The sequence below is a fragment of the Oryctolagus cuniculus genome (assembly GCF_964237555.1).
Source record: "Oryctolagus cuniculus chromosome 17 unlocalized genomic scaffold, mOryCun1.1 SUPER_17_unloc_1, whole genome shotgun sequence".
Lineage (NCBI taxonomy): Eukaryota > Metazoa > Chordata > Mammalia > Lagomorpha > Leporidae > Oryctolagus > Oryctolagus cuniculus.
Genome location: NW_027208202.1, coordinates 460,479 through 582,374, shown reverse-complemented (window position 1 = coordinate 582,374; position 121,896 = coordinate 460,479). Strand labels below are relative to the sequence as shown.

Below are 121,896 nucleotides of genomic sequence, written 5' to 3'. Positions count from 1 at the left end.
TGACCTGATACCATCAAATTCTTAGAGAACATTGGGGAAACCCTGCAAGACATTGGCATAGGCAAAGAGTTCTTGAAAAAGACCCCAGAGGCACAGGCAATCAAAACCAAAATTCACAAATGGGATTACATCAAATTGAGAAGTTTCTATACTGCAAAATACTCAGCATAGTGAAGAGGCAAGCAGCAGAATGGGAGGAACAATTTGCATACTCTACAACTGATAAAATATCAATAACCAGAATATATAGAGATCAAGAAGCTCAACAACAACAAAACAAACTACACAATTAAAGGATGTGTAAAGGGGGCCGGCGCCGCGGCTCACTAGGCTAATCCTCCGCCTAGCGGCGCCGGCACACCGGGTTCTAGTCCCGGTCGGGGCGCCGGATTCTGTCCCGGTTGCCCCTCTTCCAGGCCAGCCCTCTGCTGTGGCCCGGGAGTGCAGTGGAGGATGGCCCAGGTGCTTGGGCCCTGCACCCCATGGGAGACCAGGAAAAGCACCTGGCTCCTGGCTCCTGCCATCGGATCAGCGCGGTGCGCCGGCCGCAGCGCGCCGGCCGCAGCGGCCATTGGAGGGTGAACCAACGGCAAAAGGAAGACCTTTCTCTCTGTCTCTCTCTCTCACTGTCCACTCTGCCTGTCAAAAAAAAAAAAAATAAAAAAAATAAAGGATGTGTAAAGGTTTAAACACATTTTTCAAAATGGAAATCCAAACGGCCAACAGACACATGAAAACATGTTCAGGATCACTAGCCATCAGGGAAATGCAAATCAAAACCACAATGAGGTTTCACCTCACCCTCTTCAGAATGGCTTTCATACAGAAATCAACAAACAGAAAATGTTGGTGAGGATGTGGGAGAAAAGGCATCCTAATCCACTGTTGGTGGGAGAGTAAACTGGCAAAGCCACTATGGAAGACAGTATGGAGATACCTCAGAAATCTGAATATATACCCACCCTATGACACAGCCAGCCCACTCCTGGGAATTTACCCAAAGGAAAGGAAATCAGCATTTGAAAGAGTTATTTGCACCCCTATGTTTATTGCAGTTCAATTACAACAGCTAAGACACTGAATCAATAAAAATGCCCATCAACTGCAGACTGGATAAAGAAATTATGTGATATGTACACCATGGAATACTACACAGTGATAAAAAATCTAATCATTTGCAACAAAATGGATGACACTAGAAATCATCACACTTAGTGAAATAATTCAGTCCCACAGGGAGAAATACCATATGTTCTCCCTGACCTGTGGTAACTAATAGAGCACCTAACAGGCAATCTATAGATGTTAAATTGACACTTTGAGAAGCAATGACTTTGTACAGCCCTTGTCTCGACTGTAGAGGAACAGTTTTTTTTCCATGCTAGTTGTTGAACTTTTTGCTTAATATAGATATAATCATATGTGTAGGAAGTTAATTGAAAATAAATGTTAGTAAAAAATAAGAGTGGGAATAAGAGAGGGAGGAGGAAGGGGGTGGGAGTGTGGATGGGAGGGCAGGCACAGTGGGAAGAATCACCAGGTTCCTAATGTTTTAATTGTGAAATTATGAAGTTTATAACTATAAAACTGTATAGTTCTCCATACATTATTACAGACCTACTTTTCAGGGTACAGTTTAAAAACTTGCCATGGGACCCCAAGTCCCCTTGAGCTAGGTGGGAAAAAACAGCACTTTAAGTGTTAAATTGAACATATGGGTAGGATTAAGTGTTAAAGTGATCATATAGAGAGGATTAAGTGTTAAAATGATTATATAAATAGGATTAAGTGTTTGGTAATAATAATAGAATTAAAAAGGAGTAAATGCTCCAAGATGGGAAGCAGTCCACACAGCAGACTCATAGAATGACAATCACTTCAAGTAGCACTGTGGGCTCAGAATCAGCCCTTAACGCATTTTGGTCTGGCTGAAAATCCCATGAGAGTATTTCAGACATAGAATGCCAAGACACTGTGGCAAAAAGTGTCCTACATGAAGGACCTACCTGGGTGAGACTCCAGTGGAAAGAAGTGGTCATCAAAGAAGGAAGTACTTTACTCTGAGAGGAGGGGAGAACTTCCACTTTGCTCATGGCCTTGTCTAAATACGGAAGGAGTCAGTGGACTCAAAAGGCTTCCACTTGGGGCCGGTAAAGTGGTGCAGTGGGTTAAAGCCCTGGCTGGAAACGCCAGCATCCCATATGGGTGCCGGTTCTAGTCCCAGCTGCTTCTCTTGCAATCCAGTTCTCTGCTTATGGCCTGGGATATCAGTGGAGGATGGCCCAAGTCCTTGGGCCCCTGTACCCATGTGGGAGGCCCAGAAGAAGCTCCTGGCTCCTGCCTTCAGCTTGGCACAGCTCTGGCTGTTGTGGCCATCTGAGGAGTGAACAGCCAGATGGAAGACCTCTCTCTCTGTCTCTACCTCTCTCTGTAACTCTGTCTTTCAAATAAATAAAATAAATCTTTTTTAAAAAATGCTTTCACAGCGTAGGCAGAGCATGTCAAGTGCCTCGGGTGATCACTGACCACATACATAAGAGCATTAATTGTTAAATTAACAACAGGAGTTGCTCTGCACTAATTTCCCATGCAGGACCCCTGTCCTCAAAGAGTTGGATTATGAGAGTTAATAGTAAAACTTGTTCTCAAAGATTTACTTTGTTTTAGTGTATTAACAGATGTATCATTTTTGGTTTCTTCAAGGTTAATTAGGTTTCTCAAAAAATGCTTAAAATAAAAAAAATTAAAATTGAATTAATTAAAGCTCAGAAAGGTTTACTTTTATTGAAAAAGTATTTTCCTTATTGTAAAAATAATCCTTCTTGTGTTCTTTTTTTTAAAAAAAAAAGATTTATTTTATTTATTTGAAAGAGTTATAGAGAGGTAGAGCCAGAGAGAAAGGACTTCCATCTGCTGGTTCACTCCCCAGATGGCTGCAATGGATGGACCTGTGCTGATCTGAAGCCAGGAGGCAGGAGCTTCTTCCAGGACTCCCATGTGGGTGCAGGGGCCCAAGGACTTGGGCCATCCTCCACTGCTTTCCCAGGCCATAGCCTAGAGCTGGATTGGAAATGGAGCAGCTGGGACTCAAACTGGCTCCCATATGGGATGCTGGCACTGCAGGCTGGAGCTTTAACCCACTTTGCCACACCACCAGCCCCCCTTCCTGTGTTCTATTACACAGTAGAGTATCAATTGTCAACTGTAATATATTGTATATTTCTAAATAGCTAGAAGAAAGACTTTTGAATGTTCACACTGCAAATAAATCTTGAATATATGAAGTGATGGATTCCAATTATCCTTATTTGATCATTAAAATATGTGCATGTCTCAGAATCAGCCCTTAAGGCATTCGGATATGGCTGAAGAGCCCATGAGAGTATTTTAGGCATGGAAAGCCAAGACACCCTGGAAAAAAAAAAGAAGACCTAAATGGAAGATCTCTGCAGGTGAGATCCCAGTGGAAAGAAGAGGTCATCAAAGAAGGAGGTACCTTTCTCTGAAGGGAGGAGAGAACTTCCACTTTGACTATGACCCTGTCAGAATAAGATCGAAGTCGGCAAACTCAAAAGGTTTCCATAGCCTTGGCAACTCATGACTAGAGCCTAGGGAGATTACTGATGTCATAAACAAGAGTGTCAAATTGTTAAGTCAACAACAGGAGTCACTGTGTACTTACTTCTCATGTGGGATCTGTCCTTAGTGTGTTGTCCAATGTGAAGTAATGCTATAACTAGTACTGAAACAGTATTTTACACTTTGTGTTTCTGTGTGGGTGCAAACTGATGAAATCTTTACTTAATATATACTGAACTGATCTTCTGTATATAAAGATAATTGAAAATGAATCTTGATGTGAATGGAATGGGAGAGGGAGCGGGAGATGGGAGGAGTATGAGTGGGAGGGAAATTATGGGGAGGAAGCCATTGTAATCCATTAACTGTACTTTGAAAATTTATATTTACTAAATAAAAAATAAATACAAAAAAGTGAGCATGTATCAAATATTACATTTCACCCCATAAATATGTACTAGTATTGAGTGTTGATAAAAACAAATACTCTCATAAAATAGGAAATTCTGCATGTTGTCAAAACATGGATCCAAAAACATGAATGTGGACATGAGGCTATTTGAAACAAGGCACAGAAAGATAAATGCCCCACAACCTCACTTATGTGGAATTTAAGAAAATCACACTTAATCACAGAACAGGGTGGTGGCTGTCAGGGCTGAGAGTGAAGGAAATGGGAAAATGTTAGCTGAGCACACATTTGCAGTTAGGAGATAAATTAACCACTCCAGATCTTAATACTCAACACCGTTACTATATGAATATGCTATTACATACTCACAACTTGGTAATATCTTATGTATTCTCTTAAAAACATAGCAATGAAAGGAGATGCATATGTTAGATTATCCTAATCACTTCATAATGTACATGTAAAAGAGGACTCCAAAAAGGTTATGAAAAAAAGGCTGGGTTTATTCCAGTACAAAAAGGGATTAAAAGATAATGTGAATTCTCCATAACTTTTCAAAAGGCCCCCACATATCAGAATATCAGGTTGCATACCTTGAATATGCACAAATTTTGTCAACCATACTCCAACAATATTTGAAAATTTTAAAACAAGCAAAAGTAAACAAGCTCCTATATTAAAATATAATCTCCAAATAACTTAGTAAACCAGATATATCTTTAGGATTGAGAAGGCTTTCATGGAACAGAAATAATTTTTAAAACACTCATAAATTTGCATAGCCAAGCTTTCTATTTTGAAAGTTCAAAGACAGATGGCAGCTGGTTGAGGGAACAGTAAGGGTTAAGGTGATACCCAAGTGCCAAAGTACAGGGTCCTCCTGCCCGTCGAAACCCTGGACAAAAACCCCAAGTCAGATAACAGTTTTGCCTTTATCTCACCCAATCCATGTTACTGTGTTACTGGAAACAGAAAACAGAGCAAGACCTTCCAGAAACATCTGTGCTGAGAGGTCAGCGTCCTGGCAGAGACCCTGCTGCCCACATATTTAGAACCTTGGGGGAATCAGGTCCCAGTGTAGAAGGAAGGAGGAACTGAGGAAGGAGGACACGGGGCTGCCTCCACACAGCTGCCCAGGGATGGCTCCAGGGCCAAGAAGTCGCTGCAAGCAGGTAAGGGGTCAGGTGGGGGGGGGTCCCGGGTGCCAGGGAGTGGGCTGGGCTTTGGGCTCCTGGGTGCCATGAGGGGGCCGGGTGGTGGGGGTCCTGGTGCCAGGGTTGGAGCCAGGCATCAGGGGTCATGGGTGCCAGGGAGGGGGCAGAACGATGGGGGTCCCAGGTGTCAAGGATGGGGCCAGGAGGGAGCTGGGCGCTGGGGGTCCCAGGTACCAGGGAGGGGGCTGGGTGCAGGGGGTCCAGGGTGCCAGGGAGGGGGCCAGGCATCAAGGGTCCTGGGTGCCAGGGAGGGGGCCAGATGTTGGGGTACTGGGTGCCAGGGAAGGGGCTGGGCATCTGAGGTCCCAAGTGACAGGGAGGGGCGGGCCTTGGGGGTCCCAGGTGCCAAGGATGGGGCCAGGCTTCAGGGATCCTGGTGCCCAAAAGGGAGCCGGGCGATGGGGGTCCCAGGTACCAGAGAAGAGGCTGGGCGTCTGGGGTCCGGGGTGCCAGGGAGGGGGCCAGTTGTCGGGCGTCCCGGGTGCCAAGGAGGAGGCCAGACCTTGGGGTCCCAGGTGCCAGGGAAGGGGTCAGGTGTCAGGGGTCCTGGGTAGCAGGGAGGGGGCATGGAGTCAGAGGTCTTGAATGACAGGAAGGGGCCAGGCATCAGGGGTCATGGGTGCCAGGGAGGGGGTCGAGGGTCTTGGGTGCCAGGGAGGGGTCAGGCATTGTGGACCGGTTGACAGGGAGGGTCCAGGTGTCAGGCGTCCCAGGTGCCAGGAAAGAGGCTGGGCTTTGGGGTCCCAGGTGTCAGGGAAGGGGCCTGGGGTCATGAGTCCCGGGTGCCAGTAACAGGGCCAGGCATCTGGGGTCCCGAGTGACAGGGAGGGGCCGGGCGTTGGGAGTCCTGGGTGCCCAGGAAGGGGCCGGGTGGTGGGGGTCCTGGGTACCAGGGAAGGGGCTGGGCATCGGGGAAGGGGCTGGGCGTCAGGGGCCCGGGGTGCCAGGGAGAGGGCTGGACTTCGGGGGTCATAGGAGCCAGGGTGGAGACCAGACATCAGGGCCACGGGTGCGAGGGAGGGGGTCGGGGGTCCTGGGTGCTAGGGAGGGGCTGGCCATCGAGGTCCCGGGTGCAGGGAGAGGACGGGCATCAAGGGTCCTGGGTACCAGTGAAGGGGCTGGGCAGTGGGAGTCCTGGGTGCCAGGGAGGCAGCCAGGCCTTGGATGTCCTGGGAGCCACGGAAGGGGCCAGGTGGCAGGGTTCCTGGGTGCAAGGGTGGGGGCCTGGCGGCGGGTGTCCTGGGCATCAGGAAGGGGGCCGGAAATCAGGGGTCATGGGTGCCAGGGAGGGGGCCGGGCGTCTGCAGTCCCAAGTGACAGGGAGGGGCTGGGCGTTGGGGTCCCGGGTGCCAGGGAGAGGCTGGGTGACAGGGGTCCCAGGTTCCAGGGAGGAGCCGGGCATTGAGGGTCCTGGGTTCGAAGGGGTCCAGGCATCAGGGGTCACGGGTGTCAAGGAGGGGGCCAGGTGTCGGGGATCCCAGGGCCCAGTAGGGAGCTGGCATTGGGGTTCCTGGGTACCAGGGAAGGCGCTGGGCATCGGGGGTCATGGGTGCCAGGGAGGAGGCTGGGCGTCAGGGGTCCTGGGTGTTAAGGAGGGGCTAGGTACTTGGGATCCTAGGGGCCCAGGAGGGAGCCAGACAATGGGGGTCCTGGGTACCAGGGAAGGGGCCTGGCGTCATGGGTCCAGGATGCCAGGGATTGGGACGTGCTTCAGGGGTCCTGGGTATCAGGGAAGGGGCTGTGTCTGCAGTCTCAAGTGATAGGGAGGGGCTGGGTGTCGGAGGTCATGGGTGCTAGGTAGGGTGACAGGGGTCCTGGGTGCAAGGGGAGTCAGGCGTCAGGGGTCCTGGGTGCCAGGGAGGGGCCGGGCTTCGAGGGTCCTGGGTGCCAGGGAGGGGTCCAGGCATAGAGGGTCCCAGGTGTCTGGGAAGGGGTCAGGGATCCCAAGTGCCGGGGGGCCAAGCATCAGGGGTCCCAGGTGCCAGGGAGGGGCCGGGCATCGAGGGTCCTGAGTGCTAGGGAGGGGCCAGGCGTCAGGGGTCACAGGTGTCAGGGAAGGGGTCAGGGGTCCTGTGTGCCAGGGAAGAGGCCGGGTGTCAACATCCCATGTGCCAGGGAGGGGTTGGGTGTCGGGGGTCACAGGTGCCAGGGAGGGGGTCAGGAGTCCAGGGTTCCAGGGAGGGGACGGGCGTCAGGGGTCACAGGTGTCAGGGAAGAGGCTGGGCGTCGACGTCCTGGGTACCAGGGAGGGGTCGGGCATCCTGGAAGGGGCTGGGCATCTGGGGTCCCAAGAGACAGGGAGGGGCCGGGCATGGGGGGACACAGGTGCCAGGGAGGGGTTGGGCATCAGGGATCCCGGGTGCCAGGGAGGGCCAGGCATCCGGGGTCACGGGTGCCAGGGAGGCGGCCGGACGTCGGGTGTCATGGGTTTCAAGGAGGGGTCCAGGCGTCAGGGACTCCTGAGCCCAGGAGGGAGCCAGGCGATTTGGATCCCGGGTACCAGGGAGGGGCTGGGCGTTGGGGGTCCAGGGTGCAAGGGAGGATCCGAGCATCAGGAGTCCCAGGTGTCAAGGAGGGGGCCAGGCATCAGGAGTCACCAGGCTCAGGAGTGAGCCGGGTGATAGGGGTCCCAGGTACCAGGGAAGGGGCTGGGCATTGGGGGTCCGGTATGCCAGGGAGGGGGCCAGGTCAGGGGTCCCGGATGCCAGGGAGGGGGCCAGATGTCAGGGGTCACTGGTGCCAGGGAGGCGGTCGGCAGACCCGGGTGCCAGTGAGGGGTGGGGCATCGGGGGTCCGAGATGCCATGGAGAGGGCCAGGCTTTGGGGGTCCTGGGTGTCAGGGAAAGTGCTGGGTGGCAGGGTTCCTTGGTGTCAGGGAAGGGACCGGACATCAGGGGTCATGGGTGTCAAGGGGGTCGGGTGTTGGGGGTCGCAGGTACCAGGGAGGTGGTTGGGGGTCCTGGGTGCCAGGGATGGGCTGGGCGTTGGGGTCAGGGTGCCAGGGAGGGTCCGTCCGGGCGTCGAGGGTCCCAGGTGCCAGGGAGGAGGCTAGGCGTCAGGGGTCCTGGGTACCAAGGAGGGGGCCAGACATTGGGGATCCTGGTGCCCAAAAGGGAGCTGGACGATGGGGGTCCCAGGTACCAGGGAAGGGGCTGGAAGTCTGAGGTCTGGGGTGCCAGGGAGGGGGCCAGTTGCCAGGGGTCCCAGGTACCAGGGAAGGGGCTGGGAGTCTGGGGCCTGGGGGGCCAGGGAGGAGGCCAGTTGTTGGGGGTCCCGGGTGCCAGGGAAGAGGTCAGGTGTCAGGGGTCCCAGGAAGCAGCGAGGGGCCAGGCGTCTGGGGACTTGAGTGCCAGGGAGGGGCCGGTGTCAGGGGTGATGGGTGTCAAGGAGGGGGCCAGGCATCAGGGATCCCAGGGCCCATTAGGGAGCTAGGCGATGGGAGTCCCAGGTACCAGGAAAGGAGGCTGGGCGTCAGGGGTCCTGGGTACCAAGGAGGGGGCCAGACATTGGGGATCCTGGTGCCCAAAAGGGAGCTGGACGATGGGGGTCCCAGGTACCAGGGAAGGGGCTGGGAGTCTGAGGTCTGGGGTGCCAGGGAGGGGGCCAGTTGCCAGGGGTCCCAGGTACCAGGGAAGGGGCTGGGAGTCTGGGGCCTGGGGGGCCAGAGAGGAGGCCAGTTGTTGGGGGTCCCGGGTGCCAGGGAAGAGGTCAGGTGTCAGGGGTCCCAGGAAGCAGGGAGGGGCCAGGTGTTGGGGGTGATGGGTGTCAAGGAGGGGGCCAGGCATCAGGGATCCCAGGGCCCATTAGGGAGCTAGGCGATGGGAGTCCCAGGTACCAGGAAAGGAGGCTGGGCATCAGGGGTCCCGGGTGCCAGGGAAGGAGCCTGGCGTCAGGGGTCCCTGGTACCAGGGAGGGGGCCAGGCGTCTGGGGTCCTGAGAGACAGGAAGGGGCCAGGAGTCTGGGGTCAAGGGTGCCAGGGAAGGAGCCTGGCATCAGGGGTCCCTGGTACCAGGGAGGGGGCCAGGCGTCTGGGGTCCTGAGAGACAGGAAGGGGCTGGGAGTCAGGGGTCATGGGTGCCAGGGATGGGGTTGGGGGTTCTGGGTGCCAGGGAGGGGCCAGGCATCTGGGGTCCCTAGAGACAGGGAGGGGCAGCTGTCAGGGGTCCTGGGTGCCAGGGATGGCCAGGTGTTGGGGGTCACGGGTGACTTGGAGGAGGCCAGACATCAGGGGTCACAGGTGTCAAGGAGGGGGCCAGGTGTCGGGGATCCCAGGGCCCAGCAGGGAGCTGGCATTGGGGTTCCCGGGTACCAGGGAGGAGGCTGGGCGTCAGGGGTCCTGGGTGTCAAGGAGGGGCCAGGTGCTCAGGATCCTGGGGCCCAGGAGGGAGCCAGAAAATGGGGGTCCTGGGTACCAGGGAGGGGCTGAGTGTCGGGGGTCCAGGGTGCCAGGGAGGAGTCTGGGCATCTGGGGTCCTGAGTGACAGGGAGGGGCTGAGTGTCGGAGGTCATGGATGCCAGGGAGGGGGTTGGGGGTCTTGGGTGCCAGGGAGGGGCCAGGCATCAGGGGTCCAGGGTGCCATGGAGGGGGCCAGGCGTCATGGGCCCCAAGTGACAGGGAGGGGCTGGGCGTTGGGGGTCATAGGTGCCAGGGAGGGGTTTAGGGGTCCCGGGTGCCAGGGAGGGAGCTGGGCATCTGGGGTCCCAGGGAGGGGCCAGGCATCAGGGGTCACAGGTGCCAGGGAGGGGATGGGCATCAGTGGTTCTGGGTGCCAGGGAGGGGATGGGCATCAAGAGTCCTGAGTGCCAGGGAAGGGGCCAGGTGTCAGGGGTCCCGGTGCAAGGAGATAGGCCAGGCGTCAGGTGTCCCAAGTAACAGGGTGGGGCTGGACTTGGGGGCTCCTGGGTGCCCAGGATTGGCCTGGGCTTCTGGTGTCCCAAGAGACTGGGAGGGGGCTGGGCAACAGGGGTACTGGGTACCAGGGAAAAGGCTGGGCACTGGGAAGGGGCTGGGTGTCTGGGATCAGGGGTGCCAGGTAGGGGCAGGATGGGTGTGTCAAGTGACAGTGAGGGCCAACATCCGGGGTCAAGGGTGCCAGGGAGGGGGTTGTGGATCCCAGGTGCTAGGGAGGGGCCAGGCATCGAGGGTCTCGGATGCCAGGGAAGAGGCTGGGCGGCAATGTCCTGGGTGCCAGGGAGGGGGCCATACAACTGGGGTCATGGGTGCCAGGGAAGTATCTGGGCCCAGAGTTTCTGAGTGCCAGGGATAGAGCCAGGCGACGAGGGTCCCGGATATCAGGGAAGAGGTCAGGGGTCCTGGGTACCAGGGAGGGGGCTGGGCATCTGGGGCCCCAAGTGACAGGGAGGGGCCGTGTGTCAGGGGTCACAGGTGCCAGGGAAGGGGTCGGGGATCCCAGAAGCCAGGGCGGGGTCATGTATCGAGGGTCCTGGATGCCAGGGAGGGGATGGGCATCAGGGGTCCTGGGTGCCAGGGAAGGGGCTGGACATCAGGCATTCTGGTGCAAGGGAATAGGCCAGGCATCAGGTGCCCCAAGTGACAGGGTGGGGCTGGACTTCGGGGTTCCTGGGTGCCCAGGATTGGCCTGGGCTTCCTGGGTCCTGAGAGACAGGGAGGGGGCTGGGCAAGGGGGGTACTGAGTACCAGGGAACGGGCTGGGCGTCAGGAAGGGGCCAGGCATCCGGGATCAGGAGTACCAGGTAGAGGCTGGATGTCGGGTGTCTCAAGAGACAGGGAAGGCCAACATCTGGGGTCAAGGGTGCCAGGGAGGAGGATGGGCATCAGGGGTCCTGGGTGTCAAGGAGGGGCCAGGGATTGGGGATTCTGGGGCCCAGGAGGGAGCCGGGTGATGGGGGTCCCGGGTACCAGGGAAGGGGCTGGGTGTTGGGGGTCCAGGGTGCAGGGAGAGGCTGAGTGTCAGGGTTCCTGGGTGACAAGGAGGGGGCCAGGTGTCAGGGTTCATGGGTGCCATGGAGGGGGCCAGACGTCAGGGGTCACAGGTATCAGGGAGGAGGCCAAGAGTCAGGGGTCCTGGGTGTCAAGGAGGGGCCAGGGATTGGGGATTCTGGGGCCCAGGAGGGAGCCGGGTGATGGGGGTCCCGGGTACCAGGGAAGGGGCTGGGTGTTGGGGGTCCAGGGTGCAGGGAGAGGCTGAGTGTCAGGGTTCCTGGGTGACAAGGAGGGGGCCAGGTGTCAGGGTTCATGGGTGCCATGGAGGGGGCCAGACGTCAGGGGTCACAGGTATCAGGGAGGAGGCCAAGAGTCAGGGGTCCTGGGTGTCAAGGAGGGGCCAGGGATTGGGGATTCTGGGGCCCAGGAGGGAGCCGGGTGATGGGGGTCCCGGGTGCCAAGGAAGGGGCCAGGCGTCAGGGATCCCGAGTACCAGGGAGGGTTGGGTATCAGGGGTCCCGGGTGCCAGGTTGGGGGGCTGGGTGTCAAGGGTCCTGGGTGCCAGGAAGGGGGCCGGGTGTTGGGAGTCCCGGATACCAGGGAAGGGGTTGGAGGTTCCAGGTGCCAGGGAAGGGGCTGAGCGTCTGGGGTCCCAAGTGAGAGAGAGGAGCCGGAAGTCAGGGGTCCCAGGTGCCAGGAGGTTGTTGAGGGTCCTGGGTGCCAGGGAGGTGTTGGGAATTGAGGTCCAGGTGCCAGAGAGGGGCCAGCGTCAGGGGTCCCAGTGACAGGGAAGTGGTCAGGCATCTCGGTTGCCAGGGAGGGGGCTGGGCGTCTGGGGTCCTGAGAGACAGGGAGGGGTCTGGCGTTGGGGCCACTGGTGCCAGGGAGGGGTTGGGGATCCCGGGTGCCAGGGAGGGGTCAGGAATCAGGGGTCTGGGTGCCCGGGATGGCAGGACATCGGAGGTCATGGGTTTCAAGGAGGGATCCAGGCATCAGAGATCCCTGGGCCTAGGAAGGAGCCGGGCGATTTGGGTCCCAGAAGATGCTGGTCGTCTGGTGTCCTGAGTGACAGGGAGGGGCCGGTCGTCGGGGGTCACGGGTGCCAGGGAGGGAGTCGGGGGTCTTGGGTGACAGGGAGGGTTTGGGCATCAGGCGTCCCGGGCTCCAGGGAGGGGCCTGGCATCCAGGGTCCCGGATGCCAGGTAGGAATCGGGCGTTGAGGGTACCAGGTGCCAGGGAGAGGCCAGGCGTCAGGGTCCCGGGTGCCAGGGAGGCGCCTGGCATCGAGGGTCCTAGTTGTAAGGGAAGAGGCCAGGCATCAGATTCTTGGGTTCCAGGGATATGCTGGGCATCGGGGAAGGGGCCGGGTGTCTAGGGTCATGGGTGCCAGGAAGGGTGTCGGGCGTCCCGGGTAACAGGGAGGGGGCCAGGTGTCTGGGGTCCGGAGTGACAGGGAGGGGCTGGATGTCGGGTGCCCCGGATGCCCAGGAGGGGCCTGGGCTTCTGGGGTCCCAGAGACAGGGAGAGGGCCAGACGATGGGGGTCCAGAGTACCAGGGAAGGGCTGGGCATCAGGGAAGGGGCCGGGCATCAGGGATCCCAGGTGCTTGGGAGGGGGCCGGAATTCGGGGGTCCCAAGTGACATGGAAGTCAGGCATCAGGAGTCACAGGTGCCGGGGAGGGCCGGGTATCAAGGGTCCTGGGTGCCAGGGAAGGGACCAGGCGTCACGGGTCCCCTTTGCCAGTAAGGGGGCCTGGCATCTGGAGTCCCCAGTGACAGTGAGGGGCCAGGTGTCGGGAGTCTCGGGTGCCCAGGAAGGGGCCATATGGTGTGGGTCCCGGGTACCAGGGAATGGGTTGGGTGTCAGGGAATGGGCTGGGCATTGGGGGTCTGGAGTTCCAGGGAGGGGGCCAGACTTCGGGGGTCACAGGAGACAGGGTGGAGGCCAGACTTCGAGGTCATGGGTGCCAGGGAGGGGGTCACTGGTCCCCGGTGCCAGGGAGGTGCCTGGCGTCGGGGTCCTGGGTGCATGGAAGGGGCCGGGAGGTGGGAGTCCTGGGTTCCAGAGAGGCGGCCGACTCTCATGGGTCCTGGGTGCCACGGAAGGGGCCAGGCAGCAGGGTTCCTGGGTGTCAGGGAGGAGGCCGGGTGTTCAGGGTCCTGGGTGCCAGGGAGGAGCCAGGCATCGGGGTCCCAGGTGCCAGGGAAAGATCTGGGCCCAGTGTTACTGAGTGCCAGTGAGGGGGCTGGGTGACATGGGTCCCAGGTGCCAGGAAGGGGTCAGGAGTCCCGGGTGTCAGGGAGCAGACAGGCGTCAGTGGTCCCTGGTGCCAGGGAGTGGATGGGTGTCGAGGTTCTTTGGTGCCAGGAAAGGCGCCGGGCATCAGGGGTCCAGGGTGCAAGGGAGGAGGCCAGGCATCAGGGGTTTGGAGACAGGGAGGGGGCTGGGAGATGGGGGTCCTGGGTACCAGGGAAGGAGCCAGGCGTCAGGGAAGGCGCCGGGCAATGGACTTCAGGGGTGCCAGGGAGGGGGCTGGACGTTGGGGGTCTCGAGTGACAGGGAGGTCTGCATGATGGGGTCATGGGTGCCAGGGAGGGGACGGGTGTGAAGGGCCTGGGTGCCAGGGAAGAGGCGGGCATCAATGTCTAGGGTGTCAGGGAGGGGACTGAATGTCTGGGGTCACAGGTGCCAGGGAGGGGGTCGAGTGTCCCGGGTACAGGGAGGGGCTGGGCATTGGTGTCCTGGTGCCAGGGAGATGGCCAGACCTCTGGGGTCCTGAGTAACAGGGAAGGGGTCGAGGGTCCCGGGTGCCAGGGAAGGAGCCGGGTGTCAGGGGTCCGGGGTATCAGAAAGGGACCGGGTGTCTGCAGTCCCACTGACAAGCAGGGGCCAGGCATCAGGGTTCACGGGTGCCAGGGAGGGGTCAGGCGTTAGGTGTCCCGGGTGCCAGGGAGGGGCCAGGCATCTAAGGTCCCAAGATACAGGGAGGGGTCTTGCGTCAGGAGTCACGGGTGCCAGGGAGGGGGTTGGGGGTACCAGGTGCCAGGGAGGGGTTGGGCTTCAGGGGTCCGGGTGCCAGGGAGGGCCAGGCGTCTGGTGTCACGGGTGCCATGGAGGCAGCTGGACATCGGGGTTCATGGGTTTCAAGGAGAGTTCCAGGTATCAGGGATCCCTGGGTCCAGGTGGGAGCTGGGCGATTTGGGTCTTGGGTACCAGGGAAGGGGCTGGGCATCAGGGGTCCAGGGTGCCAGGGAGGGGCCAGGCATTGGGGGTCACGGGTACCAGGGAGGGGGTCGGGGATCTCGGTGCCAGGGAGTGTTTGGGTATCAGGGGTCTCGGGTGCCAGAGTGGGGCTGGGCGTCGGGGAAAGGGCCAGGCTCTAGGGATGTGGGGTGCTAGGGAGGAGGCCAAACGTTGGGGGTCACGGGTACCAGGGAACGGGTTGGGGTTCTCAGGTGCCAGGGAGGGACTGGGTGTCGACGGTCTCGGGTGCCAGGGAAGAGGCTGGGCGTCATGGGTCCCGGGTGTCCTGGTATGGCCGGGCGTCGAGGGTCCCGGGTGCCAGGGAGGTTGTTAGGTGTCCCGGGTGCCAGGGAGGTGTTGGGCGTCACTGAGTTCTGGGTGCCCGAGAGGGGCCGGGCGTCAGGGGTCCCGCTGACCGGGAAGTGGTCAGGCATCTCGGTTGCCAGGGAGGGGGCTGGGCATCTGGGGTCCTGAGAGACAGAGAGGGGCCTGGTGTCGTGGCCACTGGTGCCAGGGAGGGGGCTGGGGGTCCTGGGTGCCAGGGAGGGGTTGGGCATCAGGGGTCTGGGTGCCAGAGACGGCTGGGCTTCGGGGGTCACGGGTTTCAAGGAGGGGTCCACGTGTTAGGGATCCCGGGGCCCAGTAGGGAGCCAGGCGATTTGGGTCCCGGGTACCAGGGAAAGGGCTGGGCATCTGGGGTCCAGGGTGCCAGAAAAGAGGCCGGGCGTCCGGGGTCACGGGTGCTAGGGAGGGGCCGGGCATTAGGAGTCCTGGGTGCCAGGGAGGGGCCAAGCGTCAGGTGTCCCGGTTGCCAGGGAAGAGGCCAGGTGTCAGGGTCCTGGGTGTCAGGTAGGGGCCTGGCATCGAGGATCCTAGTTGCAAGGGAAGAGGCCTGGCGTCAGATTCTCGGGTTCCAGGGAAGGGGCCGGGCCTCTGGGGTCATGGGTGCCAGGAGGGGGTCGGGCGTCTCGGGAAACAGGGAGGGGGCCTGGCGTCTGGGGTCCCACATGACAGGGAGGGGCTGGATGTCAGGTGTCCCGGATGCCCAGGAGGGCCCCAGGCTTCTGGGGTCCCCTGAGACAAGGAGAGGGCCAGCGATGGGGGGTCCCGGGTACTAGGGAAGGGCTGGGCTTCAGGGAAGGTGTCCGGTGTCAGGGATCCCGGGTGCCTGGGAGGGGGCTGGAAATCGGGAGTCACAAGCGACATGGAGGGCCAGGTGTCGGAAGTCACAGGTGCCAGGTAGGGCCAGTTGTCAACAGCCCCGGGTGCCAGGGAGGAGCCAGGCATCACGGGTCCCTGGTGCCAGTAAGGGGGCCTGGCATCTGGAGTCCCCAGTGATAGTGAGGTGCCGGGCATCGGGAGTCCTGGGTGCCTGATAAGGTGCCGGATGGTGTGGGTCCCGGGTACCAGGGAATGTGTTGGGCATAGGGGAAGTGGTTGGGTGTTGGGGGCCTGGGGTGCCAGGGAGTGGGCCAGACTTCAGGGGTCACGGGAGCCAGGCTGGAGGCTGGACTTAGAGGTCATGGGTGCCAGGGAGGGGGGTCGGTGGTCCCAGGTGCCAGGGAGGGACCCGGCGTCTGAGTCCCCGGTGCAGGGAAGGAGCCTGGCGGTGGGAGTTCTGGGTGCCAGGGAGGCAGCTGAGCCTCGTGGGTCCTGGGTGCCACAGAAGGGGGCCGGCGGCAGGGTTCCTGGGTTCCAGGGTGGGGGCCGCACATCAGGTGTCCCGGGTGTCAGGGAAGGAGTTGGGGGTCCCGGGTGCAAGGGAGGGGTCATTGTCAGGGATCCCAGGTGCCAGGGAGGGACCATGCGTCGAGGGTCCTGAGTGTCAGGGAGGGGGCCTGGCATCAGGGATCCCAAGTGTCAGGGAAGGGGTCAGGATTCCTGGGTACCAGGGAAGAGGCTGGGAGTCGACGTTCCAGGTGCCAGGGAGGGCCCAGGCATCGAAGGTCCTGGGTGCCAGGGAGTGGGCTGGGCGACATGGGTCACAGGTGTCTAGGAGGAGGCCAGACGTCAGGGATCCCGGGGCCAGTAGGGAGCTGGGTGATGAGGGTCCGGGGTACCAGGGAAGGGGCTCGGTGTCGGGGGTCCAGTGTGCCGGGGGGTGAGTGTCAGCATTCCCGGGTCACAATAAGGGGGCCAGGTGTCAGGAGTCACAGGTGCCAGGGAGGAGGCCATTCCTCAGGGGTCCTTGGTGTCAAGAGGGGCCAGGCGTTGGGGATCCTGGAGCCCAGGAGGGAGCCAGGTGATAAGGGTCCCGGGTACCAGGAAAGGGGCCTGGCATCAGGGTCCCGGGTGCCAGGGAGGGGCTGGGCATCAGGGGTCCCTGGATGCGAGGGAGGGGCCGGGCATCGGGTGTTCCACGTGTCAGGGAAGGGGTCATTTGTCACAGGTACCAGGGAAGAGGCTGGGAGTCGATGTTCCGGGTGCCAGGGAGAGGGCTGGGCATGGGGTCCTGAGAGACAGGGAGGGGCTGGGCATCATGGTTCACAGGTGCCAGGGAGGGGGTTAGGGGTCCCAGGTGCCAGGGAGGGGTCGAGCATCAGGGGTCCGGGTGCCAGGGATGGGCGGGCTTCAGGGGTCTTGGGTGTCAAGGAGGGGTCCACGCGTCAGGGATCCTGGGGCCCAATAGGGAGCCGGGCGATGGGGGTCCCAGGTACCAGGGAAGGGGCTGGGAGTTGGGGTTCCAGTGTGCCTGGGGGGAGGCCGGGCGTCAGGGTTCCCGGGTGTCAAGGAGGGGGGCAGGTGTCAGGGGTCATGGGTGCCAGGGAGGGGGCCGGACATTGGGGGTAACGGCTGTCAGCGAAGGTTTCAGGTGTCACGGGGCCCAGAGGGAGCTGGGCGATGGGTTCCTGGGTACCAGAATGGGGCCAGGCGTCTGCGGTCCCACTGACAGGGAGGGGCCAGGCATCAGGGTTCACGGATGCCAGGGAGGGTGTCGGGGGTCTCGGGTGCCAGGATGGGTCGGGCTTTAGGTGTCCCGGATGCCAGGGAGGGGCCGGGCATCTAGGGTCTTGAGAGATAGGGAGGGGCCTGGCGTCAGGAGTCACAGGTGCCAGGGAGGGGGTTGGGGGTCCCAGGTGCCAGGGTGGGGTCGGGCTTCAAGGGTCCAGGTGCCAGGGAGGGCTGGGCATCGGGTGTCACAGGTGCCATGGAGGTGGCTGGACGTTGGGGTTCACGGGTTTCAAGGTGAGTTCCAGGCGTCATGGATTCCTGGGCCCAGGACTTAGCCAGGTGATTTCCGTCCAGGGTGCCAGGGAGGAGGCTGGGCATCTGGGTTCCTGGGTGTCAAGGAGGGGGGCAGGTGTCCGGGGTCACGGGTGCCAGGGAGGGGGCCGGGCATTGGGGGTCACGGATGCCAGGGAGGGGGTCGGGGGTCTCGGGTGCCAGGGAGGGGGCCGGACATTGGGGGTCACGAATACCAGGGAGTGGGTCGGGGGTCACGGGTGCCAGGGAGGGCCCGGACATCGGGGGTCACGGATGCCAGGGAGGGGGTCGGGGGTCTCGGGTGCCAGGGAGGGTTTGGGCTTCAGGGGTCCTGGGTGCCAGGGAAAGGGCTGGGCGTCACGGTTCCTGGATACAAGGGTGGAGGCCGGGTGTCATGGGTCCTGAATGAATGGGAGGGGCTGGACATTGGGTGTCCCGGGTGCAAGGGAGGGGCTGGGCGTCAGGGTCCCGGGAGCCAGGGAAGAGGCCGGGCATCGGCGTCTTGGGAGCCAGGGAGATCTTGGACATCGGGGGAAGAAGCCGGGTGTCTGGGGTCATGGGTGCTAGGGAAGGGGTTGGAGGTCCCAGGTAACAGGGAGGGGGCCGGGTGTCTGTGGTCCCGAATGACAGGGAGGGGCTGGGCGTCCGGGGACACAGCTGCCAGGGAGGGGGTCGGGGTCTTGGGTGCCAGGGAGGGGTCAGGCATTGAGGGTCCTGGGTGCTAGGGAGGGGACAGGCATCAAGGGTCCTGGGTGCTAGGGAGGAGATGGGTGTCGAGAGTCCTGGGTGCCAGGGAAGGGGCTGGGCATCAGGGGTCCCAGGTGCAAGGGAGGAGACTGAGCATTAGAGGTCCTGAGTGACAGGGAGGGGGCCAGGCGATGTGGGTACCAGGTGCCCAGGAGAGGCCTGGGCTCTGGAGTCCTGAGAGACAGTGAGGGGCTGGACGATGGGGGTCCTGGGTACTAGGGAAGTGGCTGGGCATTAGGGAAAGGGCCAGGCATTGGGGATCAGGGGTGCCAGGGAGGGGTTTGGGGGGTCCCGGGTGCAAGGTAGCGGTCAGGTGTCAGGGGTCCCGGGTGCCTTGGAGGAGGCCGGATGTCGGGGGTCAGGGGTTTCAAGGAGGGGTCCAGGCATCAGGGATCTCTGGGCCCATGAGGGAGCTGGGCAATTTGAGTCCTGGGTACCAGGGAAGGGGGTGGGCATCGGGGGTTCAGGGTGCCAGGGAGGAGGCTGGGCATCTGGGGTCCCATGTGACAGGGAGGGGACGGGAGTTGGGGGTCACAGGTGCCAGGGAGGGGGTTGGGGGTCCCAGGTGCCAGGGTGGGGTCAGGCGTCAAGTTTCCTGGGTTCCAGGGAGGGGCCGGGCGCGAGGGGTCCAGGGTGACAGGGAGGGGATGGGCATCAAGGGTCCTGTGTGCCAGGGAAGGGGCTTGACATCAGGGGTCCCAGCTGCAAGGGAGGAGACCGGCCCTCAGGGGTTCCAAGTGACAGTGAGGGTGCCGGGTGATGGGGGTTCCGGGTGCCCAGGAGGGGCCTGGGCTTCTGGGCTCCTGAGAGACAGTGAGGGGCCAGGCAATGGGGGTCCCAGGTACCAGGGAAGGGGCTGAATGTCAGGGAAGAGGCCAGGCATTGGGAATCAGGGGTGCCAGGGAGGGGGCCAGACGTCAGGGGTCTCGAATGGCAGAGAGGGCTTGGCGACAGGGTCACAAGTGCCAGGGAGGGTGTCCAGGGTCCCTGGTGCCTGGGAAGAGGGTGGGTGTCAACGTCCATGGTGCCAGGGATGGGACTGGACGTTGGGGTGCCAGGGAGGAGGCCGTTCGTCAGAGGTCCTTGGTGTCAAGAGGGGCCAGGCATTGGGGATCCTGGAGCCCAGGAGGGAGCCAGGAGATGGGGGACCCGGGTGCCAGGGAGGGGCCAGGCGTCAGGGTCCCAGGTGCCAGGGAGGAGCCGGGCATCATGGTTCACGGGTGCCAGGGAGTGGGTTGGGGGTATCGGGTGCCAGGAAGGGGTCGGGCATCAGGGGTCCGGGTGCCAGGGACGGCGGGGCTTTGGGGGTCACAGGTTTCAAGGAGGGGTCCACATGTCAGGGATCCTGGGCCCAATAGGGAGTCAGGCGATGGGGGTCCCGGGTACCAGGGAAGGGGCTGGGCATTGGGGGTCCAGTGTGCCTGGGGGGAGGCCGGGCATCAGGGTTCCCAGGTGTCAAGGAGGGGGGCAGGTGTCAGGGGTCATGGGTGCCAGGGAGGGGGCTGGGTGTCAATGTTAGGTTGCCAGGGATAGGGCTGGATGTCGGGGTCCCGGGTGCAGGGAAGGGGCCGGGTGTCGGGGGTCATGGGTTCCAGGGAGGGGGTCGGGGGTCTCGGGTGCCAGGGAGGTGCTGGGCGTTGGGGTACCAGGTGCAGAAAGGGGGCTGGTCATTGGGGGTCCTGGGTACCAGGGAAGGGTCCGGGCGGTGGGAATCCTGGGTGCCAAGAAAGCAACTGGGCCTCAGGGGTCCTGGGTGCCATGGAAGGGGCCAGGTGGCAGGGTCCCTGGGTGCCAGGAAGGGGGCCAGACATTGGGAGTCACGGGTGCCAGGGAGGGGGCTGAGCATCTGCGGTCCCAAGTGACAAGGAGGGGCAAGGCATTGGGGGTCCAAGGTGCCAGGGAGGGTTGGGTGTCAGGAGTCCTGGGTGCCAGGGAAGGGGCCGGCCTCAGTGGTTATGGGTGTCAAGGAGGGGGCCAGGCGTCAGGGATCCTGGGGCCCAGTTGGGAGCCGGGCGATGGGGGTCCCGGGTACCAGGGAAGGGGCTGGGCATTGGGGGTCCAGGGTGCCGGGGGAGGCTGAGTGTCAGGGTTCCTGGGTGAGAAGGAGGGGGCCAGGCTCCAGGGTTCATGGGTGCCATGGAGGCGGCCAGATGTCGGGGGGTCATGGGTGTTAGGGAGGAGGCCAGGCGTCAGGGGCCCTGGGTGAAAGGAGAGGCCAGGCATTGTGGATTCTGGGGCCCACTATGGAGCCGGGTGATGGGGGTCCATGGTGCCAAGGAAGGGACCGGGCATCAGGGGTCCCGGGTACCAGGGAGGGTTGGGTGTCAGGGGTCCCTGGTGCCAGGGAAGGGGTCAGAGGTTCCGGGTGCCAGGAAGGGGCCGGGCATTGAGGGTTCTGTGTGCCAGGGAGGGGGCCAGGCGTTGGGGGTCCTGGGTACCAGGGATGGAGTTGGAGGTTCCAGGTGCCATGGAAGGGGTTGAGTGTCTGGGGTCCCAGGTGACAGGGAGGGGCCGGGAGTCAGGGGTCACAGGTACTAGGGAAGGGGTTGGGGGTCTCGGGTGCCCGGGAGTATTTGGGCATCAGGGGTCCCGGGTGCCAGGGAGGGGCAGGGCATCAGGGAAGGGACTGGGCTCTGGGGATCCGAGGTGCCAGGGAGGGCCTGGACATCGGGGTCACGGGTACCAGGGAATGGGTCGGGGTTCTCGGGTGCCAGGGAGGGACCAGGCGTCGACAGTCCCAGGTGCCAGGGAAAGGCTGGGTGTCATGGGTCCCGGGTGTGCTGGTATGGCTGGTTGTCAATGGTCCCGGGTGCCAGGAGGTTGTTGGCTGTCCAGGGTGCCAGGGAGGTGTCAGGCATTGAGGTTTGGGTGCCAGAGAGGGGCCGGGCATCAGGGGTCCCAGTGACAGGGAAATGGTCAGGCATCTTCATTGCCAGGGAGGGGGCTGGGCGTCTGGGGTCCTGAGGGACAGGGAGGGGCCTGGCGTCATGGCCACGGGTGCCAGGGAGGGGGTTGGGGGTCCTGGGTGCCAGGGAGGGGTTGGGCGTCAGGGGTCTGGGTGCCAGGGACAGCCGGGCTTCAGGGATCACGGGTTTCAAGGAGGGGTCCACGTGTTAGGGATCCTGGGGCCCAATAGGGAGCCGGGTGATTTGGGTCCCGGGTACCAGGGAAGGGGCTGGGCATCTGGGGTCCAGGGTACCAGAAGTGGCTGGCTGTCGGGGGTCACGGGTGTCAGGGAGGGGCTGGGCATCTAGGGTCCCAAGTGACAGGGAGGGGCCAGGCATTGAGGGTTCTGGGTGCCAGGGAAAGGGCCGGGCGTCAAGGTCCTGGGTGCAAGGATGGAGGCCGATCGTCATGGATCCCAAGTGAAAGGGAGGGGTGGGACATCGGGTGTCCCGGGTGCAAGGGAGGTGCTGGGCTTCAGGGTCCCTGGTGCCAGGGAGGGTCGGGCGTCGAGGGTCCCGTTTGCCAGGGAAGAGCCCAGGCGTCGGGGCAGTGGGAGCCAGGGAGATCTTGGACGTCGGGAAGAGGTGGGGTGTCTGGGGTCATGGGTGCCAGGGAGGGGGTAGGAGGTCCCAGATAACAGGGAGGGGGACGGGTTCTGGGATCCCAAGTGACAGGGAGGGGTCGGGTGTTGGGAGTCATGGGTGCCAGGGAAGGGGTCGGGGGTCTCAGGTGCCAGGGAGGGGCTGGGCATCAGGGGTCATGGGTGCTAGGAAAGGGGCTGGGCGTCGGGGAAGGGGCCGGGCTCTGGGGATCCGGGGTGCCAGGGAGGGGGCCGGATGTCGGGGGTCATGGGTACCAGGGAACGGGTCGGGGTTCCTGGGTGCCAGGGAGGGACCAGGCGTCAACGGTCCCGGGTACCAGGGAAGAGGCTGGGTGTCGTGGGTCCCAGGTGTCCTGGTATGGCTGGGCGTCGGGGGTCCCGGGTGCCAGGGAAGGGGTCCGGGGTCCCAGGCAGCTTCCACTGGTTCCGCTTCCCCCTGTCGGGACCCCCGGGCCCACACACTCACCATGTCGCGGTCGTCAGCTCCCAGGTACCCGGTGACTCCCAGCTTGTGAAGGTGGAGAGCGCAGACCCCGACTTGGCTCTTTAGCTTCTCAGCAGCGCGGCCATCTCCTAGGACCTCGCTCTGCCTAGGAACTCTAACACCACTGTGACGTCAAGATCCCGCGTGATGACATCACCGTGGCTGATTGGACGGGGGCACCCACAGCGTCACAAAAGACTCAGCCAATCAGCATCCTCCAAGGCGTGGCTCCCTAACTGGTCTGTGCTTGGTGTGAATCAGGAGAGGTGGGAAGCGGCCCCCTGCCCTCCTCCTGGGCTCCTCTCCGCGTGGTGCACCTGACACCCGCTGGGGTCGCCCCGGGGTCTCCCCGTGCTTCTCACAGGCGGATCCTGGCTGCAGCTGGCGGTCACCTGCTTCAGGTGAGTTAAAATTCTGCTTCTTGGCTTAGGGGCTTTTGCTTTGTATTTCTGCTCATTTTTCTGTTGGGCCGTTTGTATCATGTTTTAATATTGATTTGAAGAATGCTTAAAGGCATCACATAATTGAAGCCTTTTTTTTCCCTCCTGTCAATATATGTTTTCTACTCTGCCTACTGACCTTTAATATCTTCTATTTGTTTCTTGCTGGTGCTTGGTAATCTAGTGGATTTTAAAGATATTGATCTTTCCTGAAAGCTCGTTCAATTCATGTATCAGTTTTTGTTTTTAAATGTTATGGATTCTCTCTAAATAAAGATCTCCAATATACTGAGATTTTATTGCTTAGAAATTGATCTTTACACCTTATTTTTTCCTTTTGTTCTTTTCCCCCTCCCCCGACTACTCCTCCAGTAAGAAGCTGGAGACAAAAAAAAAAAAAAAAAAATGTACCACAGCCTGGAATTAAGGATTCTTAGGTTCACTAACTCTATGCTAATGCAGACAAGTGCATATGTGAATTTCATATGCCTGACTTTTCAGTATAAATATATTAATTCTATTTGGAATAAATGCATATGGAATGAAAAAAGATGAAGTTGGAGACAGTGGAGTCAGCTGGTCTAGGTTTCTAAAGGGAGAAATCTGTCAATGATCCCGTATTAATTATGTTGTTTGTTGTAGGATCCTTTTAAACAACCTTGATCACAGTAGGGAAGCCACAGTTTATTTTTACTAAAAAGCCAGTAAGTTTTTTTTGATTACATGCTGATTTTTTTATTTATTTTTTATTTTTTGACATACAGAGTGGACAGTGAGAGAGAGAGACAGAGAGAAAGGTCTTCCTTTGCCATTGGTTCACCCTCCAGTGAATTTTTTAAATGCTTTTCAACATTCGATCTAAATGGTCATGTGATTTTCTTGAATTTTTCAACTACCTGGACAATCTACATGGCTTGTTCAAAATGTTACCACCTCTTGCATTTTTCTTCTATCTCACTTGTTATTCATTTTATTTTCATATGTATTTCATTTATTATAAAACTACTAAGGAGATATGCATGTGTTTTTAAAAGACAGGCTTACACTTAATTCATATTTCAAGTTCTGATCAATTTGCATTATAATCAATGTAATGCTGGCTTTCTAAAATATGTGAAAATATTCTGTGCTTATTTCTACCTTGGCATGTCTGGGAAATATAAGTGTGCCTGTTTTTTTTTCTTAAATGTTTGGAATATTTTGTATTTCTAAAACTTAAATTTTGTTTCTGTAACTTTTTATTGGTTGGTAGTCTTTAAATTGTGATTCAACTTGCTTAGTTTAATTTAGAGTTTTCCTATTTTATATTTGTTATATTGGATTTGGGAAATTTATATTTGTGCTGTGGGATGAAGGTTTTCTTTTTGCTTTCTGCTTCTCCATTTTGTGCTGTCCTTTGTCTTTCCTTCTTAGATTGCTTCTCCTTGTTTTCAGGTTGCTTTGACCTCCACCCTTAATCTTCACCATTCCCAAATCCCCTTATGGCTTGTCCCTGGATCCGTGGGTGTCAGGCACTCCCAGGCACTCTGGAGTTTCATTTTTTCTTTGCCATTACCACTTGCACTGCTTTGTTGTGTCCTCTTGGAATCCTAGAGGCATTTTCTTGGGAACCGGCACCATCTCCACCTTCCCCAGCCTTCGGCTTCTGCTTCTGCTTGCTCCCGGGGGCCTTTGTTGCCAACAGGACCCAGGAAGCTCCTGCTTTGCAGCTCCTGTGATTATTCTTGCTGATCTTGGTGATGTCCATGGCCATTTCTTTCCTGCTTCAGCAACTCCATCAGGACCTTGCCCACCAAGGCCTGCATCTGGTTTTACTCATGGACTAGGTTTTCCCAGGAGGTGGTGGGAACTATTGATTAGAAGGATTGTGCTTCAGAGGCCCATGACCCACTTCTTGGGCTTCTGAGCTGCGGTGCTTCATGTGGCCTCTTTTCTACTTGCATTGGAAAACATGATCCCTGTTGCTTGTTGGGACTGTGTCTGCTGCTTGACATCTAGGGAATCTGGTGTCTAGAGTAGAGGGAACTGGAAGGTTGATGTCTGGCCTGGGAGAAGCCTTTGACACCTGAGAACAGGTCAGGATAAGCCTAGGGTTACTCTCTGTAATCAACTCCCTCCCAGTAGGGTTTGAACCCAAGCTGGGGGCTGAGTTGGCCATCTGGGGCCCTTCCCTCCCTGAAGAACTGTTTCTGCTCTTCTCACTATTGTCTGAGCTCCAGGTCTTTGGTTTTGGGGTTCCCTGAGGAAGGGACTCTGGTCCACTGGCCCTTGGTTTTACCAAGCTTTTTGGTCACTGTGTCCTGGACAGGGGCACTCTGGAGTTTCATCACAGGGAATTTTCCCACAGCACCATCACCCCCCATGAAGACTGGCAGTAGGTGGCTGGGACTCACTTCATTTCTGGACAAGGGTATTCAGGGTAGCTTGTTCAGAAGGAAGGAAAATGGACTCCTGTTTGCCTGTTTGTCACCTGCATGGCTGTTGCCTACTATTTCTTGCCTCTGATACTCAGCTAGACTCCTTGTTGGTGCTGGCCCCAGGGACTGTCTTGGTGGGCAGTGGGCACTGCACCGCTTTTGATGGCAGGAGCCAAGGTCTGCACTGTCAGGATTGTGTCTCCATTCACACTCTTTGGGAAGCTCCTGGCCATGTTCTCTGAGGCCCAGGTGTTCTTCAGGAAGCTCCCAGCTTAGGCTTGCACAAGGGGTAGCATCTAGACCAGTTGGATTATGATAAGGGCCAGCAAAATCAGAGGTGTTTAATCACCTGGCTCAAAGACAACTCACTGCTCTCTGAGCTGCTTTGCCTCTTCTGTCAGGGTTCTGGGATCAGGGTCTTTCTTCTGGAAGTGTGGAAGTTGCTGTCCTTGTCACAGAAGACATGGCCCAGCTTCATGGCTGCAGGTGTTTCCCCTTCAATGTCCGCCTCCTCATCACTGCTCCTCTGAGTTCTTCCAAATCAGAATTCAGGTTGTAGGAACTTGGCCACACAGTTACAGAGTTCAATAAATAGCCCCATCAGAGCCCATGTGGAGTAGCAGCATGGAACCTGGACTCAACCACCTGGGTTTTCATTCTGCCTCTGTCATTTACTTGTTCCTTAGGTTACTTAATGAATCTCAGTTTTCTCATGTGTAAAATGGAGGCATTAAAAGCTGCAATTCCTAGGATAAATGTGAGAAATAAAGCAGCTAATCTTTCTAAAGTGCTTAAAATAAAGCATACAGGAAAATCTCAATAAGTTTTAGGATCACATTTACTTTACTTGCTGTGGAATGTATTAGTGACCATATATATTGAAATACCACCATTGGTGTTGGGATGGAGTGAGGGATGATGTAAGGTATGATAGGGAGAAATGGCTTCTGATCTTATATGACTTGCAGTTATTTGGGAGAAGTTAGGGCTGAAAAAATAACCAACATTGCCATTAGGTAAGTGACATTTGAAGGAGTGATAGTTTTAACATTTTTTAAGAAACTCAATACTTTGGGTTTTTAAAATAATTTTTAAACTTATAAAAGTTGAGTAAACTTCATGTATTTCACATATGCAGATTTAGGTGCATTGTGATACTTTCTACTCTACCCTCCCTTATCATTCCTTTCTTACTCTTTCTTTTAATTTGTGCAGTGACTTACTTTCAGTTTATTTTATAATCATAAGCTTAACCCCCCACTAACACAAGTAATAACAAGTCACATGTAACAAGCACTAAGAAGGAGAAACAAACAAAACACTGTTCTTCAAAGGTAGGGACAAGAGCTGTAAACAATAATCAAACCACAAAATGTCCATTTCACTCATATACATTAAATTTTTGTACTCTGTTAGTTACCACAGATCATGGGAAGCATTTTTTCTCATTGGGACTGGTTTATTTCACTAGGTATAATGGATTCCAGTTGCAACCATTTTGTTGCAAACAACAAAATTTCATTGTTTTTTATGGCTAAGTAGCATTCCATAGTTTATATGTACCACATTTTCTTCATCTAAACATTGGTTGATGGGCATCTGGCTTGATTCTGTATCTTAGCTACTGCAAATTGAGCTGCATTAAACATAGGGGTACAGATAAACTCTCTCATATGCTGCTTTCATTTTTTGGGTAAATTCCCAGAAGTGTGATGGCTGGGTCATATGGTAGATTTGTTTTCAGATTTCTGAGGTATCTTCATACTGTCTTCCACAATGGCGGTACCAGTTTACATTCCCAGCTTTTCCCTGATGTCCTCACTCACATTTATGGTTTATTGATTTTAATATAGTAGCTGTTCTAATTGTGATGAGGGAAAACTTCATTGTGGTTTTTGTTCTCATTTCCTTGATGGCTATTATCCTGGGTATTTTTCAGGTGTCTGTTGGCCATTTGAATTTCATCCTTTGAAAATTGCCTGATCGAGTCCTTTACCCATTTCTTAACTGGATTGTTCATTTTTTTTATGAGTTTCTTGAGCTCTTATAGGTTCTGGATATTAATCTCTTATCAGTTGCATAGTTTGCAATATTTTCTCCTGTTCTATTGGTTGCTTCTTCACTTTGCTGTTTCCTTTGCAGTACAGAAGATTCTTAGCCTGATGTAGTCCTATTTGTTTACTTTTGCTTTTATTGCCTGTGCTTCTGGGTCTTCTCAAAGAAGTCTTTGCCTATGCCAAAATTTCTGCAATGTTCCCTAGTAATTTGCTGGTATCAGATCATAGATTTAGATCCCTGATCCATTTGAGTTGATTTTTGTATAACGTATAAGATAGAGGTCTTGTTTCATACTTCTTCATGTGGAGATTCAATCATCTTGCAACACTTTGTTGAAGAGACTGTCCTGGGGGCTGGCACTGTGGCGTAGCTGGAAAAGCCAATGCCTATGTAGTAGGTGAAGCTAACACCTGCAGTGCCAGCATCCCATATGTGCACCAGTTTGTATCCCAGCTGTTCCACTTCTCATCCAGCTCTCTGCTATGGCCTGGGAGAGCAGTGGAGGATGGCCCAAGCCTTTGGGGCCCTGCACCCTTGTGGGAGTCCCAGAGGAAACTCCTGGCTCCTACCTTCAGATCAGAGCAGCTCTGGCCATTGCAGCCAATTGGGGAGTAAACCAGCAGATGGAAGACCTCTCTCTCTCTCTCCCCCCTCCCTCTCTCTCCCCCTCTCCCTCTCCCTCTCCCTCTCCCTCTCCCTCTCCTTCTCTTGTATGTAATGCTGAATTTCAAATAAATAAATCCTTTTTTAAAAAAGAAAGAGAGAGACTGGCCTTTCTTCAAGGATCAATTTTAGTTCCTTTGTCAAAGATTAGTTGGCTATAGAGGTGTGGATTGATTTCTGGGGTTTCTATTCTGTTCCCTTGGTTATATGTCTATTTTTGTGCCTGTACCAGGCTTGTTTTGAACATAAGTGCCTTGCAAGATAACTTGAAGTTTTTTATTGTGATACCTCTGGCTTTTTTTTTTTCTTGTTTACAATTGCTCTAGCTATCTGTGGTCTCTTGTACCTCCATATGAATTTTAGCATTGTTTCCTGTAGATCTGAGAAGAATATCTTTGGTACTTTGATTTGGACCACTTTGAGTTTTTTTTTTTTTTTGCTTATCTGTTTTTAGGATAACTTTGAATATGTAAATTGCTATGGATAGTATGGGCATTTTGATTATGTTAATCCTTCCGATCTAGGAGCGTGGAAGGTTCTTCCATTTTTTTGTGTCTTCTTTGATTTCTTGTTTTAATATATTGCAATTTTCATTGTAGAGAACTTTGACATCCTTGGTTAAATTTATTTCAAGGTATTGAAATATTTTGTAGCTATTGTGAATGATATTGATCTTACATGTTCTTTCTCTGCCATGGCATTTTTCTGTGTATACAAAGGGTATATTTGTGTGTTGATTTCATATCTTGCAACTTTACCAAACTCTCTTAAGAGTTTCAGCAGTCTCTTTTTTAAGATTTATTTATTTACTTTAAAGTCAGAGTACACAGAGAAGGAGAGGCAGAGAGAGAGAGAGGGGTAGTGAGAGAGAGAAAGGTCTTCCATCTGATAGTTCACTCCCCAGATGGCTGCAACAGCTAGAGCTGCACTAATGTGAAGCCAGGAGCCAGGAGTTTCTTCCGGTCTCCCACATGGGTGTAGGGGCCCAAGGGCTTGGGTCATCTTCTGCTGCTTTCCCAGGCCATAGCAGAGACCTGGATCAGAAGTGGAGCAGCTGGGACTAGAACTGGCACCCATATGGGATGCCAGCACTGCAGGTGGCGGCTTTACCTGCTATGCCACAGCACCAGCCCTGAGTTTCAGCAGTCTCTTGGTGGCATTTATTTTCAGCTACTTTCCACAGTGTCTCCCACAGTGGCGTTTATTTTCAGCTACTTGAAAAGTTAGATAGAGAAAGAGAAGAGAGAAGGGGAAACAGATCTTTTATTCTCTGGTTCACTTCCTAAATGTCTGCTACAGCCAGGGCTGGTCCTAGCCAAGGCTAGGAGCCAGGATGATGATCTTGGTCTCCCAAATGAGTGAAAGATGCACAAGTATTTGATATCATCTGCTGTATCCCAGGATTCATTAACAAGGAGCAGAATCAGAAATAGAGTAGCCAGGGGGCCGGCGCTGTGGCATAGCAGGTAAAGCCACCGCCTGCACTGCTGGAATCCCATATGTGTGCCAGTTTGAGACCTGGCTGCTTTACTTCTGATCCAGTTCTCTGCTGTAGCCTGGGAAAGCAGTGGAAGATGGCCCAAGTGCTTGGGCTCCCGCACCTGTGTGGGAAGACCTGGAGGAAGCTTCTGGCTCCTGGCTTCAGACTGGCCAGGCTCATCCATTGCAGCCATCTGGGGAGTGAACCATTGGATGGAAGAACTCTCTCTCTCTCTCTCTCTCTGCCTCTCTGTAGCTCTGCCTTTCAAATAATAAATAAATCTTTAAAAAAAGAGAGAAAAAGAGTAGCCAGGACTTCAGTCAGCACTCCAGTATTGGATACAGGTGTCTCTAGTAGTGTCCAGCTTGCTGTGCCACAAGGCCTGTGCCAGAATTCTTTTAACTCTATTTTCTCACAATTTTTTGAAGTATCCTCAGATACTTGTATATATGTGATAGCAAAAGCAGATATATATAGAAACATGTATATTAAGACACTAAGACAAAGAACAAGTCATTTCAATATACATCTTTCAAATTAAGAGTCAGAGAAAAATTTTATCCTCTAATCTAGACAGGTTGGGGTAAATAATAGTAAACCAAATCCTTCTATTCATCGGAAAACATATGCCTCTCTGAAGACTTACATATTTTTAAAAAAGTTATGAGGAATTAACATTTAATTTTACAATCTAAATCCTTTGATGGTATTCACAGGGACTGAAAAGACTGAGCCCTTGGATGGATGCTATAATTGCATAGGGACCTTTTGAGAGATGCAGTTAATTTTGAAAATGGCAAAGACATGAGCCCCTGGGGTGGGGTGGGGGTATAGGTTGAAGAAGGTTTCTCTGATGAACTGATAGGAGTATAGTTCCTTGCCTCATCCCTCTCCATCTTTATATCTGTGAAACCAACATCAAATTTACTGCTCCCACCACACCCACATAAAATGGCAGCAAATGCTTGGCAAACTCTATAGAAATTCTATTTCAAAAAGAGGGGAATGGAGAGCATAAAGAAGTGACTAGAAATTCAGACCTCAGCAAATGCTGGGTCTTTATTTTTTAAGACTTATTTGAAAAGCAGAGTTACAAAGGGAAGAACGGGGGTGGGGGAGAGAGATGTCTTCCATCTGCTAGTTCACTCCCAGAATTGCCGAAATGCCCAAGGCCCAGATCGGCCAGAGCCAAGATCCAGGAATTTCTTTCCAGTCTCGCATGTGGGTGCAGGGATCAAAGAACTTGGGCCATCCTCAGCACCTTTCACAGATGCATTGGCAGGGAGCAGGATCAGAAGTGGAGCAGCTGGGACATAAACCAGCACCCATAAGGGATGCCAGCACATCAGGCCATGGCCTAACCCACTGAGGCACAGTGCCAGGCCATGTTGGGCCTTTCTTGATGAAGATTCAGTAGGAGAGAAAAGCAAAGTAGAATCCAGGAGTATCAAAATATCAAAATCACTAAAACTAGAGTCCTGATTAGATTAATGTGAGGGTCATCTCTCCAAAGGCTGCCTCAAAGAAAAAGATAAAAATTATGTTTAGCTATTGAAAATAAGACAAAATTAAGTGAAGCTTTATGGATGTACTGGACAGAAAGAAAGATTAATATAAATTTGACTAGGAGCTGGCCCTGTGATGTAGCGGGTTAAGCTGCCACCTTCAGTGTCAGTATCCCATATTCGCACTGGTTCTAGTCTGGACTGTTCTGCTTCTGATACAGCTCTCTGATATGGCCTGGGAAAGCAGTAGAAGATGGCCCAAGTGTTTGAGTCCCTGTACCCATGTGGGAAGACCTGGAGGAAGCTTCTGGCTACTGGCTTGCAGCTCCAGCCGTTGCAGCCAGTTGGGGAGTGAACCAGTGGATGAAAGACCTCTCTCTCTCTCTGCCTCTCCTTCTCTCTCTGTGTAACTCTGACTTTCAAATAAATAAATAAATCTTTAAAATAATAAATAAAATATAAATTAGACTACATCAAAAAGTGAAAATATTATACCAGTATCAAGTCTAGACAGATACGTTCTTTATTTTTCCATAATGTTTTTGACTGTGACACCTCACAATTTAACAGGCACTTGAGACTGAGCAGCTGTGTCACCATGTAACAAGTAACCACCAGTTACAGTCACTCCTCAATTCCATGGTCACATTCCAGGCTGCACAGGTGCACGCCACCCTGCTTCTCCACCTTCACCCAAGTAATGTGTAGTTCTGAGTACAGGTCTCTGATCTACATGGCAAGGCAGTTTCACAGGGGCCAAGTGCTCCTGCCCGCCCCTGTGTAAGAGTGAGTGTGAGGTAAAGCAGTGTTGACCTACTTGCCACCCTCAGAATCGGGGCCCTGTATCTCTGCAGGAGCCTGGGCACAGTGGTCGTCTCACTTCCCACCGAGGCCCACATGGCCACCCTGTCCCTAACCGGCTGTCACAGCAGCACAGTGACCACCATATCTGCATGGCAGAGAGGCAGGAGCTAAGAGTTTGGGGTTCCCTTCTCTGTGAGTATCCTCCGTGCCCATGTCTCTGCCCTGTAATTTTGCTTCTTACTCCCTAAATGGTTTAATAGTGACTGGGGCAGGACAGAGGAGCAGGGAGCCTGTGGCTTGCAGAGACCCAACCTTGGCATGCACTGACATTCTAAACGGTCTGTTCATGTCCTCCAGGGGACACTTCTGGGACTTTGCTGATCTTCCATCTGATGGTCCACTCTCCAAACGGCCACGATGGCCAGGACTGGGCCACACTGAAGCCAGGAGCCAAGAACTCTATCCACTCTAATATATTAGGATATTTTATCATGAGAAGATAGGATTGCTTTCTGATCTCCTAGATAAGAATGATAATCAAAATGAAAGTATCTACAATGTCTCACTTTTTTTTTTTTGACAGGCAGAGTGGATAGTGAGAGAGAGACAGAGAAAGGTCTTCCTTTTGCCATTGGTTCATCCTCCAATGGCTGCCACAGCTGGCGTGCTGCGGCTGGCGCACCGCACTGATCCAAAGGCAGGAGCCAGGTGCTTCTCCTGGTTTCCCATGGGGTGCAGGGCCCAAGGACTTGGGCCATCCTCCACTGCACTCCCTGGCCACAGCAGAGAGCTGGCCTGGAAGAGGGGCAACCGGGAAAGAATCCGGCACCCCGACCGGGACTAGAACCCAGTGTGCCGGCGCCGCTAGGTGGAGGATTAGCCTATTGAGACGCAGCGCCGGCCTCATTTTGTTTTAAATATTTGTCAAATTGCATACTTAAGTATTTGTCAAATCGGTAGGTTTTTTTTTTGGGGGGGGGGACAGGCAGAGTTAGACAGTGAGAGAGAGAGACAGAGAGAAAGATCTTCCTTCCATTGGTTTACCCCCGAAATGGCCCCTACATCTGGCACCCTGTGCCGATCCAAAGCCAGGAGCCAGGTGCTTCCTCCTGGTCTCCTATGCGAGTGCAGGCCCAAGCACTTGGGCCATCCTCCACTGCACTCCCGGGCCACAGCAGAGAGCTGGACTGGAAGAGGAGCAACCGGGATAGAATCCGGTGCCCCAACTGGGACTAGAAATGGGGTGCTGGTGCCGTAGGCAGAGGATTAGCCTAGTGAGCTGTGGCACCAGCCGAATTGGTAGTTTTTTAAACAGATGCAATATCGTTTGTATACACAACTCTAAAAGCTCTCCCACTCTTCTTCCTTGTATTTTTTCTTTAGTTTTTGAGATAACATTTTAAATACACTTTACAGTAAAAAAAAGTCTTAATACTCACCAAAGAAAAGTTTAACAAATAAAATGCAAAAAGACCCTAGTTTAGTGGGAATATAGTGAATGGCTATAAACAATATTTTTAAATGAAGACATTAAATGAGAAACTAATATGTGTCCTAATTCCTTTACAAAAAGTCTCATGGGAAATCTTTCATTATTTACCAAATATCAGTGCAAAAACATCTATTTATATGATCTCTAAACAAATGGATTGTGTGTAATAAAGTAGAACTTTTCTCAAGTTTTCTTGACAGTCTCACATAAAAACTGTTTAATAAATGTAAACAACTTCAACCTCCTTGTAAATTTTAGAAATCGTTAGGCAGTCTACACTGTTTCTAGTTAATAATTCCACATACTAAAACTACTGGGGCATTTCCTAGAAAGCTACGCAGAAAGGCCAGGTCCTGGAACTGAGACCCTGTTTCCTGCATGGGAAGAAAGGAGAACTGAGGACCCCATAGACGACAGCTCCTCACTTGCAGTGCATAAAGCCCACACACAGCACTGCTGCTCCCTAGTGACCACTCTGTCCACACTGCACAATCGGGGAGATGCGGGGCTGCTGCCACTCAGCTCCCCACAGATGGCTCTGGGGCCCAGACTTCTCTGCTAACAGGGAAGGGGCAGGGTGCCTGGGTCCTGGGTGCCAGTCCAGGCCCCACCCTGTAGACCACAGGGAACCCAGGGAAGTGCTATGCTGACAGTGAGATGGGGCCCAACGTTCCAGAGACGCCCTCTGGGAGCCCGCGTCCTGCCATCAGGTACCACCAGCTTCCCCTTCCCCCACTCTGGACACCTGGCCACACACACTCACCATTCCCGGGCATCCAAGATGGGCTGTGTTGTGGTGGACAAGGTCAGAGAACAGCGGATGCCACACAGGGCCTCGAGTCTCCCAGCGGCAGAGACCCCTCCTTGGACCTCTCTCCTCCAGGAATTTGGAACTCTGTGGTGTCACAATCCAGTGTGATTATGTGGCAGTGACGTCACTGCCTGATTGGACAGCTCACATAGCCGTCAGCACACAGGACTCAGAAGACGCAACAAATCAGCATCGTTTACAGCAGGGACGGGAACTCCAGGCCACTCCAGATAGGTAGAGAGGTGAGGTCTGGGTTCAGGGGCCAAGGGCCTCCTCCAGGGCTGCACCCTTTCACCAGCAGGATCCTGACACCTGCTGGGACCCTCCTGCCTCCCCATGGGTCTTCCTGGGAGAATCCCATCTGGAGGCTGCAGTAACCTGCTTAGGTGAGTTAGAGAGTAATGGCTATTTATTGGCTTTGGTCTTTTTCATTTTCTTCATATTGCTGACTCATTTCTCTGTGGGGTTTTTAATATTGAGAATATTTACAGATATTACAAAGTCAATCCTTTTTTCATCTCTCCTAGATAGTTGTTTTCTAGTCTGCCTCTTGACCTTTAATATTATTTTCTGTATGTTTCTTGCTGGTACTTAGTAATTAGTGGATTTTATGCATTAATCTTTCCAGTAATATTGTTAAATTTATGTATCAGTTGTATTTATTATTAGATTTTATGAATTATCTAGGTGCTTAAGTGTCATCCTATATAATTCTTTGTGTGTGTGTGTATATATATATATATATATATACAATTTCATTCGTTATAAATTAAACTTCACACATTTTTTGCCATTTTATTTCCCTGACTACCCTTACAATAGAAAGTTGAAAAGAAAGAGTGGTGGCATCTGGGTGTAGGCTTATGTCCTGGGAAAAGCTTTCAATGATTCTGTATTAGTTGTGTTGGTTTTTGTAGGTTTCTTTTAATCTTGATCAGACTGAAGAAGTTACTTTCTGTTTGTTTTCACTGATATAAGGTTTTTTTCATTAGATGCTGAGTTTTATTAAATATTTTCAACATGTAATCTAAACAATCACGTGATTGTCTTTTTGCATTTTTCACCTATTTGGATGGCTTTTTTGGGAATCTTGACAACTCTTGTATTTTTTATTATCTCTTGCTTGTACTTGACCTATTATGTTTTCCTATATAATTTCATTTATCATAATAATACTTTGCCGCCTGGTGAGTCGTGGGCTGGCTGTTGTGGTTCTCCAGGACCAGGAGGCCAGGGCGGGGTCCCAGCCTGGCTCCCCGCGACCCCTTGCGGTCGGGGCAGGGCAGGCTCTCCAGGTGCGCATGGCCTCGCCAGGCAGTGGCCGAGACCGGGACGCGCTTTGTGATGGCCTCGTCTGCCACTTGCCAGCATCGGCTCCAAGGCCAAGAAGTGCGTGGTGCTGCCCACGGTGGAGCAGAACCTAGAGGACGTGCGTGGGGCACTGGCCCAAGACCCTGTCTTCACTGCGCTGGCCCAGGAAGGTAGGGGGCTTGGGCTGGGGCAGGGCAGGGGTTGGACTTGAGGCCCCAGGAGCGGCATCTGGGCAGGACCTTGGGTCCCATGCTGCATGGGCCTGGGGCCGAGGAAGGCATTGGTGCCATTAATGGAGGGGGAGCATGCCACGGGACAGGGGCCATGGTGGTTGCAGCGGTCTCCGACCTGGCCTGGGGTGGAGCTGAGAAGTGGGGTGCACGAGGACAGGGTTCCGCATGCAGGATCGGCGTGGACTCTGTGGTCTCCGTGAGGTGCTCAGCTGTACTGAGCCCTGGGCCCAGATGGACCCAGAGTGCCGGCCCCGCCCTCCCTGGACGTGCCCCGTGGACCGAGGCCTGAGGATTCTATGGGAACCTACTGTTCTTTCTCTTTCTTTCTTTTTTGAAAAAGGCATTAGAGACAGAGGGAGATCCGTCCACTGGTTCACTCCCCAAATGGCTGCAGCTGCAGGAGCTGGGCTGACCAGGAGCCAGGAGCTCCATCCGGGTCTCCCACACGGGTGCAGGGGCCCAAGCACTTGGGGCATCCTCCACTACTCTCCCAGCACATAGCAAAGAGCTGGATCAGAAGTGGAGCAGCCAGGACTTGAACTGGCACCCCTATGGGATGCCAGAGTCCCACGCAGCAGCTTTACTGCTACACCACAGCGCTGGCCCCGGGAGCCTACTTTTTAGAATTAAGTTATACTGGGGCCCTGTGCCCATGTGGGACCCGGAGGGAGCACCTGGCTCTGGCCTGGCCCAGCCCTGGCTGTTTTGGCCATTTGGGGAGTTAACCTCAGATAGAGGATCTCTCTCTCACTCTCTCCCTCTTCCCCCACCTCCTTCCCTGTTCCCTCCATCTCTCTCTCTCTCTCTCCTCCCGTCAGATGAATTAAACAAGCCCAGCTGTACTACCACATTCTGTGCCGTGCTCTGTGTGACCCGGGGTTGCTCAGCATCGCCATGGGCTGCTGCCATCTGCCGGAGGTTCTGTGGGACAGGGCACCTGGCAGAACCCGGGCTGAGCTGCATTTCAGTCACTGGCTGCCTTTTGTCTGTCGCAAGTCACCTGTAGCGAACAGGTGTCCGGCCAAGGTTCGAGGCCAGGTTCCCGGCCATGGCCAGGGAGGTGCTGGCAGCTGTAGGGCCACAGGAGTGGACCCGCTCCCTCCTTTCAGTAAAACGTGTTTGCTGACCAGGTGGGGCCAGGCTGCCTGTCTTCCTGCTGCTGCTCCAGCCCTGGACCACATGGGAGGTCATGGACCACATGTGTGTGTGGATCGTGGACCACATGTGTGGGGTTGTGGACCGTGTGTGTGAGGTCCTGGACCAGGTGTGTATGGGGGGTCGTGGACCGCATGGGGGGATCATGAACCATGTGTGTGTTGGTGGGTCATGGACCACGTGTGTCAGCACACTGCCATCCCATCACTGCCTCTGAGGGTCATGGCCACGCTCCCCCACAACCCCCCACGCAGTCTCGCTCGGGGTGCATCTGCCTAGGAAGTGCCACAGCCCATTTGGCAAAAAAACCAAATTGCATTCTGCCGTCTCGGGCTGACCTGGGCCCCTTCTTCCCTGGCCTGGGCACCAGCTGGGTTGTGTGGGTTCCCAGGACCTGCTCCCCCCACAATGGGCCCTGTCCATCTCTTGGGGCCACCCTTGGCCCTGGCCCTCCTCAGGGACAGGGCCCTGAGAGGGGCTGGGTCTGTGGCATGGAGGGCGAAGCCGCCGCCTGTGATCTGGGTTGCTTGGCATCTGATCCGGTTCCCTGCTGGCAGCAGCCAGTGGCCCCGATGTGGGCCCTGCTATTTCCATCATTACTGAGGAGAGCATTTCTAGAACAATGTGAGAGATGGGCACAGCAGGAATGTGGGAACCCAGAGCTCCGTGTGGGTGGCAGGGACCCCGCTATTGAGATTGGTGTGCTTCGGCTGGCATGTGAGGCGCCAGGTCATGTATGGGCCCCCAAGAGTGACTGTGGGGCGCCCAGGCCGCCAGGGTGGGCTTGTGCTGTGCAGGGGTCTACAGGCACCCGCGTGCCCAGGCTGGGCTCCCTCTTGCTGGGTGTCTCTGGTCTCGGGGGTTCCCTCATGACTGACACTTCCTCATGCTGTCCCAGACCTCCCAGGAGACCCCAGGAAGAGTGAGGACCCCGAGGCTCAGCAGGAGCGGCTGTACCAGCATTGTTGGGCCTAGATGGCCGCCAAAGCACAGTTGCAGCGGGCAGGCAAGGGGCTGAGGCAGCAATGCCAGGTCCTGTGGTGAGCCGGTGCTGAGCTGGAGCTGGACATTTGCCACGTGACATGCACGGTGCTGCCTGGCACCTCCTCCAGCTGACCTGGGCCCTTCCCCCCCTGGGCCCAGGCTGGACCCTGTATGGGCACCCGAGACCACCTCCCCTCATTGGACCCTGTGTGGGCACCCAAGACCACTCCCCCAAGCGGACCCTGTGTGGGCGCCCGGGACCACCTTCCCCCAGCGGACTCTGCCCATCTCACGGGGCCACTCTGTGCTCCCTTGCCTGGCGCTGGACTGGTGCACCACTCCTTGGCTGAGAGGGGGAGCCAGCTGTCCCGGCGTGGCCCCACGGGCTTCATGCTGCCACTCCTGGGCAGGAGCAGCCCCTTCGTCACTGCGAGAGAGGCTGATGCAGCGGACAGCAGAGCAGCCACGGGCCAGGCCCTGAACGCCCTCCCTGGGACAGAGGCCAAGCCGGCCCCTGGCTCTCTGTGTCCCGAGGGGCAGGGCTGAGCCCCAGGGCCACAGGAGTTTCTCTTCTGCTGCCTGAGCCTCAGAGACCCCAGCCACAGCTGCTCAGCTGCGGCAGAGACCCCCCCCCCAGCCCACCGGGCACTGTCGGGCCAAGGACGGAGCCGGGCAGAGACGTCCCAGTGGGACAGTCTTCCTGGGCCAGCGGGGACCCCTGGCCTCCCTGCTCATGGCCAGCGTGGGAAGCCCGCCCCGCCCCGCTCATGCAGCAGAGGCGACTGGACAGCTCCGTTTATTAAAGTTGTGCAACACGGGTGCGGGGGGCGTGGTCCTTCCGCAAGCCAGCGGCTTTACATGGGGTGCTGCCGGGGGGAGGGGGTGCTGTGCTAAGTACACTTGGGACGGATGCTGCAGGGCATGAGGAACAGGCGGGTGGGCGGAGGGAAGGCTGCTAAGTGGCCGCTCATCCTGAGTGGCCCTGGGAATGGCAGGCGGGGGGGTACTGGTGTCCAGGGTCAGGGGCTGGGCAAGACCCGGTCCCCAGGACAGGGCCTGCAGCCCCGCCTCAGCTCCATTGCCCAAAGGTCACTCTGTGATCTCCCCACGCTGGGCGGGGTGAGATGTGCCTGCGTCTCCCCCTCACTGATCTGGGAGCAGCCCCGAGCCCCAGGCCTGAGGACACCTGGCAGTCCCTGTGTGCGGAGGCCTCGGGCGCTGCCTCACCCCCGCTGCTGGTCATCTTCTGGCCGGCTGCCCCATGCTCCCCAGGACCCCTGCTTGGCACCCGTGGCCTAGAAGGAAGTGCGTGGCACCTGGGGTGCGCCCCGGAGCTTGGGGGCCACCCCTACTCCTCCTGGCCTGTGTCCTGTGGGGCACGGGTGGGGCCTGAAGGGGGCGCCCGCTCGGGCTGCTGCCTGCGGCTGTCTGGCCAAGGCCCAAGGGTGTGGAGCACAGGATACAGCAGGTGGAGCCCCCTCCTGGGGGATGGGGTGTGGGGGTAGCCCTGCTGGGCGGTCACCTGCAGGTTCCCTTCCTCCAGCCGGATTCTGCAGGAAAGAGGTCGCTGGTTCTCTGCAGCGCTCTCCTCCGCTCCTCCATGGAGGTGGGCAGGGCCGCGGGGCCCCCTCTCCTGCTGTGTTCAGGCTCCTGGGGTGTGATGAGGCTCCGGTCTCTGGGCTGTGATGGCCCTGGGGTCCCGTGGTCCTTGTGCTGTCCACGTGGTCCATGCAGAGGAAGCTGGGAGGGAGGCACAGAGCCAGCCCCCACCCCCCACGCCTGCCTTGCCCACCGTGCCTTGGCTGGGCAGTGGCGTCCCAGGGCAGCAGGGTTAGCCCGACCACAGCATCCCCTGAGGAACCCCGTCCCTCTCACAGGCTTGCTGCCCTCCAGCCTCCCCCACAGGGTGGGTGGGGGTCCAGGGTAGCCTGACGGCCCCCTGCCCTCCCTGCCACCTTTCCCTCTGGCCCCCCAGGGCGCTGTCTGGGCTCCAGCCCACACCCCTGCTCCCCCAGCTGAGGCTGGGAGTGGAAACCAACTGGGGAGCCCTCATTAAGGAATTAGCAGGAGCAGTAATTACAGGCTCCTGTTCTGCTCAGTGGTGACAGCCCCAGCCCGCCTCCTGAGCCTGCTCCCTCCCCTCGGCTATGTGAGCCTTGGGGTTCCAGTAGTGGCTCCCCCGGGGTCGCCTCTAGGGCGGGCACTTGCACCCCATTCCCTTCTGAGAGGAGGCCTTGGCGAGGTGAGGCCGCGGTGAGCTGGAGTGCTAGGCGCATCTGCACAGCATCCGCCAGGCTGGCAGGGGTCTACTCCAGGAGGCCGGCGGGGGCAGGGGCCAGGGCCTTCTCCCAGGCGGAATCCCTGGTGGCCCTGGCCGCTGCCATGGGGCTGGCTACGTAGTTGAAGGGCGGGACACGCGCTGCGTGGCTAGGGGAGCCGTGCCGGCTGGCAGGGAAGCCCCCCATGGCGATACCCAAGCCCTCGTGGGCGAAAGGCGAAGCGCGTGGAGGCAGGGCCCTTGGCCGGGACTGGCCCATCCATGCCGCTGCCCAGGAGGGTGGCCTGGATGCAGGTTGGGACGGGGGGCTGCTCCCTGCTCTCCAGGCTCAGGGGCACGCTGGCGGTGGTCTTGGGCTGGGCCACCTCTTCTGTCTGCACCAAGGCGTCGCTGGTCTTCTGCAGCGGGGGGCCGGCGGGGCCCTCCTCGGGCGAGGCGCCCCGGAGCAGTAGGGCAGAGGCGGGCAGGGTGCTGCGCAGGATGTGCGCGACGTCCTCGTCCCGGATACGCCGCCACGTCGTGCCTGGCGCGACCACCCTGGGCAGTGGCCGCGCCTCGCCGTCGCTCCCGTGGCTCCGGGTGGTGTGACCTGGGGGGTGGGGGGGCTCCCGGGGCCCCGCCATCGGGCCTGCGGGCCATGCTGACGTCGGGCAGGGAGGAGTAGCGCTTGACCGCCTCCGGCCGCACGGGGGCGCTCACGGGCAGGCGCGAAGGGCTCTCGCAGCTGGTGCGCTGGTGCGCGCGGGCCGGGGCCGGGACCGGACCCTGGTCCGGTCACCTGCTGCCCGGGGCCGCCCTCAGCTCGTCGCAGCGCGAAGAGCAGAGGAAGATGGCGGGGAGCGCGGGCCGGCCGCGGCGGGGCGACGCGCCCTGGGAGGTGGAGGCGGAGTCGGACAGCAGCTCCGTGCGCCAGCAACGCAGCAAGCCGGGCCACTCCTTGAAGAAGGTCAGTTGGCGCCGGTAGCCCGAGCGGTCGGAGGACTTGCTGCAGCTGGAGCGGGCGGAGGCCACCACGCACCAGGCCCATTTGGCCCCCACGCGCCCCCGCCGCCCCCTCGCGGCCTCTGGGGCTCGGCTCTGGGGCGGGGCTGGCCAGCGGCGGCGGCCCGCGCCTGGCCGGCCTCTTTATGAACAGGATCCGGACGGGCGACTTCTGTGTCTTGTGGTGCTTGTCCAGCAGGGCCCGCGCCGGCGTCTTGGGCACGCGGGGGGCTGCCGGGCCTGGCAGAGACCCTGAAGCTGGGGTGGCGGGGGGCGACTTCCTGGGCAGAGGCTGAGAGTTGGGCGAGGTCTGGGAGGAGCTTGAAGAAGGGGTCTTGGCCAGAGGAGCAGGGTGGGTGGCGCTCCTGGGGGGGGGGGGGGCGTGGCTCAGCGCCGCCAGCTCCGAGATCTTGCCCTGCTGGTGCAGGCTCCGAGAGCGCTGCTGCCTGGGCGCTGGCGCCTTGCCTGCGGCTGCTGTCTGTGCCGGGCTGGGGGGCTCCGCCGCCTTCCTCAGTGTGGCCCGGGGCCAGGGACAGCTTTGGGCTGGGGCCGGGTGGCCGAGCTGAGCACGTAGATCACTGTCCGCCCCTGGAGAACGGCCGGCACCCCCGCCGCTACCTACTGAGTGCGCGGCATCTCCTGGCCGCCAGGGACGCGGGGGCTCGCGCGCTCTTGGCTGAGGCCAGGCTCCGTTTCTCCAGCCGCCGGGCACTGCCCTCCCCGCCCCGGCCCCGGCCCCGAGCTGACGCCCGCTCCTGCGCTTGGATAGCTGTGGGGAGAGGCCCGTGGACAGAGCAGACCCCAGGGACAGGAGCGAGTGGGACTCGGAGGAGGCCTCGCGGGGGTGCAGCCACGTGACGATGGAGTTGGCGCCCTCCTGGTTGACGCCCTCCTGGATGGCGCGCCGCTCTACGCTGTCCAGGTCGGAGGCCGGTCTGAGCCGGCCGCCTCCTCGCCGCAGTCCCGGGGCGCCTCTGCCAGCCGCTCGTCCTGCCCGGCAGCCCGGGCTTTGCGGCGCCTGAGACCGGGGGCCTCCGCCTGGGCATGGCTGAGCCGATGCAGCGGTGCAGGAGCGCCTCCTCGGAGCGCGGGCTGGGGGAGCTGTCGCGCCCGGCTCCCTGGCGCGGGGCCTGGGGGACCGTGGGCTCCGGGCCTCCCAGGTGGCTGGCCGGCCGCTCACAGGGCTCGGGCTTGCTTAGCGGGTCGGACTCGGAGGTGTCCCTCCGAGCAAAGTGGGGTCTCATCGGCGATCAGCCGGGGCTGGGCCCGGGGTAGGGGCGGCTGGGCCGGAGCGACCGCCTTGGCTGGGGCCCGGGCCTCCTTCCCGCCCCGCTCAGGGCCCGCGGGACGGCGGACGGTCGCCGCGGGGCGGCCCGGCTGAGGAGGGCGCCTAGTCAGAGTCGTAGAAGCAGTACATGGCCTCCTCGGTGGGCGTCATGAGGCACAGGGACTGCCTCCCCGCTGACCCCGGTCCGAGTGGGCACTTGGGGGCCTGCCCGGCTCTGGGCTCCGGCCAGCGCCCCGGGCCTTGACCTGGCTGGCAGGGGGCCGCGAGGTAGCTGTTGTGAATGAGACTGATCTTACAAACTCTTTCTCAGCTATGACATTGTGTATATAAAAGCTTTTGAAATTTGTGTGTTGATTTCATATTCTGTAACTTTGCAAATTTCTCTTACGAATTCCAATAATCTAGTGGATTCTTTTGGTTCCCCTATGTATCAGATCATATAATCTACAAACAAGGATCATTTGATGTCCTCCTTTTCCAATTTTACACCTTTTCTTTCTTTTTGTCGAATGGCTCTGGCTGAAACTTCCAGAATTGTATTGAATAGCAGTGATGAAGAGGGCATCCTTGTCTGGTTCTGAATCTCAGTGAAAATACTTCCAGCTTTTTACCCAAAAGTATCATGGTGACTGTTGGTTTGTCATGTATTATCTTGATTGTGTTGAGAAATGCTCCCTCTATACACAGTTTGCTTAAAATTTTATCATGAAAGGATTTTGTGTTTCATCAAATGCTTTCTCTGCATCTATTGAGATAATCATACACATGGTCTTCAGTCTTCAATTCGCTAATATGATGTATCACATTTATTGATTTGTGCATATTAAACAATCCCTGCATATGCTGGATAAATCACACTTGGTCTGGGTGAGTGATCTTTCTGATGTGGTGATGGATTCTACTGGATAGTAATTTGTTGAGGATTTCTGCATCTATGCTCATCAGAGATATTGGTCTACAGTTCATTTTCTTTGTGTCTTTTTCTGATTTTATAATTAAGATCATGCTAACTGCTTAACAGGAGTTTGGGAGGAATCCAGTTCTTTCAGCTGTTTTACATAATTAACATGAATTGGGATTAGTTTATTCATATGAGAGGCCAAGTTACAGAGAGAGGGAGAAACAGAGAAACATAGAGACAGTATTCCATCCACTGGTTCATTCCCCAAATCCAATCCAGCTGATGCTAATGCACCCAGGAAAGCATCAGAGGATGACACAAGTGTTTGAGACCCTTCACTTATATGGGAGACCAGGATGAAACCCTTAGCTCCTGGCTTCTGGCTGGCCCAGTCTCATCCCAGATACTGCAGCCATTTGGGGGTGAACCAGAGAATGCAAGATCTCTCTCTCTCTCTCTCTCTCTCTCTCTCTCTCTCTTTCTCTTTCTCTCTCTCTCTCCTGCTCCATCTCTAAAATAAATAGGGGGAAGTGCTTGATGCAGTGGGCTCTGCCACCTCTGCAGTGCCCGCATCCCACATGGGTGCCTGTTTAAGTCCCATCCAGCTCCCTGGCGATGTACTTGGGAAAGTAGGGGAGAATGGTCTGAATCCTTGGGCCCCTACCTCCATGTGGGAGACCTGAAAGAAACTCCTGGTTCTGGCTTCAGCCTGGTCACACTCAGCTGTTGCAGTCATTTGGGGAGTGAACTAGTGCATACAAGACCTCTGTCTGTCTGTCTGTCTCTCTGTAGCTCTGACTTACAAATAAATATTTTTGAAAGGTCACAAATGATTTTCACAATTTTTGATGTTGCTTTTCCTTTGTTTGTTACCAATATATTTTATTTGAAAAGCAGAGTGAGAGAGAGATTGACAGATCTTCCAATTTCCGGTTTATTGCCCCAAATGACCACAATGGCTTTGGTTGGCCCAGGCTGAATCCAGGAGCCTGGAACCCAATCTGAGTCTCCCATTGGGGTGGCAGGAGCCCAAGTACTTAGGCCATCCTCTGCTGCTGGAAGCATTAGAATTAACATTAGCAGGGAGCTGGATTAGGAGTGAGGCTTTAGGCACCCAAACCAGCTCCAAAGAGGATGCCAGCATCACAGGTGGTAGCTTAACCAGCAGTGCCACAATGCCTATGCTTGATGTTGCGTATTCTTAACTGGAATCACTTTGTATCATTTTCTGTATGGACCTCCATAATTTTTCTATGTTTCTGTCTTATTGAATAGAAAAATATATTGTATTAATTCACAAATTATTATTTTAAAGTCTTAAAAACCAGTTTTTATATTGTCCGTTATAATCATTATTATAATCCTTAAAACGAACTTCAGAGACAAATTTAACCTTTACAAACAATATTTTGCAGTTATTTACATTTGAAGCATCCTGTTAGTAAAACTTCCCATTATCCTATGATTAACAGTTTTCTCAGAATACAAATTCATTATCCTATCATGTTTAGAGCTTTTGTGTTATAAGCCACTTTTCCTAATTGATAGTTTATATTTTTAAGGAGTATTCATGCATCCTACTGCTTTTGCCATTTGTTTTAAAATGAAAACTATGGAGAACAGTTACTGAAAATGTTGTGAATGGGAGAGAGGTGGCTTGTGCTTGGAGATTTAAGCCATGGAAATGGCCTCATGAATAACTGACAGCCTTACTGTATTAATTGATTTAAAATATGTTCCAAAATCTGTATATATGAAATACATGAAGCTTGCATACCTTAAATATAATTTTAAAAAAAACAGATTTTGGGTTTGGCATGTGGCTCACTTGGTTAATCCTCTGCCTGTGGTGCCAGCATCCCATATGGGTGCTGGGTTCTAGTCCCGGTTGTTTCTCTTCCAGTCCAGCTCTTTGTTGTGGCCCTGGAGGGTAGTGGAGGATGGCCCAAGTGCTTGGGCCTCTGCACCCGCATGGGAGACCAGGAGGAAGCACCTGGCTCCTGGCTTTGAATAGGTGTAGCTCTGGCCGTAGCAGCCATGTGGGGGATGAACCAATGGAAGGAAGACCTTTTCTCTCTGTCTCTCTCCCTCACTGTCTAACTAATTCAAATAAATAAATAAATAAAATTAAACAAAAAAACACAGATTTTTCCAGAAGAATTAAAATTATATAGCCTAGGTTCTTGCTTCAGCAATAGGGATCTTTTAAATTGAAAGTAGTTTAATAAAAATTACACATAAATTACCAGAATGTGGCCTTGTACCTAAATACCATTATTACTAGGGTGGCTTTCAGAGCACTGACATTTTAAGAAATATGACACCCATTTCTCTAATAATATGCTATGAGTGTTTGGATCTGGATAATCTGAAAGATAAATATTTTTCTATTGTAGAATTTCATAGGTAGAAGATCATTGAATGATCCAGATGTAAAATTAAAATAATCTGGAGCTGGTGTTGTGTTCTACTGGCTTAAGCCACTGAAGCAATGCAGGCATTGCATATCTAAGTGCCCAATTGAATCCTAGATTCTCTGCTTCCATTACAACTCCCTAGCAATGTGTCTGGGATGGTAGCAGATGGTCCATGTGGTTGGGCTTCTGCCAGCCATGTGGGAATCCTGGGTGGAATTGCACATTCCTGGTTTTGACCTGGAGCAGTGCTAGCCATTGTGGCCATTTGGGTAGTCAACTAGCAGATGGGAGATAAATCTTTCTGTCTTCTCTGTCTCCTCTCTCTCTCTCTTTCAATAAATAAAAAAATTAATCCTAATCCTTAGGAACTTTGTGTCCTTGATACCATGTTAAAGACATGACTTTTAGCTTACAGAAAAAAGTAATAAAATTTGTAAATGCCTTTGTGAAGTGGAAGTTTTAAGAAGATTCTCATTAGGCACATCTGTGTAAGAGGAGTTTTATGGTTTCACATTTTTCTCTGTAGTTTCAGATAATTTGAAACCTTTCATTACCATTCATTTCCTCATCAGTGCCTAGCTTTCTAGATAACCATAGTATTTTCCTTTGCTTTATATGTTCAGTAATTTTGTAAGAACATGTCTAAGTTTAGAATGTTATGGGGTGATATTCTTTTTTTTAACTTTTATTTAATGAATATAAATTTCCAAAGTACAGCTTATGGATTACAATGGCTCCCCCCCCATATCGTCTCTCCCACCCGCATCCCTCCCTTTTCCCACTCCCTCTCCCCTTCCATTCACATGAGGATTTATTTTCGATTCTCTTTATATACAAAGGATCAGTTTAGCATACATTAAGTAAAGATTTCAACAGTTTGCTCCCACACAAACATAAAGTGAAAAATAATAGATGATTTTTTAAATGATGATGAAATCAGATCAGACCTATTGTCATGTTTAATCCCAGTGAGAATCAAGTTGGGAATTGATAATTTCTTCTTTTTTTTTTTTTACAGAAGATCAGTTTAGTATACATTAAGTAAAGATTTCAACAGTTTGCACCCCATAGAAACACAAAGCGAAATATACTGTTTGAGTACTCATTATAGCATTAAGTCTCAATGTACAGCACATTAAGGACAGAGATCCTACATGAGGAGTAAGTGCACAGTGACTCCTGTTTTTGACTTAACAAATTGACACTCTTGTTTATGGCATCAGTAATCACCCTAGGCTCTTGTCATGAGCTGCCAAGGCTATGGAAGCCCCCTGAGTTCACTGACTCTGATCATATTTAGACAAGGTCATGGTCAAAGTGGAAGTTCTCTCCTCCCTTCAGAGAAAGGTACCTCCTTCTTTGATGACCCGTTGTTTCCACTGGGATCTCACTCATGGAGATCTTTCATTTAGGTTTTATTTCCCCCAGAGTGTCTTGGCTTTCCATGCCTGAAATACTCTCATGGGGTTTTCAGCTGGATCCGCATGCCTTAAGGGCTGATTATGAGGCCAGAGTGCTGTTAGGACATTTGCCATTCTATGGGTCTGCTGTGTATCTCACTTCCCATGTTGGATCATTCTCTCCCTTTTTGATTCTATCAGCTAGTATTTGCAGACACTATTCTTGTTTATGTGATCCCTTTGGTTCTTAGTCCTATCATTATGATCAATTGTGAACAGAAATTGATCACTGGGACTAGTGAGATGTGTTCAGTCAGTTGTCACCGATCAGGGCGAACATATGGTATTTGTCCCTTTAGGACTGGCTTATTTCACTCAGCATGATGTGTTCCAGATTCCTCCATTTTGTTGCAAATGACTGGATTTCGTTGTTTCATACTGCGGTATAGTATTCTAAAGAGTACATATCCATAATTTCTTTATCCAGTCTACCGTTGATGGGCATTTAGGTTGGTTCCAGGTCTTAGCTATTGTGAATTGAGCTGCAATAAACATTAGGCTGCAGACCGCTTTTTTGTTTGCCAATTTAAATTCCTTTGGGTAAATTCCAAGGAGTGGGATGGCTGGGTCGAACGGTAGGGTTATCTTCAGGTTTCTGAGGAATCTCCAGACTGACTTCCATAGTGGCTTGACCAGTTTGCATTCCCACCAACAGTGGGTTAGTGTCCCTTTTCCCCCACATCCTCACCAGCATCTGTTGTTGGTAGATTTCTGCATGTGAGCCATTCTAACCAGGGTGAGGTGAAACCTCATTGTGGTTTTGATTTGCATTTCCCTGATTGCTAATGACCTTGAACATTTTTTCATGTGCCTGTTGGCCATTTGGATTTCCTCTTTTGAAAAATGTCTATTGAGGTCCTTGGCCCATCTCTTCAGTGGGTTGTTGGTTTTGTTTTTGTGGAGTTTCTTGATCTCTTTGTAGATTCTGGTTATTAACCCTTTATCTGTTGCATAGTTTGCAAATATTTTTTCCCATTCTGTCGGTTGTCTCTTCACTCTCCTGACTGTTTCTTTTGCAGTACAGAAACTTCTCAATTTGATGCAATCCCAATAGTTGATCTTGGCTTTGACTGCCTGTGCCTCCCGGGTCTTTTCCAGAAATTCTTTGCCTATGCCAATATCTTGAAGGGTTTCTCCAATGTTCTCTAGTAACTTGATGGTGTCAGGTCATAGATTTAGGTCTTTAATCCACATTGAGTGGATTTTTGTGTAAGGTGTAAGGTGGGGTCTTGCTTCTGTGGGGAGCAACTCGGACTAGAATAAGTTACTGGAATTAAGACTTATTCTATGCATCTGCTCTCCCACAATATGGCGCTGGGAGAGGAGGAAACAGCTTCTACTCAGCTTCCTCCAGTTCAATCAATAAACAGCAGGACCTGCTCCTGATGGGAGGAGAGCAGTGTACTCGGCATGTGGGTAGCAGAGTTGGGATTGGTGGAAGAGGACTATAAAGGAGGAGAGAGACAACATGCACCAGGAACATCTGAGGGAACACCTGTGCAGCCCCCGAGAGAGCCGGCCGGCGGTGTGCCGCTCCCCCGCGGAAGTGGGGAACGTGGCAGGGGGAACCGCCCTTCCACGGAGGTGGAAGGGACAGTAGCCAACCCGGGAAGAACCAGCAGCAAACCCGGGGAGGGCCGAGCAGACAAAAGAACAACGCAGGGTCCTGTGTTGCTCCTCCGTGAAGAGGGGGAGCGACAGCTTCATGATTCTGCACGTGGAAATCCAATTTTCCCAGCACCATTTATTGAATAGACTGTCCTTGCTCCAGGAATTAGTTTTAGATCCTTGATCAAATATAAGTTGGCTGTAGATGTTTGGGTTGATTTCTGGTGTTTCAATTCTGTTCCATTGGTCTATCCATCTGTTTCTGTACCAGTACCATGCTGTTTTGATTACAACTGCCCTGTAGTATGTCCTGAAATCTGGTATTGTGATGCCTCCGGCTTTGTTTTTGTTGTACAACATTGCTTTAGCTATTCGAGGTCTCTTGTGCCTCCATATGAATTTCAGCATCATTTTTTCTAGATCTGAGAAGAAGGTATTTGGTATCTTGATTGGTATTGCATTGAATCTATAAATTGCTTTTGGGAGAATGGACATTTTGATGATGTTGATTCTTCCAATCCATGAGCATGGAAGATTTTTCCATTTTTTGATATCCTCTTCTATTTCTTTCTTTAAGGTTTTGTAATTTTCATCGTAGAGATCTTGAACGTCCTTGGTTAAGTTTATTCCAAGGTATTTGATTGTTTTTGTAGCTATTGTGAATGGGATTGATCTTAGAAGCTCTTCCTCAGCCATGGCATTGTCTGTGTATACAAAGGCTGTTGATTTTTGTGCATTGATTTTATACCCTGCTACTTTGCCAAACTCTCCTATGAGTTCCAATAGTGTCTTAGTAGACTTCTTTGGGTCCCCTAAATAAAGAATCATGTCATCTGCAAAGAGGGATAGTTTGAGTTCTTCCTTCCCAATTTGTATCCCTTTAATTTCTTTTTCTTGCCTAACAGCTCTGGCTAGAACCTCCAGAACTATATTGAATAGCAGTGGTGAGAGTGGGCATCCCTGTCTGGTACCAGATCTCAGTGGAAATGCTTCCAACTTTTCCCCATTCAATAGGATGCTGGCTGTGGGTTTTTTATGAATTGCTTTGATTGTATTGAGGAATGTTCCTTCCAAACCCAGTTTGCTTAGAGTTTTCATCATGAACGGGTGTTGTATTTTATCAAATGCTTTCTCGGCATCTATTGAGATAATCATATGGTTTTTCTTCTGCAGTCTGTTAATGTGGTGTATCACATTGATTGTCTTGCGCACATTAAACCATCCCTGCATACCAGGGATAAATCCCACTGGGTCTGGGTGGATGATCTTTCTGATGTGTTGTTGCATTCTATTGGCGAGAATTTTATTGAGGATTTTTGCATCTATGTTCATCAGGGATATTGGTCTGTAATTCTCTTTCAGTGCTGCATCTTTTTCCGGCTTAGGAATTAAGGTGATGCTGGCTTCATAGAAAGAATTTGGGAGGATTCCCTCTTTTTCGATTGTTCTGAATAGTTTGAGAAAAATTGGAGTTAGTTCTTCTTTAAATGTCTGGTAGAATTCAGCAGTGAATCCATCTGGTCCTGGGCTTTTCTTTGTTGGGAGGGCCTTTATTACGGCTTCAATTTCTGTCTCAGTTATGGGTCTGTTTAGGTTTTCGATGTCTTCCTGGTTCAATTTAGGTAGGTTGCATGTGTCCAGGAATCTATCCATATCTGATAGGTTTCCCTGTTTGCTGGCATACAAGTCCTTGTAGTAATTTCTGATGATTCTTTTTATTTCTGTGGTGTCTGTTGTTACATTTCCTTTTTCATCTCTGATTTTATTGATTTGGGTCTTTTCTCTTCTTTTCTTAGTTAGTTGGGCCAATGGGGTGTCAATTTTGTTTATTTTTTCAAAAAACCAGCTCCTCGTTTGGGTGATTTTTTGTAATGTTTTTCTTTATTCAATCCTGTTGCTTTCTTCTCTGATTTTAATTATTTCTCTTCTCCTACTAGATTTGGGTCTGGTTTGCTGTAGGTTTTCTAGATCCTTGAGGTGAATAGAAAGCTCATCTATTTGGTGCCTTTCCAATTTCTTGATGTAGGCACCTATTGATATAAACTTTCCTCTTAACACTGCTTTTGCTGCGTCCCATAAGTTTTGGTATGTTGTGCTGTTATCCTCATTTACTTCCAGAAAATTTTTGATTTCTCTTTTAATTTCTTCTATGACCCATTGTTCATTCAGGAGCATGTTGTTCAATCTCCATGTGTTTGCGTATGCTCTAGGGATTCCTGAGTTGCTAATTTCCAACTTCATTCCTTTATGGTCTGAGAAGCTGCATGGTATGATTCTAATTCTTTTGAATTTGCTGAGACTTGCTTTATGGCCTAGTATGTGGTCAATCCTAGAGAAGGTTCCATGTACTGCTGAGAAGAATGTAAAATCTTTGGCTGTAGGATTGAAAGTTCTGTATATATCTGTTAGATCCATGTGGGCTATAGTGTCGTTTAAATCTACTGTATCCTTGTTGATCTTCTGTCCTATTGATCTGTCTATTTCTGAGAGTGGAGTATTGAAGTCCCCCAGTACTATTGTATTGGGGTCTAAGTCTCCCTTTAAGTCCGTTAACAAATCTTTTAGATAAACTGGTGCCCTGTAGTTAGGTGCATATACAATGATAATTGTTATATCTTCCTGTTGAATTGATCCCTTAATCATTATGTAGTGTCCCTCTTTGTCTCTCTTAACGGTTTTTGTGGTAAAGTTTATGTTGTCCGATATTAAGATGGCTACGCCCGCTCTTTTTTCATTCTGTTGGCATGGTATATCTTTTACCAGCCTTTCACTTTCAGTCTGCATGGATCTTTGTTGGAAAGATGTGTTTCTTGTAAGCAGCAAATAGATGGGTTTTGTTCCTTAGCCCAATCAGCCAATCGGTGTCTTTTAACTGGACAGTTCAGGCCATTCACATTCAATGTGACTAGTGAAAAGTGGTAACTTTGCCCTGCCATTTGCCAAAGATAAGTTCTAATATATGCTTTGAATTCCCTGTGATCTTTTGCTGTGAGGTTTCCTTCCTTTATCTTCTTTCATATTGATGACCGTGTTTCTGTGTTTCTGTGTGTAATACATCTTTAAGCATCTGTTGCAGGGCTGGACGAGTGGTGACAAATTCTTTCAATTTCTGTTTGCTATGAAAAGTCTTTATTTCACCTTCATTCACAAATGATAGCTTTGCAGGATATAATATTCTGGGCTGGCAGTTGTTCTCTCTTAGTACCTGGGCTATATCTTGCCATTCCCTCCTAGATTGTAGAGTTTCTGATGAGAAGTCAGCTGGGAGTCTGATTGGAGATCCTCTGAGAGTAATCTGACGTTTCTCTCTTGCACATTTTAGGATCTTTTCTTTATGTTTCACTGTGGAGAGTTTAATTACAACGTGTCGTGGTGAGGATGTCTTTTGGTCGTGTTTATTAGGGGTTCTGTGAGCTTCCTGTACTAGGATTTCTCTGTCCTTCTCCAAACCTGGGAAATTTTCTGCTAATATCTCACTAAAAAGGCCTTCTAATCCTTTCTCCCTCTCCATGCCTTCAGGAACTCCTAGAACCCAAATGTTGGGTTTTTTAATAGTATCCTGAAGATTCTGGACAATATGTTTTAGATTTCTAATTTCCTCTTCTTTTCTTTGGTCTGACTGTATCCTTTCCTGTTCTCTGTCTTCTAAGTCCGATATTCTCTCTTCTGCTTCACCAATTCTGTTAGTAAGGCTCTCTATTGTGTTTTTCATTTGATCTATTGAATTCTTCACTTCAGTCACTATCACAGTTTCCTGTTGTACTAGTTGTTTCATTTCATTTTGATTCCTCCTTAATATTTCATTTTCATGAGAGAGATTTTCTATCTTGTCCATTAAGGATTTCTGTAGTTCAAGAATTTGTTTTTGAGAACTTCTTAATGTTGTTATCAATTTTTTGAGATCTGCTTCTTGCATTTCTTCTATGTCATCATCTTCATAATCTTGAATTGGGGTGTCTTTTTCATTTGAGGGCGTCATGGTGACTTCCTTGTTTTTATTACCTCGGTTTTTGCGTTTGTTATTTAGCATATTGGAGATATTTGGTTTCTTCACTGTGGTGCTTTTTCTTGTTATACTATGACTCTAGATTAAGTGGACTATCTATTTTTGATGGAGCCTTAGGGCTTGAGATGGGTGTGGCCTGAGAGCTCTGTTTGGTGTGCCAAAGGTGACACTCCCAGGTTAGGCATGGTAAATCTCTCTCTCTCTCTCTCTCTCTCTCTCTCTTTCTTTTTTTGATTCAAAAGGGAAGTAATTCTGCACAGCTGAACGAAGTTGGAGGTAGTTAGCAGGCAAATGATATACCCACAGGAGCCAGAGATTGGAAGCTCTTTCCCAAGGACCACACAGGGAATCTGTTCTGCCCTCAGAGTGGGCTCAAATTCTCCTTCAGTCTCCCACTGGGTTGCCAAAGTTACGGAATTGTAGCGTCTCTGGAGAGTGCTCACGTGAATTCCGTGAGTTCTCTCCCCCACCGTCTCTTTTTTCACAGTCTCAGTTCAGTAGCACCACAAATTTACTAGGTCCTAATCTCCTGTTAATTCGCCCCGCCCAGAGTTAGGTTTTTCTGCTAGGCTCAGGGCCGGTGCAGACCTGAGGTCACTCTGCTTATGACGTATGTCCAAGATGGCGCCTGCTCTTTGTCTTGATCGCCCTTGAGAGGTGAGCGGAGAGAGAGAAACCTGTGTCCGTACCAGTCACCTTTTTTTTCTCTCTCTCTCTCTCTCTTCCAGTTAGCCTGGTGAACTTCCCCCCCCGGGGGTCGTTCCCTCTAGTCTCCTCTCTCCGCTTGCCTGCCGGTATCTCAGGCTATTGAGGTTCGGCTCACCTCGCGTTCCAGTGCTGGTGTGTTGAGTCTGCCACTGGTATCCCGAACTGTGGGCTCCCACGCTCTCCACGCAGGTCCGCTGTGAATCACGCATTCCGGAAGAGTTTCTTCTGCTGTTTCCTCCCCTGCTCTTCCTTGGACCTGCAGTATCTCCACTTTTATTAAACTATCTCTCCCCGGACTATCAGTGTGCTCCCTTCCTATTCCGCCATCTTGCCTCCTCCCCATGGGGTGATATTCTTAAACACATTTACACTGTATAAACATATGTTCAAGTATATTTTGCACTTATAGTGTTTTAACTCTAGATTTTCAGTATGTGTTTGTTTGTTTGTTTGTTTGACAGGCAGAGTTAGACAGTGAGAGAGAGAGAGACAGAGTGAAAGGTCTTTCTTCCATTGGTTCAACCCCCCAAAATGGCTGCTATCACTGGTGCATTGTGCTGATCCAAAGCCAGGAGCCAGGTGCTTCCTCCTGGACTCCCATGTGGGTGCAGGGCCCAAGCACTTGGGCCATCCTCCACTGCCTTCCCTGGGCCACAGCAGAGAGCTGGACTGGAAGAGGAGCAACCTGGACAGAATCCGGTGCCCCTACTTGGACTAGAACCCAGGGTGCCAGCGCCACAGGTGGAGGATTAGCCTATTGAGCCATGGTGCCGGCCATCAGAATGTGTTCTGGTCCATTGCTTCAGCTTGCTTCTGTGTTGTCACTGTTACTGAATTATCTTCTCTATGTACAACCTTTGTATCCTCTCAAATTTGTTTTCTTTTAGGTATTTATTTATTTATTGGTAATTTTCTCTGTTAATAATATGTCTTTTTGTTTTATTCTGATCAACCTAACTAGATAGGATAGATGTTAATTATCTTTATTAGTTTCCACACAGGGTTTTTTACATTGATTTTTTTCCTACTTTTTTCAAATTCTATTGACTTTTTCACATCTCACAATGAAATTGGCTATGCACTGGCTCATGTGCAGATGTGGGACAGACAGGCATGTTTGCATGGGTTGTGTGGCTGAGCGGCACTGGTGCAGATTCTTCATGGCGATGCCATGCTCGCTGACAGACTGTGTGCTGCATGGTGCAGTGCTGTGGGGCATCCTTGCCTGTGTCTGAGATGAATTCTCAGCCTCCAGGGGATGACCCTGGGGCAGAGGCCTCAAAGCCAGCACTCTACAGGTCGTAAGGAGTCGCTGTGTGGGCATCTCAAGCGGTTCATTCTCCAGCCATAGGACAAGTGTCGCAGAGGCTCAAGGGCGCCCCCGACTTCCTGTCTCTGTTTTATACTCTGCAGTGCACAAGCCAGTGAAACACGAGCACTAGGGGGCGCCTTCACCCACAGGCGTGGGAGCCACCCAGGGCCAGGCTGCAGTCCTGCAGGGCTGATCTTGTTCTCTGTGCTGGGGGTGCTACTTGCAGGTCCACATCCTTGAATTTATCATTGAGACTGCAGTTTATTTCGACTGTCTGTGGAGCTACCATAGCCCTGGTACTTTATAAACCACAGAAATGGGCTCACAGCGGATGCACAAGTGGGTTCTCAGATGATGGGCCTGGCAAGTTGGGGTGCATCAGGGGTCTGGTGTCTGACATTCCCAGAATCTTCAAGTGGATAAATGAAAAGACGCACACTGGATCTGTTTTGTGAGGTTGCTGAACACACCTGGCCATCTCACAGCCTCACCTGGTGATAACCCCGTTCCCTCTTGACCACCGTAAGCTTTTAGTGCTCTGATCAGACTACAGCAGATGTTTATCTTCATGTTCTACCTGTTGTTTGGGGTTTAATTTGCTCTTTTTCTAGTTTCCTTAGGTGGAAATCAAGGTAATTGATTTGAGACAATTCTTATATGAGGGGGCTTCAAAAATTTCAGAGAAAATTCAATTCTCTCTTCAGTGTGTTTTTTTAAAGATTTATTTACTTATGTGAAAGAGTTACATGGAGAGAGAAGGAGAGGCAGAGAGAGAGAGAGAGAGAGAGGTCTTCTATTCACTGGTTCACTCCCCAATTGGCTGCAACAGCCGGAGCTGTGCCGATCAGAATTGAGAAGCCAGGAGCTTCTTCGGAGTCTCCCACATTGGTGCAGGGACCCAAGCACCTGGGCACAGCAGAGAGCTGGATGGGAAGTGGAGCAGTAGGGACTCAAACCGACACCCATATTGGGAGCTGGCACTGCAGGCTGCGGCTTTACCCGCTATGCGACAGCGCCAGCCCCAAGGTGTGCTTTTATAACGAACTTCTGAAAATCCCTTACAGACATTTACTGCTATTTTTCTTTAGTGTCTCTAAAGATACATTACACAGATGCTCTAATGTTGTATTTTCATTCAGCATTTATACCTTCTAGTGTCTTCATTAAGTCTTGGACTCAGTTTTACAGAAATGTGTCCTACTGAGTTGCTATGAACTTCAGTGTTTTCCTGATACTTCAGTGTGATAGTTCTTTTGGATTTTGTTTGTAGTCATAGAATATAATTTGTATACTATCATTTTGATATTATCCTGTAGTTAATATTTGTTTTATGGCCTACATCTATTTTGGTAAATCTATGGATACTTGAGAGTGATGGTTTCACCTGTGTATTCTTGGAGATTTTCTTCTGACTCATTCTGTTATTTGCTGAATAAAATGTACTGGGATAACAGATGATACTTGCAATTTTTTTCTTTTTAAATACTCTATCTTATTTTACAAGATGCATTTTGAAACTCTATTTGATGTAAAAATTTTAGGATTATTGCATTGTCTTGATTAATTGAACTGCTTGTAAATATGAAATGACATTTTTATTCCTCATGGTAGTTTTGGTTATTAAATACACCTTGCAAAAGCTCATATTCCTCAGTTTTGATTTGTCAAATGTTATTGTGGCAAATATTTTCCATTTTAAATGAATTTGTGTTTTTACATTTAATGTATATATATGATAGAGAGTATATAATTCATCTTATTTTCTCTGTACTGTCTAATCATTTGACTTTTTACTGATATTTTAGACCACTTCCTTTTAAAATGATTGTTTATGTAATTCAACTTATCTGTCATAATATTGCTTTCTTTTAATTCCATATTTTGTTACACCATTCTGCTTTATTTTAGATTACTATTTTATTTATTTTTATTTATGTGAAAGACAGTTACAGAGTCAGGTAGATACAGAGAGAGGGCTTTTACCTCCTGGTTCACTCCCCAAATGCTCACAACAGCCAGGACTCAGCTGATCTGAGACCAGGAGCCAGGAACTTCTTCTGGGTCTCCCACACAGGTGCAAGAGTCCAAGCACTTGGGCCATCTTCTACTGATTTCCCAGGCCATCAGCAGGGAGCTGGATCAGAAGTAAGCAGCTGGGACTTGAACTGATGACCAAATGGGATGCCAGTGCTGCAGGTTAGGGCTTTAACCCCCTGAGCCACACTGCCAACGCCAATTACTATTTTATGATTTAGTTATATTTCTATTTTAGGAGGAATTATTAATTAAAATCTTTTGTTTTGATACCTTAGTAGCTGCTTTACCAATATTAACATAGATTTCAACTTATAGCATTCTACCTGGAAGTAACACCATAGCACATTATATATAATAAAAACACAATATTTTCTCCTTGTCCTGTTACACCCTTCCTGCTAGTGTAAGATTATAATTCATTAAATTTAGCAGCAAAATTTCTGTTTTCCTTCAGATATTTTCTCTCTCCATTTTGGGGGCTTATATTAATCACTTGAAGTTTTATCATAGATCAGCACTGTCTCCAAGATGAACATATTTTTTATGATGTGTAATTTATGTTAATTTCCATCTAGTATAGTGACAATCACTGGCACTGTGATTTATATATTTGCAACTGTAGGTTATTAAAAATGTATATATTGACAACTATAGGTTATTAAAAAAATTTTCATGCTTCCACTTACCTGTTTCCAGACTGATTTTTGATGCAGTTCAGTTCTTTATAAACAGGTTCATCTTTTCCAGTCTTGTCTTATGATTTGTTATGTGGATCATAACCATGCTTAGCCCACGAGTAATCTCCTACTCCTAAGGCAAAAACATTTATTATTGCTCTCTTCACTGTTCTCTGACGAAGGAGTTTTCAGTCTGGCTGGTAGGAATGGATGATTAAGTGCAGCACTACATGGGCACTAAGCACAATTTCCTGTAATGTCCCACCCACAGTATTTGGGTGTTTTCTGATGAGCATGCACTGTAAATGACTTGGATTAGAATTCAAAGATGGCCCTCCACAGTTCCTGATTCTTCCTCATTCCTGCCTTTTCCTCCCCCATATTCTTCCCTGTGATTTGGGACTGCCTTTGTGTTCCGAGATGCTCAGCTTCATCACATCTGCTCAGGGAGTCAGGGAGACACTGCCTCAGCTCCTTCCCCTGTGGTCTAGAATCTCTCTAGAAGGAGCTGTGGAGTGTGTGAGGCCTACTTCATTTCTTTTCCATCTTTCAGGTTTTGTCTTCGTGTCTTGAGGCCCATTATTATGAACAATGTGTATAATGCAGTTTTTTTTATTATTTCATGTAGGACGATAAACAGCCCTTACTTAAACTTGGTCACAAGCAAAGTGCATTTGAGCTTCAGCATGTGTTACAGATTGGCTAGGATACTCTTCTCCCTTTTCTTAACTGCTTTGTGCCTATCCTTTATTTTTCAGTCTACTTATCCTACATTTAGGAAAATCTTTCCTGGGTCTGGTGTAGATTGAATTCTCTAATTCAACTCTAATTCATTCTCTAATACTTTTTTTTTTGGACAGGCAGAGTTAGATAGTGAGAGAGACAGAGAGAAAGGTCTTCCTTTCCATTGGTTCACCCTAACATGGCAGCTATGGCCGGTGCGCTGCACTAATCTGAAGCCAGAAGCCAGGTGCTTCCTCCTGGTCTGCCATGCGGATGTAGAGCCCAAGCACTTGGGCCATCCTCCACTGCCTTCCCTGGGCCACAGCAGAGAGCTGGACTGGAAGAGGAGCAACCAGGACTAGAACCTGGTCTGCCAGCACCGTAGGCGGAAGATTAGCCAAGTGAGCTGTGGTGCTGGCCTAATTCTCTAATTCTAATTCTAATTCAAATTCTAATTCTAATTCTAATTCTAATTATTTCTCTCATTAAACTCTGTTATCTTGATAAACTACCTAAATTTAGAATTGTAATTTTACTTTCATTTCTTCTCCACTAGACTCTAACCTGAATAAGAACAGTAATTTTGTCTATCAGAGGCTACAATATCTTACATAGTATGCATTCTCAATATATATTTGCATTCTTAATAAATAGTGTATAGTTAATGGGAAAGTTACCATATATTTATATAAAAGTATTCATTTATTTTTCTCTTACCTTCATACTGAACAAATATCACCTGGAAATGGAGAATGGGCAAAGCAGCATGAGACAATTCTGGAAAAGTGTATGTGAATATTTCAATAAAACTTAGAGAATTTTCATTGATTTCATGATGTCACAATGAAACCTACAAGCAGGATGATTTGAGGTTCTCTGATAGGCTAAATGAAGGATAAAATTGATATTCTAAAGTAAAAGAATATCTAAACAAAATAATAGTATGCACGTTACCATATAAGTTATACACTGATTACCGGAAGTAGCACAAAGGAATATGTTAAAGAGCAAAAATATGGTGACCAGCACCGCCACTCACTTGGCTAATCCTCCGCCTGTGGCACCGGCACCATGGGTTCTAGTGCCAGTTGGGGTGCTGGATTCTGTCCCGGTTGCTCCTCTTCCAGTCCAGCTCTCTGCTGTGGCCTGGGAAGGCAGTGGAGGATGGCCCAAGTGCTTGGGCCCTGCACCCACATGGGAGTCCAGGAGGAAGCACCTGGCTTCTGCCTTGGATTGGTGCATTTCGTGGCCATAGCGGCCATTTGGTGGGTGAACCAATGGAAAAGGAAGACCTTTTTCTTTGTCTCTCTCTCTCTCTCTCTCTCTCTGTCTAACTCTGCCTGTCAAAAATAAAGAAAGAGCAACAATATGGTGGAAGATATGAGGTAATTTGATGAACTTAAAGGTCTAACAGTCACTTTAAATTTGAGAAAATAATGAATTTAGGAAAATCAAGGAACATTTATGTCATTTACTATTAAAATCACTAATGAAATACATGAGCATCTAAATCTATATTTATAAAATATCAGTAACCATAGAGTTATTTTCAGTCCTCTAGACCACCAGAAAAGTTAAAACCTATATCAACTCAAAAGATAGATTTAGCATTGGGCTGGTGCTGTGGTGCAGTGGGTTAACACTCTGGCCTGAAGCGCCGGCCCCCCATATGGGCACCAGTTCAAGATCCAGCCTGCGGCACTGGCATCCCATATGGCCGCCGGTTCAAGTTCCAGCTGCTCCATTTCCGATCCAGCTCTCTGCTATGGCCTGGGAAAGCAGTAGAAGATGGCCCAAGTCCTTGGGCCCTTGCACCCACATCAGAGACTGGGAAGAAGCTCCTGGTTCCTGGCTTTGGATTGGTGCAGTTCTGGCTGTAGCAGCCATCTAGGGAATGAACCAGCGATGGAAGACCTCTCTCTCTCTCTCTCCCCTTCTCTCTCTCTCTCTCTCTGCCTCTCAACCTTCTGTGAAACTCTGACTTTCAAATAAATAAATAAATCTTTAAAAAAAAGATAGGTTTACTATATTGGTAAAAGGCAGTTCTCATGGGGGGTACATATGGAAGCAACCAAGAAACCTTAGCAAAATTTTTGGTTTGTTCATTCCACAATGAAAGATCGACTGTTTGTAAGTGCTAGGATTGTATTAAAATGGATAATTAAAAACTTAATGAAGATAATTCAAGGAAGGACAATCCATTTATCTGAAACATCATGAATGATTATATATCCAAGTGCTAGCAGTAAATTCAGAGATGAACAAATGCACAAAAGATATGCAGTGCTCAAAAATGATATTTCATTTCTATAAATAGACTTTATTATTGATAGGGACAATAATAATATGAAAAGCAGATATAAAAACCAGAACTTGGTAAAAAATATTATTTTACAATTACAAAAAAGAAAAGGGCATATATATTTTTTAAGATTTATTTTATTTACTTGAAAGAGTTAGAGAGAGAGGTAGATCCAGAGAGAGAGAGGGAGGTCTTCCATCCACTGGTTCACTTCCCAAATGACCGCCACAGCCAGAGCTGTGCTGCTCTGAAGCCAGGCACTTTATCCGGGTCTCCCACATGAGTGCAAGGGCCCAAAGACATGGGCCATCTTCTACTGCTCTCCAAGGCCATAGCAGAGAGCTGCATTGGAAGTGGAGCAGCTGGAACTTGAAACAGCACCCAAATGGGATGCCAGTGCTGCAGACCGGGGCTTTAACCCATTGCCCCATAGTGCTGGCCCCCATATGTATTTAAAATAAAGATCATGGCAATAATTAGGACATTTTTCAAGGAAACGTATTTATATCTAGAGATACTCTTTATTTTTCAAAATTTAGTTATTTATTTTGAAGGAGTTACAGAGGGAGAAGTAGAGAGAGAGAGAATTTATATCTGCTATTTACTCCCCAGATGGACACAATGGCCAGCACTGGCCACAGCCAAAGCCAGGAGTTGCTTCCAAGTCTCTCACAAGGGTGGCAGGGCCCAGAGAGCTGGGCCATCATCTGCTGCTTTCCCAGGCCAATTGCAGGAAGCTATATCAGGAGTGGAACACTTGGGTGATGAACTGGTGCCCATGTGGGATGCCAGTGCTTCAGTTTGCAGCTTTACTTGCTATGCCAAAACACTAGCTCCTAGAGATACTCTTTAAAATGTGATAATGGGAGGCACTGTTATGTAGAACTGAGGAATAAACAAAACATATATAGCCAGTAATGAGAACATTGTTCCATTAGACTATGCTGGTTCTGAGCAATGTGTGTAATTCAGTGGCTAGGAGAGAGTTAGTGTCAGTGGTCTCACAATTAAAATGTGAGCAAGATGTCCTGAGGTGCACAGTGGGAGGAGTGGCTGACAGAATATAGATGATGTACACATCTGTTGGAAATAAATTCAAAGATAAACCTAAAAATACAAAAGGGTTGCAGTTGTTAATATATATTGTTTATTGTAAGTAAAAACTCAATTTATAGGTGGAAGAATTGAGAAACTGACAACCAATTATGATGACCACTTGGTGAAAAGCCTCACTACATTTGCATCAAAATAAGGGAAAACAGAAATGAATGAAACATAAAGTGAAATTTTGCAGAATATCCAATGAATCTTGAAGGAAGCATACGTGTAAGCAGCACTGCATCACTGAGTTTGAAACAATAGGATAATTTGTGGGTTATCAGAACTAAAGAAATATTTAAAAATATATGACCTGGAATGTGAAAATGATAATACTGGACAAGATTTTAAAAGCTGTGTACATAAAATTGTTAACAAATAGAAATTTTCATTTCGTTGATATCATATTGTTGTAATTGGCTGCCCCTAGGATATTGATGATTCATACAAGTGATACTAGTAAATCAAAACAAAATAGAACAAAATGAAGGCAGCTGCCATCGCGGGGTGGGGTGGGGATGGGGAGGAGGAGGAGGGTGCAGAGGCTCGGGTGGTGGGTTTGCACCCCAGCAGGACGGGTCTTCAGGCTTGCCTCCTCTTCTCAGAGACAGGGGCAGACCTGGCAGTCAGCACCAAGAGCAACCAGTGCCTGGAGGAGGCCAAGGCCTGCGTCCTGAACGGCAACTGCAAGAAGCTGCGCTCCTCCTATATCTCCATCCTCAACCCAGGAGCTCGCCCTCGTAGTGCTGCAGCCATCACCAGTGCCACAAGGCCCTGCGCCAGGTCTTCGTGTGCCCAGCGAGTACACCTACGGCATGCTCCTCTGCTCCTGCTGAGACCAGGCGTGCACTGAGTGCCGCCGGCAGACCATCCTGACCAGCTGCTCTTACGAGGACAAGGAGCGCCCACCTGCTTGGACCTGCATGCCCTGAGCTGCACCGACCACCTGTGCCAGTCCAGGCTGGCCAACTTCCACGCCAACTGTCAAGCCTCCTCCCGGACACTCACCTGCTGCCCAGGGGACAGTTATCAAGTGTGTCTGGGCTCCTATACAGGCATAGTCGGCTAAGACACCCTACTAGGTGGACTCCAGCCCCACTGGTGTGGTGCAGCTGCTGCAGCAAGGGAATGTGGAGGAGGACTGTGAGAGGTTCCTGAGGGACTTCACCGAGAACCCGTGCCTCCAGAACGCCATCCAGGCCTTTGGCAACCGCACTGATGTGAGCGTGTCCCTGAAGGGCCCCCGTTCCTGGCCACGTAGGCCCCTCGGGTGGAGAAGACGCCTTCTCTGCTGGATGACTTGAGTGACAGCACTGGCCTGGGCACAAGTGCCATGACCTCCTGCCCTTCTGTCCAGGAGCAGGGGCAGAAGGCCAACAGCTCCAGAGTTGAGCCTGGGCTTCAGGGAGCTGATGACAGACATCATCCCAGGAAGCAGCAAGGTGATCAAACCCAACTCAGGCCTCAGCCGAGCCAGGCTGTCAGCTACCTTGGCCAAGCTCTCCCTCCTCATGCTTACCTGGGCCTTGTAGGCCCCACCCTGGGGAACTGTGTCCACAAGGCTTCTGGAAGCGCCTCTGACAAGAACTCCTGCCTGACACAGCAGACACAGAAACACACGAGACAACCACACACACCTTGCAAACAAAACAAAACAAGACAAAAGCGAGTCTTCTCCCACCTCATCTCTGAGCCTGTCTCCTCCCAGGTTTCTTCTCTGGAGAACTTTTTCTAAGCTGGACAGACAAGCAGGGGGGCAGCCTCCATCTTCTGCTGGAGTTTTCTCCTCTGGACCCCTTTGAAGCAAGAGACCAAGACCCCTGCTGCCAGGGGGACATGTGACTGTGCCTGCTGCAGGCTGAGGCAGGGCAGCCCCTGCTGGACACCTGCCAGGGGCAGCGGGCACCGGGAACCTGTGGGTCCCGTCTGCCCCTCCTCTTAGCTGCAGGAGTGTTGACTGCTTCTGTGCCCTCAGCAGGCCGGTGGGCCAGAGTCTGGCATGGGTGGGGGACCCCTGCAGAAGGGGTGATGTACCCTGAGCTCCCTGGGAGGCATGGATGGCAGAGCCCAGCCCAGCCCAGCCCAGCCCACCTGGGGCACCAGCTCCAGGGTGGAGGTGGGGGCTTCTGCCTCCTTGGTGGCAAGAGTTTTAGGGTCAGAGAGAAATGAGGCTTTGTTGGTGCTGGATGGGTGTATGTGGTCTCACTGGAGAGGGGCAGCAGGATCCGGCGGTGGGCGCATGTCTCCAGCAGTTGTCTGCATGCCCCCCTCCATCTCTGAGACCTAAGTCAGCTGTACATACGGTCTTTGCAAATGTGTGTATATGCATATCACATCTGTGTGTCCTGTGGTTCCCTGTTCTTTCCTTTTTTTAAGAAATGGACCTATTGAAATAATACCCCTTCCACTTCTTCCCCCCAAGATGAACAAAAAGGTGTTATTCTAAAGTTTATGTTTTTAATAATGTTGTCTACAATGGGAACAGACAGCCCCTGGCCCCTCCCCTCCCTCTGTGTGCCTGGCTGCTGTCAGCCCAGCTGGGGCTGGGGCTGTGGCCCCTGGTCTGCATTCATGATTAATTAAGCAAAAGGCACCAATAAAAAAGAATACAGCTGTTACAATTATATGCTAATTACTGTAAGCAGTACAGGAGCAATGGTAGAGTAAGAGACAATAAAAGCAATTTGTTACACAATCTTCTGTTACAATTAAATAATAATTAGATAATTACAAAAAGCTAAAAAAGTTAAATCACGTAACATCAGGGCAGTTACCAGGATAATATCTGTGGTATTGTCTTGTGTTGACTGATGCTTTCAAAAATTTCAGTACCAGTGATAAATTCGGAGTTCCCTAAAACCACAAAATAGTTTAAAATGTGTGATTCTCATAGCATGAACAAATACTTTGGTGATAAACCATTCAGAGATACTGTGTACATGAAGGATTCCAAGACAACTTAGACATTTTTCAGAGGGCTAATAATCTTACAATGAGAAAGCCAACAAAGCTGTTTATGGGCTCTTAATGCTAGATCAAGATACACTAAGAAAATGAAATTATAGAAATTATATGTAGGTAATATCTTTGAATTCAGAGACAAAAATGGATGGGTGTAATTTTTATAATAAAATGATGTTATGATAACCATGAGTGAGTAAAGTATTTTGGCAGAAACAATGAATGCCTAGAAATATGATCAAAATCATATAAAAAATTGCAGGAACTAAAATCCAGAACAGGTCTTGCCCTTTCCAGAGTGATCTTAAAGGAACAACAAGAGCACTATTAAATTTCAATATCAATAGGAAAGTAATCCCATAAAATATCCATAAAGGGTGAAAAGCATCCTTGAAGCAAAGAGTACTCTGGCCCTAGATGTCTCTGAGAAGTTTTGAAGATAGAAATTGCTTGTTCCAGAATTTGGAGTGAATTGACAGCACAATAAAAAAGCTAACAAACATGGTCACATGCTCAGGGTGCTAGCACTGGTATGCACTATGATTTGATGATATAATTGGGAAATATTCAGAAACTCAAATACAGTGCCAGCGCCACAGCTCACTAGACTAATCCTCCACCTGCGGCACCGGCACCCCGCATTCTAGCCCCGGTTGGGGTGCCAGATTCTGCCCCGGTTATTCCTCTTCCAGTCCAACTCTCTGCTGTGGCCCGGGAGTGCAGTGGAGGATGGCCCAGGTCCTTGGGCCCTGCACCCACATGGGAGACCAGGAGGAAGCACCTGGCTCCTGGCTTTGGATTGGTGCAGCACGACGGCCGTAGCAGTCACTTGGGGGGTGAACCAACAGAAAAAAGAAGACCTTTCTCTCTGTCTCTCTCACTGCCTGTAAAAAAAATTAAAAAATAAAAAATAAACTCAAATACAAAGTAAAGCTTAAAAACTTTTTGCTTATTAGAATATAAATTACATTGTGGTTACTGAGGGTAGAACTGTTATTTTTTAGGAGTAATAATAAAATGAAAACACATAAAAGAGAATTTGTTAAAAATAGTTCATTCAATTATCTTTTTTTTTTTTTTGACAGGCAGAGTGGACAGTGAGAGAGAGAGACAGAGAGAAAGGTCTTCCTTTGCCGTTGGTTCACCTCCAATGGCCGCCGCGGCCGGCGCGCTGCGGCCGGCGCACCGCGCTGATCCGATGGCAGGAGCCAGGAGCCAGGTGCTTTTCCTGGTCTCCCATGGGGTGCAGGGCCCAAGCACCTGGGCCATCCTCCACTGCACTCCCTGGCCACAGCAGAGAGCTGGCCTGGAAGAGGGGCAACCGGGGCAGAATCCGGCGCCCCGACCGGGACTAGAACCCGGTGTGCCGGCGCCGCTAGGCAGAGGATTAGCCTAGTGAGCCGCGGCGCTGGCCCTCAATTATCTTTAAAGTTGAAAATAAGTGGAAAAGTGTATGGAGATAAAGCAAAGATTTTGGAAATTACCAGGAGCATCATAGAGAACAATATTGGTATTTACAGCTATGCTTTGAGCATTCAACATGGCAGTTAAATTGATAATCCTCTAGAATTTCAGCCAAACTAAAATACTATATCCCCTGGGAACTAAGAAATACTGAATGGGTCAAGAATACTCTAAGAATCTGGGGACATGAAATAGTTGCAAAGACACTTTAGATTATTTCCATCAAGTCCATGTCACAAAGAGAAAGCCCCCCAAGAGGGCCTGGGATTAATAAGAGCAGGACTGATTCACAATCAGATGCTAATGATAAAAATAGGTCACACAAGTGCATTAAAAACAATGATAAATAAAATAATGCATATTTAATAATATATAGGTTAAATAATAGTGCGATCAGCAGATATGAAGGTATTTGTGGATTAAGAGTCTCATAAATTATTTTACTCCCAGAAAATGTTTAAAATCATAGATTTTTGAAAATTTAAGTTTTCGTGAAATTTATTAAGCCACAATAAAAGTTTACCATGATTATCTATAGTTCTATGTACTAGGATTGACTTGTACTACACATCATTGATGTATACATATTATAGAAATAAAAGTTATCTTTCTACTGTTTGCTTGTTAAACCTTATGGTAGTGGTGCATTATACTTGTAATTATACAGTAAATTGAAAGTATTTTATTGCAAAAGTTAAAGAAAAAAAGGAAAAGAGAGAGAGGATTAGGGGAGGGAGGGTGAAGCATGGTGGTCTTCTTAGAACTGTATCTATGAAATACATTAAATCTATTTTTAAGGATTTATTGATTTATTTAAAAGTCAGAGTTACACAGAGAGAGGAGAGGCAGAGAGAGAGAGAGAGAGAGAGAGAGAGAGAGAGAGAGAGAGAGGTCTCCCATCTGACGGTTCACTCCCTAGTTGGCCACAACTGCCAGAGCTGTGCCGATCTGAAGCCAGGAACCAGGAGCTTCCTCTGGGTCTCCCATGTGGGTGCAGGGGCCCAAGGACTTGGGCCATCTTCTACTGCTTTCCCAGGGCATATCAGAGAGCCAGTTCCAAAGTGGAGCAGCCAGGTCTCGAACCAGCACCCATATGGGATGCCAGCGCTTCAGTCCAGGAAGTTAGTCTGCTGCACCACAGCATCAGCCTATTAAATCTATTTTCTTATATTAATAAAACATAAAAAATCAAAAAAGGAATATGCATGTGAGTATAGAACCTATATTCTGATGATGGGAAATAGCAGTAAGCAACAATGTAGGAGCAATAATAGCAAGACAAACACAAGAGAATTGGGCGAAGCAATATGTATTAGATATACACAAAACTTGGGAAATAACAGAAAAAAGTCAACAATAAGCAAAGAAAATACCATGTCAGTTAACAATAAAAAGAAAACCTCTTAAATTAAAGATACTGTCATCTTAGCTCTACTTTGAAGATATCAACAGGGGCTGGCTCTGTGGCACCAGTGGGTTAAAGCCCCAGCCTGCAGTGCTAGCATACCATATGGGCACTGATTAAAGTCCTGGCTGCTCCACTTTCAATCCAGCTCCCTGCTAATGAACCTGAGAAAGCAGCAGATGATGGCCCAAGTCCTTAGGCCCCTGAACCCACATGGGAGACCTAGAAGAGGCTCCTGGCTCAGCTCTGGCCATTGTGACCATTTGAGGAGTGACCAGGATATAAGACCCCTCTCTCTGTCTCTAACTCTCCTTGTAACTCTGTCTTTCAAATAAATAAAACAAAATTAAAAACAATCACTAATAAAAAGTTTATTTACACTCATATAAGCCACCAGAAAAAAGTCAAAAGTTTATCACCACGAAAGGGAGAATGATAATATGTGCCCATATATATATATATATATATATATATATATATATATACACACAAACACACACACACACACACCATGTGGAGAATCATTACCCTTGACTAAGATGGCTCTGAGGCACTGTGAATCTGGTTTCCAGGACAGTTTATAGAATGCTGGAGCTGATGATGACCTCACAATGAAAATTTATGTCATGTACACAGGGCTGGAACTGGTCTAGATTAGAATATTTTGAAAAAAAAAAAAAGTGAGCTCAATGATTTTGAGGACCAAACAAAATTCTACATTTCTACACTGAAATTGTATTTCAATTTACATGAATGTCCATAAGGCTAAAATGCAATCTCCTGCTAATCAGAGAGATGAAATCGGCCATAGATTGTGCTCAGATACTATGAACATAATATTTGATTGGACACCTTCCTAATTTATAGAACTGATGGCCTAAAACTGATAAAGAAAACTAGGATAGCCTGAAGCCTCTGTGCAAAGACTGACATAAATTAGTTTATTGACAATTTACTCAGGTAGTAGTAACAAATTCAAATATAATATGAAAAATAGACAAATGTGTAATTTCAACACACATTGCATTTTGATAATTGTGTTTATCAATGAAAATTTCAGTAGAAGCAGAAATAGGATCACAAAGAGATGTAAAGGATATAGATAAATAGTTTTTAAACACCTTTAAAAATACAGAAAATTTGCAGTCTCTTAAGTCATGGAAATGCTAAGCAGTTTAATTAAATAATATTTTAAAAATTGTATTAGTATAAAGGGATCTTTCATGTATTTCATAGCTACAAATCTGGTGATAACCATATTTCCCTTCCCCCTCCCTCCATCCATTCACTTCCTTCTTTTTTTCTTTAATTTTTTCAAAGACAAAATTTAATTCCACTCTTTAATCACAGGTTTAATTCACTACTGACTTTACTATTCAACAAGTAAAAAGTGAGACTAAAGTTCCACAGGGGTATAAAAAAGTGATAAAAACAATAATTATGTACTACAATGTCAGCTTCATTTCTGTACATTTTTGGTATTCTATGTTAATTGACACATATCAGAAAATAAATATTTGTCTTTTTTGGACTGGCTTATTTCATTAAGCGTAATGATTTCCAATTGCAACCATTTTGCTGCACAACTCAGAATTTCATTCTTTTTTTTGCTGAGTAGTATTCCATATTGTGTGTGTGTGTGTGTGTGTGTGTGTATCACATTTTCTTTATCCGGTTATCAGCTGATGGTCTGAAACCTAAGATAACAATTTCTTAATCTAGTGCTTGGGAATTTTAAAGTGATTGGCCAATTTTGAGTCTTTAGAAATAAAGAAAATGTAAAACCAGTGTGCCCCACGAATGTCAAAGATTTCTATGATGAGAATTACAAAACATTAAAGAAGAAAATAGAAGAAAATACAAAAAATGGACATAGCTTCCGTGTTCCTGGATTGGAAGAATCAGTATCATCAACATGTCAATACTTCTGAAAGGAATTTACAGGTTCAACAGGATATCAATCAAAAAACAAAGAAAATTCTTCTCAGATAAAGAAAAAATGATGCTGGGGCTGGTGCTGTGGTGCACCATGTGGGCTCAGGTTTGGGTCCTGGCTGCTCCACTTCTGGTCCAGCTCTATGCTGTGGCCTGGGAAAGCAGTGGAGGATGGCCCTGGTTCTTGGGCTCCTGAACCCATATAGGAGACTTGGAGGTGGCTCCTGGGTCCTGGCTTTGGATCGGCATGGCTCCGGCCATTGCAGCCATCTGGGGAATGGGACAGTGGATAGAGGACCTCTCTCTCTCTCTCTCTCTCTCTCTCTCTCTCTCTCTCTCTGCCTCTGCCTGTCATTCTTTGAAATAAATAAATCAGGCCGGCACCGCGGCTCACTAGGCTAATCCTCCGCCTTGCGGCGCCGGCACACCGGGTTCTAGTCCCGGTCGGGGCGCCGGATTCTGTCCCGGTTGCCCCTCTTCCAGGCCAGCTCTCTGCTGTGGCCAGGGAGTACAGTGGAGGATGGCCCAAGTGCTTGGGCCCTGCACCCCATGGGAGACCAGGATAAGTACCTGGCTCCTGCCATCAGATCAGCACGGTGCGGCAGCCGCAGCGGCCATTGGAGGGTGAACCAACAGCAAAAGGAAGACCTTTCTCTGTCTCTCTCTCTCTTACTGTCCACTCTGCCTGTCAAAAATAAAAAAAAATGAAATAAAGAAATCAATCATTTAAAAATGATGCTGACATTCATGTGGAAACACAGGAGGCCCCGAATAGCTAAAGCAATCTTATACAACAAAAACAAAGCCAGAGGCATCACAACACAGATTTCAAGACATATTACAGGGCAGTTATTTTCAAAACAGCCTGATATTGGTACAAAATCATATGCACAGACCAGTGGAACAGAATAGAAATGCCACAAATCAATGCAAACATCTACAACCAACTTATCTTTGACAAAGGAGCTAAAATCAATCCAAATGGTGCTGGGAAAACTGAATTTCCACATTCAGAAGCATGAAGCAAGACCCCTACCTTACACCTTATGCAAAAATCCACTCAAAATTGGTTAAATACCTAAATCTAAGACCTAATACCATCAAATTATTTGACAACATTGGGGAAACCCTGTAAGACTTAGCATAGGCAAAGAGTTCTTGGAAAAGATCTCAGAGGCATAGGCAACCCAAGCTAAAATTGGCAAATGGGATTACATCCAATTGAGAAGCCCCTGCACTGCAAAACAATCAGCAAAGTGAATAGGCAACCAACAGAATGAGAAATTATTTGCAAGCCATGCAACTGATAAAGGATTAATAAGCAGAATATCTAAAGAGATCAAGAAACTCCACAAAAAAAATATTTGCAAACTATGCAACAGATAAAGGGTTAATAACCAGAATCTACAAGGAGATCAAGAAACTCCACAAAAACAAAACCAACAACCCAATTAGGAGATGGGCCAAGGACCTCAATAGACATTTTTCAAAAGAGGAAATCCAAATGGCCAACAGGCACATGAAAAAATGTTCAAGGTCATTAGCAATCAAGGAAATGCAAATCAAAACCACAATGAGGTTCCACCTCACCCCGGTCAGAATGGCTCACATTCAGAAATCTACCAATAACAGATGCTGGCGAGGATGTGGGGAAAAGGGACACTAACCCACTGTTGGTGGGAATGCAAACTGGTCAAGCCACTGTGGAAGTCAGTCTGGAGATTCCTCAGAAACCTGAAGATAACCCTACCGTTCGACCCAGCCATCCCACTCCTTGGAATTTACCCAAAGGAATTTAAATTGGCAAACAAAAAAGCGGTCTGCACCCTAATGTTTATTGCAGCTCAATTCACAATAGCTAAGACCTGGAACCAACCTAAATGCCCATCAACGGTAGACTGGATAAAGAAATTATGGGATATGTACTCTTTAGAATACTATACCGCAGTAAGAAACAATGAAATCCAGTCATTTGCAACAAAATGGAGGAATCTGGAACACATCATGCTGAGTGAAATAAGCCAGTCCCAAAGGGACAAATACCATATGTTCTCCCTGATTGGTGACAACTGACTGAACACCAAAAAGGAAACCTGTTGAAGTGGAATGGACACTATGGGAAACGGTGACTTGATCAGCATAGCCCTGACTGTTAATGAACAACTTAATACATTATCCCTCTTAGTAGTTTTTCTGTCTGTTCTACTTAATATGACTGGTTTAATTCTGTAATTAATACACAGTTATTCTTAAGTGTTGAAATTTAACTGAAATGTGATCCCTGTTAAACATAAGAGTGGGAGTAAGAGAGGGAAGAGATGTATAATTTGGGACATGCTCAAGCTGACTTGCCCCAAATGGTAGAGTTAGAAACATACCAGGGTACTCCAATTTAATCCCATCAAGGTGGCATGTACCAATGCCATCTCACTGTTCCAGGTGATCAATTTCAGTTCACAATTGATCATAATGAAAGGACTAAGAGTCAAAGGGAGCACATAAGCAAGTCTAGTACCTGCTAACACTAACTGATAGAATAAATAAAGGGGAGAGTGATCCAACATGGGAAGTGAGATACTCAGCAGACTCATAGAATGGCAGATGTCCTAAATAGCACTCTGGCCTCAGAATAAGCCCTAAAGGCATTCGGATCTGGCTGAAAAGCCCATGAGAGTATTTCAGGCATGGAAAGCCAAGACACTCTGGCAAAAGATCTCTGTGAGTGAGATCTCAGTGGAAAGAACAGGTCTTCAAAGAAGGAGGTACCTTTCTCTGAAGGGAGGAGAGAACCTCCACTTTGACTATGACCTTGTCTAAACAAGATAAGAATCGGAGAACTCAGAGGGCTTCCATAGCCTTGGAAACTCATGACTGGAGCATAGGGAGATTACTGATGCCATAGACAGGAGTGTCAATTGGTAAAGTCAACAACAGGAGTCACTGTGCACTTACTCCTCATGTAGGATCTCTGTCCTTAATGTGCTGTGCATTGAGATTTAATGCTATAACGAGTACTCAAACAATATATTTTACTTTGTGTTTCTATGGGGGTGCAAACTGTTGAAATCTTTACTTAATGCATACTAAACTGATCTTCTGTAAAAAAAAAAAAAAAAAAAAAAAAAGAAACTATCAACTCCCAACTTGACTCTCACTGGGATTAAACATGACAATAGGTCTGATCTGATTTCATCATCATTAAAAAAAAATCATCTATTATTTTTCACTTTATGTTTCTGTGTGGGAGCAAACTGTTGAAATCCTTACTTAATGTATACTAAGCTGATCTTCTGTATATTAAGATAATTGAAAATGAATCTTGATGTGAATGGAAGGGGAGAGGGAGCGGGAAAGGGGAGGGTTGTGGGTGGGAGGGAAGGTATGGGGGGGAAGCCATTGTAATCCATTATTCGTACTTTGGAAACTTATATTCATTAAATAAATAAATAAAAAAAAAGAAACTCCACAACAATAAAACAAACAGCCCATTTAAGAAATGGGCAAAGGACTAAACAGATTTTTCAAAAGAGGAAACACAAAAAGCCAACAAGCACATGAAAAAATGCTCAGGATTACTAGCCCTCGAAGAAATGCAAATCAAAAACCACAATGAGATTTACCTCACTCCAGTTAGAATGACTTTCACACAAAAATCATCAAACTTCAAATGCTGGCAAGGATGTGGGGAAAAGGCACCCTAATCCACTGTTGGTGGGCGTGTAAGACAGTATGGAGAACCCTCAGAAATCTAAATAGTCCTATCATAAGTCAAAGCCATCCCACTCCTGGGAATTTACCAAAGAGAAATGAAATCAGCATATGAAAAAGTTATCTGCACCCCCATGTTTATTGCAGTTCAATAGCTAAGACATGGAAACAACCCAAATGCCCATCAACTGAAGATTGGATAAAGAAATTATGGAATATATATGCCATGGATACTACACAACAGTAAAAAAAGTGAAATCCAGTCATTCACAACAAAATGGATGAGTCTGGAAAACATCAAACTTAGTGACCAGTCCCAAAGGGACAAATACCGTATGTTCTCCCTGAACTGTGATACCTAATAGAGAACCTGAAAGGCTCTCTCTCGAGTGAAATTGACACTTTAAGAAGCAGTGACTTGAACAGCCTTTATCTCGACTGTTGAGGAATAGTTTTTATTTTTCATGCTATTTGTCAAACTCTTTACTTAGCACAGAGTTAAACTATGTGTATAAAGTCAATTGAAAATAGATCTGGGCCAGTCAGGGCTGCAGCTGAGGCGGAAGCTGAGGAGGAGGGCGATCCCCCGGCAGCAGGTACCGCGCAGCGGCTCTGCCCGGTCCCGGTCTTGGCGCGCGGCCCGCACCCCCTCCCGCGGGGGTCGCCCTGCCCCTGGCGTTTCTGGTAGTGCTCAGGGCCACGCGGGCGCCGGGTCAGGAGCCACCTGTGCGGCTGCGTCCACTGGTGCTCGCGTACCCGGCGTCCCTGGGACCCGCGGCGGGCGGCGTGGCCGGTGTGGCCCCAGCCACAGCCACGCGCGTGGTTCCTCTGGCGGCGGGGCGTGCCCGCGTGGCCAGCGCGTGAGGAGGGCGCGGACCAGTGCCGGGCCAGGCGTCTCTGGGGCCGCAGGGGAGTGGCGGCGAGGCACCCAGGGGAGTGTCTAGCGGGGCAGGCTCGCGGAGCCGCTGCGCGGTGGCCTCTGTGCGGCGTGCGGCGGTGTGGGGGTCCCAGCGCTGTGTTCCGGAGGTCACGTGTGGGAGCCGGGCCTCTGGAGCGGTGGGGGTGCGTTTGCGGGGTGGCCGACAGCGGTCGGGGCTCCGTGATCCTCGGGGAGCTCCCCCGCCTTTGACCTCACCTGGCGCTCCTGCAGGTGGCTGGCCCGACTCAGGGACGCTGGGGACTTGTGTCAGGCGTGCCTGTGAGGTCTGCTGGCGTGGGGAACCCCGCAGAGGGAGGGTTTGCGGACTCCTGGGATGCAGCCTGTCGCCTGGTGGCCAGCCAGCAGGTGCAGTGGCATAGCGAACCATATTCTGGGAAATGGAAATCAGGCGGCAGGTGCCTGTCGCGGGAGAGCGTGCGTGCCCAGCGGGCTGGATTCAGGCAGAGGCGGAGCGGGCGTTTTGCAGGAGAAGCCTTGCTGCTCCCAGGAGCGCTCTGGATTGCCAGCTCCCTGAAGGCTGGCCAGAGTCCACCAGAAGTGTTCCAGGGGGCCGGGCTGGACCCGGGGTCCCTTTCTTTGTTGGTGCCTCTGGGATTGCCATAAAGGAGGGCGCTCCTGGGGCTTGGGGGTAAGGTTTTGCAGGCCCTGAGTCTGTGAGAGTTTGCTGGGGCAGCGAGGCACCATGCATTCTCTACAGGGTAACCCCCTGTCCGGTACGTGCTGCGTGGACAAACATCTTTTCTTAACGTGGGGCGGGGGTTAAGCTCCAGTCTGACACCGCTTGCAGTCCCCACCTCCTCCTGCCGCAGGCGACCAGGGTTAGCAGCTTGGCTTGGGTCCCCTCCGTTCTGTTTTCACGTGCTGTCCACATGTGTGCCCAGGACAGGTGGGCCTCCCGGCGCTCTCCTGCCTGTGTTTCCACGGGCTCAGTTTTCTATCGCTGTAGTCAGGGCCTCAACAATAGGACTTGTGGTTCTGGGGGCCTGTGGGCCAAAACCAACCTGTAGCAAGACCACGAGTCTCTCCCAGAGCCTCCAGGTGGGAGCTGGCTGGCTGGCCTTCCCAGCCTCCGACACTTCCTGAGCTCCTTGGCTGGCAGCCCCGTGCCTCCCCAGCACTGCTGAGCCGAGCCTTTTGCTGCCTTTGCTCTGGTTCTCTTCTTTGTTTAAATGCTTCACATGAAAAACAAAAACAACTGTTGCAGATAATGTCAGGTAGCGCTCTCACTTTTAAAAAAGACTTATTCATGTGAAAGGCCCAGTGACAGAGAGAGAGGAAGGAAGCTCCTACCCTCTGGTTCGCTCCCCAAATGGCTGCAACAGCCAGATCTGGGCCAGGCTGAAGTCAGGATCTTCCATGCAGGTCTCCCCTGTGGGAAGCAGGGGCCCAAGCACTTGGGCCATCACCTGCTGCCTCCCAGGATGCATTAGCAGGGAGCTGGGGCTCTCACCTGGGCACTCCCATATGGGATGCGGGTGTCCCAGGTGGTCACTTACTCCAGAGCTGTTCCTATGGCTTCACTTCTGAGTGCCCACCCGAGCTGTCCACAATAATCTTTTCATGTGGGGTTGTCTTTTTTTCTTATTGGTTAATAGCAGTGTTTTTTTCTTTTTATAAATTTGAGAGTCTAAGCCTTTGTGAATTAAAAATCAAAATTATTATATACTATATTTTAGAGGGAGAGGGAGGAAGGTAAGAAAGGAGAGGAGAAGGGGAGGAGAGAGAGAGAAAGGGAAAAAGAGAGAGAGAAATTTCTCAGCCACTGCTCCACTGTCCAGATGCCCACAACAGCCTGGGCTGGTCCAGGCTGAAGCCAGGAGGATCGGGAACTCAGTCCAGGTCTCCCACGTGGATGGCAGGGACCCAAGTCCTCCACCTCCCATGGTGCACAGCAGCAGGAAGCTGGAATTCAAACTGCAGTGTGGGAAGTGGGTGTCCCCAGTGGTGTCTTACCTGTTGGGCCACACGCTGCCTCTCCCCCCACCTGCTGTGGAATTTGTGTTGATTGTAGCTATCTGATGGCCTAGGACATCCTGTTCCCTGGCTGTGCAGGATACAAATTTATATTAGTATCTGTCCAGCTCAGTGATTGTGACCTCGGAAAAGAATGGCAGGGACCGGCACAGCTTCAGTAAAGCCACAGCCTGCAGCGCCAGCATCCCATATGGGCACCGGCTGCTCCACTTCCAATCCAGGTCTCTGCTATGGCTTGGGAAAGCAGTAGAAGATGGCCCAAGTCCTTGGGCCCCTGTACCCATGAGGGAGACCTGGAAGAAGCTCCTGGCTTCAGATGGGTCCAGCCCTGGCCATTGTGGCCATTTGGGGAGTGAACCAGCAGATGAAAGATTGACCTTTCTCCCTGCCTCTACCTCTCTGTAATTCTGCCTTCCAAATAAATAATCTATAAAAAAAAAAGGAAAAGAAAGAGAAAGAATACCAGAAAAAAAAAAGAAAAATAGATCTCAGTAAAAAATAACAGTAGGAATAGGAGAGGGAGGAGGAAGAAGGGTGGGTAGGAAGGGTCACCGTATTCCTAAAGTAGTAATTATGAAGTGTATTAAGTTTGTAACTATAAAGTAGTTCTACATACTTTCCATAGACTTACTTATAATGGTACAGTTTAAAAACTCACTATGAGACCCCAAATCTCCTTAAGCTGGGAGGTAAAAATACCATCTTAAGTGTTAAAGTGATCATACAGATAGGACTAAGGGTCTGATAATAACCATAGATAGAATTAAAAAGGAGAGAATGCTCCAACATGGGAAGCAGTCCACACAGCAGACTCATAGAATGACAATTGCTTTAAGTAGCAGTCAAAGCTCAGAATCAGCCCTTAAAGCATTCTGGTCAGGTTGAAAAGTCTGAGAGAGCATTTCAGGCACAGAAAGTCATGACACCGTGGCAAAAAATGTCCTACATGAAGGATCTCCGTGGGTGAGACCCCAGTGGAAAAAGTCATCAAAGAACTAAGTACTTTTCTCAGAAGGGAGGAGGGAACTTCCACTTTGCTTATGGCCCTGCCTAAATACTGATCATATTCTTAGAATTGTATGTTTTTAACTACATGGAATCTATTCTTTTTATATTAATAAAATAAATTATTAAAAATATATACTTCATTCTGTTGAGTGTGACTAGGTATCTCATTGAGGTTTTAATTTGCATTTCACTGATGACCAATTATGGTGAGCATTTTTATGTATTTTTATTTTTTAAGACTGTTGTTATTTATTTGAAAGCTAGAGTTACAGAGAGAGGTTTTTCATCTGCTGGTTCTATCCCCAGATGGCCACAATGACCAGGGCTGGTCTAGGTCAAAACTAGGAGTCAGGAGCCAGGAGCCAGCAGCCAGGAACCTTATCTGGGATTCCCATGTAGGTGGCAGATTGAAAGGACTTGGAATTATTTTAGCTGCTTTTCCCAAGCCATTAGTAGGGAGCTGGATTGGAAGTGGAGCAGCCAGGTCATGAATTGGTGCTCATATGAGATGCTCCATTACTGGCAAGTAATGACCTGCTATGTCACAAAGCTGGCTCCTCATGTGCTCTTATTTATTTGTGTTCTTTCATGAAGTGTGTTCAAATATTTTTTTTCTTTTTTATTGGTTTATTTTATTGTTGAGTTATAAACATCTGTATATAAGTTGTATGAAGATGTATGTATTGCAAATTTCTTCTTTGTGTGACTCGATTGCTTTTTCCTAAAAAAGTATTTATTATCATGTTGTGCTCAACATTAGATGATATGTAAAATGCAACTGAGAAAGGAATATCAAAGAACTGTGCTTTATCTTTCGATCAGACATGAGTAATAATGAGATGGTAAATTCTAAGCAGAGAAGTATTTGGTTCATTGTGTTTTTTATATATTTTCCTTTCTTTCAATTTCCTGTAACAAACTTCATATCTGTTCCTTTGTATACTATTATTCAATTTAACTATCACATATCATTAGGCAGTCTTTAAAAATTTTTCTATTAACTATACAGAATATACTCAATTAAGAATTCTTTATCATTTTATTTTAGAAGAAAAGCATCAAATATTCAGGAAACTTTATTGTTAAATCAAATAGACATAGTTTTCATTTACCCACACATGAATATAAAATGCATTCAATTGATAAATCACACAGAGATTACAAAGGGAATACAATTTTCATGTAAAATGGTTGCTGGCTATAGCTTTAGCATTTCAGCAGGAATAATTATCAAGACAATGTACATTAAGAAAACAAAAACTCAAAGCTAATTATCTATAGTAAGCCAAAAGAATTTTGAAATGGAATGATTTGATTCAAAGTAAATGCACCTGCTATGAATTTAGAAAAATAACTTTTCTTTTAAATGGAACAATAAAAATAGAATTAGTTAGCCGTGACTTGTTTCAAAGGGGAAACAAATACAGGGATTGATTTACTTGGTGAGAAAGGCACATAACAATTCAATTAAAAATCTGATCCAACATCAGCTGATTCCTTTCTGACTCCAGGGTAGTTAATTCCTGTATATCCTAACCACTGCAGTTTTCTCCTCTCCTCTTCATATTTGAGGTTATGAGTTTTGCACTTTATATAGACTAGGTAGGAAATCTCCCTTCTGTTCCTCTTAAAATATCTTATTTAAAAAGATAACCTGAGGCAATTAACAAAGCAAACATAAGTAGTTTTTATCCACTCCATTAAAATATAGACACTGCTCACACTTTTGTCACCAAATTATGGTGAAGTACATAGATAGCTAATACATTCTGTTTTCAACAGTACTCAAAATACCAACAGTATGCCTTATGACTCACTGTTAACATTAGTAAAAATAAAATTTCAGCAATCATAACCTATAAAATCAAATAAGGGGAAGAGTAAAGATTGACCCTGATCAATAAATCAGTTTAATTCCAGATGCCATCTTGTTTGATGTACCTGGAACCCTAAGAGCATTTTAATCATATATCTAGAAAAGCCATTTCCAAACTAAGTGTCAAATTTTACATTTTTGGCATTAAACATGATAATAACATGTTGTTTTAGCACATTGGATTGAACAGTATATCCTGATTAGGCTGCCATTTTTGATGCTATTTTTCTCTAAAGTTTTGTCGAGCATAGTAAATTATTTTGAGACATTAAAATAATTCTGCTGAAAATAATGTAACATAACAAAACTCCTCTGACCTTGCTCCACCATGATATTTTAGTGAAACTGCAGTGACCAAGTTACAAAAGGTTCAGCCAAGTTGTTTTTATGAGAATTATGTTCGCATACTCACTCATGCAGAAATTCAAGACAGTGTAATGGAAACAATTGTTAAAAATAGACATTGTGGCTGTATGCATCTCCCTTTATATTATGTATTTAGAAACTGTTAAAAAATCTTAGGTACTAGCAGTTGTAGCAAAACTAGGCAAACTGTGTAGTTGAACCATTGAAAAGGCCCTTATTACAAGATAGTTACATGACCTTTTCAGGAGTGTGCTTTTAATTAAAGAGATTAATAAAGTGAATAGCTATTAAAAATCCAGAAAAGCCCAAATTTTACATTGTGGCTAACTGCATTTATACATCAGGGTTAATGAAATATAGTTCCTGTCTACATAAATTTAATTATCCATACTGCATATTGTTTCAATAGCCACGTTAAAAAAAAACTACTCTTTACTAAGTAGGGTCAATTATTGTAATTTAAAAATTATTTTTCTAGAGGCTGGTGCTGTGGCATAGTGGGCTAAGCCTCTGCCTGCAGTACCAGAATCCCATTTCGGTGCCGGTTCAAGTCCCGACTGTTCTACTTATGATCCAGCTCTCTGCTATGGCCTGGGAAAGCAGTAGAAGATGGCCCAAATCCTTGGGCTCCTGCACCCACATAGGAGACCCGGAAGAAGCTCATGGATCCTGGCTTTGGATTGACATTGCAGCCAGTTGGGGAGTGAACCAGCAGAATTGCAGACCTCTCTCTCTGCCTCTCCTTTTCTGTGTAACTCTGTATTTCAAATGAATAAACAAATCTTTTTTAAGAGAACAGGTTAATTGGGGAAAACACAGCAGACTGGAGAGAAGGGGTGAAGAAGGAAAAAGAGAGTAAGAGAAAGAGAAGAGAGAGTGAGAGAGACAGCGAGGATGAGAGGAGCTGAGGGGGGGGAGAGGAAAGAGTGAGAGAGAGAGAGAAGGGAGAAGAGAGCAATAAGCAAAAAAAATTGTTTATTTTATTAATTTATTTGAAAGGCAGAGTTACAGAGAGTTAGAGGCATAGAAAGAGGAAGAAAGGACTTCCAGTTCACTCGCCAAATGGATGTAACAGCTGAAGTTGGGCCAACCTGAAGTCAGGATCCAGGAGTTTCTTCTGAGTCTCCATGCAGATGCAGGGGCCCAAGCACTTGGTCCATCTTTGACTGCTTTCCCAGGCCATAGCAGAGAGCTAGATCAGAAGAGGAGCAGCAGGACTTGTACCACCATCAATATTGGATTCTGGCACTGCAGGAGGAGGCTTACTGAATTGTTTTAACAAGGGTATCAAACATCAGGGATGAGTTCAAGTTAAAATTCACTGGATAATGGAAGCATCTAAAAGGGTAGTCACTTCACATGCCCATCAGGATACTTGAATAATTTGGAGAGTTGCACAGCACAAACAAGAAAATGAAGAGCACCAATAACCAGGGTCCTACAGATTCCTTTGAGCTCAATTTTTGAGATCTTGGCAAAGCTGCTACTCCAGATGACATTCTTTCTATGCTTCTCTTTGACCTTAGGGATCCACTTTACATTGACCATCTTCATGGAGTTAGCACCTGCATCAACCACCCATTGCATTGGATTGCTCACTCCCCTATAAAGCCACTGTGAGACTCTGCTTCACGTGGCCCTGCCACCAGAGCTGCAGGCTCTTGGGCAGTGTGCTAGCTATGGCATCAGGATGCTGACAGCTCACTCAGCAGCAGTGCAAAGCAGCACCTGGGGGGAAGAAGTAGCATGTGAAATGTTCTCAGGTGATGTTGCCTTCTGACTGCTGCCTGAAGCATGGATGGATGAAGAAGGAAGGAATTGCTGTGCAAAAACACAAAAATGCAGCCTGTTGCCTGCAACTTGCCTGTTTGTTTTTAAATTGTTTGAAATGAAAACATTAAATTTTGATGAATGTAAAAAAAAAAAAAACAAGTAAACCAGAATGCATCCAGATTCCTCATAGGAGATTTGGCATACATCATTGAAAATATAAACAAGTGACAATAATCAATGACAAGATAAAACAAAATAAAATTGGTTTAAGTATAATGCTATATATTATGTTATGATTATTAAGAGTATAAATGGATAACAGCATTTGATTGTTAGAGAACAATGGTTTTCTTTTTTGTTTTTGTCCTTTTTTTTTCTTCATACTAATCAGTAAACTCTACTTGGTGTAGGGTTAACCTTATGAGTATAAGAATTAACTGAAAATTTATTTCTTTAAAAAGTAAGAATAGGAAAGGAAGAGAGTGAAGGAAGAAAGCAGGAGTATGGGTGGGGGGAAGAAGCATCATATTCCCAAATCTGTATATATTAAATGCATTAAGTTGTATTCCTCAAACAAAATAAATTAAAAATTAAAAAGCAAATGGGCAACTTAGTTGTTTTGATTATAGAGTTCCAAGAAGACACAGAGCATAAGTTTGAAAAATATTTCTAAATAATTATTTCAATACAACTTGGAAATATTGCAGTATCTTAAGTCTACACAAGTTCAAGCTATTTGTAGAAAAACTTTAAAACAGTATTATCAGAGTTTCAATCTAATGTATGGAAAATTTTGACATCAACATGATTTTGAGAAATATATGTATGCAATATGCATTTTAAAACAGTTAAAAATACAAGACAAAAAAGTATTCCACTAGAATATGCAGGAGATTGATGACTGCACAACAACAACAACAAAATGCAAACCAGGATGGCACAGTTTACCCATAGTAGGATATTAAGAAAAGAAAGATTACTAATTATGTACACATATGACAGTGACAAACTCAGAACCAAAATGGAAAATAAATAAGGTATGTCAATTTCATGATTCCAATTATAGTGTGATTACCATAGGTAACAATAATATGGTATCAATAGTAAAAGACAGACACAATATACATGGAAATATTTGAAAAGCATGCCTAACATTACAGGCACTAACACACAGGAAAATCGTAATGGTGAGGAACTAAATGAAAATATTATGGCTATTACTAGAATAATGTAAAAGATGATACCAGTGTTTCAATCTAAATAATAGAAAATTTCAAGTCAATGATTAATTTTGAATAACATAAGAATGAAGAAAGTGAAATAAATATATGGCTATAAAAAGATCCCCATATACCTGGTTTTAGGCAGCTGTGTACAATAAAATCACTATAGCAACTATAAGAATTTTGAGTTACTTGATGATGTCACAATGATAGTGCCTACCAATAAATCAACAGGTTACTTGTAGTGTGGCATAAACTAGGTTAGTGATGATATACCTAGGTGATAGTAATAATTCAAAGACAAAATGAAATTTGAAAAGGGATGAACTCATTAGGGTATTTATTTTAATTGTCTTTTTAAAGATTCATTTTATTTTCTTGAAAAGCTGAGTGGGAGGGAGAGGGAGAGGGGGAGGGGGAGAGGGAGGGATCTTCAATTTCTTGGTTCACTCCCCGAATGACCACAAAGCCTCTACTGGGTCAGGGTGAAGTCAAGAGCCTGAAACTCTATCTGGGTTTCCCACATGGTTGGCAGGGTCCCAAGTACTTGGGCCACCTTCCATAGGAGTGAAATGGATTGGAAGTGGAACAGCCAAGACTCAGCCTGAGCTCAGATGGGATGCTGGCATCACAGAGAGCAGTTTAACCTTCTGCCCCACAACACTAGCCACTGTATTTTGATTAAAATGAATGAGTAATTTGGCATAATCATTTATAAAGTGAGAAGCACAAATATAGGTTTCCAGTGAAAAAGAGTCCATGTGATTTTCACTTAAAGAGAATATAAAGATAATGCCAGACTTAGATGTAAAATCTAAGGCATTCATTCTCACAGAAGTGGTAGAGTTGACATATAAGAATGAGGGCCTCTTCCTGTTTTGTACCCTACATGCCTTACTTGGCTCATGTTAGTCTGAGCTTTCATCATAACAATTCTGCCAGTGAGTCACAGCTATGCCCTAACCAACAGATAGGAACAGATAGGAACCTTAACCCTGGGAAAGACTCTTTGTTGGGTATTCTACCTCAGTCATCCTTGTATCTGCCATACCAATGACATTAGTCACCCATCTTTTGTAACTGTATTTGGTTTTTTTTTTCAGTGTGCCAGTCAGCTTTTATTAGTATAGCTTTGTATGTGCTGCAAACAACTCACATATAAATTTTAATGACAAGTTAATATATATGTATAAGATATATATATATGATACATATATACACACATGTATTTATGGGGGTGCTTTCAAAGAATAGCATCCATTTTTTTTTAGTAAGCTAAAAGAATTTTTCCTGGGGAACTGAGGCTTCCAGTGTAAAATGGAATCTGTTCATTAGCTCTACATTATGCAGGACTATAAAAAAGGAGACATTTTAACAATCCGGGGCTCAATTAGGCATCAACTACTATCCTGGCAGAAACCTGGCCTGCATCTTGTTCTCGGGAAGTTTGGATGGCGTTATTTACAATTTGTTCCTTGGGGAATGCCCTAAAAAAATAAGTCTGGTTGCCATCATAACTTATGTACTAACCTCATAACTCTCTACCTGACAGCTCGATTGTGCATCCTTCATTTAATTAGTGGCAGTGCATTACGGCTTAACTGGCAGCCACTCACCACTCAGCTTTCAAGAAACAAGGGAAAGTATACATTCATGAAATTATGTTACCCAAGCATCAACTTTTCTGAAGACTGATATTATCCAAAGATGAGCATTGGAAAGGGCAGATTCAATATTACATTTGCTATTAAGAATTTTATTTAAACTTAAATTTTAAAAATGTTCAATATAAATTCTTTTGTAATTATTATATTATTCTCAATTATTATACTGAATGCTGCGGTTTTTGTTTCTGGAAATCTTCATTTACTTTGCTGCAGGAAACCAATAATCTGACTTGCCCTCTGAGACATATAAAATTTTTCTTTTAGATACTGTGTAAAACTGAATATCACTTAAATGCAAAATAATAAAAAAAGAAACTGCTGATTGTATTTGACAAATGATAAGTCAGAAGACTGACTATCAATGTGTTTTCATCCTTAGATTTTATGGCAGAGTCAGGCAGAGGGTTAAATTTTAGGAACTAGTTTAATTCCTTTCATTTGTTCAGATTTTACTTATTGTTCCTTTTTCTTTCCTTTTAGTCTTACTTTACTTCATTAGAGGTAGTAATATCTCCCTTGTCTGTGACAATTTCCATTAATATCTCAAAGGCAGCTATTAAGTCTCATTATAAGAAAAGATTATAGAAGGATACTGCACAAAATAATGGTGAAGATAAAGACAATAGTCACATTCTCATTTGTTTCTTTGTTCTTAAGATGAAAATCAAACTTGAAGGCCTTTTTCGCCTGCTTTTCTCAGTTTATAATTTCAAAGCTTTTGGAAAAGGAAAAACTTCCACAGCTAAATAAATTCTAGTATTTGGATTATTCCTTTCTCAAAATGCAACAAAGACATGCACCTGCTGTCAGAAATTCACCAACTTCTCTCAAATCTCGTTGTCAGGAAATTCAGAAAAACTACTAGAGTTTCATCATTTACATGAGTTATAATGAAGCCAATTAGTGGTTGTTGCAGACAGCCTTTTTAAGGTATTCATTATTAGCAACAATAGTTCATCATTTCATCAATATACTTAAAACATCAATTTTTAGACAATTATCTGAACATATTCATGTAAAATTATCTCTGAGTAAAACTTGGTCAAAGCCCTAAGAAACAAAATTTCATGGGCTTGTAACAAAAATAGAGTCATTTAAAATAAATACACTGGTGTCTCTTAAAAGAGGTTTGAAATCCAAGTCCTGTGCTAACAGTTTTCCTATTTAAAATATACTTAAAATTGATAGTAATTATAAAATTCCTATCTCAAGTGAATTAATTTCCAGTTCCAAAACTAAAAAGTGGCAGATTGAGGAATACGTACTGGTGAGAAATTTATTATCTGTTGTCTAAAGACAAGTGAGTTTATCCTTCTGTATCTCTTAATTCTCTGAAATATCAAAATCCTTTTGAACTTCGTTCTAAATTATAGTCTCAATGAAGACAAAGAATAATTGGTAACTTTATAGACTCTTACTGCTCAATAAATAATTATTGAATTCAATTACTGAAATTAATAAATGGTGAAAAAATATCTACAATGTTACACCCCAGAATCAATGTTAGTGATAAGAAATTATGCAGTAGGTGCATTTCATCTGCTGTTGTAAATGTTTATGAGTTTCTATCTGAGGTTTCATAAAAGGATCTAAGACTGTCCTAAGGCTCTTCAGCCTACAGTTCCTACCATCCTTTTGTCTTCTGAGAATAGTGACCACGCTTTCTGTGCTCCACATGCCCCTTCAGTCTCCGTCTCTGAGTCCTTTCATCTCCTCCACTTCCCTGGTTCATTCTCCTGCCACTACAATCATGCTTACAACTCCCCTTCCCCTCTTCACTCTCATCCTCACACTGTAATTTCACTTAAGAATTGTTAGCATTTGCTGCATTTTCTTTCCAATAGCACATTCTCTTCATCTGCCATTTGCTCGCTTGTGGGTCAATATTAGCATTCTCATTACCAAACTCAAGAGCATCAATTCAATATTTTCCTCTTTTATCTGCCATGGTACACTACAGAGCTGACTCACTTGTCTCTCTCATTGGCTGACAGCAGTGCACTCTTCTGATTCCAATTCTTCTACACGTCTTTCTGTTCTTCTTGTCCCAGGCACAAGTTTGCTTGCAGTTTTGTTTTCAGGTTTGTTTTTTTTTTTCCTTTTTTTTTCCTTTTTTTTATTTTTTTTTATTTAATGAATATAAATTTCCAAAGTACGAATTATGGATTACAATGGCTTCCCCCCCATACCGTCCCTCCCACCCACAACCCTCCCCTTTCCCACTCCCTCTCCCCTTCCATTTACATCAAGATTCATTTTCGATTATCTTAATATACAGAAGATCAGCTTAGTATACATTAAGTAAGGATTTCAACAGTTTGCTCCCACACAGAAACATAAAGTGAAAAATAATAGATGATTTTTTTTAAATGATGATGAAATCAGATCAGACCTATTGTCCTGTTTAATCCCAGTGAGAGTCAAGTTGGGAGTTGATAGTTTCTTTTTTTTTTTTTTTTTTACAGAGGATCAGTTTAGTATGCATTAAGTAAAGATTTCAACAGTTTGCACCCCCATAGAAACACAAAGTAAAATATATTGTTTGAGTACTCGTTATAGCATTAAATCTCAATGCACAGCACATTAAGGACAGAGATCCCACATGAGGAGCAAGCGCACAGTGACTCCTGTTGTTGACTTTACCAATTGACACTCCTGTCTATGGCATCAGCAATCTCCCTATGCTCCAGTCATGAGTTTCCAAGGCTATGGAAGCCCTCTGAGTTCTCCGATTCTTATCTTGTTTAGACAAGGTCATAGTCAAAGTGGAGGTTCTCTCCTCCCTTCAGAGAAAGGTACCTCCTTCTTTGAAGACCCGCTCTTTCCACTGAGATCTCACTCACAGAGATCTTTTGCCAGAGTGTCTTGGCTTTCCATGCCTGAAACACTCTCATGGGCTTTTCAGCCAGATCTGAATGCCTTTAGGGCTGATTCTGAGGCCAGAGTGCTATTCAGGACATCTGCCATTCTATGAGTCTGCTGAGTATCTCACTTCCCACATTGGATCACTCTCCCCTTTATTTATTCTATCGGTTAGTGTTAGCAGGTACTAGACTTGTTTATGTGCTCCCTTTGACTCTTAGTCCTTTCATTATGATCAATTGTGAACTGAAATTGATCACTTGGAATAGTGAGATGGCATTGGTACATGCCACCTTGATGGGATTGAATTGGAATCCCCTGGTATGTTTTTAACTCTATCATTTGGGGCAAGTCAGCCTGAGCATGTCCCAAATTGTACATCTCTTCCCTCTCTTATTCCCACTCTTATGTTTAACAGGGATCACATTTCAGTTAATTTTTAACACTTAAGAATAACTGTGTATTAATTACAGAATTAAACCAGTCATATTAAGTAGAACAGACAAAAAAACTACTAAGAGGCATAATGTATTAAGTTGTTCATTAACAGTCAGGGCTATGCTGATCAAGTCACCGTTTCCCACAGTGTCCATTTCACTTCAACAGGTTTCCTTTTTGGTGTTCAGTCAGTTGTCACCGATCAGGAAGAACATATGGTATTTGTCCCTTTGGGACTGGCTTACTTCACTCAGCATGATGTGATCCAGATTCCTCCATTTTGTTGCAAATGACTGGATTTCGTTGTTTCTTACTGCGGTATAGTATTCTAAAGAGTACATATCCCATAATTTCTTTATCCAGTCTACCGTTGATGGGCATTTAGGTTGGTTCCAGGTCTTAGCTATTGTGAATTGAGCTGCAATAAACATTAGGGTGCAGACCGCTTTTTTGTTTGCCAATTTAAATTCCTTTGGGTAAATTCCAAGGAGTGGGATGGCTGGGTCGAACGGTAGGGTTATCTTCAGGTTTCTGAGGGATCTCCAGACTGACTTCCACAGTGGCTTGACCAGTTTGCATTCCCACCAACAGTGGGTTAGTGTCCCTTTTTCCCCACATCCTCGCCAGCATCTGTTGTTGGTAGATTTCTGAATGTGAGCCATTCTAACCCGGGTGAGGTGGAACCTCATTGTGGTTTTGATTTGCATTTCCCTGATTGCTAGTGACCTTGAACATTTTTTCATGTGCCTGTTGGCCATTTGGATTTCCTCTTTTGAAAAATGTCTATTGAGGTCCTTGGCCCATCTCTTAAGTGGGTTGTTGGTTTTGTTTTTGTGGAGTTTCTTGATCTCTTTGTAGATTCTGGTTATTAACCCTTTATCTGTTGCATAGTTTGCAAATATTTTTTCCCATTCTGTCGGTTGTCTCTTCACTCTCCTGACTGTTTCTTTTGCAGTACAGAAACTTCTCAATTTGATGCAATCCCAATAGTTAATCTTGGCTTTGACTGCCTGTGCCTCCCGGGACTTTTCCAGAAATTCTTTGCCTATGCCAATATCTTGAAGGGTTTCTCCAATGTTCTCTAGTAACTTGATGGTGTCAGGTCGTAGATTTAGGTCTTTAATCCATGTTGAGTGGATTTTTGTGTAAGGTGTAAGGTAGGGGTCTTGCTTCATGCTTCTGCACATGGAAATCCAATTTTCCCAGCACCATTTATTGAATAGACTGTCCTTGCTCCAGGAATTAGTTTTAGATCCTTGATCAAATATAAGTTGGCTGTAGATGTTTGGGTTGATTTCTGGTGTTTCAATTCTGTTCCATTGGTCTATCCATCTGTTTCTGTACCAGTACCATGCTGTTTTGATTACAACTGCCCTGTAGTATGTCCTGAAATCTGGTATTGTGATGCCTCCGGCTTTGTTTTTGTTGTACAACATTGCTTTAGCTATTCGAGGTCTCTTGTGCCTCCATATAAATTTCAGCACCAATTTTTCCAGATCTGAGAAGAAGGTCTTCGGTATCTTGATTGGTATTGCATTGAATTTATAAATTGCTTTTGGGAGAATGGACATTTTGATGATATTGATTCTTCCAATCCATGAGCATGGAAGATTTTTCCATTTCTTGGTATCCTCTTCTATTTCTTTCTTTAAGGTTTTGTAATTTTCATCGTAGAGATCTTTAACGTCGTTGGTTAAGTTTATTCCAAGGTATTTGATTGTTTTTGTAGCTATTGTGAATGGGATTGATCTTAGAAGTTCTTCCTCAGCCATGGCATTGTCTGTGTTGTAACTGTATTTGTATTACAGATAATTTTTATATTATACTTTCTCAGTTCAAATTACTGGTGTTTTCTCTCTCTTCAATAGTTACTGATTGTTATGGAATTCATCCAAGGAAATGGGCCTGTATAGATGGAGTATGGGGATTAGTTTGGCCCTGCATTTTAGCCATCCGTTAATTCTTTGTTGCAAAGATCTGTTCTATACTTTTTCTAATCCTTTGGATTTAACTATAGTGCAGAGTCTGTGACAATGAGATGTTGTTATTAGAAGTCTGTGACCTGCAGTGATATAAAGTGAAACAAGTTGTGATAGATTCTGATGTAGTGGCATGTAAAACACATGACTAGGAAGCCAAATATTTGCTATGTTTGATTATGGCCATAATGATCATTCATAAGGACTATTGTATGGGTGGATTCATTTGCCTCTTGAGGACATACAAAAAATATTGACAGGGGCTGGGGCTATGGCACAGCAAGTAAAGCCACTTCCTGTAGTGCCAGCATCCCACATGGGTGCCAGTTTGAGTCCCAGCTGCTCTATTTCCAATCAAGCTCTCTTCTATAGCCTGGGAAATTTGTAGAAGATGGATCAAGTCCGTGGGTCCCTTCACCCGCATGGGAGATGTGAAAGAAGCCCTTGGCTCCTGTCTTTGGATTGGCTCCACTCCTGCTATTGTGACCATTTGGGGAGTGAACCAGGAGAGGGAAGACTTTCTCTCTCTCTCTCTCTCTCTCTCTCTCTCTCTGCCTCTCTCTAACTCTGATTTTCAAGTAAATAAATAAATCTTTAAAATATAAAACAAACATTGACACTTTCACACTCTAAACTCAGCTCAAGCCACAGTCTGAGAAACAGAACATTTTCTTGAAAATTCTAGAAGAGTCTCCCATTTCGTGTAGTCACTGGATTGAAATTGCTAAACACACACACACACACAATTATTCAGGTTGCTGAATTTTGATGACAGTTGAATTCTCAGCCTTCCATGTTTTTTCATGTGAAATTTATGGGGATTATTGGTAAAGAGTGAGATACTGACATTTGTAAATAGCACATCTTGTTTGGACCCCAATGAAACTCACCATATGAAACCATTTAGTCACTTTGGGATCCTCTTACCAGAAGTAATTTACAGTCCAGAGTCCAAGAGAATAGCTCAATAGCTTTCCTCTGAAAACTCAAGCACCATATGGAGTGGAATCTTCAAAAAGGGATGATCATTCGCTTCCTGGCCCACTAGAACTGTTCTGTTGCAATTAGATCTACTCAGGTGCAAGCACATATTGCGACCCAGGAAGAAGTAACATCTTCATTGTTGTTGTCTAGGGAAATCATGAAAGTGCACACTGGCTGGGTTACCAGAAGTAATTTACAGTCTGGTATCCAAGAGACTAGCTTTCCTCTGAAAACCCAAGCATCATCTGGAGTGGGATCTTCAAAAAGGGATGATCATTGGCTTCCTGGCCCACTAGAACCACTCTGTTGCAACTAGATCTACTCAAGTGCAATGTAGCATAATACAGGATGCAGGCACATATTGTGACCCAGGATGAAGCAACATCTTTACTATAGTTGTTTTCCAGGGAAATCATAAAAGTGCACACTGGCTGGCTTACATAACAGAAATGTGTTTGTTCAGAGTACTGGAAGTTAGAATTCCAAGATGAAAGTATCAATAGGTCTGGTTCCTTCCAAGGCCTCCTTCTTTGATTTGAAAATGTTCACATTCTTCCTGTATGCTTATCTGTTCTTTATTTTGTGTGTGAACATACCTGATCCTTTTCTCCTAATCTTTTTCTTTTGTAAGAGTGTCAGTCATTAGATGACAGTTCACACCAAAAGGCTCACTGTATATCAGTCATTTTTTGACAGGTAGAGTTATAGACAGAGAGAGAGACCGAGACAGAGAGAAAGGGCTTCCTTTTGTTGATTCACCCCCAAAATGGCCACTACAGCTGGCGCTGCGCTGATCCGAAGCCAGGAGCCAGGTGCTTCCTCCTGGTCTCTCACGCGGGTGCAGGCCCCAAGCACCTGGGCCATCCTCCACTGCCTTCCAGGGACACAGCAGAGAGCTGGCCTGGAAGAGTAGCAACCAGGACTAGAACCCGAAGTGCTGGCGCTGCAGGCAGATTAGCCTAATGAGCCGCAGCGCTGGCCAATCAGTCATTTCTTTAATGGTCCTATTTCCAAATAAATTTATATTCTAAGGTACCAGGGTTTAGCTTCTTCAAATTATGAATTTTTAGGGTACATACTTTCTCCCCTAACACACACCAAGAACTGTAGGAGCAGAGTGATAGCTGTTGTAATTGTACATTTTTGTACTATTTAACTTTTACAAATGTGTTGATGTATTACTCATGCAATCAAACAGGAATCGAGTGATAATGTCAGAGAGTATAAAACAGGAACAAACTTAAATGAACTTCAAATGAAAAACAACCACACTGAATGGGGTAAAACATATCCAAGTAAACTTGCATACATTATTTTGATTATGATACCTCAGTATAAAGACAGATAAAACTATGAATAGATAATAAGTTCTACTATGCTTGATTTTTACTGCAGTATGGATTAGCATCCTAAAGCTACATGTTTATATATTCTAGAACTGATGGAATTATAAGATTAAGATTAAAATATGATTTAGACTAAATAAGTGCTGCAATCTTTTCACCTACATCTTATTTTCTGGGTATTCTTCATTGCAAGGAAACAGGTTTATAGTGCAATGGTATCTTCCAGACTGGAAGAAAGAGACTAGTATTTAGAAATGACATTGGGGATGGCGGAATAGTGAGGGCATGCACTGATAGTCCGGGAAAATTTAGTTTAATAAAAGCGGAGTTACGGTAGCCTCAGAAAAAGGATCAGGAAAAAATTGCAGAGCAAACTCTTCCGGATCTAGTAGCTGTGACTCAGAGAACCTACTGGGAGAGCAGGGTTGCCCACCGTGTGGAAGCCGAACCACGGGAGCCGCAGAGTCTGCACGCCAGTGTGGGAAGGAGAGTCGATGTGACACCGACACCAGCGAGGAGAGGAGGGACGCCCAGGGCTCCAAGTCCACACATTGGCACTGGAAGGGGAGGTGAGCTCAGTAACCAGAGACATTGGCGGGAAATGGCGGACAGAATTTTAGAGGGAAGTGGGCTTTGAAGCGGGAAAGTTCACCAGATGGACTACAGGAGAGAAGGAAAAAAAACTGTGGGGGGGTACTGGTACAGACAAGTTTCTCTGTCCGCCAACCTTGCAAAGGCAAGCAAGAGACAAAGAGCAAGCCCAGCTTGGGATATACATAATAAAAGGGGAGAGTTAAGGCTACAATTCAGTAGCCTAGGCAACTCAGTGGGAGTCCGCAGGAGAAACAAAGCCTGCACAGACTCTTCGGGTAGAAGCCAGAGATGGGAAGCTAAATACCATCAATTCTGCTCAGACTTGCAGTATTACTTACCTCCTGAATAAAAAATAAAATAAAATAAAATAAAATAAAAGAATAAATAAATAAAGAGAGATTTACCACGCATAACCTGAGGGTGTCAACTTTGCACACCCTTAACCCTGAAGAACCAACCAGAGCTCTCAGGCCACACCCATCTCAAGCCTCCAAGACTCCTCCAACAGCAGGCAGTCCACTTAACACAGACATAGTATAAAATAAAAAAACCTCACAGTGAGGGAAAAAGAATTAACCATGCCAAACAATAAACACAGAAATCGAGGGAACAAGATCAACGATGACACTATGATGCCTCCAAATAAACAAAACACCCCAAGCCAAGATTAGGAAGATGGTGAGATAGAAGAAATGCAAGATACGGATTTCAAAAAATTTATGATAAGAACATTTAGAAGTTTTCAAAAGCAAATCCTTGAACTACAGAAATCCTTATTGGACAGGATTGAAAATCTCTCTCGTGAAAATGAAATTTTAAGGAAGAATCAAAATGAAATGCAGAAACTAGTAGAACAGGAAAGTATGATAGTGAAGAGAAATCAAAATGAAATGAAGAGCTCAATAGATCAAATGACAAACACATTAGAGAGCCTTAAAAACAGAATGGGTGAAGAAGAGAGAATATCGGACTTAGAAGACAGAGAACAGGAAAGGATACAGTCAAACCAAAGAAAAGAAGAGGAAATTAGAAATCTAAAAAATATTGTTGGGAATCTACAGGATACTATTAAAAAAAACCAACATTCGGGTTCTAGGAGTTCCTGAAGGCATGGAGAGAGAGAAAGGATTAGAAGGCCTTTTTAGTGAGATACAAGCAGAGAACTTTCCTGGTTTGGAGAAGGACAGAGACATCCTAGTACAGGAAGCTCATAGAACCCCCAATAAACATGACCAAAAGAGATCCTCACCACGACACGTGGTAATTAAACTCACCACAGTGAAACATAAAGAAAAGATCCTAAAATGTGTAAGAGAGAAACATCAGATTACTCTCAGAGGATCTCCAATTAGACTCACAGCAGACTTTTCATCATAAACACTTTAGGCTAGAAGGGAATGGCGAGACATAGCACAGGTGCTAAGAGAGAACAACTGCCAGCCAGAATATTATATCCTGCTAAGCTCTCATTTGTGAATGAAGGGGAAATAAAGACCTTTCATAGCAAACAGAAATTGAAAGACTTTGCTGCCACTCGTCCAGCCCTGCAAAAGATACTTAAAGATGTGCTACACTCAGAAACACAGAAACACGGCTATCAATATGAAAGAAGGGAAAGGAAGAACACCTACCAGTAAAAGAGCATGGGAAGCTCAAAGCATATACTAGAAAATATCTCCGGGAAAATGGCAGGGCAAAGTCACTACGTATCAGTAGTCACATTGAACATTAATGGTCTGAATTCTTCAGTTAAAAGACACCGTTTGGCTGACTGGCTCAAAGAACACAACCCAACTATTTGTTGCCTACAAGAGACACATCTCTCTAACAAAGAGGCATGCAGACTGAAAGTGAAAGGTTGGAAAAAGATATTCCATGCCAACAGAAACCAAAAAAAAGCAGGTGTAGCCATATTAATATCAGACAAAATAAACTTTAATACAAAAACTGTTAAGAGAGACAAAGAGGGGCACTATATAATGATTAAGGGATCAATTCAACAGGAAGATGTAACTATTATAAATGTATATGCACCTAATTACAGGGCGCCGGTCTATTTAAAAGATATGTTAAGGGACTTAAAGGGAGATTTAGATTCCAATACAATAGTACTGGGGGACTTCAATACTCCACTCTCAGAAATAGATAGATCATCTGGACAGAAGATCAACAAGGAAACAGCAGATTTAATCGACACTATTGCCCAAATGGATCTAACAGATATCTACAGAACTTTCAATCCTACATCTAAAGACTTCACATTCTTCTCAGCAGTGCATGGAACCTTCTCTAGGATAGATCACATACTAGGTCATAAAGCAGGTCTCAGCAAATTTAAAAGAATTAGAATCATACCATGCAGCTTCTCAGACCACAGCGGAATGAAGCTGGAAATTAGCAACTCAGGAAACCCCAGAAAGTATGCAAACACATGGAGACTGAACAACATGCTCCTGAATGAACACTGGGTCATTCAAGAAATCAAAAGAGAAATCAGAAACTTTCTGGAAGTAAATGAGGATAACAACACAACATATCAAAACTTATGGGATACAGCAAAAGCAGTATTGAGAGGCAAGTTTATAGCAATAGGTACCTATACCAAGAAATTGGAAAGACACCAAATAAATGAGCTTTCAGCGCATCTCAAGGACCTAGAAAAACTGCAGCAAACCAGACCCAAATCTAGTAGGAGAAGAGAAATAATTAAAATCAGAGAAGAAATTAACAGGATTGAATCAAAAAAAATTACAAAAAATCAGCCAAGCGAAGAGCTCGTTTTTTGAAAAAAAATTGACACCCCATTGGCCCAACTAACTAAAAAAAGAAGAGAAAAGACCGAAATCAATAAAATCAGAGATGAAAAAGGAAATGTAACAACAGACACCACAGAAATAAAAAGAATCATCAGAAATGACTACAAGGACTTGTTTGCCAGCAAACAAGAAAATCTATTAGAAATGGATAGATTCCTGGACACATGCAATCTACCAAAATTGAACCATGAAGACATAGAAAACCTAAATAGACCCATAACTGAAACAGAAATTGAAACCGTAATAAAGGCCCTCCCAACAAAGAAAAGCCCAGGACCAGATGGATTCACTGCTGAATTCTACCAGACATTTAAAGAACTAATTCCATTTCTTCTCAAACTATTCAGAACAATCGAAAAAGAGGGAATCCTCCCAAATTCTTTCTATGAAGCCAGCATCACCTTAATCCCTAAGCCAGAGAAAGATGCAGCACTGAAAGAAAATTATAGACCAATATCCCTAATGAACATAGACGCAAAAATCCTCAATAAAATTCTCGCCAATAGAATACAACAACACATAAGGAAAATCATCCACTCAGACCAAGTGGGATTTATCCCTGGTATGCAGGGATGGTTCAACATTCGCAAATCAATCAATGTGATTCACCACATTAACAGACTGCAGAAGAAAAACCATATGATTATCTCAATAGATGCAGAGAAAGCATTCGATAAAATTCAACACCCTTTCATGATTAAAACTCTAAGCAAATTGGGGATAGAAGGAACATTCCTCAATACAATCAAAGAAATTTATGAAAAACCCACAGCCAGCATCCTATTGAATGGGGAAAAGTTGGAAGCATTTCCACTGAGATCTGGCACCAGGCAGGGATGCCCACTCTCACCACTGCTATTTAACATAGTTCTGGAAGTTTTAGAGCCATCAGACAAGAAAAAGAAATTAAAGGGATACAAATTGAGAAGGAAGAAGTCAAACTATCCCTCTTTGCAGACAATATGATTCTTTACTTAGAGGATCCAAAGAACTCTACTAAGAGACCATTAGAACTCATAGAGGAGTTTGGCAAAGTGGCAGGATATAAAATCAATGCACAAAAATCAACAGCCTTTGTTTACACAAGCAATGCCATGGCTGAGGAAGAACTTCTAAGATCAATCCCATTCACAATAGCTACAAAAACAATCAAATACCTTGGACTAAACTTAACCAAGGACGTTCAAGATCTTTACGATGAAAATTACAAAACCTTAAAGAAAGAAATAGAAGAGGATACCAAGAAATGGAAAAAATCTTCCATGCTCATGGATTGGAAGAATCAACATCATCAAAATGTCCATTCTCCCAAAAGCAATTTATAGATTCAATGCAATCCCAATCAAGATACCAAAACATTCTTCTCAGATCTAGAAAAAATGATGCTGAAATTCATATGGAGGCACAAGAGACCTCGAATAGCTAAAGTAATCTTGTACAACCAAAAAAGCCGGAGGCATCACAATACCAGATTTCAGGACATACTACAGGGCAGTTGTAATCAAAACAGCATGGTACTGGTACAGAAACAGATGGATAGACCAATGGAACAGAATTGAAACACCAGAAATCAACCCAAACATCTACAGCCAACTTATGTTTGACCAAGGATCTAAAACCAATTCCTGGAGCAAGGACAGTCTATTCAATAAATGGTGCTGGGAAAACTGGATTTCCACGTGCAGAAGCATGAAGCAAGACCCCTACTTTTCACCTTACACAAAAATCCACTCAACGTGGATTAAAGACCTAAATCTATGACCTGACACCATCAAGTTACTAGAGAACATTGGAGAAACCCTTCAAGATATTGGCACAGGCAAAGAATTTCTGGAAAAGTCCCGGGAGGCACAGGCAGTCAAAGCCAAGATTAACTATTGGGATTGCATCAAATTGAGAAGTTTCTGTACTGCAAAAGAAACAGTCAGGAGAGTGAAGAGACAACCGACAGAATGGGAAAAAATATTTGCAAACTATGCAACAGATAAAGGGTTAATAACCAGAATCTACAAAGAGATCAAGAAACTCTACAAAAACAAAACCAACAACCCACTTAAGAGATGGGCCAAGGACCTCAATAGACATTTTTCAAAAGAGGAAATCCAAATGGCCAACAGGCACATGAAAAAATGTTCAAGGTCACTAGCAATCAGGGAAATGCAAATCAAAACCACAATGAGGTTTCACCTCACCCCAGTTAGAATGGCTCACATACAGAAATCTACCAACAACAGATGCTGGAGAGGATGTGGGGAAAAGGGACACTAACCCACTGTTGGTGGGAATGCAAACTGGTCAAGCCACTGTGGAAGTCAGTCTGGAGATTCCTCAGAAACCTGAAGATAACCCTACCATTCAACCCAGCCATCCCACTCCTTGGAATTTACCCAAAGGAGTTTAAATTGGCAAACAAAAAAGCGGTCTGCACCCTAATGTTTATTGCAGCTCAATTCACAATAGCCAAGACCTGGAACCAACCTAAATGCCCATCAACAGTAGACTGGATAAAGAAATTATGGGATATGTATTCTTTAGAATACTATACTGCAGTAAGAAACAACGAAATCCAGTCATTTGCAACAAAATGGAGGAATCTGGATCACATCATGCTGAGTGAAGTAAGCCAGTCCCAAATGGACAAATACCATATGTTCGCCCTGTTTGGTGACAACTGAGTGAACACCAAAAAGGAAACCTGTTGAAGTGAAATGGACACTATGAGAAACGGTGACTTGATCAGCATAGCCCTGACTGTTAATGAACAACTTAATACATTATCCCTCTTAGTATTTTTTTGTCTGTTCTACTTAATATGACTGGTTTAATTCTTCGTTAATACAGTTATTCTTAAGTGTTGAAATTTAACTGAAATGTGATCCCTGTTAAACATAAGAGTGGGAATAAGAGAGGGAAGAGATGTACAATTTGGGACATGCTCAAGCTGACTTGTCCCAAATGGTAGAGTTAGAAACATACCAGGGGATTCCAATTCAATCCCATCAAGGTGGCATGTACCAATGCCATCTCACTATTCCAAGTGATCAATTTCAGTTCACAATTGATCATAATGAAAGGACTAAGAGTCAAAGGGAGCACATAAACAAGCCTAGTACCTGCTAATACTAACCGATAGAATAAATAAAGGGGAGAGTGATTCAACATGGGAAGTGAGATACTCAGCAGACTCATAGAATGGCAGATGTCCTAAACAGCACTCTGGCCTCGGAATCAGCGCTAAAGGCATTCTGATCTGGCTGAGGGTGTCAGGTTTATGTTGCTGGAGATGCTGCCAATCTACATGAGCTCCTTCAGGCGTGAAACATAGCCTCCAGCAGTTCCTATGGAAGCAGCCATTGGTGCTGCTGTTCCAGGGCTCTCCATGTGGCCAACTCAACCCATGGAGCTCATATTTCCTCCACTCGGAGTGTCCATTTCCCTCTGCACTATCCCCAGTTGTGGCAGTCTCATCACTCCACAGACTCCCTGTTCTCTGCAGGTGTCTCAATCAGAGGACAGCATGGCTCACTGTCCTGCGTTAGGTGTGGTCTAGGCCTGCATCCACACTTGAACAAGTTCATGTCATTAGAGGAGACTGTGTCCTTCCCTGTGTTGTGTGTGTGTGTGGTGCAGGGGAGGCTGAGTGATGACCACAGCAGACAGCAGACATCACTGAATACGAGGACGACTCCTGTGGGCAAGGCAGCTGGGAACAGCACAGGCAGTGAGGAGCAGGTCTCAGGACACCGGTGCATTTACAGATCAAAGACAGACGAGAACCAAATGCTCCCTGGTGCAGCATGCAAGATGCTTTCTCGTTGGGCTTTAGGTGTCCACAGGTTACCTGTGCTCATTGTGCCTTTAACACACAGTCACCCTGTGACTGGCATTGAGTTAGGGGATCTCACACTCCATGGGTGTGGTGGGCTGTGTGCCCTCACACACAAAGCTTAGTTTACTGACTCAAAATCATTGATAAAGTCACTCAATCCATATCCACTGAAGATTGGACAAGCTTTCCTTCCCTTTCGTTTGCCGTAAGTGATGGCTGTCTCACTGTAGTTCCAGCACAGTGGCCCCAGTCTCCTGTAAAGTGTTCTTGGGCCCCATGCCCCTCACCATGACAGGGAGCTCTGGGGAGGGTCTGAGACCTGGCACCAGAACTCACTGGGGAATCTCTGCCTGGAGCTCAGTCCCTGCTGCTGAAAACATGTAAGGAAGGCAGGACCCCCTGGAGATGAGAGCTGAGACTCCATGCCTGCCAGTTTCTCCAAAAATCCCATGGGCTCTAATTACTTAAAGCCTAGCACATCAATTCCTCTAATAAGAGGAATAAAGCAAGAGAAGTTTTAACATTATTGTCACCATTGTACATCTTTTTTTAACTCTGGGTGAAAGTTAAATCTTCTCTTGTCCATGGATGTTTCTGAAATTGTGGAAACTGACAATGTAAAATCACAGGTCACTCTTGTAAGGAGACCAGGATAGAAAGCTGCTCCACATTCCCCCCTCCCTGGCCTGGGTCAGAGGGAGGTGGCCTAATTCCCTACCGTCAGAGGGAGGTGGCCCAACACCTGCATCTGAGCAGGGACTGACCAACCTCTCCAGGCTGAGCCCTGCTCCATGCCTGCCTCTGTCCTGAGAGGAGATTCTGGGTCAGTCACAATTAGTTTTCATTGAAAGATCCCTTTCTTCCAACATCACCGTGCCAAAGGAGACTTTTTTCTCTTTTTTCTTTAAGATTTTGTTTTATGTGTTTGAAAGGCAGAGTATCAGAGAGAAAGAGATCTTCCATATGCTGATTCACTCCCCCAAATGGCTGCAACAGTTGAGTCTAGGCCAGGCCAAAGGAAGCCAGGAACTTGGACCTCCATCTGGGTCTCCTATGTGAGTTCCAGGGGCCCAAATACTTGGGCCATCTTCTGCTGCCTTCCCATGTGTACAAGCTGGGAACTGCCTCAGAAGTACAGCAGCCTGGACTCCAACTGGCACTCCCATAGGGGATACCAGTGTTCCAGGTGGTGGCTCAACCTGCTGTCTACAACACTAGCCCTAAGATTTTTTACTCCTAAAATTCCCTTTCTTCAGTCATGATAGATCCGAAGCTTTGGGCAGAACATGAACTGGCAGAGGTAGCGAGAAAAATAGCAGAGGACGAGGGAGTGGTTCTGGCAGCCTGGCTTCCCTGCCATCTTTTCTGACAGGCATTGCTGTTTGCTGCATTGACACCAGAGGAGATGGCAGCAAATTTATAGAAAATGGAATCAAAAGATGGGTTTACCTGGGTGCAGAAAATGTTTGAAATCCAAGCTTAGAGGATGTCAAACCATCCATGGAAATGTGTTATGAAGAACCGTGTCTGCAACAAGACCTATGCGAGGGTCAGTGAGAGTAATCATGACTGACCCTGCTGGTCATGTCCTCTCAGCCTTGTCCGTGTCTCTTTCCTTGCAGGGCAGCAGGTTTCCTCTCTCTGAACACACTCTGCAAGGGGGCAGCTGTTCCAAGGAACCTGGTCTTTGGCTCCCTAGTGGGCATTGCCAAGGATTCCCCATCCTGCTGGCATCCACTGCAACCATCTGAGGGGGACTCATGGGACTGCACCTGCTGGACACAGAGACCCAGGTCCTGATGTGAGTGGAAAGCTGCATTTCATGACCCAGTGTCTGACACCACTCTGACTGTGACCAGAAACCTCACTGCATCTCCTCCTTCCCCTGCCATGTGACCACACAGGTGTCCTCTGTCCTCTTCTCCTTCACTGGCTGCTCCTGCCTCCCAAACACCAGGATGCTCACTGGAGGGTCCTGGCCAGTCCACCCCTGAGGCTCTGCTCAGACATGGCAGAGTCAGCCCTGGGTCAATTTAGCACAGTATATAAGCTAGCCACTTATTCATTACTATGTTTGTGCTGAGAGGGTTATTTTCCCCCAACAGAATGATGTTTCCTGTCTACTGCCAGGACAGCCAGCAATTCCTGTTGTGACAGCAGGGCTCTTCAGAGAAAGCCACTTGGGCCCAACCGAGGCTGGGTGGGGCTTTTTCAGGCAAGCTGGTTCAGAGGAAGGTCAGGCTTAGCCAGAATCTGCAGGAGCTGCCTTAGCCGGGTGTGTCAGAACATCCAAGGAAGCTTCTGAGAAGTGGGAGGAATGAGGGCTGTGCAGTCATCCGGGGCCAGGACCTGTCGTTCAGACAGCTGGAAAATCAGATCATCGAGAGAGGCCTGCCTTGATTTCCCGACCTCACTGCAGCCAGGGTCTCACCAGAGGGCAGTCAGGGAAGGACGCTGCCTCACAAAGCTGAGTGCCTCTCCCAAAAGCCTGGGTCCCCAAGCCAGCTCTGGGCCAGAGGCTGTGGTGCAGATGGGAGAAGCTCACACCCAGAGCCTTGTGGAAATACAGAATGGCACCCCGCCCCCACCCAACCCTGTTTTGGTGAAAGTCACCTGTAGCCACTCAGCCAGTGTCCCCAGACACATCCTGTCCCTGTAGCTTCCTCTGGGCTGGCACCCCCATCCCTGTGCTCCCAGTTCTGTGCAGCCACAGTCCCCAGGGGGACAGACAGGAGCAGAGACAGCATCTCTGCTCAACCCCCAGCTGCTCTGCTTACCTCTGGGGTCTGCCTGGAGCACATGGCCTCCTACTGCTAGATCTGGCTTGTGTGCACCCTGTTGAATCTGAAGCTCCCTCTGCCACTTGCAGAATGAATGGCAGTGGGGGGTATGTGTGGAGAGCTGCTGTTTAAACCTTAGTTCTGGGGCTGGCACTTTGGTGTAGCAGGTAAAGCTGCCACCTACAGTGCTGGCACCCCATATGGGTGCTGGTGTGAGACCAGCTGCTCCACTTCCAATCCAGCTCTCTGCTGTGGCCTGGGAAAGCAATAGAAGATGGCCCAATTCTTTGGGCTCCTGCACCCATGTGGGACACCCAGAGGCAGCTCCTGACTTCTGGTTCTGGATCTGCCCAGCTCCAAGCATTGCAGTCATTTGGGGAATAAACCAAAAGATGGAATACGTCTCTCTTGGGCTGCACCTCTATCTGTCTTTTAAATAACTGTAACTCTGTTTTTCAAATAAATCAAATCTTTTTTAAAAACTTAGACCTCTCTAATCCTTTGGAGGTGACCCTTTCTGCTTAGTGTAACTTGGTTACAGCCAGGGCCTCTGCTTCCACCCACACTGTCACGGAGGCCCCACCCCTTCCTTCAGGCCCCTCCAGATACCCAGACCACACGGAAGCCTCTTCCACCACTGTGAGATATCAGTCACCTCCCTCCCTAATGCAGGCCTGGAGGAGAGGGGAGAAGATTGGGGGCAAAGGAGTGAGGCTCCCTGGAGCAGAACATCAGGAAATTGAAACCAAAAGTTAGAAGATGACAGGAAAGAGGGCCACCTGTTAAGACTGGACAGAATCTATCATATCTATCAAGACAGCAACAAAGCAGCTTAAGAAACCAACCTTTCACTCCCCCTCCTACTGTCATTGCTGACCAGAGGCTGCAGTGAAGGGACCCAAGAAGGTGCCTGCCTGTTGTTCCCGCTCTGGGCTCATTCCTCACACAGCCTCCTGGATCAGTCTTCTTAAAGGAGTAACACAGACTTCTCTAAGACAAATCCAGCCTTGCAGGGTGGGCTGTGGGTCTCCCCCGTCTCCCAGAAAGAACCAGGTTAAGTCCATGGAGCCACTGTCCCCAGTCTGCTGTGGCACGCAGCTCTGCCTTCTCCCACAAGGTCTCCCAAGCTGCAGGGCGTGGCTACCCAGAACCACATCCGTGTGCAGGGTTGCATCAGCAGGGGATAGCCAGCAGAAGCCTGCTTTCTGAGGCTGACGTTCTTGTTACCTGACCAAGCCCCCAGATGACCAAGGCCAGGTCTGTTCTCATCTCTGGGCAATACAGGGTCACGACCCATCTTGGCCCCCTTTTCTCTGCCTTTGTTGCATTGTCCACCAACTCAATTGTCTGAGCACTCAGAGAGTTCCCTAAGCGTGCAGTGTGAGCTGCCTGGCTCATTTTGGGTTTAGCAGGAGATTATGGTTAGGCCTGAGGTCAGTGAGCAGCTGTTCCTGGGTCAGTGTGGTCCTGGGCAGCAGATATGCAGCCAGCACCTCATCTGACCTGCAGTGAGAAAACATGAGAGGCTGTGCACAGATGCACAGCTAGGGGACAGCTGCACACACCTGCTCCTCTGCTGTCAGTGAAACCTTCCCCACTGCTTTTGGAATCAACCATAGTGCCCCCCAGGCCCCTGATGGTCCCTGAGTTTTCTCCAGGTGGTGTTATTGGGGAGACAGCAACAATCAGTCTTAATCAGCCCAGTTACCTGCAGTACTGCTGCCTGGGTGACCTCTCAGAGCCCTGACAGAGAGATGAGATCGAGGGGTTTGGGGTTCTACCCCCAAGCATGGTGAGGCCCATGTCTTGCTGGGAGAATGAAGTCTCTGACATCTCTGATCCTTGCTTTCCCCATCTGTGCAGGAAGCCTGGGAGTGTATCCTTCTGCAGGACTCCCATTGGTTTCCATGAGGTAGTCCCATCTGCTAATCTCTGATTCTAGACTCATCCCGACAAGCACTCAGTGAGTTTAGCTATAAACAGAAGCCCTCAGAACTGCCTGTCAATGTGGTTCCCAAGTTGTGTGCAGACTCCCCAGGAGCCTGAACTCCATCTCAGGTCAGTACTACTCCACGTTCACCTGCCTGTCCAGGAAACTGTCCCACAGTGCTAATGCATGTGGTTAGAAGACTATGTTCATAGCACTGAAACAGAGAAAACTCCCCTCCCTCTCTGCTCCACATCTTCCTGAAACCAGCATCACCAGGCCCTGGCCACCCAGAACCTAGTCCTCAGTGGTCCCGTCCACATTGGCAAATGTTCATTCATTTTTAGATCTCACAAAAAGAAGAGTTAGGGTTTGCATTGACAACCCATGCTATGGCTGGTCTGCAGAGATGGAGACAGTGGGCAGTGGGAAAAGAAATGTGATGGCTGGGGGGGGTGGATCGAGACCCTGGGGAATTCCCAGTGAGGGGGTATGGGCACTGTGTTGACCCTCCCAACCCTGTGGTCACACTCAGTGTGCAACACAGGACCCTTTCCAATGCTCTCCATCACCAAACCAGAATCCAGGGCTCTAGGTTTTCTGTTTAATATGTAGACTTCACCAACTTCCTAGTCCAATACATGCCTGGCCATACACTGCCAGCTCCAAGGCCAGTGATCCACAGAGATGGCAGCCAGCCTGTGGAGGAGGGAGATGCTGGTCATGTGTCAGGCAGCCAGGGGGAGTGTCACACTCAGTGTGCCTGGAGAGGGACCATGTGCTTTCCCCAGCAAGGATGAGCCTGGAGCAGAGCTCCCTCATACTCTACAGGATGCAGGCAGCAGGGTCCATGCCTCCTGCCCCTAGTGGACATGCAGAGGTGTTCCTAGGAACAGCTCTGCCCCTCCATGTGACTGCTCTTCCAAGGTGCCCCTCTCCAAGCCCAGCCAGGGAACAGGCAGAGCTGCGAGGCCCTCTCCAGAGCCCAGCCAGCTCCTTCCTGATGCTGAGAGTTTGCAACAGAGTGAAATTGTCCTTGCAGGCACCCTGATCTGCTTTTGCCTTCCATCCTGGAGAAGCCAGCTGGAATACAGACCCTGACAGCCATGTGGCAAGGGTGCTCTTGGCTCTTGGCTGAAGCTGGGCATGGTTTGTGGAAAGTGTCTTCAAGCCACACAGGACCCATGAAGATCTGGGCAGTGGGAAGGCAGAGCAGAGAAGCATGGTTTCTGTGACCAGCTCTCCCCCACTGACAAACACACCTCCTCCAGGCAGTCCACCATAACTCACTTTCCCTTCTTCTTGCTGTTGCCATATGCAAGTGAGACCAAGACTTGCTGAGCCCTTGGACCTGGATAAGGTGCAGGTTCATGCCCATGGTGAGGGGTGGGATCTGAGAGGGGCCCAGAGTGGCTTCTCGTAGCCAAGGAGTCCCCAGCAGTTTCAGGTCTCAAGACAGCACTGCTCAGGTTTACCGTGGGCCCCACCTGGTGCTGGAGCCTGGGGGCCTTCCTCACATCTCCCCATCACCCATAAAGCAGGAGTGCCCAGGACCCAGAGACAGGAGGCAGCCCTGTGCCCTCAGCTTACACTCAGGGCTCAGGCCAATGGCCTGCCTTAGCACAGGTGTGCAGAGTACCTGAGAGCCTTCAGATAAAGGTGAAGGGGTGGGAGTCCCTGAGGCCAGTGGTGGCTGGGCTGCGTGACAGTGGGCTCATCAGAGAGGATTGTTGATGTCCTGACAATTTTGAGAGCCAGTTGAGAATTACAGCCATTTTTGAAATTAAATCTAAAGTTATATTTAAATGTTTATATATCTATTGTGAGAAAAAGTTAATATATATTCAGAAAACTGCTTGCTACTGATTTTGTTGCCTTCTGCTGATGCACCCTTTGGGGTCCTCATGAGAGGCCTGTGTGGTAGCCAAGGCACCATGGGTCCACATGAGCTGCAGGTCAGGCCGTGGCCACCCTGGTCAGTAGCTCAGCATCCACCAGACCCTTTATAAGCCCTGAGCAGTACTAGGCCTCCAGACACCTAGAGCTGGACCTCTGGGATTGGGCATCCTGGGTGTGGCGTTGCCACGACCTGTGAGCCAGAGGGAGAGCAGATGTTGCTGACTCAGCTGCAGTCAACTGTCAGTCCTCAGGGGCCTTCTCACTGCCCTTGTGCCCACAGGCCAGGGAAGGACAGAAAGGAAACCAGATTTACAAGGGGCAGCAATAGAGGTAGAGAAGAAAAACTGAGAGGTGTGTGGAAGACTGTGGGAGATTTCATTTAAAGAAAAAGGGCATGGCCAATAGTGTCCATTTGACTGACAAGACAGGAACTCTTTAGTAAGTTTGAGATGCAGCTATTTCACAGCATGTGTTAGTGGGTTGGGGAGGGCTTGATTGCAATATGATGGTGACTCAAAGATGTGTGAGGGATGTGTGTATAGAGATGTCTTGTGTAGGTGACTCATTTTTTTACAAAATGATAAAGGTTACTAATTCACCAAAAGTTCATAACTATTCCAAACATTATGTAGCTAATAATAGAGCTTCAAATTACATAAAGCAAAAAAGATCTAATAGAAATTTAAGAAGAAATAGTTAAACCATGATCATAGTTGGAAATTTCAACATCCCACTCTCAAATTGATTAAAAACTGGACAAAGTAAAAGTGGATATGGAAGACTTGAATGACATGATTAACAATTTGACCTGATACTTACAGGACTCTTTACCCAATAAAAGGTAAATTATTTCAATTATTTCTTGAAAAGTAGACATGAAAAAAGGGAAACTAAATTATATAGTAGTCAGAGGTGCTGAGAACAGGCATAAAACATCCACCATATAGCTATAACGAACAGAATGCACAAACAACAGTTTACATATAAGTTGATATTTTTCTTCAATTTTATATAAGGGGAACCAATTTCATGCATTTCACGTATATTCAATTTTAAGAGCATGATGCTACTTCCTACCCTACCATTTTTCCCTCACTCCCAGCTTCCCTCCTCTGTATTATTTTTCTTTTAAATTTTCACAATGGCATAATTTCACTTTATTTTGTAATCACAAGTTTAACGTTTCATTAAATAAAGGATTCAATAAATAGTAAGTAGAAAAACAATTGTTCTTCAGGAGTATAGATTAGGGCTATAAAATAATTAAATCTCAGATTAACAAATATGCACATATGAATTACTTTTTGTACTCTGTATATTAGTTACTACAGATCAGGGAAACATGATATTTGTGTTTTATGAACTTCTTTATTTCACTAAGCATAATGGTCTTGTATTGCATCATTTTTGCTGCAAAAGAAAAGATTTTATTATTTTCAATGGATGAGTGGTATTCCATCACCTATGCATACAATTTCTTTATCCAGTCATCAGTTGATGGATATCTGGGGTTAATTCCACATCTTAGCTATTGTGAGCTGAGCTGGAATAAACATGAGGGGTACAGAAAACTTTCATATGTTGATTCATTTCCAGTGGGTAAATTCCTGGGAGTGGGATAGCTGGGTCATATGCTAGATCTATTTTCAGTTTTCTGAGGATTCCTCTTACTTTCTTCCATAATGATTATGCAAGTTTACATTCCCATCAAAAGTGCATCAGGGTAACTTTCCCCCACATCTTCACCAGCATTTGTTATTTTTTACACTTAAAATAAGACATATCTGTTATGCTAAAGATAATATTTTCATTTTCCCCAAACACTAAAATAGCACACAATGTAAGTTGATATATGCACTAAAAACCCTGTCTAAATGGTTGATTTTAATCTCACTTCTGGAGTCCTTAAAAACTGACACTTTTCTTTTTTCAAAAGATTTATTTATTTCAGGGTCAGAGTTACATAGAGGGAGAGGCAGAGAGAACCGGGACTCGAACCGGCCCCTACATGGATGCCAGCGCCGCTTAACCCACTACACCACAGTGCTGACCCCTTATACTACTCTTAAATGACTTTATTAAAGTTATCCATGAACAACCAAAGGAAAAGCCTTAGAGAGCTGTGCCTGTGGGGTTCGCAGGAGGGCGGAGCTCAGTGTGTCCTGGGCCAGACAGGAAAAGGAGTGGGGTTCCACTTTCCTTTAGTGCAGCTGTGTGTGGAATGAGAAGGCCATGCCAAGGTGGCCACTGGCAAGCGAGTGTCAGTTTCTCAGGAATGGCTTTGCAAACCCACCTAGCAATGGAAACTGCCTGGCAACAGGCTGTGATTGGATGGATTTGAAACTGCCTGGCAACAGGCTGTGATTGGTTGGCGCATAGACCGCCCCTTGACCAGATTGGCTGGTCTTGGCTATATAAGATGTTGTACCAACTGAAATAAACAAGTCTGCAGGCTGCTTGCCTCAAGCCCACTTTCACCCAGGATCTATGTGGTGACTCCAGACCTCTTGCCCCCACCACGCTCCTCCTCTCAGAAATGAATCCACTGCAACATTGTTGAGAAATCAACTGCAACACAGCTGAACTGCAGGAACTTCAAGGGCCAGGCTCCCGGTCACAGAGCAGTGGCTGGCCAGGCTGGGGGTGGGTGGGGATGGCGTGGGGTTCCTGCCCTGACCCACCATTGCCTTCTACCTGTTGTTCACTGAGGGCTACCGCCCGGTCCCGAAGTCACAGTCCACCTTGCTAACCTACTGTGCCCAGGGACTACAGAGTTTGCAGTGGTACACAGCCCTGGCTTGAACAGTGGGCTGTGGCCACTGGGGCCTCCGTCAGGACTGCCCCAGCCTCTATCCTGTTCTGGCACTTGCAGCCTTTGGGCTGCCACACTCTCTCCAGACCTTTCCTACCAGGCTGCCTCGGGTGCTGAGAGCCCACACCTGCAGCAGGTGGCGGCGCTATAGCCAGGACAAGGCCCTGTGTCCTGCAGTGCCCCGGGACCCCACCACCAGTGCACGCCCTGGGTGGCACTGAACTCATGCACTGGAGGTGTTGATGTCACTGGTGCCAGAGCTCCAGCTGCACCTTGTGCATGAAGTGCCCAACTCTTCCTGGGCAGAAGGAGTTCAACAGCTTCTGGGAGCTGGGTGAGGCTCCGCCTGCTGGCTGGGTAAGCTGCTGAGTGTGGCTGGTCCTCCCATGCCAGGGGAAGGCAGGGCAGGCCCCGGTGCCCAATGGACTTGGAGCCGTGGCGGGCTGCTCCTGCCCTCCATGTGGTGCCCCTGCAGACGGCAGTGCAGACCACGTCTCAGAATTGTGCCACCGCAGTCTATGCAGGAGTCTGCACCAGCTCTCTGGCTCACCCCTCTCCCCACATTCCAGGACTCTCCCCACATTCCAGAACTCTGACTCTTGTGCCTCTTCCCCTGCAACCCTCTGCTGGATCTGGTCCCCAGAGCCCTCTTCCAAGGAGTGCGCACCCTCTCAGGGGGAGGGCTCAGCCCTGAAGGGTGCAGCAATGTCCTGCCATGACCAGGAAACCAAAATAAACTGCATCACTTTACTAACTAAATCAATCAATCATCCTTAGTGTAAAAGATGCCAGAATTCCAGGGACCAGCGCTGTGGCATAGTGAGTAAAGATGCCAGAATTCCGAGGTCGGGAGATATTTCTGTAAGGGAACCCGGATTTGTTTCTCAGCACTACACCATGTTCAGTGGACTCAAGCTGTTTTTACTTGGGGCTGCATGGCAGGAGTTCCCAGTTGGAGGTGATGACCCTGAAATTAAGCTTAATATTGCAGCTCCCGCTGAAGGGTCACTTTTCAAACTGCATAGCCCTGGAAGGAAGGGGTTCTTAGTAAGGAGAACAAACTTCGCCGTGGACCAAATCAATTCCACCCAATGCAGAAATGGTTATGGCCTATCCTGCACTAAGCAAGACTTAAAGTCCAGTGGGGCTCACTCAACAAATACCCATATCTGCACGGTGACAAAACACGGTCTTGAGGACATTGGCCCTTTAGGACAAGTGCTGGAGATAGACAGCTCAGGTGACCCTTTTCTGTCCTTAGTGGCTGCTGCATTCACAGGAGGCTGAACTGGTCAAGCCCTGAGTAGTTTTCCACAAATGAACATCTTTCAAGCACAACCGAAAACATGCTCAGAAATCTCCTTCAGCATCAGCAGGCTCTGTGTGGGTTTAACCCAGACTTTACTTGATCTGCTCACAGAAACCATGGCAGGGACCTGCTGTTTGCATGCACATTTAACACAGAAGAAGTGATTCTGAAACAGCTGTGTTTATTGTTATGCTTGTATATTAACTATGACATAATGGACTTGCTATTTCGAGAGGCAACAGACTGGGGAATCCTTGTGTCATTGCAGACCATCTGAGGTAATTTTTGTACTTGGAAACCTTTTGTAGGCCTCTCATAAGCAGCCCAGGCTCTCAGAAGGTGAATGCCACACTGTGGACAGTGGGCAAGGCGGGCACTGCCCTTCTGGGTTAGAGCCTTCATCCCTCAACAAAAGCACTTGCTGGTTACCATTCCTGAGGGTTTTGGATGGTGACGCATTCCTGACCCCCAGGGCTCTCTGTTGGGGCACAGTCCTCTGTGGTTGTCTGTTGCCCTGGACACTCTGGCCAGTCAGTCCCACACCAGGATTTCCTTTGGGATAAGGTGAAACCTCATGGTGGTTTTTCTTTGCATTTTTCTGATGCCTAGTGATTTTGAGCATCTTATGCCTGTAGGCCATTTGTATGTCACCCTTTGAAAAATGCCTGTTCATATCCTTATTCCCTAACAAGATTATTTGTTTTGTTGTTGATTTTTTGAGCTCCTTATTGTCGCTCCCCCTCTTCGTGGAGGAACGACACAGGACCCTGCGCTGTTCTTTTGTCTGCTCGGCCCTCCCCGGGTTTGCTGCTGGTTCTTCCCGGGTTGGCTGCCGTCCCTCCACCTCCGTGGAAGGGCGGTTCCCCCTGGCCACCTTCCCCACTTCCGCAGGGGAGCGGCACACCGCCGGCCGGCTCTCTCTCGGGGGCTGCACAGGTGTGTTCCCCTTAGATGTTCCTGGTGCATGTTGTCTCTCTCCTCCTTTATAGTCCTCTTCCGCCAATCCCAACTCGGCTGCCCACACGCCGAGTACGCTGCTCTCCTCCAATCAGGAGCAGGATCAGCTCCTGGAGGTCATCACTCAAGTTGGCAAGAGGCAGCTGCGTAGAAGCTGTTTTCTCCTCTCCCAGCGCCATATTGTGGGAGAGCAGATGCATAGAATAAGTCTTAATTCCAGTAACTCAGTCCAGTCCAAGTTGCTCCCCACACTTATATATGCTGGATATTAGCCTTTTATCAGATGTATAGTTTGTGAATATTTTTTCCAAGTCTGTTGGTTGCCTCTTTATTTTGTTGAGCATTTCCTTTCTGTGCATAAGCTTCTTAGCTTGATGTGACCCCATTTGTGTATTTTTGCCATTATTGCCTATGCTTCCAGGGTCTTGTTCAAGATGTCTTTTCCTATGTGAATGTCTTTCAGTGTTTTCCCCAACCTTCCCTCTGGTAATTTGATGGCAGCATGTCTTAGATTTAGATCCTTGTTCCATTGTGAGTTGACTTTTGTATAAGATGTAAGTTAAGGGTTTTTTTTTTTCATATTTCTGCATGCAGAGATCCAACCCCAACACCCAAAGACACTCCCAGGAGTGCTTTTAGTTTGTTAAAGTTTACTTGATTGTGTATGTGTGAATTAATTTCTGGAGTTACTAGTATGTTCCATTTGTCCACATGTCTATTCTTGTGGTAGTACCAAGCTGCTTTGATTATAACTACCCTGAATATGTAATATGTCTTGAAATCTGGTATTGTGATGACTCCAACTTCATTTTTATTATTTAGGATTGCTTTAGCTATTCAAGGTCTCTTGTGATCCATATGAATTTTAGGGTCATTTGTTTGAAAGCTGAGAATAACTTTTGTGAAACTTTGAGATTACATTGAATCTGTAAATTGATTTGGATTATAAATTGCTTTTGATGAGGAAAAATATCAAATGTGAATAATGTTGTCATACAGAACCTTTCTAAATAAAATTTACCCATGGAAAAACCCTAGCTTAGTTGAGGACCAAGACATAAAATTTTTCATTAAGGGTTTGTTGCGGCAGTGCTCATCTCAGAAGAGAAGTGGAATGAAAGGAAATTTTGGTGATGGTCCCTTTTATGAGTTATCTTGATTGGTTCCAATCTCCAGTTAGTCAGTAAAACACTAATGTAGGTTGCTGTGAGGGTCTTCTGTAGATATGATCAAAGTCCATAATCAATTGACATTAAGTAAGGGGGATTACCCCAGATGAACTTGGTGGGGCTGACTCAGTTATAAGGCCCTAAGGTTAAAATGAGTCTCCCCTGAAGAAGCAGACACTCCTCAGGTGGGAAGCAGTTCTCACATGTGCCCAGGAGTTCTGTCTCCCCTTCTTGATAACCCATCCTGTAGATGCAGTCAGAATTCTCATCCACACTCCATCTGATAACATTTTCAGTTAGACACAGTCTTTTCTTTTTTGAATCTGGTTGGGCTGTGCATAAAACAGTGCCTTTGCTGTTTTTGAAATATCTCTTGGTCAAGTTGATTACTTCTTCAGGCAACACCTTGTTTATCAGCACTGCTGTCAGCGGCTTGTGTGAAGAGGGATAATCCTGGAGCTCTCAGCTCTAGGTCAGAACTGGCAACTTCAAGAATCTGCAAAATCTTGAGTGATTTGTCCTATCAGAGTGGTTCATGGAGCCATGTCCAAGATGGCTAACATGGGTGGCCCTGGGCCTCATGAGCAGGCCAGTCCTGGGTCTGAAGTTCATCCCTGCCTTGGATTAGCCTCTGCTTCTGGTCAATCAATAGATAGTCCTCATCTTGGTCCTGATCCACAACTTCTCAGGTCTTTCTTCAGTTAATTTATTATCATTCTTTGACATTTTCCAGATAACTTTACTCAGTGCATAGAAACCAATAACTCCAAGGGTCACACTGCTCCAGTGTAAGTCGCATCATTGATCAGGCCTTTATAAAGTGATAGATTCCAATTGTTCCTCCAAGGGAGGTCAGTGGGACCTGGCGCTGGCATCGAGATGCCACTTAAGGGCTGGCACTGGAGATGCTCACTTCCGCCTGCCCTTCTCCTCCTGGCTGTGGCGGAGTGAGGCTGACTAGGGGAGAACTGGGTGCCCCCTCTGCCCTAGCTGTGGCGGCAGATTCCTGGCTCTGGCAGGAGGAGTGACAGCGATGTGTTTGCCTGAGGCTATCCGGCCCGGCCCTCCGCCCTTCCCCCTGACTCTTGAATGGCATCTCTATGCCCCAGCGTCATCCTGCAAGTCCCTCTGCCAGGAGGGAAGATGGTTGCAGGGAGCTGGCAGGACGAGCTGGCCCAGCAGGCCAAGGAGGGCTCTGCCCGGATGCAGGAAATGCTCCCGGCCCTCCTAGGCTTTCTGCGCACCAAACTGGGCCTCGACCTGGGCCTGGAGCTGAAGCGGTACCTAGGCTGGGTGATCCTGGTGGTGCATGGGAGCGCTCGGGCTGCTGCTGCTCTTCCTGCTAGGCTAAGGCTGGGCTGCGGCTTGCACTGGCGCCCGCAAGAAATGGAGGAGCCCGCCGCTCAAAAGGGAGTTGGCGGCCTCGCCAGCCTCAGCCCTGATGACCTAGCCTTGCTGAAGAACCTCAAAAACGAGGGGCGCAAGAAGAAGAACCGGAAGAACTGCCCGAGAAGCCCAGACCAAATGGACGGACCATTGAAGTGGCTGAGGGTGAAGTTGTTCGAACTCCTCGAAGTAGAACAGCAAAACAGCCACCAGAGAGAGATAAGAAAGCAAAGTCAGTGCTGAAGTAGTGCAAAACAGTCCTCGCCATGATGGAAAGGAAGTTGATGAAGGAGCCTGGGAAACTAAAATTAGTCAGAGAGAAACGACAGCAGCGTAAATGTGATAAAATGTTGACTGATTCTGGGTCATTGGAGATTCAACTGTCCCTGGGATAGAAAATATCATCACAGTTCCCACCAAGCAACTTGCAACTGCATCATTTCCTGTTGGTTCCAAGAAGGATAAAGCTGATTCTCATCTAGATGTTCAAGTTAGCAACTTTAAGTATGGAAAAGGAGATTCCACACTTCAGGTTTCTTCAGGATTAAATGAAAGCTTCACTGTCAATGGAGTAAGCTGGAATGAAAAAATTGATAAAGCCCTCCTCACAGATCAGTGCAAGTGAGGAGAAGTGGAAAGCTATTTCACCTACTACTGCAGGCAAGAGGAAAACTGAGCCATCTGCTTGGAGTCAGGACTCTGGAGATGCTACTGCAAATGGAAAAGTCTGGGGAAGGAATTGGAGTGACTGCTCAATATTTTCTGACATTGATGGTCTATCTTCTGCAGATCCCGGCTCTGATTGGAATGCACCAGCAGGAGAATGGAGGATCTGGGTAGATGAAGAAAGAGCTTCACTTCTGAAGTCTCAAGAACCAATTCCTGATGATCACAACATTTCAGATGATGATAAAGAAAAGGGAGAGGGAGCTCTTTCAAGTGGAAAAAGAAAAAAATGAAAAAGAAAAAGCAGCAAGGTGGAAGATAACTCTTGCACAGGACACAGAAGAATTAGAAAAGGAAATTAGAGAAGAGCTTCCAGTGAATACCTCTAAATACCATCCAAACATGACAAGGTTTTTTCCTCGAAGACTGTAAGCACTAGTGATCCACCTGAAGTACTTGTCAAAACAGTCACCCCATCAAGACGCTTCCACCTGTGGTTTCTACCGAGTCATCTGTTAGGTTATCAAAAAATGATTCTGACAAGAACTCTTCCCAAGTGCCAGACAGATAAATCCAAGTCAAATATGAAGCAAACTAGTGTGCCTTCCAAGTCCGGAACTAAGGAATATCCCAAACAAATAAAAAAGAAGAAAAAAGCCAGATGGGAAACCTGAGTGTTTCTTCTTTCCCTGTATTGGACATGTGTTTGCAAACATTTTTTTGAAGATTATGCTTTTCATGCAAAAATTTGTGGATATGTACAGAGTTTTATATAAACTTAAACCAATTTTTAAAACAAAACAACTCAACCACCATAAAAATGGAATCAAAGAAAAGTTAATTTATGAAATTAAGAGATCAGAAGAATATTCTACATACAGTGCTGGAAGACACTTGGGACAGTCTTTTCATTGAATGAGAATTATTTTAATTTAAAAACATTATGGTGGCTTTACAACAGTGCCCTGTTTACAACAGATGGTGCCCTATCTCATCTGCAGCTGAGGAATAACGGACTCTGATTAGAGAAAGGATGGTCTTCAAGTTAGCAGGCAACTCCTGGGATCTTATGCACAAACTTGCACCATTTGGATCTATTTTATGTTTAAATCAAAGTGCTTTGATGAAATGCATAATCTGACATATCTTTACATATTTGTTGGTAGCAATTTGTATTAAAAGAATCACAAGTGCAAATAAAAAGTCATTTATCGTTTATTTAACTAAACTGTCATGGTTTGGTCTACAATTTTTAAAACATTCTTAATTCAGATATTGAAAATGCAGTTGATACTTGTATGGCTTATGAAGTTATTTCTGATAGCCTTGCATTACTTGAATCATTCAAAGTACAGTATATTTGAAATTAATAAAGGAAAACTATTGTATTTCTTTTATATACATTTAAAGTTCAGACTCACATGCTCTTGTTTATGCCTTGAAAACGTTCAGGTGAAAATTCAGCTCACATTTTCCTTTCCCTAGCAGTTCCTTTTCTTACAACATCAACTCTTAGTTGCTAGTAATTTTTTACTTTAAATTTGAAATCATTCACACACACATGTTCAGCCATGTACACTGTAAATGATTTAATGGTTTAAATTATTTACACTGTAAATGGCCTTTACCAGAAGTGATTGGCAAGGACCATAATTAACATCACTTAGTGACTTGTGATAAAGAAAAAAGTCAACTCTTAGTTGCTAGTAATTTTTTACTTTAAAATTGAAGTCATTCACACACATGTTCAGCCATGTACACTGTAAATTATTTAATGGTTTAAATTATTTACACTGTAAATAGACTTTACCAAAAGTGATTGACAAGGACCATGATTAACATCACTTAGTAACTTGTAAGAAAAAAAGGTCATGTTTTATTTGATGTGATTGACTGATCTGTTTTTATGTGGTGCCAAGAATGAACTTGTTTAACAGCTGTAAACAATGCTACTGATCTGTCCTTCCAGCATTGTCTTTGATTGTAGTTTGATGGTATTGCCTTGTCAGACTAGGAAAGCTAAAGAAACAGAACGGTTTTAGTTTTGCTGAAGACTGGCCTTATTAATGGACAGCTTTCCTAGCAAGCATTAACTTTTATCAGGTGTTACCATTTGTTTCAGGAACATGCCAGTTTGTTTACATGTCAGAAGTTTTGTTTAATTTTATGGTATTTCTAAATCGATTTGCTTAAATAAATTCAGCAAATGGAAAAAAATAATGTGAAAGATTTCTCAGAAGCCTTGCAAGGCTGTTGGTCTGACATTCCATGCCTCAGTTTGTATTTTTTTTAACAAAGAACACTGTTCTGAAGTTATTTCGTGTTGACTCCAGTAACAACCTATTTCTTCTCAAATTCTCCAATACTGACACATCACCATGTATCTTGATAACTGGTATAGAGAGGTATTAGCATGGGGACCTTACAGATTTAAATAAAATAAATTTAAAATAAAATAAATTTAAAATAAAATAAATAAAATAAATTTAAAATAAAATAAATAAAATAAATTTAAATTTATTTGGCTGTAGGCCATATACTACCATGCTAGGAACCCCACTACCAAAGGGCCACCACTCTAGTCTCAAGTACTTGATTGGAGAATTTTCCTCTTGATTTTCATTGCCTTGTCATCTAATCCAGTGTTTTTAAAACTAGATGTGTAGGTGTTTGATTAAAAAAAAAACCTGACAGCTACATGAATGCTGGATTTTATTTAAAAACAGTCATTCAGACATTCACCAATCAAATAGTCTAGGTCAATAATTCCTAGAACTATGTGAAATGCTATGGTTCCAGCCATGAGTGTTCTAAACTTTCATTTGGAACTTAATAATTGAAAAATCTAACACCCACATATGATTATATTTCAAATCTCTTTACATACTGTGTTTTCCATTTGTTGTCCAGAGCATCTAGGTCTTTGACAGCTTTGTGGCAGATCTCACAATACAGCTACTTCCACTATCCGGACATAAAAGGGAACTGCTGTAAAAGCACTGCTTTTAGAAACAATGTGGTTCTGATTTATCATTTCAAAAGTTCAAGCTCTTTCTGCCTTTGTCATTAAAATTGTGCATGCCAGCCATCAAAAAAATAAAAATAAAAATCACAATGAGGTTTCACCTCTCCCCAGTTAAAATCGATCTCACATATAGATCAAAAACCAGTAATGCTACTGAAGATATGGGGGAAAAGGTACTATTATTGACTGTTGGTGGGAAGGCAAACTAATACAGCCATTGTGGAAGACAGTATGGAGATTCCTCAGAAAGCTGAAAATAGATATACTATATGACAGCCATCCAATCCTGGGAATTTATGCAAATGAAATAAAATCAGCATATAAATGTGTTATCTTTACCTCCATATTTATTGCAGCTCAAGTCACCATAGCAAAGATGAGGAATCAACCCAGATGTCCAACATCAATGACTAAATATATATACACACACACATACACACACACACACACACACACTATGGAATACTACTCAGCTGTAAAAAATTGATGCAACTGGAAACCATTGTACTTAGTAAAATAAGCTAGTCTCAAGAAGACGAATATCATATGTATTCCCTAATCTGTGGAAGATCAAACAGTACCAAAAACATAATGTATTTTAGCAAAATTATCATTTTGAGATTTGATGATTGTTTATAGCCCTTGTCTCTACTGTTGCTCAACAATGTTTATTTCTTCTTACTGTTTCTTGAATTCTTTACTTAGTTGAGGGTTAACCTTATGATTATAAAATAAACTGAAAGGATGTCATAAAAATTAAAAGAAAAAATAAGGAAGGAGGAAGGAGGGTAAGAGGGTGTGTGCAAGGAGGGTATGATGGGAAGTATTACTATGCTCCTGAACCCATATGTATATAAAGTACATAATATGCATACTTCTTGAGTCACAGTTGTTAACATACCAAATGCCCTCACCATATACCTGAGCTAATAGGTATGTTAACAACTGTGGTATATGGTATATGGTGAGGTATATGGTGAGGGCACTTAAAATCCTCTCTTTTGGCCAGTTCATTACTGTTTACTATAGTCAACTTGCTATGTGGTAGAGCATCAGAACTTATTCCTCTTATCTAACTGTAACTTGATACCAAATGACTCATGTCTCCCTTTTCCCTTCCCACCACTTCCCTTGATTGAGCCACTACTTTTCATGAGATTGGATGTTTTAGATTTCTTACATAAGTGAGAGAGATGATATTGGTTACTCTATCCCTGGTCTGTATCATTTAACCTGGTGTCATTTTGGTTCATCCATGTTGTCTCAAATTTTAAAAGCTGAATATAACCATATATCCCTTTAAATATCCTTTCAACCACTGATGGACTGGTATATTGTTTCTTAGCTGTTGTGAATAATTCAGCAATAAGCATGGGAGTGCAAATATCCCTTCAACATCAGGATTTAATTTCCTTTGAGGGTGTTCCCCATAGTGGGATTGCTAGATTGTATGGTATTTCTATCTTTAATTTTTTGAGTAATATTCATGTTATACAACAAAATAGCTATCCTAACATATACCACCAAGAGTGTGTAGGGGTTCATTTTTCTCCACATTCTGACCAACACCTGTTTTCTCTCATCTTTCTGATAATAGCCAATCTAACATGGAAGGGAATATCACAATGTGGCTTAAGTTTGCATTTTTAAGCAGAGATATTGGACACTTTTCCAAAGTTGTAGTAATCAAAACAACATGGCAGAAATGCATTCAGATGGAGATCCAAGATGTCTAAATAGGGCATAGCCGTGCTGACTTCAGCTGCTCTGGGTTATAAAAAGAACAAAGGAAGGACCACAGTTCCAGGGGCAGGCGTTTTTGGTGGAGAAGTGACAAAACAATGAAGATTCTGTGGGGCAAGAGGAGAGAAGGCAGGAACACAGTTGTGGTCTGTCATGCAGTGCAACCAGCTGCTCACTCTGAGCCTCTGCCTCCATCTTACCAAATCAAGGTAGAAAAAAAATGACTGCCACTCGCAGCTTTAGCAGAGAGGGAATTCCACACCCATCCAGTGACGTATGCTTTACTCTGGGAAGCTGACTGGTGTCTGAGCAACTGCAGGACTTCGAAAAGGAAACCACATTGCTCTCCATTCTGGAAGAAGGCCCAAGTAGTTGGGCCCCTGCACCCATGTGGAAGACCCAGAGAAGCTCCTGGTTCCTGGATTTGGAACCAGGTAGCTCTGGCCATTGTGGCAATTTGGGAGATGAACCAGTAGATGGCAGAACTAACTTTCTGTCTCTCCCTCTGTCTGTTATAACTCTACCTCTCAAACAAATGAATAAAATCTTTACAAAAATTATGAAGACTATATATGACAAAAGAACAGCCAATCTCATACTGAATGAGGAAAAGCTAAAAGAATTTATATTCAGATCTTGAACAAGACAAAGATGTCCACTTTCACCAATCTTCTTGAATATAGTACTGGGGGTACTATAAAAGTTTTATATCTCTAAAACTTTTGATGAAACATCGTTAATAAAACTGTAAAGTTATTTATAAAACAGTTGAGTGAAAATATCTTAATTAAAAAAAAAACTTCTGGGCTATAATGCCTATGAACTGCCCATGAATAACTATATCTGTCAAACTACAATGTTCACCTTATTTCCAAAAATGTTATAAATATTTAAGTGGAGTACTTTGATGAGATTGAAGATACCATGCTGAATTTAAATGAGCATGAGATACAAAATCAGAGAAATCAAGATATTTATCATCATTATTGCTATCCATAGTATAATATTCAACTCTTCTCAAATTCTGATTATTTTCTGTCTGTAAGAGTATTGAGCTTATATCAATGAATATAAATGGGTGGAATGGATACCATTTCAGGCTGAAATGTTCAGATGGCATGGGAACTTCTAGGTATACTTACAGGGTTTGGTTTTCCAACTGTAACATTTTCCAACTGTAATTGTTTCTTTCTTTTTTTTTTTTTTTTTTTGACAGGCAGAGTTGACAGAGAGAGAGAGAGACAGAGAGAAAGGTCTCCCTTTTTCTGTTGGTTCACAATGGCCACTGTGGCCGGCGCACCGCACTGATCTGAAGCCAGAAACCAGGTGCTTCTCCTGGTATCCCATGCGGGTGCAGGGCCCAAGCACTTGGGCCATCCTCCACTGCACTCCCGGGCCAAAGCAGAGAGCTGGACTGGAAGAAGAGCAACTGGGACAGAATCCAGCACCCAGACCAGGACTAGAACCCAGTGTGCCAGCACCGCAGGCAGAAGATTAGCCTATTGAGCCGCAGCGCCAGTTTTAATTGTTTCTCTGCAGTTATTAAATTGATAGTTATGCTTTATCAAGTGTTGTGAAATATTGATATTTTATGTTACCTTGACAAGAAAAGAATGTTGGGAGTTATGTAACTTCACAAAAATTATTTTTACTATAAATGTATTTGAAATATACAGTCCTTTGCATGTATTATCTATTTGAAATGAGTTTTATTCTGTGTGTGTGTATCTCACTAAATAAAGTTAGTTTCAAAGATAACAGCAGCACAGGCTTTTATTTTTGCTTTATTCTCTGTCATCTGAACATTAAAGAAGTGGTGAAGAAAGCATTACTGTTCAGAAACGGCTTTATTTGTCTTCATAGAAGTTATCAAAGCACTCTGAAGGTTTCCCACCACTTAAGAAAGGCAGAACAATTTATAAACTATTATCTTTATGAAAAGTGAGGTGTTCTCTCTATTCAATTTTTTTTGCTGATTTTAAGTTAAGTATATATCATTATACTGCTGGTATCAAAATGAAAACACTTTGTATAACCAATCTAATTTGGCTAGTCTCCATAAAAGTGATGTGAATATTTTACAGGATTATTGCAGAAGAAAAATGAATATGTAAGCAAATGGGTATGCAATTTTCTCTCTTGCATAAGACTGCTTGGATTCCATGAGCTGCCCTATACTAGTTCCAGCAAAAGGGCAGTGCTCAGAGGCCGGGCTCTACTGTAGTCCAACAAAGCTGTCAGGGCAATAAGTAATTTTCCCTTAATAGGCTCAAAATTTAGTTTGATACAATTTTTTAACTGGGAAGGTGATGGGCACAACAGTTCAGATGTCACTTTTTAATTTTTTTTATTTATTTGAAAGAGTTAGAAAGAGAGAGAGAGAGGTCTTCCATTCCACTGTTCACTCCCCAAATGACCACAATGGCCAGAGCTGAGATGATCCAAAGCCAAGAGCCAGGAGCTTCTTCCAGGTCTCCCAAGTGGGTGCAGGGGCCCAAGGAGTTGGGCCACCTTCTACTGATTTCCCAGGCCATAGCAGAGGGTGGGATCAGAAGAGGAGCAGCTGGGACTTGAACCAGCGCCCATATGGGATGCCAGGGCTGCAGGCTGGGGCTTTAACCCACTGTGCCACAGCACCAGCCCTCAGGTGTCACATTCAATGCCTGTGTGTCATACTAGATTGCATAGTTTGAGTCCCAGCTCCTTTGCTTTCTATCATACTCTGTCTAATGTGAACTCTGGGAGGGAGCAGGTGATGACTCATGTACCTGTATCTTTCCCACCCACATGAAAGACTAAGACAGGCTTTCAAGTGTCTGACTTCAGCCTGGTTCATCCCTGGCAGTTATGAATGTTTGAAGTAGTGAACCAGCTGATAGGAGATCTCTCTGTCTCTACTGTCTGTGGCTTTCAAATAAAGTTAAAAACACTTTGGAAAAGAAATGTAAAACTCTTTCTTTGAAAAAACAAATAAAATTAGGGGCTGGTGCTGTTGTTCACTTGGTTAAACCTCCACCTGAGGCACCGGTATCCCATATGGGCACTGGGGTTTAGTCCCGGCTCCCCCTCTTCCACCCCAGCTCTCTGCTGTGGCCCAGGAAGGCAGTGGAGGATGGCCCAAGTGTTTGGGCCCCTGCACCTGCATGGGAGACCAGGAAAAAGCACCTGGCTCCTAGCTTCAGATCTGCACAGCGCCAGCTGTTGGGGCCATTTGGGGAGTGAACCAATGGAAGGAAGACCTTTCTCTCTGTCTCTCTCTCTCACTGTCTGTAACTCTACCTGTCAAATAAAAAAAAAGCAAATAAAATTAAAAACACTTTATTTGAAAAACAGTGGAAATTCAAACAAAATAAAAATTCTGGATGGTATAATAAAATCTAAGGTATAAAAAAAAAAAAAAAAAACAGCAAAACCCCCAAGACCAGAAACAATGAATGATGGGAAAAGTTATGTGTGGAATTTATAGTGATGTTTTCAGCTAACTTGAATGAGAAGGCAATAACAACTGCTAGAAAGTTGATCTGAAAATTTGAGTGCGATGAGAATCATAGGTAATAAATTAACAATGTAGCATCAGACAAGTAATAAA

General features: G+C 47.4%; 1 long non-coding RNA gene and 2 pseudogenes across 1 annotated transcript; all 3 read left to right on the top strand.

Moving 5' to 3' along the window:
• Positions 1–320: 320 nt before the first annotated feature.
• LOC103346318 (uncharacterized) lies at positions 321–81,194 on the top strand. Its single transcript, XR_011385756.1, has 3 exons — positions 321–5,163; positions 22,337–22,738; positions 80,650–81,194. It is a non-coding gene; the product is annotated as an uncharacterized lncRNA (long non-coding RNA).
• Positions 61,971–63,819, top strand: LOC127485909 (GDNF family receptor alpha-2 pseudogene; annotated as a pseudogene).
• A 31,162-nt stretch (positions 81,195–112,356) lies between the features above and the next one.
• On the top strand, positions 112,357–114,213 carry LOC138847848 (protein LYRIC pseudogene; annotated as a pseudogene).
• Positions 114,214–121,896: the final 7,683 nt, after the last annotated feature.